The 143,792-nt window shown below is 43.4% G+C and overlaps 3 protein-coding genes across 7 annotated transcripts; 2 read left to right on the top strand and 1 right to left on the bottom strand.

Moving 5' to 3' along the window:
- Positions 1-28,556: 28,556 nt before the first annotated feature.
- On the bottom strand, positions 28,557-37,051 carry METTL6 (methyltransferase 6, methylcytidine). Of its 3 annotated transcripts, none has more exons than XM_051610787.1 (7): positions 37,035-37,051; positions 36,551-36,679; positions 34,871-35,254; positions 34,069-34,203; positions 32,680-32,850; positions 31,038-31,179; positions 28,557-29,058 (listed from the first exon to the last, which is right to left on the bottom strand). In XM_051610787.1, exons 3-7 carry the CDS (start codon positions 35,150-35,152, stop codon positions 28,910-28,912), a joined length of 879 nt encoding a protein of 292 aa, XP_051466747.1. In that variant the 5' UTR covers positions 35,153-35,254; positions 36,551-36,679; positions 37,035-37,051; the 3' UTR covers positions 28,557-28,909. The 3 variants fall into 3 exon arrangements, with proteins under 3 accessions (XP_051466747.1, XP_051466746.1, XP_051466748.1); XM_051610786.1 differs by lacking the exon at positions 37,035-37,051 and adding an exon at positions 36,864-36,989; XM_051610788.1 differs by lacking the exons at positions 34,069-34,203; positions 37,035-37,051 and having other exon boundaries at positions 36,551-37,007.
- EAF1 (ELL associated factor 1) lies at positions 37,031-57,596 on the top strand. 2 transcript variants are annotated; one of them, XM_051610791.1, is made up of 6 exons: positions 37,031-37,373; positions 40,864-40,958; positions 44,278-44,414; positions 46,990-47,156; positions 53,395-53,625; positions 55,925-57,596. In XM_051610791.1, the coding sequence occupies exons 1-6, from the start codon at positions 37,271-37,273 to the stop codon at positions 55,969-55,971; spliced, it is 780 nt and encodes a 259-aa protein (XP_051466751.1). In that variant the 5' UTR covers positions 37,031-37,270; the 3' UTR covers positions 55,972-57,596. The 2 variants fall into 2 exon arrangements, with proteins under 2 accessions (XP_051466751.1, XP_051466750.1); XM_051610790.1 differs by lacking the exon at positions 55,925-57,596 and adding an exon at positions 51,253-51,382 and having other exon boundaries at positions 37,216-37,373; positions 53,395-53,515.
- Positions 57,597-70,982: 13,386 nt separating this feature from the next.
- Positions 70,983-84,710, top strand: MTURN (maturin, neural progenitor differentiation regulator homolog). 2 transcript variants are annotated; one of them, XM_051611848.1, is made up of 4 exons: positions 71,024-71,202; positions 77,152-77,274; positions 82,778-82,930; positions 84,324-84,710. In XM_051611848.1, the coding sequence occupies exons 1-3, from the start codon at positions 71,041-71,043 to the stop codon at positions 82,886-82,888; spliced, it is 396 nt and encodes a 131-aa protein (XP_051467808.1). In that variant the 5' UTR covers positions 71,024-71,040; the 3' UTR covers positions 82,889-82,930; positions 84,324-84,710. The 2 variants fall into 2 exon arrangements, with proteins under 2 accessions (XP_051467807.1, XP_051467808.1); XM_051611847.1 differs by having other exon boundaries at positions 70,983-71,202; positions 82,778-84,710.
- The last annotated feature ends 59,082 nt before the right edge of the window (positions 84,711-143,792 follow it).

Raw genomic sequence — 143,792 nt, 5'->3', positions numbered from 1 at the left:
TAAAAAGCACAAGGAGAGGTACTGATGCAGGGGGAGACATGGTCCAAGTTACTGTGACGACCAATTTAATTGCACCAGGCAGTGCCTCTTTGTTGCGACATGACAGCAGCCCTTTGGGGTACAACTATCATTAATGCCAGATCCCAGAGCACAGAAGTTTGTGGGCAAGGGGGATGCTCTAGCCAAGAGCACTGCTACTGGTCTTACTTTTTGGGGAAGTTGCTAGATAACCCCATTTTTTGATCCCATGGAAATCCTCACTGTGCAGGCAGCATTTGGCTGGGGAAGATGGAAACGTCTGCACTTCGAGAGAGGAGTATGGAGAGAAATTCTCTCCCTTGTTCTGAAGGATGGTTTGTAGATGTATTACATCTCTGAAGAGACACTGGGGAATTAGAAGTTGCATCTTAAATAAAATCAGCTGGAAAGAAGCATGCATCATTGAAGAACTGCTTGGGGAAACATACTAATGACTATAGTTAATTTAGGGGGGGGAAATCAAAGTGAAGGGACAGTGTAATTTTACATATATCTGATAATGGTGGATTCTGTATGGATTTTAAGGAAGGGCTGGTTTTTTTTTTTTTGCGAATCTCATTGTACTTTCACATTTCTGCTCACACTAGCCCTCAAAGCTTGCTTCTGCCCAAGCACCAGAGGCAAGGACCCAAAACACAAATGAAAGTTGCATTTCCTTCATCAGAAAGAAGCATCTCTACTTTTTGAACACTGATACCATGTTGAGCAGAGTTCAGGACTAATTAACGCACATTTGATTACTGAAGGCACATTTGCTGCTCATGGAAGCCTTTGTGGGGAAAACAGCCTGAGAAATAGAGCCTTGCTTACAGAATACTGCCTCTCTCCTCAAGGGGACTGACTGGAGAGAGTTCTGCTCTGAAAAATTCTTCTGCTTTCATTGATTATGGTACTAGAGGCTAAATTCCACTTGGTCTCAAGTACTAAAGCACTGTTGCAATTAGCTTTCAAATAACTTACCATCAAACAAACACAGAAGAATAAACACTCCAATTCTAAGGAGGAAAATGAGTGTATAAAACATGGTCCCCAAAATGCATTTATGGGCATAAAATCCTCGGTGCAATTTCTTAACTGAAGTAATCTTGAAGACCAGTTTACTATGCTGACTTTTGCAGTTACACCAGCAATTAGTTTAGCCCAGGGAGTGTCTCATTTAAAAACAAAGCCATAATCTCCCCTTTCCAAACTGCAGCAAAGACTTTGCTCTATCAACATTCCAACTCCATATGCTTTTCTGCTTTTCAGAAGAATATTGCACATGTTCATAACATTTTTAAACATTAAGTAGGATCTCACCCACAGTCACAGTACATTTGAAGATCTGGTGCTCCATATCTTAATCTTTGATAAGAGGCTAAGGGCATACGTTTTCTGAAGATATGTGCTGCATTTATGGAAGATTATAAATTCCCTGGATGCACATGCAGGGTATTAAACACTTAAAAGTGGTCAGAATCACAGCTTCCTCTGACTTACTTCTCAAGAAAATTTTCACACTTCCATACTCACAACAGTTGTGGCATACTTGTGCTCTGCATTTTAGGAACCACTAAAAATCAATTATCTTTTTTTACACCATTTTGTTAGATGATATCACCGTGTAAACTTGCACATAAAGACACATTAATGGAGCTTGAGCATCTGCAAAAAATTGTAGATTTCCCCACCTACAAGGAATGTATTTAAAGAAAAAGCTACATCCCAAAATACCCTTTGATTTCACTTATTTTTAACAAGCACCATTTAAAGATGATTACAAATACCCTCTAGGCTTCAGAGGGCTACAGAGAAAGGAGGCTCATTTAAAGAGGTACAATCTGTTTTCTAGGCACACTTATCTTAATATCTTTCATGAAAACTAAGTGCAAGGATTATTAGCAAAATGTCCTGCTGGGCCAATTTCTGCTGGATATACATTTATATTCCATGAGCTACTTTTCTTATTATTCTGACACCTGATACTGATGATGCTTTATACAGATAGTGTTAGTGCAAGATAGGGTTTTTTATATGTGTTTGTATATATATACACACACACTCACATATACTATGCTCTATATATCTGTATAAAATGCATGACTAACAGCTTGGTGGATTTCCCTGCTTGCTGTTGTTTCAATGGGAAAGATCCACCATCATCACAGGATTTATTTTCTCCTCCTCCAAGCTGTCTTTTGGCAAGGTGGGTGGTGGGTGGAATTTCCCACTGGAAACCATTGGTACAACAGCACTACATCTGCAGAGGAGTAGAGCTGTTCCACCGCTCATCTGGCCAAAAGGCAGCCTGTGCTGCTTTTGCAGATTTAGAAAATAACAGAGTAACATGAGCCTGTTCCTCAGATCTGCTGCTGAATGATAAGGAAGACCCCTTTTACAGTGCTTGATACTTGAACAGGGAAAAACCATATACTGCACCCTTTTAAGTTGAATATACCCACCCTGGCTCCCAGTCCTGTGGTCTGCTTTCCCTGATAAGTAGTTTCCCGCCAGTTTCAATGGGAGCAAGATCAAACGTGCAGGAGTTAGACTGGACTCGAGGCCTTAGACAAGGGGTGTTGCCCTGTGAGAGCCAAAATGAAATGCAAGTGCCATTCTCTTCTACTCAGCCTGACAATTTGGTAATGGTTCTGCAGTGGTGCAGATACATCATTGCTATTCAGTATAAAAACACCCACCTTCATCTTTTATTCTTCATACTTAAACATCTATGCCAACCACATTTAAAACATGTATTTAAAGAACCACCTCTAATTCCCAAATAATATTAGCCGTGTGCAAGAATACATCTCATTTTTCAGTCTTTTTTTTTTGTCTTTTTTTTTTTTTTCTTAATGTTCAGACTGATTCATTATTTGTGGCTATTTAACTGTATTGGTAGGTTTCTCACCAGTAGATTTCCAGGACAAAAATCTTCTCACTGGTCTCCTGCCACCAGCTCAGGCTACTCATGATAGATACCAAATGTAACACTGATAGATGAAGGCAGGAGTCCCTGCAATACAGCACTATGAAAATGTAATGACAAATGAGAAACTCCAAGCAGTGAAGCTTCTGCAGGTCTGGTTCAGGGTATTTATGTGTCCAGTGCAATTCAGTGAGAGCCACGAACACTTACTCAAAGGTGGCAGTTTCCACAGCCCTTCCCTCATACAGCATGGCTACTCTAGGCATTCAGCACAGAGTAATTCTCCAGCTAACCAGGAAAGGGGCTCCTTATGTGTCACAGGCCCTGGTCCTGAGAGGTGCTTTGTGGGCAGCTTTCTGCTGCCAGTGAGGAGCAGCTCTACCCGGTGCACACAGGCTGGAGCACAGCGCTGTGCAAAGGCAACCTGGTGACCACGGAAAGCTCTCTGATCACAGCCTCTGCTTCTTGGTAATCTTGCTATCAAACAGGAAATTCACCCATATCCTCTTTTAAACTGCCAAGTGCACAACATTAACACCTTGAGCCTCCAGAACACCTTTCAGCAGAGGATCTCAGAGCACTCCTTCAAGTATCAGCTATCCAGCTTTCCTTGTTTCCTTCCTGCACAACTCGCATTTCTTACAGTTGCTAACTGATTAAATAGAAGGAATCAGCAGAGACATTTCAAGGATGGCCCCACAGGATCAGGGAAACAGACACCTATTCAAAATGAGCTTTCAAACAGAGGGCTGAGTAGACCAGATAGGTACAGAAACATCTGGGACCTCATTATCATCATGACCAGCTCAAGTGCAAAGAGAAAAGGCAGAACCTTGGTCTGTATCTAGAGAAACAAAAGACAGGGCTGGTAACTAAAGGGAAACTCCTGCTTCTGAGTTGTGAAGGAAGACTGGCAGCCAAGAGGGAAGCAGCTGGGAAGGCCAGAGATGGGGACAGGCCCTTCCACAGTCAAGCTTCATTAGCAAGGTATTAAGAAAGGTCTTTGCAGTGTCTTTGCTTCCTAATCACATTTGACTGACCCATAAGCAGTGACAGGAGAAACAGGAGATGTTTTTTTATACCCTCCTCTATAGTTTCAGTTCCAAGCCCATTGTAGCCTAATTTACCTTGTGCCAGAAAATATGAACTCATCAAGTATCCAGGTACAGAAAACATTGTCAGTGCAACAAATTTAATTTTCATGCCTGCAAGATCCTAGGTGTTCACACTTCGAGAGACACCTTCCAGATATATATGGAAACCCACAAGCCTTTAAAATACTGAAATAATAATAATTTAAAAATCTGTTTCAGCTTTGTTCCAGTGAAACGCTTCCTGTATATGAAGCCCCTTTCCCTCTCTCCTACCATTAATAGCAAAATTTTCTGCCCTCTGCCTGGCAGAATCATATTCTTCAGTGCTTCCTGTTACATAAAAATCAAGCGATTGAGCACATTGTGTGTAGGAGTGAAGCAAAGTCTGTTATAGCAGCAAACTTTATATATCAGGGCAAGAAGTAGTCATTATCTGAGTTCCCTCTCCTGCCTCTCCCCCATGCTACAACCAGCAGGGACATGCTGCTGCAGTTCCACCTTGGTGCCCGACAGCAGCTCAGAGAAGCATCAAGGCTGTGAAACCTGCCCTGATCCAAAGTCAGGCACACAAGGCAGGTTCTGAAGCCTCACTGCCACAGCTGTACTGTCAGTAGTATCTGACCAAGTGCCTCTCATCTCCAAGAGCTGATTAAGCACTTTTGGGTTGCAATGCAGATAACTGGCTCTCCTTTTCACCTCTGCTCCCCACTTCTCAACTGTCATCTCTACTTCTCCCTCTCCTCCAAGGTCAGCCTCTTTTTTTCTACAGCCTTAATACCTTCTCCTTCTTTCTACCATCTCAAGTATAATTTAATCCGTTGCTTCCCTCCTTTCATAATTTGTCTTTGTCCTTCATTTCTCTTTTTCCCCTCTTTCTGATCTCTCCAACTTTACATCCTGGAAATCCCCCTCCTAGAAGTGGAATTTGCTGTTCACCCTCCCAGGCTGAAAATGTTCCTCTCCTTTCTGTTTCACCCCACTTCTCATTCACTTCCCCCCACCCTAATTTTTCACCACCAAAATGCAGTCTTTCAGTAGCACTGTCTCAGTATTACAGCCCAGAGTAGACACCAATCCTCAGGCTGACCTTCACCCATCAGCTCTTCCCCACAGCTCATACAGCCATGCAGCCAAGGAAGGCATGAAGTCGAAGCTCCTGGAGCTGCCTGAGGGACCTAGAGAGGAACAGAGGCAGAAGCAAGATGACACAGCGTAGATTCAGCAATAAATATATTAAAAAAAAAAAAAAAGAAGAAAACAAACAAACAAAAAAAGAAAATAAAAACTGTCTTCTGCTTTGGAGACTTCTGAGGGTTAGGGAATATCCTTACAGTTTATACAAATTATGTTTGGAAAGTACTGCACAGATATGCAGGAGCAACAAGGGAAAAGGGTCATCAGAGTTTTGTGACACTGAGTGATTCACATCTCCACCAACTGAAGAGCTCTGAAGGCACAAAACCAAACCTTTAAAGCTGCCAGATTACAGATACCTGCACCTGCTTCTAGTCTCACTATTAGCTGAACTGCTTCATTATTCTATTTCACCAGCAAGTGCAGACAAGTCCCAGACCTAGGCTTAAAGATATTAATTCAATATACCAACAAAAAATCTGGTCCCAAGGCCAGGCTAGCTATGGTCTGTCCTGGATGGCAAAAGCAAGTGCTGTACCAGAGAATGTCAACAGAAGTAGCTTTGGGTACAAGACTGAGAGAAGACCTGTACTAGTATTATTGTTACATCTAATTTTCAGGCAAAGGCATGAAGCTATAGAGGCTAAATGGCTCCAAAAAGACACTTACAAAAAGAATCTTACAGCAAGATTCAAAAGCAGACCCCAAGAGTCACTTTCAAAATTCCAGTTTAACCTCTTTTCTGGACTCTTATTTTTGACACATTTCATCCTTGCTCTACTCCTCTAGTTCTGCAACAGTCCTTTTTAAGTTTTGAACTAGAATGACCTATTTAGCAGCCATGCCTTACTGCATGGTCCATTAAAAATCTAAGATTTCCATAGCACAAGTTACATAACTAAAAAAAATCCCACCATAATTCTTTTTATGGTGATAAATTATTTCCAAAGCAGCTTTCTTTCATTCTCATATAAAGTTTTCCGTAGCACTTGCAATTACCTATGGTTCAACACCAGTGTTTGTCCAAATCATGCCACTACATCATGTTTACTCCAATTTTAGGGACATATTTCCTTGCCTGTTGTAGAGACTGGAGGATTCTTGCAGCACCACCTGGAGTGCACTGATCCTCCTCACACTAGACAGGTCTCTCCTGCCACAGAAAAAATGCTTAACCCTAGAAAATACCAACATATGGTGCTGCAACTTCCTCTCCACTGAAATAGCTCCAATATGTGGGTAGTTTTACAATCCCACTGAATAAGAGTTCACTAGAGAAGAAGTGAAGCATTTCACCTTGGGAGTCCCTGCAACCCACTCAACAGTCAGGAAACTCACTTTGTTGTTGTTGTTTTGAGATGTCCTCTAGACATCCAGTGGGGTGCAAGAAGGGGGTACGTGGGATTACTATGTGCCAGCTAACAATTGCTTCCAATGCCTGGATTCAAAAGCTGCTCCCTTTCATCCCAAAAAGCCATTAATTGTTTTGTTTTCCTCATTCTGTTGACACAAGAAGGTAAGGTGATATAAGGTGACATTTCCCTTATTTTCAGCCAATTACTAGGTCAGAACAGCACTTTTCCAGCTCAAATGTTCTGGCAGGCCATTTCCCAGCTGTAACAGGCACTGCCTATCCCAGGAGCAAGCTTCAACAGCAAGAAGAAATAAGGGAGCATGCTTCAGCCCTCTGGAAAATCCTGACCAAGAGGACCATGGGGAGCCTGACAGATTGTTGTTCATTAACATGCAGATGAACATAAATCACTCCACACTGGGGACTATGTTCCTCTGATCTAAAAAGTGACCCCTGAGCTTCCCTTTTAGCTCCTTTGGCCTTTCCTTCAGTTTTCTCCCATCTTTTCATTTCTGGCCATCCCATAGGATGCATGTGAGCTGTCAGCCCCAGAAGCCATACATACACCCACGCTTCTGACAACCTCGGGAGGCACAAGCAGCTCTCCTTCAGATGCAAAGTATCTTAATTCCCTAGAAACAGTAGGCATGACGAATTCCTGGGGCAGGTTCTGGGTAGGACAGTGAGATTTTACACGTCCAAAATTTGATCTGAAAGGATACCTCCATTTCTCCAAACTCTTCACATTGCTTTTTGGAAAAAAAGAGTTGTTCAGGCACTGTGTCTAGGAAAGGAAAGGATGCCTAGGTGATTTGTTGCCAGGACTGTTTCAGCAAATGGACTGAATGGCTGGCATGGTCACCAGCCAAAATGCAGATAAGGAGGAAGGTAGCTAAAGGGGGTTTGTGTTTGACACGTGTGTGAGGATCATCCCGCCTCTGTTTGGAGAAGGATCCATATGCAAAATATTCTGAGATCTCTCAAGAGCAAGCCTACCAGGAAGGTGATACGTATCTGCCTCCCCAGTCACCAGCACAAGAGAGGGTTCAGTGTGCTCAACGCCCTGGGGCCCAGAAAGCTTGTGTCTGAGTTTTCTCAAATTGGGAAAACTGTCAACAGTGCAAATGAAGTCCTGACGTGCAAGGACAACAGTTGCTCTAACTTAGCCTGCCATCCATGCCACTTCCCAGTCTCAGCAAGCAGGACTGGGAGGGAGTCCCAGTGTAACAACAGCTGAAGCGGCACAATCGGTTCTCCACCTGCTGCCACACAGTGCTGGGGATGCATGGACACAAGAACAGGAACACCCTCTCCAAACAACAGGAGGTGAAATCAATTTTTATATGCAGGCATTTTGCAGAGAAAGCGAAAGGAACAAAGCAGATGTCAGGCAGCCTGCAGTACAGCTCTTCCCTTGTGGGCAGCCCTTTGGAGCAATAACTCCTTCAAGGGGGGGGAAGGGGAGAAAAACCAGCCACCCAGCAGAGTGCTAATCTTCACAGAGAGAGCAGCTTTAATGCTGCCTAATCCTCCAGAGGGAGGAAACAGCATTTCCTTTGTGCCAAGGATATGAAAATGGTTGAAGGGGGCAATCTCCACTGGTACTAACTTCATTAAAGGAGGGGCTTTTTGCAAGCCCTGAGAAGGCTTGGCCAAGAGCCAGCTGGAGATGCACTGCTATGTAAGCATCTTACTCGTAACAACACAAAATGGTCAGGAGTTGGGAACTCCTGGAAGAATAGATAGGCATCAAGTATGCACACAAACTAGAGACTGCATGTCACAGCCACACTTGCCAATTACACAGCTACTGAACAATAGCACAGCAGCAGCAACATGAGCAACGTGAGCAGCTAATAATGATTTTTTTTTTTTTTTTTTTTTTAATTTGGCTTCTGTATTATTTTGCTACAGCTATATAATTCGCTTGTATTCTGAAGGGGGAAGTGGTGCCCCTGGGTGGTTGTTACACGAAAGCCAAACCTTCTTGAGCCACTTCCTCAGCAAAGAATGGTTTTTCCATGTAAATGGGATGCAGAAGTGAAAGAAAGGAGATAAGCACTCTCAGTAAAATTCTCAGTAAGAGGGGCCTGCATTTAATTAAACCTTACTTTCAATAACAGTAGTATTCACAATCTACTCACATAGACTTTCGTGCATCTAAATATCAAACAACTGTCACTTTACAATGGCACTGAATATAACATCAGTTCCTAAAGACCTTTAGGTAATGCACAGGAAACATCAGCTTGAATTCACATTGGAATGTCAGTACATCTCATCCAGTCTTGCCTGAAACACCTTAGAAATAGGAGCTTGCATGATATGCCACTGCCTGGACATTCGAGAGTCTCATCATAGAAATCAGCATAGATCTAAGTATTTTTTAGGATCAGATGCTTTAATTATTTGTATTTGGTCCTAAAAAATTTCGAAAGTGTTTAAAACAGTTGCACACATTGCCTCCTTCTTGTGCAAAATGGAAAGTTAAAGATCTCATTCAAGGATCTGAAATACAAAGCTCTGGTATTGTAACAGAAGCAGAAAATAGCAATGTATTTATCTACCCTTCCTGGAGAACAGTTCAATTATAATCATGTCCCCAAGCAGATTTTGCACTGAATCACTGTGACATCTGCTAGGGCAATGAACACAAATCTATATCTGCGTGCAGCAAATACGTTGGCAAGGTTGCAGTGGGGAGAAGGGAAATTAAGTGTCACTTTTCACACAAACTAGAAACTGACAGCTTGTCACATTCGTAAGTAAATACTAGCATAAGTGAGAGGAGGCAAGATGATTCTTCACCTTTTCCCCCCACCTTTACAAAGATACGGATTGAGAACAAAACTGTGGTGTCTTATCCCCTGCCTTCAGTAACAGCATCTGGACATGAATCGCCCCTGAGGAACACTAACAATAATGGATCATATCCACCCCTCGCTCTCTTACTCACTCACACCAGAAGAGCTCCACTGAGTTCAAGGGAGCTGTGCCCCTTCCTCAGCTGAAGAGCCAGTCCAACATGCCAGAGCTGGGTGGACAGAGGCCAGAAGGGCTGCAAAAGGTGAGGGTGCAGAGTAACTTCCTTCTGGTCACCTACAGAGAGGAATGACTGCCCATAGCCTTGTCAGCAGTGTTATGATACAGAAGCAAGGGCCACAACTTGCCTACATACAAAAATAATTATGAAATGTAGTACAATCCTCTTTGTACAGACAAAGACACCCAGAAGTAGGGTAAAGTTAGCTTAAATTCCCCCATGCTGCCCCAGGGACAGGATTATGCCCATGGACAATTGATGCAGGGCCACTCACATACTATAGCTTGCTTGTCCATGAGCCCATAGGCACAAAGTTGAAGACCTTTCCCACCTTTCCTAAGTCTAACATGCAAGGCTTCACCAGTTGCATCACATGGCAGGGCACAAGGCTGGTGTCCAACTGGGAAGGGCCATGGTATGAAGCTACTGATAGAAAATCTCCTTTTAGCAAGAGGTCCCTTGACTTGAAAACCTACCCCAGCTGCACCATTACACTGCAGCCTTTCTTCCACCCAAGTCATACACAAAGCTGGAGATGAAGGCAACACAGCAGAGCATGCCTGAGACTCTAATACCTAAATCTCCTGCAAGACATGCAAGATGCATTTTACACCCATATGGGAAACAGCAATACCATTCTCAGCTCCTTTTTAAGCTAATGATAACATTTACACAGGGTTACAGTAACTGCAGCTGTTTTGGGAGGAGACAGGCTCTCTAACAAAAATGCATAGGTACAAAGATTCTGCAGATCACAGCCTCACCTATAAGAAATGCATTGCATTAACACTTAACAGCATCTCATTGCTGGAGCTATAGCACCCTTAATTGTATATCTCTTGTTTTCGGGTGCATCTTCCTCACACCCGAAAGCCTGTGTTCAAGATATTTTACATTTTGTGATTCATATGGTAAGATTAACATGACTGTAAAAAGGGTATTATTTCAGTTCCTTTTTAAAGACACGTTCAACCTTCCACACACTTCTCTGTGCTTTTGCAGTGAGTATTTGTTCCTAATTGGTCTCCAAATGTGCAGAGTTAGATCAATTCCTTTTCAAAAAAAGAGTTCTGTGTTTTATCCTGATGAAAACAGATACTACAGACTTCACTTACAGGATCTGATTTTAAAAATTATTGTAATCAGGCTTTGATGGAACCACTCTGATAACAGATGTGTGGCTAATGTGTTTCCTAATTTTATGGTAATTCATCTACAGACAAAGTAAATAAAGGCCTTAAAAATAAGCAAAACTTAGGAACTTGGACATTGCTGATGAACACCAAATTCAGAACTCCAAAGTCTACTCTGAAATGTTATTAGTCCATATCCTCTACTTCTTCACAAACCTAATCTTTTAAACAAAACTTTAAAAGATAAATGGACATAAAACTTTGAAATTTGGACTCCTGACCTGAGTTTGCTTTCTTATGCAAGAGATAAACTTCAAGCTTTCAGGAGTTACATATTTACAGTCTGATTTCACAACAAAGAACATTGATTCTTCTACTCAGTAGAAAAACAGAAACACCTTCTCTAATAAAGCTGTATTCTATAGAATACAATGAGAAAATGATCAAAAAAATCAGAAAAGTAAGGGGGTTTTAGGCTATCTAAAGAAACGTTATTCTTAGAACTGCAAGAATTCTTTACATTGGAATAATTTAGCAAGTGCACTGCAATACTTCTCTACTAAATCATGTTTTTCAGCCAGGCACTTAAATTGTATTGTCATAAACAAACCCACATGGTCCAACTGGAGGGCTGTTGGCTACAGCCATCCCACTGCCTGTTTCAAAATAGAGAAGGAGCACAAGGTATGAGCTGTCAGATACCTCCTCCTGTGCTTGCCACTCCTGTCTCAAGCACTAAAATAGAAGATTGCAATATGAGCATGCTCAGAGACAGGAAAGAAACATCTGTGTGCCCTAAAGGGAAAAATTAAATGCAGAGAAAGAAACAAACGTTTGAGTTTTAAATCTGTTCTTCCTTCCAAAAGATGTATTAAAAGGGTCTCAAAGCTGATTTACGCATAGACTGACAAGCAACATAAAGTCAGCGAGAAGTTCAAAAGACACTGACCACTTTCATCTGCCACAGTTTGCTTTTGAGTCTGCAGTTCTGTGTGGTTTCTCAGTTAAGCAGATCTCTCTTCTAGGTGTTTGTAACACACCTACTGGCTTCGATTCCTCTCCTGCAAATACTGACAGTCATTGCATGGATGCATTCTCCTCTGCAGTATCCAGAAGATATTTTACATGCCTTATGGCTAGGACACCTTTAAAAACTACAAGCACTGAAGAGAGACACGCATGAAACACAGCAGAGTTTCATTAAGTGTTTCTGTTAAAACCAACAAGTCCAGCAGTTCTTTAAATCAACAGATCCTAAATAGGTTTCCTCCATCAACTCCAGGCAACATGGTACATTTCCCACTTCTTCAACTACAAGAACTGCAGGTGGGGGAAGGGAATTCTGCAGCTTCTGCATAGTATAGCCAAATATCCTTTTCCTGTCAAATCTTCCTCTTCTCAAAATGGCTTAAAATACATTTACAGTACAGCCTTATGTGGGGGGTCTTACTATCTCATTTGCCATTGCTTCAAGCACTGTGACTTAGAGGACTGGGAACCGAGATGGCACTTGCAATAAAAACTGAGTTTGTAACTCAACAGCACAAATCAGGACTCCAAGGCAAAAGAAAGAGAAAAACAATGGAAGTGTGCTGCACGTTGGGAAAACAGCATAGAGGGCTGAGGTTGTACATGAAACCTCACTTCCGCACTTTTACTTATTTTTAATTCTAATGGTGTCCAAAGTGGGGTTTTGTCTTTCTTGCACCGTGTTTGTTCCCTACTTCAAGGCCAGCTGAACAACATTCTTTTTTGCAGGGACCTAAGGAACTCAAGACAATTAAAACTTTCTGGAGAGCTAGAGGCAAGTCTTGCCAAGTGAGCGATCTTCACTACATATACTGAGAAAGGGTTTGAGCCTCATGCTGCTGTACGGTATGTTAGACCAAGAGCCTTGAGCCAGCTAGAGATGCTTGGCAAAACAAGAAGAGAAGAGCCTGCAGCTCTCATCCCAGTCTGACACCCAGGCTACCTTCCTGCCTGAGAGCACAGGGAACCACAGAGCTGAAAACAACCCAACAGCCAAGGAACTCCAGCCTCAACAAAAGACAGAGCCTACTTCCTTCTGGTCCTGTTCTTATGTGCTTAACAGGCCATGAGAGTGGCCAAAACACCTTCAGAGCTGCTTAACCCAGCATTCTGTCCCTTGTCCATATCCTTGCAGGGCAGCACACTTGGCAGCCATGTAGCCCTTGCTAGTTTTGTTAGACAAGCTCAGGGATACACATCTGCTAGTAAGCCCATCACTTTCTACTGCTTCATCCTCCCCTGCCACAAGAAACAGGAACTGCTACTTAAGTTTCTCCAAACAGATTCTGTGTGCATAAAGCACTACCATCCATTTGCTAGCCAGCTTTAAGTTAGTTAGGCAAGAGTTACCTGGCCTGTGTAAATCTCACTGGCCAGGTAACTTTTAGGAGCAAAGCAAACTGCTTAGAGCACAGCCAGCAACAGCACTTACATTGTCTTGCACCACTGTTGACTATTGTCTGTGTTCATGTTATAGTAAGGATCCTAACCTGAAGCAACTCTCTAGGTAATAATTAGCTCTACTTGTGCTTCTCTGATGGCTACAAGATCCCACAGTCTTTGGAACCAGAGCCCACCAGTGTGTGCTTTTTCTCATACATGCCACAGGCAATCAGTCAATCAGGCTTCTTTTCTGTATTGCCCAACAGCTGAAGCTCATCCTCAAATCTCTTACTTCTCTTCAGCTGGGCTGCTCTTCCTCTGACTCCTACTTTCTGAAGGGAATACAACCCAAAACTGGGAAATAGGCACTGGTCCTGGCTCTACAGAGAAAAGGTGCCTTCTGTGCACAAATGTCTGCAAGCACCACTTAGCTGAAAGAAACTAGAACATAAGCCTACAATAAATGAAGTTTTCTCTCTTCCTGTGCACTCTCACAAACCAGGCTGCATGACCTAGAGGCTCACAGACCAAATAACGCCATTTAGGATCTTCAGTAGTTTCAGAGCCTGCTGAGGTGGGTACAAACAGCTGAAGGGAAGAGGCTGGATAACATACTCTGAATAGCTGCATGCAAAGAGGGACACAAAACTGTTTGAACTCACTAGTCAGCATAACAAGGAGCCAGAGAAGGCTGTTGCTGCTCATAAAAGAAAATTAATCTGAATTGTCAACATTTTTGATAGTATTAATAGAAAAAGGATAAATGAAAAGAAAAAGCAGAGATGGTGAATAAGGATATAATAGGGAACAATTAACCCCATGTCTCATGTAGATCAACCTCCTCCAGCACATCCTCTTTGCAAATGAGGCACAGCAGGAACTGGGACCACCAGAGGCAGCAGGACTTTTGCCAGAGCATTTACCAATAGAGCTTCTCTGGAGAAGGAGAATGAAAAAATACATTACAGGAAAGGGCTGGACAGGAGGTGACATGCTTATGGCTTCAATTTCCTGCTTCAGAAATCACTCTGAGCCAAGCAGGCACAGAGGTCTGTCTCATGCAGGCTACAACCACGGGACTCTGCAGAGGACACTCCCCAAGGGTGCCGCTCTGCTTCCCTTCCCAGCCGTGCACGGCCAATGCTCAGGAGAATCCAGACACTGCACAGGCCTGATCACTCAGAGCTTCTGTCAGTTAATAAAACACCAATCTCACAACTGTCTGTGAGAAGAGACCCATGCAGTGACCCAGGCTGCCAAAGCAGCTCTCTGTATAAACGTTTGCTCCTCTTACCATTTACTGTCTTTTGCCTTTTCCAGTGAAATCCCTCAAGTCCCAAGAAATCCCAAATGGCAACTAGAGGCTCTCAGGATGAGCATACTGCATAATACAGCCACATGGGAGTACCCACAGAGACCCTTCTTGTTCTCCTCCTGCCTGCACTGCTATGCTCATTTTCAGTGAAAAGTAGGACTTCAAGGGAGAGGAAGGAAAATGGTGCACAAAGAAGCTGATCCCAATATCCAGTCATTTGGGGGCCAGTCTGCAGGTCTGAGTCCCTAAGTTTAGCTACAGCCTGAGAAAGCAGTGTCACAGGAATGCAGGAGGCTTGCATACATGCATGCACTGTTTTTAGGCTAGGAGCATCTTTCAGAAGGTTGCTGGTGCACTAAGCTAAAAAAAAAAATATTTGACACAATCAAGCATTTTTCTTCTATGCCATGGGAAAATGCTGCCTTTCTAAATGCTTATTAAATTTATGTGGGTTTATATATGAGGTGGATGATTATGGGGTTTTGCCCTCTCCCACAATAATGAGCAAATGGGCAGGTGGGTATCCATTCTGTTAGCTCCCCTATTGATTTTGTGATTCCTAGTGTAATCAATCTGTGTCTCCCCAGACTTCAGTCTCAGGGCAAGGAGAAATTTACTAAGGGTGTGAATTATGGGACAGTTGGACTATCTCTCTTTGGTGCTGTGTTACAAATATTGCTGCTCTGTGAACACATTCTCAAGTTCTTCTCTAATATTTATTTTTTTTTTTGCCTCTCTAATGGGTATGTTCTAATCTCTTTCCATCATCACTTAAGTTTTATCTGTTTCCCTTCAGTCTTATCAGAACCATTTCAGTGCTAATATTCCCATTTCTTATGTTATATCAGTTTGTGCCCCATTGGCTAACTCACTGCTAACAGATCTCCTACTTGCTTTAGGGGAGATGAGTCAGTATAGGTTCAGCTGCAACATTATCCACTTTTCCTTCCTTCCTGAAGCTTACTATCATACAGTCCAACCTATACTCACTGCTGCCACTGAAATACAACCCACAGGTGTTCTTGTATCCTTCTTTCAAATGCTGCATTATCTTGGCTCACAGTGTCTGCCAGTGTCTCTGCATTTGTCTCTGGAGAATCCAGTTTTGAGCTCTGCCATGCCTTCCTGCACTAGAACTCCTTACTTCTACTCTGTAGCTTTCATTTTGTACTACCTCCACACTATTGAAGAGTTATTCAGCCTTCATAAATTTCATTATCTGGTCTGGGTGTTTTCCTATGCTTTACGAATTACAACTGATCTACATAACTGGCCAGTTTTGTGTTCTCTAGCAATAATCTTTCTCTGATTGCTTTGTCTCAGATCCCAGTCAGCAGACAGCAATTCATCAGAGACTGTTAACTCCCCGGAAGGAAAAAGCTGGTGCCTCCATTTGCATGTTCATTCTGTGTTTCTGTGTTAAAAACAAAACAAAAACTCCACCCTCCTCCCTTATCTTTATTTGTCACGGAGGGTGAAGCACGGCTCAAAAGTCTGAGAGACACTGACTGATTCAGAATGTGAGAAAAAAAAAATATCTCATGACTGTTTTCATTTTTGCTGGTATCCACTGTCTGCATAAAAGGCTTCTTCAGTTGGCCTCTGCTTTTCCAGAGAACGTCGGCTGTGGTGGCATTTTTAGCTGTGACATTTTCCCCACTCAGAATATTTTCTTAGTCTGTTATACTCCGTGTACCATCTGCTGTACAACAGTCACACACTGCCAAGAAGCCTGGCCTCAGCCTGCTGTATTCAGTGGAAGAGCCCTAATTGCTTAGCCTGGCACAACGTGAGCCATGGCAGTAGCACAGTACCCAATTCCAACTGCTGGTGCCACGGTTTCTCAGGGGTACAACACTCCAGCACAGTCTCAGAGGCAGCTGTGGCCACCGATTAGTTCCAACAGAGAACAGTCATACTTCCATTCAACTTCCGTGAAGAGAGGAGGGAGCAACCACTCTGTAGGCCTCCGGATGCCTTTTGTTCCCAGTTTCACGCTGGATACATGGCAGAAAGGAAGAGGCTGTGAGCCTGGGAGCAGAGCAAAGCACCGATTACTCTGGATACAAATTGTCTGAGTGATTCTGCTGTCCTGTCTGGTGCTAGAGAGTGCTGGGAGAGTGGGAACTTAGCAGGCTGGGGTTATGGTGGTATCTCTAGCTGTGTACTGGATGGAGCCTCAGCAAGTATGAGCCAGGATCATCCAACCTGCTGAAAAAAGGGCAGACACCAGTTTTAGTTCCCTTCTTGCAGGCTGTATGGCTGCTGGCTCTCAGCACCTGCCTTGGTGCAAGCACTGCAGAATGCAAGCATCCAGTCTCATCTTTCTCCCTGCGAGTTGGCCATGGCTCCTTGGAGCCACAGGCAGTGACACAGACCAACCTGCCAACAGTATCACCACAGTCCAGGGTACCGCTCAACATCCCTGCTCCACTGCTGTTGCAGCGTTTACTGAAAAGAGATGCCAAGGATGCACACAATCCTGACTTAAATGGGGAAACTCCATAGTCCCAGAGCTCTGTGACACCCCAGCAGCCTGTGTTAACCAGAAAGGAAGGCCTTCTTGTGCTGCCCAACTTCACCAGTACCCTCTCAGCTGGCACAGACTCTGAGTCTGAGGCTCTCTCAGCCTGTAGAGACACAGGAATGTTGACAGGACAGTGACACATTTTCTTCTTGATCACTGGCTATTTAGAGAGGAAGTGGTAGGCCAGATAACTGCTTCGACACAGCGGATCAGGACAAGTTTGGTGGACTGGGAAGGAAGCATAATATAATGTGCTAGGGCTCCAGTACCGCACCATTAATACCCACTTGTAACTCCCTATTGCAGTTCCCTATCAAAATAACCTCTTCTTGAAATGTCTGAAGGCCCAAACCTGTAGGATGCTGTGGCCTCTTCATAGAAGTCAGCAGAAATTGACGGCACAACTACAACATTTTGTAGGAGCAGGCCCTTGCTAATAAATAAGGCTCTGAGCAAGAAAGTCCGCAAGATGATTTAGTAGATAGGCATGTTGCTTGGAGAGGGGCCAGGAAAGAACTGTGCCTGAAGAGGATGCCTCTCAAAGAGTCCGTTGCAATGTATTTCCAGGGCTGAACACACCCATGTGTCCCACTTGCTGCTGTCCAGGGAAGCAGGAAAAAGCAGCTCTCAGTCTGCTCCATTCCTTCTTATCATCCAGTTGCTCAGAAGGATCCATCTAGGACACAGCCTCTGTGCTTTGCTTTGTGACAGGTTTCACTCCAAGAAGCCTTTCCATGGAGCTCCTCATTTTGGGGTGGGTGGGCAGAGCCCCACTCACCTGTGCAATAAGCAAGGGTCAGCCAGTCCTAAATAAAGAGAAGGGGAAGCGTAACAAAGGCAAGGAGAGAATCTGCATTTTTACAAATTGGTTTATACACTGGCAGATGATTAGCATTTATACACTAGTTCAAATATTTAATATCCAAAATAATTATTGTTGCATAAAATGCAGTCAAAGCAATTTTACACATAGCTTATTAGCACTGCCTGGTAATGGATTGTACTAAACACATGATATATAAAGTGAGATACAAAGCCAGCAAGTTTGAAATGTAGTTTTCTATTCTTCCTCTTTCCCTTGAAATGAGAAGGGCTTGCTGGAGACAAAATAGGGATTAATAAAGTAGGAAAAACTGTCCAATGGCAAACTGAACTCCAGCTTAATGAGATACAGCCTCTCTGGTCATGTGCATCTTACACAGCTCTGCCTGAGTGGCTGCTCAACTGGAGAGCAGCTCATCTATAAAACAGAAGTGGGAAGAAAACAGAAGCAGTTCATATGAACAGAAATTTGTATAATATTTTTGAGGAGTTAAAAAAAATATTGCATTAAGGCACTGCATTTTGTAATCTGTATCTGAAGTCACTGCAGTTTCCGAGGTAACAGTCTAGTGGGCCTCAAACAGAAACAAACTGCAGTTGTCAATGCAACAAATTACTGCCTCACGGGTAGAGGCAATTAGGATCCCAGCTGCCACTAGCAGCAACAGTGTTTCACCTTTCTCTTCCCTCACATTGTGCTAAGAACATTCCCTCCAAATAACAAGCATCTTTGAGATGCAACTATATTTTCTTTTAAAAACCCTTTTGTTTTCTATCTTCAAGATCCAAGAGCTATGTAAGTGGACAAAAAGATGACTTAACTGCATGTAAGAAAAGACTCTAGCTGTCTTGTCTATAGTTAATCATTACCAGCTCTTCCTACCACTGCATAAAAGATTTAGACAACTCAGTGCTAGGGTTAAGAGGAAGGTAGCACTCGTTAGTGGCTACTGCCATCTTGTGAACAAAATGCCAAACGCCCTTCCTTCACCCTTTTCATCAAACTGTACCTATGCAGCAGGGTGGAGGAAAAAGATCCAGCTTTTGCAACAATAAGTAATTTCATTATAACAGCTCCATACCGAGGCATAAATCATGAGACTGAGCCTCCAACCAGGCCAGATAAGATCTTGACAAAGTAGTGACGGTCTAGAGAAAAGAAAGTTATTTTACAGTCCAGCTGATGCTAAGAGAAGCTGTTGCTCTTTCCCTGCTTTGCAAACAATACCTAATGTTACCATTACTCAAGAAACACACCATGTCAGCCACAGACTTGGCTAACCAATGCTGGCAGACAAACTTTCCTTCCTTTTTTGGGTCAGTTTCCTTTTAAAACCTATGTTTCTTCTGAGTCTGGGCTTCAAGCAGCCATGGAAGACAAAGCTGCAGTAAAACCAGCCAATATAAAAGGGTTTGTACTATAAATCCAGCAGGCTGCCAAATGCAGGGATCACCAGTTCTTCAGCTTCCCTAACAGCCTCCACAAGGGTTGGATTGGCTGTGTTCTGAGCAGCAACAGCCTGGACATCAGGTGAAGAGCAGCACTGCCACTTCTCCTAACATTCTAGCATTTTTGTGACAGTGCCTGCTCCGAGCACCATGCAACTGTACCTGAAACACTTCTGCCTAGAACAAAAATATTGCTTTTGTAATCCTCATCAAGGCCTTTTGCATCTCTTTCTCCTCCCCACCCACCCCACCCTCTCCTTTATCTCGTGGATTTTGAGTACCTACTTTATCAGTTTTTATGATTGGTTTTGACTGTATCCATGGATCCTCTTTCCATCAAGGGTCAGCAATGGGAGGGATGCATTAGATCTCCCATTCTAAACTGCAATTCCCTTTGCCATCTTGGAGTTGCAACTAGGAAGTCAGATTAAAATTTCCCACCGACTTTGGCAGAAGGAACCTTTAACCATCCCCATTTCCAATTCGGGAAAGTACCTTCCAGTGTTGCCATTTTACCCAATCCTTTCCTTTTCAGGGATGCATTCTGGTTACCTCTTCATCCCTTGGGACTTTGAAGAACTTGATGGTTGTAGCAGCAGGAAAATAAGACTTAGAACTCACACCGAACATCACCACTGGCTTCTTATGTACCATTTTTCATTCCAAGATACTTTCCTCTTCCCTACAGGGCAGAAAGTGAGAGGCAAGGCTTGAAATCACCCAGGAAACCAACAGCATTGTTGGGAATGGTAGTGTCTTCAAACTGCAGTGACCATGTTTTCCTTCATCAGAGCTAGCATCTCCCTTTAACAGAGGTTCTGCTCTGCAGCAAGATGGCTTGCTACTTACATACTGAGCCAAGAAATGGGAAATAATTTCTTCAGACCCACAGACAGCATAAAGGGAAAGTAGCTGCAACACTGGGTGCAGCTGTTGCTCTGCAGGGCAGTTTTTCAGTTCTTCTCAATCTCAAACTAACCATAATAGTGGAGGACCTTAAACTTGTGTTTCTGCCAGCATGGTCCCCCCCTGACAGCTGAGGGGATCCTGTTTATTGTAACAGGTACTTATTAACACTGGAAAATAACAGCATTCCCTTTGTTCAGGTCTCAGCCAAATGCCAGAAAGGAAAACTGTCCAACAGCACATAACCAGACTGTCAGCACTCTCAGGCCTAATGGTTACTACAAATGAAGGAACCCTTCACTGCCTGGTTTATCAACTCTTGCACCTATGTCCCTGGCCTAAACTTAAGGGGAGTCTGCTTCAGGTTGTTTCAGTGCATCCAGGCTGAATAATTTTCAGGATCAAACCCTCACTCTGGATTTGTATCCCAGTATTTGCAAGGCTGGCTTTCCAAAGAACTTATCTCAGCATGTTACCCCTGCCCAACATTAGTGTTGCTTGTTGAGAGAACAAAGTGTCAGATGTTGCTGCTTGTGTCCCTTTTCCTACCCCTGTTGCCTGGTGGCACTGCTCAGGTCCCTTCAGTCACCCCTTCTGCACCTGTGAAATGGGTGTAATTGAGCCTATTAATTTCCCCTCCCTTCCCCTCCTTGCCCTTCTTTGCCCTTTCTGGCCCCTCCTTGACTTTCTTTGACCTTCATTACCCTTCCTTTCCCCTCCTTTGCCTTCCTTGCCCCTCTTTGTCCTTAGACATTAGGTGGAAACTCTTCACTATGAGGGTGATGAGACACTGGAACAGGTTTCCCAGAGAAGTTGTGGAAGTCCCATCCCTGGAAGTGTTCAATGCCAGGTTGTTTAGGGCTCTGAGAAACCTGTTCTACTGGAAGGTGTCCCTGCCAATGCAGGGGGGTTGGATCTAGTGACCTTTAAGGTCTCTTCCAATGGAAACCATTCTACAATTGTATGTTTTTCACAGTAATTTAAATGTGAAGTGGGGAAAATATTAATGTCTATGTCTTACCACAAATGGGGTGTCCTTCCTGTTCTTATCCATCTCATATAACCTGATGGCTACATTTTTTTGGACAGGGATTGTCTCTTACTCTCTGTGTCTGTAGCACCCAGAAGAACAATGCTGTCCCATTCAAGGGTTTCCAGATATTATCACAACAAGCATGCAGTGAAGGTTTTTAAAGGTGTTTGTTCAAATGAATCCTCTTTGGAAGGTGCCATATGTTAAACTCGACATTTGGGCTCCATTCACCCAGGTTTCAGAGATTCTCCTGTAGTCCTGAACAATCTACCATTTCAGCACTTTAGATTTCTTCCCACCTTCTGTAACATTCAACACATGCACCATAGAAGTCAGTGGCAATAAAAACTTAGCTAAAGCAAGGATATGTGATGTTAAAGGCTCCAGGAAATGTCAAATCAAGCCACAAAAGCAAATTTCTCATACTTACTCATATTTATGACTCATACTTCACTCATGTTTACGAACATAGTCTACAGTAACATATTCCCAACTGCCTACAAGGCTACATGAAACAAACCCCTATCAAGGCAGTAACAAACAGTTACACTACTGCTACCTGTGCTGCAAAACCATGGAGCTTCCCTGGAGCAAAGTCTGGCATCGCACATCTTCAGCTGTGCGTGGCATTTAAATACAAATAAACCCACTGATGCAACTAGCTTCACTCACATGCTTTTTGAGCATGCCAGGCACATTCTAACTCCTCTTTTTAAATTTCTGAAAACAGTTTTTTTGGGGGGCGGTTAAAAATTTTTAAAGGATACTCATCTTTGGATTATTTTTTTTTTTTGCTGTATTACAAAATGCTGCCTGACATTGCATTTCCTGCCAAATGACAGGCTAAGCCTGGCACATGGACAAACCATATTGCTGCTAGCATTGGCAAAACAGCCTTGCTCTTCCAGTTCCTGTCATTCATAAGAAAGCTTTCCTTTACAGAAGTACTAATACATCTTTAGATCTGTTGTAACTGCAAAATCATTCTCTCTCACTGATCTACAATTGGTGACCAAATCAGAAGAAGAGCTCCCATAAGAAGAAGTCCATACAAATGAAGTAAATACTGTGCATTATGGGATCAAGGTAAAAGATCTCAGCAGCAGTACCAGTTGACAAGCTTACCCTGTCTTCAGTGGGCTTTTGAGAACACCACTACCCTACTTTAAGAGATTGGTGAGATTCTGTACATGGTTTTGTTGTTTGTTTTTTTTTTCCTTAAGTTTCAGTTATGTTCTTTTTTTAAAGCCTTTATTTAGTGGCTTGGAAAGGATCCATTGAGTAAAAGGGCAGGCTAATATTTTTTAGAGGAAAGTAAGGTTGTAAGAGGAAGATTTTTCAGTATTTCTGAAATACATTCTGGCTCTGTATTAGCTTGGTTGCTCCAGTTTACTTCAAACTAGGCTCTTTACTCTTCTGAGTTTTATTCTTATTTCTAACAGGCTTTCTCTTGGCCATCATGTCCCAGCCAAGTACAGATCAAATATGTACAGCAGTTGCTGATCTTAATTTATTAGCTGCTTTCAAAATCAAAGCCTGAAACTATTACTGGAGACCAACAGGAGACTTACAGTGGTGGCATATACAGTGGGGTAGAGGGTATGCTCCTGTATCAGGTGGAGAGCCTGATTAAACTTCCAGAAAGTCACTCACATTCATCCAGACAAGAGGTGAAAAATGTGATGTTCCCTGGGGCCAGGTCCTAAAGGACATGACAGAGCAACCTCAAATGCTCAATGTGAAATATATGTTTGGGTACATTAGCCAGCTGGTCACTGCTAAGCCTTAAAAATTTGTATGGGATTTCAGGTTTCAGAATTTTCTGAGGGTAATTCAGAAAAAAAAAAATGTGGTAATGGTTTTGTGGCTTCTTCAAAGTATTTTATGTTCCTATGAAATTTGCTTTACTAATAAAATAATCAGAACAAAACATTTTTTGTATTTTTGCAGAAAACAAGTCTCCTTTCCTTCCCCCACACCCTTTCATCCTCCTTTTGAATACTCTGGGTTTTGTGTCACAGCAACAGGTGTGGTACATTTAAAAGGCTTCTATTAGATGACAAAAATTTAAACTAAATGTCATCTCTCACATGCAAGCTTGAAGCCAAAATTGGGAAAAAAAACAACCAAAAAAACCCACCAAAACACATCAAAATCCTTAGATTTCAGATGCACAACAATCCCAATGCATGAAGACATTATTATCCCACTGAAAAGCAGCTTCTCTACTATTCAAAATCCACTACAGAAAACCAAGGGTCCAGAGAAGTTGACTGTAGAAAAATATTGAGTGGAGTCTAGACATTAGGCTGGCTGTGACTTGTCTACTCTCTTACTTTTCCCTACAACTACCCTCAGTTATTCCCATTCTAAATTCCCTGGATAGTACAGACATTGGAAACCTGAGCTGGAGTTGATAGGGCACATCTAGCTTAAACAAGACAGCACAGGCACCGCAGAGTGGGTACACTGAAAAAGCACTGAACTGAAGTTTAAAGCTTCTTACAAGTCAAGGGAGAAAAACAAGCCTGAATTTATATTTTCAGCCCCACATCTGCCTTTGCAAAAACGTCACTTCACATATTCTATGAGCATGCCTTGGTTACACCCATGTCTTTGGCAAAGACCTTCAAGAGTGACTCAGTTTTCCTAAGATTTGCTGCAAAAGGGATGAATGTTCCCAACCCCTGATCATTTAAGTAGAGGTAGACAAAAATCACTGCTCATTTGGAAAAAAAAAATAAAAATCACACACTCTTTTCCTTGTGTTTTCCCTGATTTTATAGCAGCAGTTTCTCCCTGCTGCAAACACAACAAATGGTACACATCAGCCTGGGAAGTGGGAGTGGAAAAAGTTCTCTAATGGCACATCTTACCTGGCTAATAGTTTTTATCTTTGCAAGCAATGCCTCTAGAGGTAAGCCTCCCCACAGTACAGGCCCACCATCTGTCTTGGTTCTAATAAATGAACTCACATGACAAATACAGAGCCCAAACATACTCATACCCTGAACCTACTACACCCAAGGGTGAGATGGTTTTGCATAATGTATAACTAGTAAATGTTTGCTCCCAAATGTTTGAAATAGCTCACAATCTTTCCTCATAACAACAAGCATAATGAGTGAAAAATTCATCATAGCTACACTATGGCAGGCAAAAATCAATAAAAAGAGTTACCTGCTTTCATTAACTGTATCTTCATACTGTGCTTCCAATTAAAAATTCAGCTTCCCGGGTCATCTTGTATTACTAACATTGCACATAATTAGATGTCCCTCTTCTGCCTGCCTGTAACATCAGTCTAGTTTTTAAAGCTGCATGCTTCCATTCCCAAAATTTCACCTTGTAGAACTCATTCAATTGCATGTCATCCCTGGCCTGTGAAACTCAGAAAGTTTTTTTTTCCCCAGAGGTTCAAACATAATCTTACCTTTTTTCCTTCACATACTGATGCTCAACACTGACATCATCTTCAAATATATACACATTTCAAATAACCCTTCCAGTAAAATACTTTCTAACTGGTAATTTGCATCTTCTAATATATTCAGATGTATAAACTGTACAACAAATCAAGAGAAAAAATGAACACCAGTTAGGTCTATAAATTACCTTTCAGATTTCATATATCAGTTTCCTCCTATGAGACCAAGCCTGTGTGTTTTACAGTTGTCTGCTGATGTTTACAAATGCAAGAGTTTCAGGCCCCAGTTTTGCCACACTTTGTTTCATAGAAATGATGCACAATCAACCATGGAGAAAGTGTTGTGTTAACTGCTTAAATACTATGCCTTTGAAACCCAAGGAACTTTTATGTACCTGAAAGATGCTCAGAAATATCCTTTTAGCTATCAAACGAACCACACAAAACCTCCCATATTCCTAAGAGAAGAAAGCTTACCCATGCATATATTATATGTGTGACACATGCATGGATTTCTGTCTAGTCTCAGCCTGTCATCAAAAACACTGGATGATATCAACTAAACTTGACAACAGTAAAGAACAAAAAATGTCAAAAGACTCAAAGACATTTTTGGTAAATTTGATGAAAAGAACCAACAAACAGACCTTACTAATGCCCTCACTGAGACACTGCCCCATTAACGTGATCCCTTAATATATGCTATCCAGTTCCAGGAGAGACATCAGAGAAACTCACACTGGAAAGCAACATTTAGGATTCCCTAATGGCAGGAAAAGCTTTAAACACAATTAGTACTTTATTAAACATCAGATAATGTAATCTCAGTGCAGCAAACAGCACAGAAATTTAAATAAATAAATAAATTGGGTTTTCTTAGTCCTGGTGCTTCAGTAATAATTTGCTTCTATTCTAAATATTGCTCAAAAACAATGTGGTGGCATGAAGTAACTTACTACTTATGCTTGCCAGATACAGCAGCTATCTCAGCTTAAAGGAAACAAAAGGGAGATCTTGTACAGACAGTTGAGTCAGTATCAGCAGTCCCCATTGACTGAAGACAAATCAAAGAGAAATCAAGACATTTAGTACAATGACAACCTAGTAGCTTGTTTGTGCAAGGTGAGCATGACTAGATTTAGATTAGATATCAGGAAGAACTGCTTTAGTGTGAAGGTGGTGGGACACTGGAATTTGCTAAGGGAAGGTGTGGATGCCCCATCCCTATAGACATTCAAGGCCAGGTTAGACTGGGCTTTGAGCAACCTGGTCTAATGGGAGGTGTCCCTGCCCATGTCAGGGGGGTTGGAACTAGATGATCTTTAAGGTCCCTTTCAACCCAAACGATTCCATGATTCTGTGATTCCATGCATGTATATTTTTTCCAAATCTATTTGACACTATTTACCCTGATTACCAAATCCTCCTAAGGACAGTTCTTCAATTAAGTACACTAGGTACAGATTTCCTTGCCATGTGCTACCTCTGGTGAGGCTACATGAACTTGGAAAGGCTGAAGGGTTGAGGAGTATACTCACTTTACTCAGCACTACAATAGCCACATGCACCCCATCAGCCATTGTGTGTCACACGAGGAGGCAAGGATTTCTTAAAGCTGACTCAGCTTCCTCAAACTTCACCACAGTTGCAAAAACTTGCAATGATTTAGAGTTCACAGAAGCAGAGTCATAGAGAGCAAATAGAGTTTTCTCATCACATATCTCCATATAACCTCTGCTTTATAACTCCAGCTGTAGGCCTTTCCAGCAAGGGCACTAATGCAAGCTACTTTATTTTCCAGGTCTGACTGGAAATGAGACTGAATGAGAAAAAAATTAGAAATACTGCTCTCCATTTAATGTGCTGCTGCACAAAAAGTGACAGTAGTTCCTTAAGTAGAAATACACAGAAATACTTCAGCTACAGCTAGCCACAAAAAGGTATATTATTGTTCAGGCAATATTTTGTTTAGCATAGAAATGAAGTCAATGGCTCTCTGCAGCTCAGACCATTAGGTTGATTCAAACCTTCTGAATAATATTTTTAATACTTTTCTACATTTCATTTCTTTTTTGGGGTGCCCAGTTCAGGGCATGTGCCTTTGCATATGCTGACAATCTTATGCCAAAGTGATGAGGCACCACACAAGGCAATCTTTCAGTCTCATTCATGTGCTGTATATTCTAAAAGGACCAAACACCTGGTCCTGTAAGGACACTTGGTGTTGTGGGGTCCAGACCCCACTAAAATTCAGTAGAGCTCAGACTACATGCAGTCATCACAGAATTGCTGTACTAAAGATGAGCATTTGCTGAGGAAAGCTGCAACATGATGACTGCTCAGATTAAAATAATGGTATCATTGTTATACATCTTTTTAACATATTTTTTCATTTACTATAAATGTTTCTAGGTATTTATTACCAGTACAGCAGCAAGTGCTAAAGGGTTGCACAGCAGGGGTCAGCAATTCATAAATCCTCAGGATGATACTCTCCATAAAAATACGAGACGTCATGTAATAACCCTCCTCAAAGAGCCATTACACGAAGTGTGTGGTTTAATTGCTTCTTCCTCTGAGGCCAAAGTTTGATGATACAATAAATCCAGCTTTGGGGCTCATGGTAGCTGACCTAAAAAATGCTGTCATGCCCTGACACAAAGCAGTGATCTGCTGCAAATTTACTTATAAGCATACCAACCCAGTAAGACCTCTGGTAGCTCTCAATTTGTTAAAAACATTTTGACTGGTTCACTTTGTAACATTAGGCTGAAAAAGTGACTGCTTCTTTCCCTTCATGCACAGACAAGCCAGAGTTAAGAGTGCTGGGAAAAAAAAAGAAAAAAAAGGAAAAAAAAGTATCATTATCGTATCTTGTGGGCAGTTTGTCATAAGCAGAGGCAAATACTCACCTCTGGTCCACATCAGATGTGTATGACTGGGTCATCTAGCAAAATACAAGTCCAGTGGAATGACAGCCCAAGTCAATCAATCACATACTAATATACACTGCAAGAGATTAAATCCCTACTCAGAATAGAACCACCCTCAAAAAAGCCACAGGTTACTCAATGCCTTGCTCAGTCTATTTCCAAGTATGTCCAAGGATGAAGGTTCCAAACACAACCTCTCTGGGCCCTGTCCCAGAATCTGACCTCCCCTTACACACAAAAACTAAAAATCTTAGTATTTCACTGGAAGTTCCCTTGTTGCAACTTGTGTGCATTATGCAAGATCTGCACAGGCCACTGCACAAGTCACCAGGTACTTCGGAGCTTCCTCTGCTACAGAGCAGCTGTTCAAAATGCAGGTTAAAGATCCAGGCATGTTTTTGAGATTGTATCATCCAAGAACAAAAAAGAAGTTCTGCAGTGCAAAGTGCCAGGGCTGTTGAAGGGAAAGGATGAATCTCCTTTAAGCAGTTAAGTTTGTGGCAGACTATGAGCTATAGCATCAATACAGCGACTGGCTTTGAGTGATAGGAACAGCAAAGATCAACATTCTTCCTGAGAGTGATGGAAAACATTCAAGACCTCTGCTCAGGATAGAAGAAGTTGAGTACACTTGATATAAAAGAAAGTACTTCTGACTCATTGATTTCACTTCCAAATGGGAAACTGACTTGCAGTCACTACTTCTGCTCATCAAATGATGAATGTCTGAAATTAATTAGGGATAAAGACAATCTGATCCTCTAACAACTTTCTTCAAGCACAAAATCAGACAAATCAGGATCCTATTTTGAATAAAGACATTTGTTTACATACCTAAGTGATGAGCACATTAAAAAGATACCATTATTAAAATATCAAAGCAGCTCACATTATACCACCCACTGAGCCTGTTTCATTCCTGTAGCTGTGAAATTATACTCAGAAACCCCACAAGTACTGAAAGCAGATGCAATACTGTAACTTTAACAGACCACAAAAAAAATAAGTGATAGGAAACAGAGGACACTTATTTTTAAAATATTTTTAATAAAAATGGAGACAACAATTACAGTAATAACTAACAAAAACTAGTGGTAAAAATGAACCATATTTAGTGTGCTTTACCTGGTCCTCCAACAATGCTGCACAGGACTTACATGAGAAGCAGGAATACAGATGCTCAACAGGTTGCCTGCATCACTAAACCATCTTAGATTTTAATTAGAAATTGCATTCATACTTTGCATCTGAGGATGAAAACCAGCAAGAGGTACTGGATACAGTAGTTTCTGGTTTACCAGAAAGGCGAGCACAAACAAGAAAAAAATATGTGCTAGCCTCCATTTCAAACAAGCAATGCTGCTGCTAATCAGCAAGAACTTATGTCTTACTGAAAGGCTTTTGAAATTTGCCTTGAAGAAAAACTCTTGGAACACGCAAGTCTTCTTTCCTATTCACAGTTTCTCGCTGCACATACTCATTGACCACTTGCTCATACCCCTCAGCCTTGAAAAGCTGAGACAAGAACTCTGGAAGAGAATTTAAAAAAAAAAAAAAAAAAAAGATTAAAAATTATGTTTAAGGTATTTTTAAAACATCAGTCAACACTTGCATAAGCATATGCTCTCATGTGTTACAGCACGGAAATCACAGAGGCTTTCAGATTTCGAGCTGTTCTGTGCAGGCAGACTGCTGAATAAAAATCAATACAGATCTTCAGAAACATCAACCTAAGCAAAACAGCTTGCAAAACTGGGGCTTAAGCGAGCTCGTCAGTTTATTTTCCAAAACTTGCCACCTCTCATTTTCATTAAGCCTTGTCACTCTCCTTGTGACTGACACCAGCGCATTTTCACACTGTGCAGCTGACTTTCACTAGCTGAACACATCACTTCTTTCAAATATCTCAAAGGGAATTCAGCCTTGTGGGTGCATCTCCGCTTGAGGAAGAATACTGCTCTGCTGTAGCAGATATTCACATGTCATTGCTCAGCAAAAAAACTGACAGAATGGCAAAGTGGATATGGTGGTACCAAGCCTCCACTAAGTCAAACGGAAAGTATTTTCCAAGAAGTTTTAAAAGAATCTTTTAAACATTAAACAATATTAAACAATAACATCATTAACAATAATTAAACATTAACATCATTAAACAATATTTACGTGAAAATTAGTGAGATTCATGAGGTCATCACGATTAAAGGTGGGAGGAGAGGTGCTCCATGAGACAGTCACAGACCAGCTCAAGGTAAAACAACTGCTAACATGAGCAATATGGTAAAGTCTCTCTTTTCTCCTTCCTTTCTCTTCCTTCTCCATACCTCAGTTCTTTCCCCATAGCGAACAGGTGGACTAGCAGGGAATTTCTCATTCAGAAACAATTCCAACACACAGTAAAAATGAGATTTAAAATTCCACAGCTAGGTCACTCTCTTATTTGTTCCCTTTAGCGCCCATTCTCTAATTGTTTAAAGAGAACTAAAAATCACTCAATAAATAACAGTTCTAGAAATGCTTCAATGAAGCAGCAGCACAGCCTGCATTATATTAGATTTCATCATTGTCCTATAAAGAATAGAGAGAGCTCAGACACGATTAGTGTTTTTTATATATCAGAAGCAATTAGGTAATACGTTATGGCATAAAATATGAATAACATTTTACTTGGCACCAAATCGGTCTCTTCAGTGGCTGCATTTTGCTTTAGACTAAGAACAAAGAGCCCCACAGAAACAAACACAGCTCTTGCTACACAATGCCCTATAATTGATAGGGGGAAGTGATGGTTCACTAAAGTTTAGCAAGAGAAATTGGGAGTTAAAGACAAGCTATAATCCCAGTGCGTTTTGAGAGTCTAAGCAAATTCCTGTGTGTCTCTGTGCTTCAAATTCTCCACCAGTAAACTGCAGTAATTACCTTGCTTCCTAAAGCATTATGAGCACTGAATGAAAAACTGTTTAAATATTGTATCACGTGGAAATTATTTTTGTCATATTTACTAAAACAAACAAACAGAACACAGAATGACCACAGCTAGTCAGTGCTATCTCTTCAGGATTTGGGCAGAAACTTCTCAGAACTGTAGTCATGGTTCTGCTTCAGAAGTCGTTGACTTCTCCTGTAGTCCTCATGTCAAACACCAGAATAGCCTTGCAACATGAGTGATGCCAAGGTAACTGCTCAGTTGCTTCACCAAGATAATAAATTCTGTTACTGAACACTGGTCTTTTTCCCTTAGATAACAAATCTGAATGAAATTCAACAAATTCAGAAACTGCTGTTCTTGGCACCCTATGGCACATACAAGAAGCTTGTAAATAAGAAAGTGCTCCAAAAAGTCCTGCCAGTCTCAACACCCTGTTCCTCCCAAAAGGGATGGCAAATGAAGTACACCACAATTTAACAGTTCATCTGTGTGAGAGAAAACTTCCATGCATGTGTTGGCAATTCCCTGAAGCAATTAAACAGAACATTCATAGAAGAGAAAGCACTCTGAAGTGTGTCTTACCTTTGGTAAAAAAATATGATCGTGTCCCATCTTGTCTAACATAAAAGTTTTCTCCAAGTTTGCTGCCAGACTTAAACCTCAGCATTGCATGATCATACAGTCCGTAGTCTCGGAACAAGACACACCTGCCTGGTTTTAATACCTGCCACATAATACATATATGCTTGAATAAGGTCAATGGAGTTAGCCTTATATTTCTATGTATTTATTTGGATACATATACAGACACACACATATAACTAAAACAAGGTATCAATACAGATGATATAATGAATGAATTAATTAATTCCCTGTGCAACAAAAATATTGCGTATGAACTGGATTGTCCACTCTTAAAAAAGCTTCCCCATGAACAGTAGGCTACAAATAGTTTCAAGGCACCTGTTTGGGTGCTGCTCAGCTAGAAAAGCTTTTTGCAACACTCTTCAAATACAGAGGAAATAAATTTTTATTGTTAAACTATATATTTAAGTCCTAACAGGGCATTTTCTCTGTAGATTAGTCTACAGTCTAGCACCTCATTTTGCGTGACAATTAACAATAACATTTAGAATACATTTCTTTTTTCATGTGAGAAAGAAAGATGTTGCAATACAGTAAGAAATAAAAAAGAACAATTTCAGAAAAATGAGTTGTGGGCTTTTTCAGTTGTTCTTTGGTAAAGAAATCAAGCCATAAAGAGTTTAAAAATTAGAAATACATGGTCATTGGCCATGCTGACTTTAGACATTTGATGCATGCAACCTTCCTACCTCATCAAATACCAGAGGTATTTGTTAAAGGAGAAAAGCAATACTGGCCACTTGCACTTTTGTGTAGAAACCTACAAGCAAGTTAAACGAGCCAAGCATCTCTACTGAGAAAACAATAAGTAGCCTTTTCATGTGCATGAGCTAAGAACCAATCCGAATTTTGGAAAATAGCAGGAGATACACCAAAAAATCTAGCATTCCTTTTTCAAGCTACCAATGATAAAACTAACAGGATATCTGGTAATATAAACCCCAAATACATATGTAAATAAAAAAGCACATTGACTGTTTCCCTCTGCAGTCAATATATGACATCTCAGGGAAATTAAGAACAATTACAGTTCAGGTTATTTAAACAACCATCTGGATGGGCCTATCCTGGTCTGTCACCTAACAAAGGCAGCCCAGGGAGATGAGTCTTTCTAGATTAATGTTAATCTCTGAACACCCCACTTCTAAATCACTACAGATCAAGGGTGTTTAATAATAACAAAAACATCCTAACTGCAAGTCCCTATATCTTCTAGAAGTCAATTTTGGTTCACTGTCATTCAGACCTTATCAACACAGATATTTCTGCAATCCATAAGCATTATTTGTTAGCATTATTTGTTAGCATACAACCTAGAAGCCCAAGTCACAGCTTCAGAACACCTTTTTGTTAAGTCAATGGCACACATTAAGCCAAAATTCAAACAACCTCACAATACCAAGAGAGAAAAAGATCCACTGTATTAGTCCCATATCCTGTGTGAACCAACTAAAAACATCCATGCAATAGAGTATTAAAGATCACCATTACAAGAGGGGTTATTTTCTCAGAAAGAGATGTATTTTCAAGCTAAAGAGAAGGAAAATGCTTTAAAGGCTGTAAAATCAGCTGGTTTTACCTTGTAGATGTTCTTCAAGACAAGATGCATTTTGTCAGGATGAATGGCAGAAAGCACAAATATAAGTGTAATAACATCCACAGAATCTGCTGGTATATTTTCTAGAAGATCATCTTTGGTAAGATCACACTGGAACACTTTACATCTTTCAGTACTGTATAAGGCATTTTTCTAGGGAAATGAGAAGAGTATGTTTTCACTTAAGATTAGCAGTAATTGTTATTGCAAAAGAGTAAAAAAAAACAGTAAAGTGACAAGAAACATGGTTGCAAAAGAACATTAACTTGCAACAGGTGACTAATGGCCATCAGAAATTCTTTGCTGCATACTTCAGTAGCAAAACTACAGACAAGCATAGTCTGGTCTCCAGTATTTGAGAAGGAATGTGTGTTAAAGTAGTTCAGAAAACATACAATTTCTGTTATACCACTCCTTCTACCCTTCAAAAGTACAGAAATACTATTAAGAGAGATTCTGTATCACAAAGTGATCAAAGTACAGATCCTGAGCTACAAGCAGACTGTAAACAGTTGGGGTGCATGTCACTTAACCTGCAGCTGGGCTGTTTTAGCCCACAGTTTTGCTGAGTAAAAGGAAACTGGTCTTGGCAAGAAAGAAATCCAGCAAGAGCTGTGGTGGCAACTTAAGTCATCCAGAAGCCAGGGTACACACTCAGCCCAACCTCATCTTGCAGTGCAGCTGTGGCATCCCGGAGAGGTGCTGTCCTCTCCTGTTTGCCACACTACTTCTTCCCACTTTCCCATAAGACAGGCAGTATGTGCCTTGTGGTTCTCAGACAAAGATGTCCCACAAAAGAATGCTTTCAAATAACAGGTATAAAAAAAAATTACCTCTAATTACAAACTTAATAAAAGAGGGGACTTTTAAAGCCCCAAACCCCCACCAGCCTTTCCTGGAAGACTCAATTTTGGACTGCAGTACCACCTACCTATGAATAAGCATAAACATACCTACTTCTAATCAGGCTACAAATATTCTTAATAATTTTCATAGCCCTGTTCTGAAGGTTCTCCTCAGGACTTCCTCTGCCCAAAAATATCAAGGGAAAGCTTCCATCCCAAAAAAATTTTCTTGTACTGGGCAGTCAGCAGAGACATGGTCAGTGCACCCAAAAAACACAGTCTTTCCAAAACATTCAAGGAATATACATATATTGCCATATAACAATTTGACATCGAAAAAATAGGTCTTGAACAATGATTTGGCTTCCTGCATAGGAGCTCCAATGACATCAGTCTCCACTTTTTGGCAAAAGCTATTTTACCCTTCTTACAAAAAGGAAGGCAAGAGAGGTCTGCAGTTCCTGTCATTTGTAATTTCAGAAGCTTCTGAAGACACTCTAAAAGAAGTTTCAAATATCACACCAACCTTCACATACTCAACAGCTCTGGGAGAGAAATCACAGGCGTATGCAAAAATATTCAGGTCTTCTTCTAAGAGTGGAAACAAGCAGTTCCCAACCCCACAGCCTGCTTCTAGAATGGTCAGCTTCTGATCTGCAAACTGGGGAGGAATAAATCCATGATAAAGCACACAATTTTTGTTTTCCTCGTGATATGAGCAGAGACACTGTTGAATCAGCATTTTAAAAGCTATAACCAATTTTAATTACCATGGATTCAAAAACAGAAGTAGGCATCAATTGGATAATCTGACACTACAAACCAGAAATACTGATTTCTGCAAAATTACAAATCTTTTGAGAATATATTATTTCTTTACACATCTACCCCTTCAGTAATCAACAGACTGTTGTACCATTTCTATCTTGTCTTTCATTCATCTATAAGGAACAACAGATGTATCTGGCTATTCCCCTTAATGATGTTTTGCAATTAGCCTGTAATTCTGGATGCTTTTCGTTAGTGTTCTGAAGTGCACAAACTTGCAGCAGAAAACATCACATCACAGACAGACAATTTGTTTATTTAGGACATAAAAGAAATATTCCAGATTTAGATCTTAGTATCTAGTATAGGTCAATTATAAACTGAAACCAAATTGATGCAACTGATTCTGAGGAGGTGTCTTTGATATTAAGAGAGACTACACAGGGCACTGCAAACTTAACATGTGACAGTTCTTACCCTAATAGCTCTGTTAGAAGTATTATTAAATCATCTGGAAACAATAAATCCCGTCTTTTACAGAGGAAGTGCATAGATCTCACCTCCCGACATGCTTTTAACTCTTGAAACTCTCTGGTTGTCCAATGTCTGTCTTTAAAGAAGTTGGTGCTGTTTCTTTTGTAAAATAGATCCCAGTTCTTCTGTGCCTCTTTCTCCAGTTTTAGTTGTTTGAACTCAGACACCAAAACCTGATCTTTTTCCAGTCTCTCAGCTTCTTCTGGACTAAGGATTCTTGCACTATGGCCTTTTTTTTGGAAAGCACCATCTTCAGTAGATGTTGTTATTACATTTAAGCAATTGGCTGATGTGTTTTCTTGGAACATCCTAGATTCTTTCACACAGATATTAATGCCAAAGATACGACAGTGGTTTTTTTTCTTTAGTGTATATTTCCATCATTTAACCTAGGTAAAACAATTGCAGCTCTAGAAGCAGGAAAAAAAATGACAAAGAGTTACAGTGTGCACTTATAATTTTACAGTGATCTGTCCCACCTGACAGACTGCAATGCCACCAAATTTATCTTAAATTTCAGAAATCCTCCACCTAAACTAATAACTGCATATGACATCACACTGATGTCAACAAGAAAGAAGATGCTGCTCTTCCCTCTGCATCCCAGAAAGCTACCTAACAAGAGAAAGATGGTACAGCTCTAAGCTTATTTTCACTAAAACTGACTATGAAAGGAAAGCAAGGGCTTTGTTTCTTATTAAACCTGGTTAAAACACCTCAGAGAAATCTAACTGAAAATCAGGTGACACTTAAAATGCCCATTAAAGTCGATGAAACAGACTGTATTCATGTTAAGTGTTTCTCCTCCCTACTCCAACTTCTGTAAGAAAACACTGGTGAAAACATCAGCATTTAAAATACCACATCACTTGAACAAGGGAGCAAAACCAGTACCATGGCTATAATTCCCATAGCTGGCCTGTATCAGCACTGCTTCCACTGCCTCCTCCTGAGGATTCACACTGGTTTTAACAATCACATGTAATTTTACTTGTAGAAGTTAACAAAAACGGAGCAACGAAAAGAGTTCTGCGTAGACTGGGAAGGGACCCAAATCTTTTCCCTGCTGTGAAACTAGTTCTGCCCTCTGCCTTGCCACAAACATCCAGGTCCTGACAGCTGGCACATGTGAATCAAATCCTGCGCAGCTCAGTAACTCCTAGGGAAGCCCAGGTGGCCAACACCTGCCATTTGTGTACCCCAGCGCCCAGAAACCAGCACTAGCGTCATTTCACCAAATCGGAAAGGAGAAAAACCCAACAATACCCAGCCGAAAGCACTAAATAAATACACAAATAAATAAGTACTTCACTTACATCTTTTACCTAACATGACACAAACGTGCACATAAAATACAAACGTATGCAAATGAAATAAAGAACCCTCGGCATTTTGTACAGCTTAATGAGAAACAGACGCTTTTTTTCCTTCAAAAACAACGGAAAAGGTTACAGAGAACATAGGATCACAGAACCATCCTGGTTGGAATGGACCCTTGGGATCACCGAGTCCATCCCTGCTCCACAAAGCTCTCCCCTAAACCACATCCACCACCAACACATCCAGGGATGGCGACTCCACCAGCTCCCTGGGCAGCCTGTTCCAGCGTCTGGCCACTCTTGCTGTGAACACTTTCTCCTCCTGTCCAGCCTGAAGCCCCCCTCTTGCAGCCTGAAGCCATTCCCTCGTGTTCCATCGCCAATTACCTGTGAGAGGAGACCCGCACCACCCTCTCTGCAAGGACCCGTCAGGCTGCCCGGAATGAGTGTCTCTTCAGAGAAGAGTACATCCTCAACGAGTAACTTGTCCAGCAAAACTTCGACGTGCCTGGCACGCTACGAAAAAGATCAAGGTTTGTATTTAGAGAAGAAAAAAGCCCAAGCTAGTCGTTCGCGCCCAGAAAACGCTGCGGTGGGAAGGCAGCGCGATGACAAACGCGCCTTTCAACACCCTCCGTTTAGGCTGGAGAGCCTCTAAAAAGGTGTCTGAGGCAGCCCTAAACCCGCCAACAGCTCATACCTCCGTGCGAGCCCCCAGACGCCCCACAGGGACACGGCCTCCCGCCCACAGCGCGTCCCCCCGAGGGGCCGCGGCCGCCGCGCTGCCCCCCCGGCAGGGAAGGCCCCTCCTGCCCGGCCCGGCCCTGCCCTGCCCTGCCCTCCCGGGGGCGGGGAGCCGCGGGGCTCCCACCTCTCCCGGCACGGACGCCCCTCCGGGCACCCGTGTCCCCTCCGCGGGGATCCCAGGCCCCGCAGCGCCCAGCACCCCTTCCCCGCCCCGCCCCGCCTCGCCTCGCCCGGCAGCAGCCGCCGGCTCCGGAGCGGTTTCTCGGCTGCACTCGGCCCCCGGAAGGGCGCCGGGCGGCAGCGCGCAGGGGAGAGGAAGGGCCGGGCCGGGCGGGGAGGGGACGGGACGGGGCCGGGGCCATGAACGGCTCGGCGAACTCGCTGCTGGACAAGGAGGAGCACCCGCTGCAGCTGGGCGAGAGCTTCGAGCGGCGGCCCAAGGCCTCCTTCCACACCATCCGCTGTGAGCACCACCCCTTCTCTCTCTCTCTCTCTCTCTCCCGCCCGCCGGGCCCCTTCCTCCCTCCCTCCCTCCTCCCGCGTCCCGGCCACTTGTCGCCTGCCCCGGCGGCTCATCCCCTCCTGCCGCGCCCACCCCGTCCCCTGCCTGGCGACCCTCTTCTCCTTCCGCCCTGTCCCGCCGGGCGGCCTGGGGCCGGGGGGCAGCCCCCGCCCGGTGCCCCGTCATTCCCGCAGGGCTTCCTCCCGGGATCCCGCCGCGGCTTCTCGCTCCTTTGGGACCGTCCCCTCCCTGCGGGGCTTCGGGGGCCACCTCAGGGCTCCAGCCCCGCCTCGGTGCCCGTCTCCCCCTTCCTTCCCGCCCCCGCCCCCCCCCCGCGGGTGTTTTCCCCACGGAGGCAGCTCAAATCCCGGCGGGAATCTGGCGGGAGAAGGGGCAGGTGCGTGTCGGCTGGGAGCGCTGGCAGGGAGGAGAAGGTTGCAGCGAGACAGGCCGGGGCAGGCGAACATCTGAAGGAATTGTGCACGAAACGTGCGTTGAGTCGCTCAGGAGGACGAAACGATCATCTCCGAGAGGGGGTGGCTTGCTGGTTCATTTTAAATTTATTATTATTATTGTTATTAGTATTATTTTTAGTGGCAGGTCACCGCAGGCCCTGGCCGGCGCGGCAGGTTGGCAGCCGGAGCGCCCGCAGTTTGATTTTTTTTTTTTTGACTGGCTTTTTTTTTTGGGGATGAGGCAACGTGTAACCCAGCAGCCCTGGCCAGCCCGCTGCAATAAGTCGCTTCCCAGAACAGCGAGTAGAAATGACTCAGGCTCACACAGCGCTGCCTAATAAGCGTAAGATAAATCCCGAGGCAGGCTCTCGAGCAGTTGTGAAGTTTTGGAATAATTGCAAGAATGTTGTGGGCTCTATCTCAATACCAGATATTGTTCCAGTTGCTCTATTTGGTGCATTTAATTCCATATTAGAAGATTATCTTGGAAGAGGAGCTCCCTGTATTTCTGTGCTTGAATTCTGTGGGCAAGAAATTGCTCTTTCTTCCCCTAAACGAGTCCAGGATTTAAAATGAGTAGTCAATCACCAACAGTCAATGAATGCAATAATAAACTTATATTTCAATAGCTTCGTGTTAAGGTGGGGAATTTGTGTGGTTAACCGTAGGATTTTTTTGGGTTATGATGCATAATCCTGGGCCCACTCTCATGGCTCGTATTCATACAGTAAGACTAAGTAATTTTGGTGATATTAGTCACCTGCATGTGACTAGAAAGAATGGCTTTCTAGATTGAGTTGTTACTCAAGCAGATGGTCAATGATTGAGGCAAAGCTATTTTGCTCAATAGTAAACTCAGTTTGGTGAATTAACACTTAGATTTTGTGTGTTTCACCCCTCTGGTTATCCATAATACTGAAAAATGCCATACCATATGTTTGGTGCATTTAACTGTTTAACACTGAATGGTTTTATCTAGCACTAACATACAAGCAAAGCTCAATTTATAATTCAGAATTTTTAAATAGCCTGTCACATGACTGAAGTTGTTGTTGTCTATCGCGTATTAATTAAATCTAAGACGTATCCAGATAGAAATACACTGGATTTCTATAATTGAAAGTGCTTCAATAATTAATTCCTTAAGGGATTGCAAAGCCAAAGCTCTTCAGACTACAACTGGAAGAATGCAGTATTATTTCAAAAGACTTTCTGTGTGCTGTATTTTCCATACCTGACTTACTCAAATGAGATCTTTTTGTTTCCTGGTTATAAATTATTGATCTGAAATGATTTTTCTGGAATCTGAGCATTATATTTTTCCCGTCATCCTCTTCATGCAAGCTACAATGAGAGGATTTTGTAGGCTGAATTTGTTTTGGTCTCCTTCGAACACTTCATTCCTTTCTGTAATGTTTATGAAATACTAAAGGACTGAAAAACTGTATTATCCCTGGAAAATGCATCTTAAATACGTTTGAGTTTTGGGAAAAGGCCTGCAGGTACATTTGGAGGGACAGAGGTGCACTCCACCTACTTACAGCAAGATTAGCCAAGCACCCACACCTAGTGAGCTAACCAAATGAAAACAATTTGTTGAGCTTGTTTAGAGTAACTATATTTTGCTGATACCTAAGAAGGAAGCGTGATTGTGATATTCCTTTTAATTTAGTGACTCCGCTGTTGAAACTCTTGATCCCTTTTTGGCAAAGACACTAGCTCTTGTACAGCTGGTTTTGTTTAGCAAGCTTGCACATAAAATAGGTGGGGAACAATGGCTAGAAATAGATTGCTCAGATGAAGACGAAGGGTATGATTTGGCCTGGCAGTTAAGGCATGAGGATTAAGTCAAGTGTGCCTGATTCTGCTTGTTGTGCTGTCAAAAGTAAAACTCAATTAGACATTAATGTCCTCTTAATGAGAATTTGTTACAAGCTGGAATTGTTGTGGTTTTGTTTTTGTTTTTTTTTTTCTGCAAGTGTGCTCTTCATAGCAGAATTATATTTTAAATAATTTGTTCTGAGATACTAATTTCTTAGCTAATGCAGTAATTAAAAGCCTTGATCATTAATATGATCATACCTCTTCATATCCAGAGATGCTAGAATTGAATGGAGGCTTATTTAAAAAAAAAAAAAAACAAACAAAAAAAAACTAAACCTAAACCAACACAATAACAAAAAAACTCCCACACAACCCAAAACCCCAACTTACATCTTTCTGATATTATTGCATTTTGTCTAAATCCTGTGCAAAAATATTACAGGTTCTAATAGCTTTTTTTTCTGGTTTTTCTGACCCATCAGTATGACAGAATAAGGAGGAGAAGGTACTTTTAAGTTAAACTATTCTTAGTTCAAATAAATATGCTAAACATAAGTGCCTTGTCTGGGAGAGAATGCATTCTATACAATGCAGCAAAAATACTTAAAGCTAGAGTTAGTTTAAAGCTATTTACATTGTCTCACCTTAGTCATGCTTTCCATCCACAGTGGCTTTGGACTAGCATGGAGCCTGCTGAAGTAAGGTAGCACCTCTTATTTCCTCATAGAGGAGATCTGAGATCTCCCCTACCCTTGAGGAGATATTGTAGAGGCAGGGTGGCTGTTAAATAGCCAGAAATATCAGTAGTGCTAAATGAGTTGGTGTTACTGAAGTAGTCTTTTTCAGAGCTCTGGGTCTTGGAAGTAGATACTTTTTTTTCAGTTGCATGATACAGTTTTACATTTGCCTGCAAAATCCTCACTCAGAGCCTGGGGTTTGGAGAAGTCTGCTTTTGGTCTTCAAATGCAAGGTCTGGAACCTTGTTTCAAATAGGAGGTTTAGAATCTGGTGCTGATGTAACTGGGGTGCTGAGCATAGACACGTTGTACTGGTGTGTTATTCCATCCCTGCTGTAAACAGTAACATGTATTTTGTATTTAGCATTCCTTAAAATCACATGCAGTGACTCTTTGCAGGGTAAGAAATATAATCATAATTGTTTTCCTCTTTAGATGATTTTAAGCCAGCATCGATTGATACATCTTGTGAGGGTGAGCTCCAAGTTGGTAAAGGAGATGACGTAACAATCACTTTGCCACATATTCCTGTAAGTTTGCTATATGTGTGTCCTTGTTTACTAACTTCAACAAATTTGAATGTAGTGACAATCTAATCTGAATGCTATTTTCACTTTCATTTTTGTTAATACCAGTGGGTTCAATATTTAAGCAGCCAGATTTGTAGTGTGTTACCTTGGGAAAGGACTGTACAATTGAGTCTTTGTAAAGGGTTATATTTGTAAGGTTCCAGTCTGTTCTTTACTTTTGATTCCTTCCTTCTTGCTCTTCGTTGAATAACAAGAAGACTTTTACAGCTAGCTGGAGCTCTGTACCTGGTTTCCATCCATTTTTAGTGCTATGGCTTAATGAAGAAAGGCAAAGTAATTGCCTTTTTTAAAGATTTGGTGTTCAGAAGCCACAGGAAGGCTGTAAGCATATTCTTCCCATTACTAAAACATATATGGATATCATTCCTGGCTTCAGCTTTATCAGTGAAAGTGAGTGAGGTGGTTCTGGTGAGTGACAATGAAGTGGTTTCCCATCCACTTCCTCCTCAAATTATGCCATAAAGACCTACTGTGTGAGAATGCTGGCCAAAAAGCAATAAAACAAGTGATCAAACTGCGTAGTTGCAGCAGTTTTGTAACTGAAGGTTCAGTGGTTTCCTGTTCAAAACAAAAGAAAGTGCTTGCATGCTGAAACTGGGTTTGTTTATTAGCTGAAGCTAATGCAGTGTGTCAAGCCAGTAAACCAGAATTCACAGACATTGATGAGTTTGGTGGTTGCAGGGGGGCACCAGTCAGTTTGGAAGCCTTGTGTCAGATCCTTTTGGCATTGCTTATTCTAGCATGTTGGTGTTTTAATTGGTAGGTGGTGGTACTGTGATAATTCCCTGAATGAGGCTTTAGCCTGCTTCCCCCACTCCTGTTTTTTCTATGGCTTTGGTCACCTTTAGTGCTGCAGGAGGTCACTGGTTATTTTTCTATTAAAATCATGAACATGGTAGTGCTACTTGAAAGCAGATAACAATACAATTAATAGCAGCAGCATTCTTCTTGGATTAACTGGGAGCAGTGTTGTACACTCCTGTTTTGTGTTGAACAACATGACTTGTAATGTCCCTTTCTGATTCTCTGTACTGGTAAGTTTGGTTTGATTGTCTTTCCATTAATATGAACAGCTTTGAGCTTATAGCATGCTTCAGGAGCTTAGGTAGTTAGCTGCACTAAAAGCAGCCACCATGTGTCTGTGTTGTTCCAAGGCAGGGCTGCCTGTTCCAGACAGGGAGCTGGAGAATACTCAGCATACTGGAAAAAGAGTGAGAAGTATTGAGGTCGTTTCATTCTGACAAGATTTATTGAATTTCTTGGATCCTGCTTGGGTTCTTCTTGGGTTCCCAGTTGCCCAACAACTGGATAGTATTCAGATTCTAAGTTGTTTCTTCTTGGGTTCCCAGTTGCCCAACAACTGGATAGTATTCAGATTCTAAGTTGTTTTTTGAAATTGCCTGGTCCCTGAGGATATCTCTGGTAATTTGTTCAGTGGAGGTGTGTTGGTGTCCCTTGCTGCTTGGATAAATTGAAGTACTATTTCTACATGTGGGTTTAGTGGTTTTAATATTTGATAAACAGTCTTGTTTGGGGAAGTGAAGATCTTGTGTTTGTTAAAAAACCCTCACAGCATGAAAACGAATGTATTAAAAGTCACCTGTTTCACCTGCCTTCTTCTTCTATCCTGTGGTATTTAGGCACTAACATAAAACCTAGACTTTTATTTCTAATTAGAAGGACAGAACAGTTAATTTGCTTAAGCAGGATGCTCTTTCTGCCATTTTTAAATTATTTTTTTTCTAGTCAAAATCATAGTCTTTCCTGAGTTAGGAGGCTTCTGGGTAGCAGAATGATAGCCAACAAACTTTGATCAATTTTCATTAAATATGTGCTTTATACATTTGCTGACTTAGTTGTCAAGAGCGAGTAGAATTTGACTTTAAGCTTGCTTTTTATTCTCTTAAATATTCCTTTTCTCTCTTAAATGTAGGAATAATGAAAACATATCATGTCTTTGAAGACTAGACTTTTTTGAGACACCTTTTCTGAATCCTTTCTGTATATCTCACTGTATCTTTGATGGGGATTCAAATTTTTCACCCCTGCTGTTCTGAAGCCATTTTAAATTCAAACATTTTCTGTTTATTAGCAATATGGAGAATAATAATGGTGTTCTGAGTGGTTAAAATATTATTGCCTATTTTTTCTACTCAAAATACAATGTAGAAACGTGCATTTTTTCCTTTTTTCCCTGTTTTTAGTGTTGGTTTCCTACAGCATGTGCGAAGGTGCACATGAATAAACATTTAGTTTTTTAAATTCCTTTTGTGCAGTAGCCATAAGTTACAGAGAAGTCTGAGAAGGTTTCATAGCTGAGAACGTATTTCTGTATTTTGGTATATCCCCTTAGAGTAACATGTCCTTATTTGACATGGCCAGGCCTGTGTCCACACTGCTGTGTGCAGCCAGACCGTAGATTCTGCCTCCTGTAACCCCAAACTCGGGTGTCTGAGCCAGCCTGCGCATGGATGCAGTACAGCTGAGCATAATCTCAGCATTATCAGTTAGCCATTATCAATCAGCATTGTCATGCACCTCCACATGAGTTTGACTTTTTTAGGTCTCAGTCTAAGCCATTAGACTTTTATGGCTCTGTGCAGCATTGTGTGGACTTTGGGACTTTCTGGAAGGCATGAAAGTACCCCATTTGCTTTTGAGAAGCTATTTTGGTATTATTGCATGGCATCTACGTGCTAATCTGACTTTGAAGAAGGCAGCTGTTCTTAACATAGTTTGTGACAGTTGCTCGTAATCCACTATGAAAATAACTGCCTTTACAAAAAAATAAAATACGAAATACAAAGCAGTTTAAATTATTTTTCAATTGACCATATATTTCTTTAGGCAAGACTTCTGCTACACAAATTATTAGAACTTTATTTCTAATCCAGGCCCAAGATTTCCAGAGCAGAAATGTCAAGATTTCTGACACTTGTCAGAACCAACTGTGCAAATACAGTTAGGTTACCATTTGGGGAATGAAAACTCTAAATAATGGCAACCATGGAGATTTTTTTTCACTGGAGAGACACTTAAAATTCTGAAAGGCATAATATGGCCATGAGGAAACATCCGATCTACTGCATATAACTGTGTTTTTCCCTTTTTCATGAGTTAATGTTTTCTGTAGGAACTGAACATTAATTGCTTAGCCTCTTGGTCACAACAAGATGTGTATTCATTTCTCTTACTGTTTGTAAATTTTGGGGTAGAGGAATATAACAACAAAAATTGTGTGCTCTTTCTTTGATACCAGGGTTCAACTCCACCAATGACTGTGTTTAAAGGAAATAAAAGGCCATATCAGAAGGACTGTGTGCTTATTATCAATCATGACACTGGGGAGTATGTGCTGGAAAAACTTAGTAGCAGCATTCAAGTCAAGAAAACAAGGTAAAGCTGGGGACAGTGCTGTTGATAGGATTAATTCTTGATGAAGTTTCTTCTTCAGATTGTCTTTTGAACCAGAACTCAGTTTTCTTTTATTTTGTAGTGATGTTTAATTACTAAGCCTTATGGGCTTTACATGGCCAATTATCTTGCCTAAAAATGCAAATAGAAGTGTGAATCCAAGAGTAAAGAATTTGTCAGTTCTTCATTCTGAAAGGACATAGTTATAATTTGCAGTGAAATACTTCTGATGAGTTGAAGCTTTGGAAGCTGGCTGAAGGACGAGATGTGTTTCAGGAATCTCTACTTAAATGAAAAAAACATGCAAATATTAGGCAGTCAAAGGATTGTTAGAGTTTCTAGATTTGTTCTCTACAGCTTCTTGTGGGAGTCATGATGCTTTAATAATATACTCTCTTGGAGCAAGAAACACTCATCCCTGTATTGGGTGAGGATCTATAAAGTGCAGCCCAAGTCCAAAGCCTCCTGCTTGGGCAGGGAGGGGAGAGAAAACTGTAGAAATAAGAGTTGTGGGTTTTTTTCTATTAGAATTGCTGAGGCCAGAAATCCTCTCTGACCCAATATTCTTTCTTCACTGCACAAATGCTACAAAGTGGGCAGCTGGAACATTTTGGTAGTCTTGCTTCTCTGCAAGTGCTTGAAGTCTCTGGATCATGTTCTTTCAGCATCACTGGACCACAGGATATTGAGAAAAAGAAAGGAGTTATTAAAAAGCTACATGAAGAAGAAGCAGCTTTTAAGAAATTGTACAAATTCTATATTAAAAAAAGATAAAATTATTGCAGTGTAGAACTTTTAGCTGCAAAAAATGCTAGAAATGTGGGTTGCAGATCATCAGCAGTTGGCTGGAAGTTTGCCAAGAACACCTTGAGTTCACGGTGAATGGACTCCTCTGACTTAGTGATGTGAAAACTCATCCATGTGGCATTCATCTTGTCCAGAGGACATCAGCATGTCATACATGAGTTTTGAATTCCTAGTGTAAGTTCTGCTGGACTTGGTCCAGGTGATGCTTAAGCTAGAAAGAAGCAAAGAAGTGCAGGAGGCCTTGGGTTCAGTGAGGTGTTTGGATCCACTGAGTTTTGGCTTTGAGGTGAAAAATGTTTCAACTTCTTTCAAACAGAGGCAGGGTAGCAAAAAATGGAGTATCCCTGTTTTGAGGAACAGCATTTTGCAGAGTCATTCAGTTTTATGGATCAGAAGTGTTTGGTGTTGTTTTTTTATTATTATTTTCATGGCTACTTTGATCTTTAATGACCTGTTGGCACTCTGTGGGAGCAGAGTTTTTAGTGTTAACTTCCTGATGTCAATTGCGGGGGAGTAATTTCACCTACTCTACATAAAACCTTCTGTAGTTTCAAGAGCATAATTAATACGGGAAACAATCTTTGGCTTTTACCTTTCACATGATAAGATCAGTGTATTCCCAAATCCTCACTTCTCTTTTAAATTGCCATTTAAGATGTATTGATGTGGTATCTAATAGCTGCATTTTAGTGATGAATGAAGAGGTGGTTCTGTGCTTAATTTTTGAGGTTGCTTCTACAATTTGAAATACCCAAGTTACTGCTACATGTGCTGGCTCAGATACCAGAAGTCATTTAGGTAAAGCCCCAGGGAGTTCCACATGGGCTAGTTTAACTTGTTTCTCAGTGGGATTAGCTGACAGGCACAAAATGTCACACTGCTGAGCTGGGACCCTCCTAGAACCGGAACTGAGCTCTAATATCCACATAAGCTGCTCTGTGCTGTGCTGCATAAAGCCACACCCCTAAAGGCTTTAGTGTTATGTGATAAATACACTGCACATTTTAGCCTGATTGTGGTGTAACACAGAGGGGCCCTGAATGAGTGTTTTGTTTTGGGGTTCTTTTCTGCCAAAGATTGTCCTACAAGCTGAATCACATCATTGATTCAGTAAAAAGAAGAAATACCTGATCTGAATTGAGCAACTAGGTATAGTGTATCTCTCCATAGCATGGAGACTATTTCCCACTAAGGAAACTGCTTAAATTTTTTTAAGGGGTAACAGCAAATGAATGGAAAACAGGAATTAAGTGCTAGCATGCTGTATTGAGCAGTAAGAATGATTGCTCTAGTCAGATTGACCTCTGAGAGAGTTCAGCTTGAGATGATTCAATTGCAAGTGAGAAAATCGTTTCCTTTGCCATGAATGTTTTAAGCAGGATTTTGTTATGAGTGGATTTGTTTTATCATGCGGTTACTTTAAATTACTATGATTGCATGTTCTTTTTTAAAAGTACAAATACTAATTGCTAAATTAAAGCCTTCATTGTTCTTTAAGTAGAGAATTTGGCACCACTGAACCACATCTGGATTTGAAAATGCATTTTGTAAGAGTGTTGCAGTGTAGTTATATATGCATATTTACTATTGAAGGCAAGTGTTGCATACAGAAAGCTGTAATTCACTGTTCATCTTCATAAAGTAGGGATCTGCACAAAAGGAAGTCGCAGATGATGCATTAGTATCAGGATATTGAAAAAGCAAAACACAGTTGTATGGTACCGCTGAATATCTCTGGTTGTTTTTTCAGAGCAGAGGGCAGCAGTAAGATCCAAGCCCGAATAGAGCAACAGTCTGCCCGAGCATCTCAGCCTCCTTCACAGTTCAGAGCCCCAACCAAGCCAGCAGCTGGACCTAAAACTTCTCCTTTGAAAGATAATCCTTCCCCTGAGCCTCAGCTGGATGACATCAAGAGAGGTAAAGAAGGGTTTGTAGTTGCCTGAGTTTTGATTGGCTTTGTCTTTCTTCTTTATAATAAAAGCTGCGACTGTGCAATTTATAAAAACATGTTAGAATGTTAAGGGATTAAAAGATGGTACTTGACAGCTGGTTTGTCATCTTTATATCTCATTTTAAGGCATCTTAGTGAATTATTTATTCTGTTCTGCTAGCATAGATGTTTATCTGGCATGAGAGGACTTCCACTTGGTGGATAATTTTCTCTCTTCCAAACTGTTTCTCTTTTCGGAAAAGAAGACAAAATAAGTGTGAATTCAGAAACCTGCAGCTAAAGGAGTTGAATGGGTGTCTTAGGCAACGGCAACAGCAATGGCTCATGGTCCTAGATGTAGTTATGCAATGAAGTAACTTGGACAAAAGTTATTCCTGCACTGAGTAAAGTTGGAGCCATTTGCCAGTGGGATGGAAGGGCTGGGTGGCCATGCCCCCATCAGGAGACGTTTGTGCCCTGCCAAGCAGTACTAGTAGGGGAGGGATGAGAGAGTGAGCAACCCTGCATCTTCCCCTTTACCATAGTCACTCCTCTGCAGCTTTTATCACATCTGCCATATAGTTGCTATGCTTACTCATAAACTACCTTGAAGGGATGAAGGGGATGACTGGCTTAACTCAGTCTTCTGCTCAAGCAGTGCTTTGGCTCAGTGTTTCACTGTGGGCAGGGTGCACTTTCTTTGCCCATATCCTACTGTTCACACTGGTGTGGTGTCTGATTTTGCTGTAGATAACACAGTCAGAATGAGAAAGAGTTTAAATTTAAATTTTTATTTGGTTCTCTTGTATCTCTTGTCTGGCACCAGATGCAATTCTATTTTAAGATTTGTCTTTCTCTCTAGGTTTTGGGTTTTTTTGTTGTTTGTTTGTTTGTTTTTTCTGGGTCTTTTTTTTTTTTCTCTCTGTCCCATATAGCTATTTTTGCCTGTAGACTTAGCCTGTGTTAATTGCCCAGACTATATTAATTACTTAGCAGGGTATTTTTTCAGTTTGTGGTAATCACTAGGTGACATTTTTACTGCTAAGCTATCTGTGTGTTTGCACAGGTGCTGACTGGTCTCACTCTTTCGCAGCAATAGTGTTTTCAATACCTGGATGATGGTCAGCAGGCAGAATGAACGTCTGAGAGTCTGTTAGCTACAGTTCCCTTAGCTGCATTGCCATTTTTATTTTCTGGGTAATAGGTAAGGAGAAAGATAACAGGTGATGCATTATTTTAAAAATTTAATCAGTTGTACATTTTTAATGTCTTTTCTTGCGGTGTGTAACAAGTGACTTAACTGTTGGGGCACTCTTGCACATGTACAGCAGTTTGTAAAGATCATGTTATGGTAAAATACATTTCTATAGTGTGACATCTGTTCTGCAGAGACCATTTTCTAGTGGTCTAAAATACAAATCACATTGTTTAGAACTGTATTGATAATTTTTTACCACCTGATCATCTTTTATTGGAAAGTACCTTGAAATAAATAACCAGTAGAGTTTTTCTCCAAAATCAAGCAAGAGAACACCTGACCTGTACTAAAACTAGGATTTCAAGTTGCTGTTTTATAGAGACAGTCATTCAAGGCCCAAAAAGACAGAGCACAAATATGAGGGCAGGGGGTTTTTTTGCTTACAGTTAATGCTTTTTTAACTTTTTTCCACCGTTGACTTAGAGTGTCAGCATTACTACACCATTTATATTATAAGAGCCTACTTGGGAAAGGTAGAACTTAAGTGGCACTGTGATACAATGATAATAAAACTTAACTAAAAGCTGTGAGAGAGTCTTCAGCCCTGTTATCTTTCCTTAATGTCTTTTTATGAATAAAGACTTGTGAGTTCTGAGGAGACTGTGTTGTTCCATTCAAGCAGTAGCTTTCCTTTTGGGTGAAGTTGCTTGCAATCCCCAAAAGAGGTGGTTGAAAGCATCCCTGGTGCTGTGACACTCTCTTGCTCCCAGTATGCCCTACTTAAGGGCGTCTGATATTTTACAGTTTTAAGGTAACCTCAGATCAGGTTTCTGCTTTCTCCCATGCCCTCAGCTGTGCATTCCCATAAGCTCCCCTTACAGATGAGCTGGGAAACAAACTTTCAGGTAGGTCAGTTCTCTGTCCCATTATGCCGCTGTCGAAACAACAGTGCCTGGGGACAGAGTCCAGAGCAAGTTGGAGTTGAACCGGTCCTTTATGCAGAGAGACCTTTAGGAGACTGTGTCTAGGGTCCTGCACCAGAGGAATCTCTTTCCTTCAAGCTTTTATATTGTCTTCCTGTCTGAAGGGGGCAAAAGAGAGGGTAAGAGAGCTTCTTCTTTTGAATACTTGGCTACATCCGATAACATTTCATTAGGCAGTGAACATTTACACACATATACCACAAACAGCCGTTTATGTGCATGAAATAATCAGCGTTTATCAGACATATTTGACCACAGCAGGAATGTTTTTAATAACATTGACATAATTGCAGCATGCCAGACTTGAAAAAAAAACCAAACCACAGAAACGTATTTCTGGTTTGGAGACTGTAAATTCAAGTGCTTAAAAATCTGAGTTGATCTTGTTTACGTAGAATGCAGCTGTAGTCTGTAAGGATTATGCCATAGTGCTGTTTGTCTCTCAAGAACACCTCAATCACATTTTTTTGTACTTCAGTTTCAAATACTGCTTCTCCTAGCTGCAGTCTCCACATACTAGAAGTGCCAGTATCAAGTTGATTTTTTTTTTTTTTCCACCTTGCATACCATTATTAACAGTGAGCATTCTGTGATGGGCATACAACCTTATCCTCCCTAGAGCTGAATTATTTCCAAAAGTCCTTGGTATTCTGCAGCCCAAGGTTAGGGCTTTAGTTAAAAATTCTGCATTTATTCTGAATTTAGAAGAAATAAGAACCCTTAGATATGATTATGGAAAGAAATTAGGGCATTGATACCGAGTATATCCAGAAGACAGCCCTGTTGAGAAAGGCTGAATTTTTTTTTTTTTACTTTAAAAGCTGCATTGACTGCCAGTATAAAACAGCAAGCTGTTTTGTTTTCTTGAAAGAAAGCCTGCAGTTGTAACATGAAATGAGCAAGAGATAAGGTTCACTTAGCAGTGTCAGCCTTTTCAGATGATGTAGACTCAATTAAAGCAAGTGTTCAAAACTATACTAAATGGAAGGCTTTCTTAAAAGTAACTGCTGCACATCCTGACTCTTCTCATGTTTTAAACCTTAACAGTGCATCAACATGAGGCATTTGATCTCAACAGTGCCAAAAGATCTAGGAAGGTTCTGACTCCTTCATTGTTCAGCTTAACACACATGTACAAGTATACAAAAATAATTTTAATTGGAGGCACCACAAGGAAATGTTTAGCCAAGCCTTCAGTACCTCTAACTGCCCTAAGCATAACAGGCAAGTAGGAAAACGCAAAATTGGACAGTTTTAAAGCGGATGTGTTTTTCCTGCAAGGGTTTCACTATTGGCTTAGCCACCATCTTTGACATGGCGACAAAGGACTATTTTGAGTGCATTTCTTTTGTGGTCCTGCTGGTGTTCTGCCTGGCAGGCTGAACGATGCAGCAGCCACCCTAACGTTAGTGAAAAGAGTTGTTTTTTTCTCATCTGCACAGACGAGATGTTTAGAATTCTGCGCTTGAGTCATTAAGAGACAAGAGAGACCTGAGGGGAAGCTGACAGCCTGTGAGGCAAAGGTTACTAGAAGATGGGCTCAGACCAAGTTTACACCAGTGACCACTGTAACTGATAACACCCTTAACTTCCCAATCTTGAAGCTTGTGATGCTGGTGCTGTTTTGCTTTCTCTGTCTCTGTTCAGCATAGTGAGCACTACCATTTCTTCCAAGGCATTTTTCTTTCCCTGCTCATAACCAAAACTCTTTTTATGGGCTTTTAGTTTTCTGCCTCCCCAGAAGAAAACCCTCATTTTTCAAGCTGACAGTAATGTCTAATTCTATGTAAAATTACCCAGGCTAATCTTCCTTTGCTATTCATCAGACTGCATCACTTCAGTTTTCTCCTCACCTACTGTATTGAGTTCAAACTTCTTGTTTAGATTTTTTTTTTTCCCTAGTTCCTTTCACCACCAGTGCCTCTTTGATTCCTTCACCATCTTCACACTATATGCTGCTTTCTGAGCTGCTGTGTTCTCCTCTGCCTGTGTGCCAACACTCCTCCATTTCAGCCACAGACTCTCTATCTCTGTAAGCATATGTTTATAATTCCCAGACTAAATTATTAGACTTGTTTATTGCATCATTTTGCAGTATGGACTGTAGTCTGTAGGCAATTGTGCTTGCTACAATCCAGAACATTCTAACAGTATCTTTTTAGTAACACTGTCACTTATTCTGATTGTCAGTAGAGAGATGTTTACATTTTACACCATTAAATTAGGAAAAATAATTTAAATCTGGGCTACTTAAAGGGAAAGAACCTTTGTTTCTGTTGACCTTTCCTTTAGCTTTCCCCTGTGAATTTCTTAGCCTTGAACACTGACAATAGGAACCGTTTGAAATCCTTGGTATGGGTAGGCTCAGAATAGTGACTTACAAGTGCTTATTTGTCATGTATCAGACTCCAGGCATGAAATGGATTTTTCAAACCTGGAAGACTGTGTTGAGAGGGAATAAGAGAGGCAGACGTTACAGTACAAAGTAATATCTTCTGTTGACCTAATACTAAATTCTTCCTCTTCTAGTGGTCTCTTATGCTATGTCTTCAAGATAAAAGAGTAAGTTTTACCTGGCATACAAATAAATTATGGAAAACACAGGTGGTCTAGTCAGGGATCTAGATTCAAGAAGTTGGAGGAACCACCCCCCTAAAACTATGGAGTTAGTCATGTTGTTGTTCCCTTTCAGTGCACCTTCTTTGCCTATAACTATAGCATTTGAAATTGAGCTCTGAACTTTTAAATTGAAAAATATCAGTTTTAAAACCAGCAAAAGAAAACCTAAAACTAATACATGCTGAGCTAGAGGAAACTTTCCAGCAAGTAATGTGGAGGCCAAAAACTTAGCTGTTACTCTATAGTGTTAAACAGCCCAAGGAAAATGGGCCTTACTTATAAAAGGAACTCTTACTCCTGCCAGGGCTGACGATGAGAAGCATTAAATTGTGCTATTTGTACAAAAAGTAGACACACCTTTTACATGATCTGGCTATGCCAGACACAAGGAAGATGTCCCCAGCTGAGAACCTGAGAAGATGAGGGGTTCATCTCACTGACACACATCTGACCTAAAGTGAATTAGCCCTGATATCAGTTCTCCATTTGTCAGGGAGAGATGAGAATTCCTCACTTCTCCCTTCTTTCATTCTTCTCCCTTTAGCCTGTGACTTCTCCAGGGCAAGCACTGAGTTCTAACCTGATTTGAGGTGACTTACCTTAATAGCTGTTTAGTAACCAGTCGTTCAGCCAACACCAGCTGTTGCTGATGCGGCTGTTGTGGTATTCCAGTGTTTCTTTGCACTGGAAGCCCTGAAGTGGGGTGTGTCTGACTTGAGTAACTTCCCAGTTTCAGAGTATTCTCTGTATTTTCCTGGCTACTTGTAAGCTTTATAGCAGGTTAGGGTATTATTACCACTCCCCAACATGGGAATATTATAGTCCATTCTCATCTGCCCCTCTGCAACGTTATCTCATCCATCTGCTTCTGAAGCTTGTTTACAATGAGTTGTGTGTGACTTTGCACTGGAGCAGTTTCATACGTTATCTGAAGTGAAGGCAGTTTCTGTTGTGATCATGTGCCTCTGCCCTCCTCCCCATTTTGTGCTTTCCAAATGCCTAAATGTCACTGACACCTAACTGTTTAGATTCCTTCACATTAAGATGCTTTTAAAAAATAGGCTGGCTGTTGACCTGTAAAACTCAATGAGGAAACGTACTTAATTTGTATGTAGAGCATATAACCTGACAAAAATAATGAAGCAGGAAGTGCTTTCAGCAGTGTAAAATATATAAGTAATAATAATGGAAGTGCAGGTTTTGTGATCCTAAAGTATGCTGCTGCTTCTTTAAATTTGGCTACAACAACTACATAAAAAAGTATTCCGAATTTTGTGGTTTTTCCCTCCTGTCTCTCTCTTTCATGCAAGATATTTTGATGTGATAAATTACACTTGACAAAACTATTGCATATTCAAATTCTTTTCCAAAATTCCATGGGGCCCTGTTTGTGGTTTCAACCAGATGAATGTCCTTTTATTTCAGAGCTCAGAGCAGAGGTTGAAATTATTGAGCAGATGAGCAGCAGCAGTGGAAGCAGCTCATCGAATTCAGAAAGCTCATCTGGGAGTGAAGATGAAAGCTCCAGCAGTGAGGGGGAAGAGCCAGCACATGTTTCCCCTTCCCAGCCACCACACCAGCAGTATAACAACAGGAATGCTGTTGCTAACGGCACCAGCAGGCCACAAGGAAGCAATCAGCTCATGAACACGCTCCGTAAGTAAAGACTTGTGTCTTATCACTGCAGGAAGCTGCTCGAGGCCACTCGTTTTCTTAGCACGTTAGGCTAACTCCATGAAGTGTGGTTTGCCAAATAGTAATCTCAGGGAGTTGTACTAGCTGAAATATGTTGGCAGATTTTCTGAACAGAAGGCTGAGACCTTTCTGAAGGTGTGGAGATTGCTTTAGTTTGGTCTAGAGCCTGTGGGCATCCGTGCAATGGTCCCCATTGACCATGCTGAGCCTTGATTCAGACCTTCAGGTGGAATGAGTGGGTAGTGGAGCATCAACAGGAGGGTCTGGTGCACCAGAGAATGGGAATTATTTTAATGTGAAAACACAGATTAGACATAAAGTGTCAGTTAAAGGTCTCTAAAGGAATTACACAAGCCTGTCCTGTGGTCGTAAATGCACAGTCTCCCTGGTCTTCATTATTAACTGTATTGCTTTGTCAGAGTATTTGCTCTATAGTGTGTTAGTCTCAGCTGTATTTTCACAGATACCACGTATCAAAGGGAAATTTAAAGTTCCATATATTTGGTTAAAATATCATAGCCTGCAAGCACTGAATTGCTACAAACTTACCCCGCTGTTTAAAAACTGTAAAAAAAACCACATTTTTAAAGCATAGTTTTGTCTCAAGAGACTCTATCTGGGGAGATGGTGTATATCTGTGTTGCTCTTTCCTTATGCTAGATCAGGTATATTCTAACTCAGTGGAGTTAAAATATTGCATTTACAAGAAACTAGAACTTAGCATAAATTGTTCTTAATTCCTCCTGAGGCATGTTTGTGTACATTTCTTGGCACCCACAAAGGGAACTGGTGGAGTTTAAATCCAAATAAATGCAGGGTTTCCAGCTTTGAGAAGACAGGTACATTATACAGACAGTACTTACAAAGGCCAACTGGATAACCAGAGAGGCATATCAGTCTTTCTGTCAGTAATGAATGCCTAAGTGAAATCCAGAGTTCAGCAAAGTCGGTAGTACTCTCATTCCATTTCCCTGTTTCTGGTTGTGAGCTGCCTCTTCCCTTCTTCTCCTGGGCCATGACAACAGTACTTGCATAGATTATTTAATGTTAAGAAGCCTCTGACTCCAGAAGAATTTGGGAACTTGTAGGGTAGTTCCTTCTTTCATTCAACGATTTTTGTCTTTGAATTTAAAATTCTTTTGCCAAGGATTAATCTGTCCTTGAGCACTCGAGATACTGGTGACCATATACATGGGGAGAATCACACATAATCACAGAATCTTAGGGGCTGGAAGGGACCTTGAAAGATCATCTAGTCCAACCCCCCTGCCAGAGCAGGATCACCCAGAGCACATCACACAGGAACGTGTCCAGGCGGGTTTTGAATGTCTCCAGTGAAGGAGACTCCACAACCTCTCTGGGCAGCCTGTTCCAGTGCTCTGTCACTCTCACAGTAAAGAAGTTTTTTTCTGATGTTTACATGGAACCTCATATGTTCCAGTTTGCACCCAAGTTTAAGTCACCCTTAACCCAAGTTTTCTTTTCATAAAACAGGAGATGAAGAAATCCAGGGTGTAGCTGCTCTGCTATACCAGTGTTTAGGGCAGGGCTTTGGGAGAATGCTGGAAAAACTAGGTTCAATTATCATAATACAAGCATGATTCTTGCCCCTTTTATCCCTTCCACTTCACCAAATCACACATGCTCTGCAAAACAGGGTCTGAGACTGTAGGGTTGATCCATATCTTGGCCTTCTTTTGTCTGATTTCCCTTGGCACATTTGAGGGGAGCCTTCATCATCACAGCACGTGTCAGCTTAGTTCAGTGGATAGCCTTGAGTTGCAATGGCTTTAACATTCCTTTTGGCTTATTGACATAAGGAGGCCTTGCCTTGTCTACCCAAATGGTCTTAAAACAAGAAAATGTATTGTAAAAGGATTGAGAAAGCCAGGGAATTCCCCAGTGCTTTGTCCCAGAACTGTATACGGGCGCTTGGCTGGCTGAAGGCTGTGGAATGCCTTCCACAGCTGCTAGCACGAGGAGCCCTGTTCTCCCACCAGGGAGCAGCTTTGGTGACTGTGAAGCCAAAGCCACTTGATTTGGCCTGGATCCAGCTGTGTATCAGCCCCACACAGATGTTCATGTTTTTGGGCATGGGGAGCAGTTCCATTAAATGACAGCTGATGGTTGCATTAAGTTCTTGTGTTATTCTTATTTAAATCTTTCAGCGTAAATGTGACTGTTCTTTGGTTTGATTGCCATGAAGTGTGAATTAATTCCTACCCTCTTGTTGTGTTTTGTTGGGTTTTGTTTTCTATAGGAAACGACTTGCAGTTGAGTGAGTCTGGAAGTGACAGTGATGACTAGAGGCTGAGCTTTTGCTGTTTCTGTTACATATACATGAAGAACTAATTTGCCTTGAAGTGATCCTGTTGCTTACGAAGAGGAGCCAGTGCAGATAGTTCCATGTGTGGAATTTTAGTAGAGAAAATGCATAGTCCCTACAAAATAGCAATGCTGAGGGCTGTTTTACTTTGTGAATTAGGTGTATATTTGTGTATATTCTTATTCTTTTAAAGCTTTAAATAGATATGTACAGTGGGTAAGCCCATGTATGTTCTCATGTTCCTGTCCATGATCTGTACGTTTAATGTGTAACTTCATTATGTCATCTAAAAATTTCTTGTTTGTTGAAGATATTCAGCCCATCATGACTTTGGGGGGTGTGGGAAGGAGCAATTTTTGTACATAGGGTGAATATGAGCCAACAATGAATTTAAAAAGACATGCAGGAGCTAATGTGTACACTGAAGTGGGACTGCCATAAATTAAGTTTCTATGCTAATTTGATTTCTTTGGTTTGGGACTTTTAAAATGTATTTTTATTGCTATTTATGGCTGATTTAATTGACTTGCTTTTAAACAGTTGGAAAAGATAAATCATAAAGCCATGCTCGTCACAAACCTGGCTGCACCAGTGCCTTATAAGCAGGTTTTTTAAACAGAGCTTCAATTCCTGCCACCTTTCCTATAGGGAGCAATACTGAAACCTCTTCAGATTGCTTTTGCAGATAAGAGCTGTATTTCACATACAGACAGTTGCACTCAGAGGGTAGTTACTCTAGCAAGATAAAGGATATACATCATACATCGACGCATCCAAATAAGAAGCAGATTAGCATTTTCTTGTGTAACTGAACTGTCTCGTTTAACTCAGACATTCAGACCTAGTCTTTGGAAATACTTAGGAGCCTGATTACAAGTGAAATTGCAATGTCACAGATAGAAGATACTGGACTTACTGAAACTGTTAAGACCAGAGCCCTGTTTGCAGTTTCCTAGAGTATACAGAAAGAAGAGATGACTAAACAATTGTGAAACAGCCGAAGTCACTCTCCCACCACAGTTGTCCAGGTAGACTTTAGTTCATACCGTTTTTTGGACAGGATCTCTGTGCTTGGCAGGATTATGCAGAACATGAAATATTTGCCTAGGGTGAAATTCACTCCTGTTTAAGGGGGTTTAAAAGGTGCTTAGTTGGGTTATCATTAACTTTTTTTGCTTGCATGGAAAACAAGTGCCACAGGCAGCTTCTTAAAACACCAGGCTGACTTTTTAGAACCAAAATTCAACTTGCATAGGACAAGTGGCACTGTAGTTGTGGCGTAATCCAGAGGAATGGGAAGCTGAATTGGAGGCCTCTCCATTCTCAAGTGTCTGCTTAGCACTGCTGTTGTCTGTCAGTGAATTTGTTTAACTCCTGTTTGTTTACTGAGCTTGTTCTTTCTTTTTTTAAGGTGTTGAAGAGCAAGGGGACATTGGCAGGGAGATTTTATTAAATGGTTTATTTTTTTGCATTAGATAAATATTTAGGCATATTTTTGCATTATTGTACATACATTTAAAAATGCTTGTTTTTTTTAAAGTGTTTTATGATGTGGGTACATATTTTAACAGACAGTTATGAAATATACTTGATGTAAAGCCACAAATTGCTCTCCTTTTTTTCCCCTTTTTTTTTTTTTTCCCCCTCATTCTTTCTCTGGCAGTGAAAGTGTTCTGTTCTAACAAGCTTGTACCAATTTTGGATTTTACACTTTGGTGTGGGAGATCTGCATGGTAGCTGGCAGTATAATTAATGCTAATACTGCTCCTGACTTTTCCCTAGCTTAAGATTTGAATAAGCAGGGAGACATTTCTCTGATGCCATTTCCTCATTACTGGAGCTTATTCCTGAGTTCTGTTGACAGTATTTGCACTTAGATGGAAAAGCAGCAGTGCAGCATTTTCATTGCTTATCATTCACTGGCTATTCATGCATTCTAAAATCCAGGACATACCATAGGAAGTTTACTAATTATGTGTAAATAAAATATATAAAACTTAAGAGGATAAGACCACACCAGGCTACATTGATTTGAACCACAAATTTGATTATGGTTTAGATCAGCAAGTGGAAAAGCTTTATTCAGATAATCAGCTTCTACTTTGTATTTATACTGTAGGTTATCTTTCCCTGCTATCCCTTCTTAAGAGGTTTCTTCTCTGTTGGTAACAGAATCAACGTTTTTTCACACAATTTCATACAGCTCTTAAACTATATCCAGATATCTTTTGTGCCCTTTGTGTTGTAGCAAGAGTGACCAGCCTCTTGTTCATGTGCTGCTTACCTGCACATCCCACACCCAGACTACAGCATCTGCCTGTCCAAGGGGCTGATGAATAGTGTGGTGGCCCTCAGCCCCTTCATGGGCATAACCAGGACAGTCCTTACCTGTGTGACCAGCCCGTCCCCTCCCTGCCGCTGTGTCCTGAGTGGCTCCTGGCATCTCCTGCCAGGGAAACTCTGGAATCTCCATCATTCCCACAGTTCTCACAGGTACATGATGTGTTTTGTGACGGTGTGAACTCTGTGGAGACTTCAGTAGGCAACTTGTAAGGTCTGAAGGGATGGCTGCCACTTTTTTTCTTTTTCTAAATACATGAGTGTGTTTTAAAGCCATTGCCAGCCTGACATTTTGATTTGGGCTTGTAAAGTTTGATGTTTCATATATTAAGAAAGAGTAAAAATTGTCTATCCATTCCCATTAGATGGTTGTTCATTTGCTTATGATTTGTGGCAAGTTTTGTTTTGATGGAAATTGGAATTCAAATTGCTTGCAGGAAAGCAGTTCTTCAGCATTTTTTTAATCAGTTGACATAATATCATTAACATGCTGGAGGAACAGAGTCATAGAATCACATAGAATCTTAGAATCATAAAATTGTAGGGGTTGAAAGGGACCTCTGAAGATCATCAAGTCCAACCCCACGGCTGCAGCAGGAACACCTATGGAAGATCACACAGGAACTTGTCCAGACTGGTCTTGAAAGTCTCCGAAGAAGGAGACTCCACACCTCCCTGTGCTGCCTGTTCTGGTGCTCTGTCATAGTCACAGTAAAGAAGTTTTTCCTCACGTTGAGGTAGAACTTCCTGTGTTGTAACTTGGTGCTGTTTCCCCTCATCCTATCACAGGGCACCACTGAAAAGAGATTGGCCCGTTCTTGACATCCACCCTTCAGATATCTTTAGACATTGATAGGTGCCCTCTTAGTCTTCTCAAGACTAAACAGCCCCAGATGTCTTAGTTTTTCTTCATATGACAGATGTTCCAGTCCCATAATCATCCTTGTAGCTCTCCACTGGATTCTTTCCAGTATATCCCTGCCCCTTTTGAACTGGGAAGCCCAGGACTGGACACAATATTCCAGATGTGGTCTTACGAGGGCAGAGTAGAAGGAGAGGAGAACCTCCCTTGACCTGCTGACAACACTGTTCTTAATACATCCCAAGATACCATTGGCTCTTTGACTCAAATATGTTTTGATTTAACCTAGTGATGGAACAAAGTATTACTCATTATTCCTGGTAGGTTCTAATCCTGCAGGATTTTAGGACTCCCAGATCTTGCCACCTTATGCTACTTTTTCCACACAAAGTAGGAACATCTTTTATATCTCACTTAGTTTAAATGTGAATTAGCTATGCCTATGGAGTGTAATTATCTGGATGAACTGAGACTAAATAAATATGTATTTGCGTTCATGGGAAAGCTGCCTCCTGGCAACGGCAAGGTTAGCAGTTCAAGACAGCTTTGAGTTCTGCTGGCTTCTTCTGTTCAGTGACTTCATCCATTTCAGTAGTTTGACTTGGCTTGAAATTTCAGCAACAAACACAGCCTGCTTATGCCTTTCCCCATAATTAGAATTCCTTTAGGAGTAACATTCAATAATGATTTAAATGGATTAAATTAAATTTTCTTAATTTCAACTGTAGTTACTAATAAGGTTTTGTTCAAAGAAGGACACCTTAAAATACAATTTTGCAGCTTTGCCCAAGCTGGTGTTTGAAATTCCAGTCATGTGCAGAAAAGCTTCCACCCACCTCTGCCCTTGTTCCACCCCTGAGGGCTCACCAGTCCTACAAGCAGGCATGGCTTCAGTCACTCCAGCTAAACCACAAGGCATGGTCACCTCTACATGTCCCCATCCCCTGATGGGAGTCACATGTTTGTAAGAGCCCACAGCAGGACCCTCTCTTGTTCCACCTAAGCATCCCCTTCCTGCCATAAGCCTAGGCTGAACTGATTTTGTGGAGCAGGCAGACTGATACGAAAATGTTTATTTTCTCCAGCATTGCTTGGAATAGCTCAGAGCTGAGCTGTGGGTAGTACATCTATTTTCAAGAATCTGCCTAAATTGATTTGCACAGTTTGCTTTATTATAGACTTAGCTGTATGCCTGTTTATAGCTGTGTAAAGAAACAATCCACTGTGCAAAGCTTTGTAGTCTTCATTTCCTCCCTCAAAGTCCATGCTTTTTTAAATTAAAGAAAAAAATGAAATTCAACAATCCATGCTTTTTTAAATTATTGTATATATATATATTATTATTATTTGGAAACTAAGAGAAATACAGTCTGGAATTACTTGTAATGGAGAACACTTATTTTCAGTAATTGCCCGTGCTTCATTGTTCAGTGTGCTATGCATTTCCTGCTAGCTGCTGAGTCAGAGATCCTGTGGAAAATGCAGCTGCCAAGCAGTGGGCATCTCGATGGGATGAAGGCTCCTGCTGATAACTCGGAGGGTCTTGGGTTCAGCTCCGAAGGATGTTGAACCTACCTGCTCATTTATGGTTTCTTATATGCAGGCAAGTACGTGGAATATCAAAGGAAAAACAAGAATTGCTGATGCTGGCCTTAAAAACAGGAGCTGTGGTGTTGTTGGGGAATCGTTGGGACAGATGTGAATTTAAAATAGTTGATTGTTATGTATCTTGTACACCCAAACCCTGTTCACAAAAGATAAGCCTATTAACAAACTACTAGTTAGTTAGCTGATAACTACCTCTCATTTATGCAAGAAGGGTGTGTAGATAAATTGAAAGGTATCTGTTCAGCTGTTTCTTCCTATTCCCACTGTTTACACTCCCTTTCTTTCTTTTGGAATTCCATTCTTTCTAGCACATGGATGCTTTCTGCTGCCAAAATCCAGCAGGAATTTACAGAAAAAGGGGTGGCTGTTGAAATGTTACAAATGCATTACCTGTGTTCACCTTTGCTCTAAATTTATTGTAAATTACAGAGACCTTGTGAATGGACCCATCTTCCTCCTCTTTGGCTTTGCCTTTACTGGGACTTGATCTTGTATCATCACTGTAAATAAAACACAAAATTCTTTGCTGCCATTACCCTGTGGCTGAGGGAAGTAGAGTTTGGAGAAGTGGGTTAAAAATGCCTTGCTAAAGGGATTTGTGCAAGAGTTTTGGTGAGATGTTTGGCCCTGCTAAGTTTAATTTAGCTTTGCCAGTGAGTTTTTGTGTGCTGTGAATAGTGGAGGCACACACATCTCCCTGGCTTTTTGGGCAGGTGCTGCTGGAAGCAGAGACTGGACATGATGCTGACTTTTTTATTTCTATGTGCTGTTGGATTTATTTGAACTGCGTGTTTTAAAACTGGCACTGACAAGCTGAATGAAACAGTTGATGGGGTGTCTTGGAAGCAATAGTATGATTTTGACTTGAAATCCCACAGAATCTGTAGGTTCTGCTACATCTGCCAGTGATTTTTATTCTCCTGAACTTTTGTAAAAACAGGGCTTTCTGAAGGGCAGAGTGCAAAGATACACTAAATATCATATTGAAGATTTTGCATAAGAATTTTGACCTGCATTTCTTCCCAGAGCAGCTTGCTTTTTTTCAGGCCCTTGTGCAGAACCCTTTGAGGCACACTTTGTACAGGGCTTGGTCTGAAGGGAAACGTTCTGTGCACGTGCAAGTAAGATAAAATTGTCCACTTCCTTGCAACCCCAGCTAGCCCATAAATTCTGCCATCACCCCTTCATGACTTGGGAGTTGGCTTTTTCCTCCCTAGCTCTAATACCTCCTTAACACTTTCCTACTGCCAGACATTATAATCAGTAACAAAAATAAACAAGCATCTGCTCAGGAAACCAATAATCAAGTACCTCAGTGAGCAGCATGAGTTTTACTCCAGTGCTTCAAATAAGCCTTGGGATTGTGGCAGTCTGCTAGGAAGGCAGAGCCTGTGATACAGGACCTGGGCACTCATCACATGTAACAAAGGTGGCCAAAACTTTGCAAGCATATGGGACATGTAACAAAATTTTCAGTTATGCCAGAACCACAGGATGTGCCCTGTGTGCACTGGGAAGCGGAATAAGAGGAGAAGTTTGGGAGTGCTTTGCACAGAGGAGATAACAGCAGGGCTGTTGATGGGACTAAGGTGAAGGGGGGGACACGAAGGTGAGTGTCCATCCAGTGATGCCAGCCACAAGGTCCTGTCACATCATAGCCCTGTAGTAGCCCAGCACAACCAACAGGAAGCCACCAGTATGGAGGAGGGGCTTTGAATGCCCTGAGATGCTGGTGGTTGTCACCCTCTCCTTCACATGTGTTAAGTATTTTTAGGTACACAGTCACTGTGTAACTGGGGAAGAGAGCTGATGGCTCCAATCTGGATGGTGGAAGCTGAAGGCAGAGGGCAAAGCACAGGGACTATTCAGCAGTAGCAGGCTCTGGTGATTCCCTGCTCTTTTCAAACGGGAGCTAGTGGGTCTTAAGGGAGATCACCAGTTCCCACTGGGAGAAAAGACATTGATTGAATGTGATGACAGAAGTGAATGGGCACTTCCAAAAACCAGCTCTGTGCTAACCCTGACTTACTCCATACTCTTTGAGGCTTATGCAAAAGACTAAGGTGCTTTACCCCAGGAACAGTGTCAGATTTTTTTCTCCCATGCTAATGAGGTTGGATTCAGCATCATAAACAAGCTGGTGTAAACAAGAAAATAAAGCCCCTGATCAAAGATTAGCCAGTCAAGATATCAGGTTTGGTGGTTAGTTAATCCAGCCAGTCAACTCGCTTCCCAAATGCCATCAAGAGATTTCAAGGTGCAGTAAATATGCTGTAGCTGTGTCTACCCCAGCAAGGAGTACAGCCTGGGAGCAGATCCATAATGCAGAAGAGTGCTGAGGTTGCCATGTGGGCCCCATCTGCCTTTCATCTGAGAGGAATCCACCTCGTGTGCCTTCTCCATGATGCAAGCCAAAGTGAGGTAAGTGGGGATGACTGGGGCATTCACTTTGGAAGGGCTCTCCTGACCTGAACTAAGCACTAATGTGTAGGCACCTTGTGTGATCTGGCCCTGTTCCAGCTTTGCTGCAAAAATACAGGGGTAGAAACACGTGAAGAAATATTGCTTAATCCCAGAAGCATAATGTTAGGTTTTATAGAGACATTCTCGGTATGGTATCAATATATGAATCATGCTGAATAATAACACATGATCAAATAACTGAGGCTTAACCATTAAAAAAAAAATCCACAGGAGAAACTCGGAGTTTCACAAGCTGTAACGAGCAGCATTCCTATGTAATAGACACAGATCTCCATCTTACAAGGTGCTAAGTGACTATGCCAAATCAAAAAGAAGGCTGTTTGCAGCAGAACTAGGACCAGGCTGCAGATTTTCTCATCTCATCCTAATAGCAGCCTCATGCCCTTGACAACGATGCAGGGCTTGCCTGTGCAGGAAGGTATCCCTGCAGGCTGAAGCTGGGAACCAGCCTGACTTTCAGAGAAGAGCTTTTAATTGCAGATGAATGATCAATGCATTTGCTTTTAGAAGCTTAGGGTGCATTAGAGAAGGAGAGGGAGCTTCCTTTGCCATAGGGTGTTGACCTGTCCAATGTCATTGCCATCAATGCCTGCACTCGGTTTTTCATTGCTCTTCCCCTGAAGCAAGTGACTGCAACAGAAACAAGTGATGCTTCTCACATCAGTGTGGACCCACTGACAGAGCAACAGAAGTTAGGGCAAGGTCTGGGCCACTGTCCACACTTGGCAGAAGACCCTTAGGGTACAATGTGCCAGATACTGCCATATCTGTGTCAGTTCACACCAGTGCTTGTACCAGTGTATTTTTTTTTTTCTCTGTAGTCAATACAGTCAATTTTCCTCTGCTTTCTCTCAGCCTTCAGGAGGAAAATAAATCACTGTTGTTAAAATCACAAGTCCTCATAAAAACCTGTTTGTGCCCAGAAAGCTGAGTATCAGAGCTTGCCTGAAGCTTAGGAAGAAGTGGCATCTTTTTCAATAAATTTACATCTCTAAATAGATGATAAGTGTTGAATCAATTTCCATATGTTTAAAATAGCAGAGCATTAAGGATTCTGGCACTTCCAGCAATCAACTAATTTGAGACTATTATGAGAATATCTTTTATACTAGTGGAGCAATTCATCTGAAAATCAGGGACAGTCTGCAGCTCTGTGCCCTTTCAATATCATGAAGGACTGCAAATTGACAAAAAAAACCCTGCTTCTTTGCCTGGAGAGATTATGGTGCCTTATAGACATTCAGGTCTTTGCAAAATCACCTTTTGACTCTTATTAAACCAATTCAGAACATATCTCACACTTTGCTTGCCTGGCCACATATTCTGCTCACAACTGCACAGGTCCAGTGATGGTGCTGGCAGATACTTCCTGGTGAAAAAGGCAGGAGCTGTGGCATGTCAAAAAAAGATACAGGGGCAGAAGCTCTCCATCTGATTTCTCCCATTCCTGCCTCCAGCCTGAGCTTGCTAAGCCTCATTTCTGTCCATGTCTATCTGGCTGCTTGCTTACCCGCAGCTGGCCAACCCTAAACAAAGTTCACAGCTCTTCATTCCAACTATTGAGTCTATATTTGAGGTGAGTCATACCCTTTTCAAAAGGGCACTGAATATTAAAAGTGTACACAGCCTGCGCTTCAGGCAACTTCAAGGAAAATCAACTTCTTCCAAAATCAGCTTTTTTTTTCCTTTTTTTTTTTTTTTAACCTGCATGAAGTAGGATGAAGGCTTCATGCTGGGCTTTGAGGGTCAGAAAAAAGGGTGGATGGATGAAAATACCTACAGAACTTCAGATGAAGTGATCCATGGTTAATCCAGTCTCTTATGTCACCCTCAGTTTGCTGAGCCATCAAATATTTCCCTTGTGTTTCAGTACACTGCTCACAAATGTAATGTGTCATTGCTTTACTAAAAGCAAAGCACTGCTGAGCCTGGAGATGCTCCACTGTTACTGCACAGAGCCCAGCAACATGGCATGATCCTGCTGGTCTGGGTGTCAAGAGCAATAGAGATTTCCAAACTGCCTGCCTGCAGGACCAGGAAGATGACAGTGCATCAGTATATTCTCCCTTATATTTTTCACACAATCTTTCTGTTTCCTAAAAAGCAAGGACTTGGAGGATGACAGATTTGGGGGTTATTTGATTTTTTTTTTTTTTTAAATATAAGTTCATATTTTGGAGAAGGCAGTGTCACCAGGGAAAGCTGCTAATTAGCAAGTGGGTTTTTCATAGCCCAGATCTTCATCACTATTTATATGCTTGATTTCTTACTGCCAAAGCAATAGGTTGTTCAACCATTGACTTCAAAAGCAAGATGCCAGGATTTGTGGGAGCACCAGGATCTTCATTCCTTATAGTTTTTTAACTAACTTTTTTTGTCATTTGAAACTTAATTGAGAAATTGTGCATTTCTAATTCACCTTCCCTCTACAACATCTTCTTGGCTTGAATCATTCTTCAATTTTCTTACTCTTTCCTCAACTCCATTTACCATGGCAATGGGTTAAGAAAAACAACCCAAAGCAAAGAGGACAGCCACAGCTGCATTCCTCATTAAGGACAAGAAAAACACAAATTGCTGTCTAGACTCTCTGGAAAGTTGACAATCCTCAGGAGCAAGGAAATCAGGTGGGGAACAATTTGCAAGCTTGCTCCTGGACTCCAGCCTCAGGGAATGATGTGGTTGGGGTTGTGTGCTCAGGGAGGATGCAGCACCTGATGGGTGGGTTGGAAATACTGTAGCAGCCAGGAATTTTTCACTTTTTAGTAACCTAGTGTAGATGCTTAGCAGTTAAAACCTGATCTACTGGCCTATAATCACTTGTCTTGATTCCTGGTAAGAACCCACCACTGCTGTGCTGCAGTAGGATGTTTAATGCTGTCATAGGCTTGGTAAAAAATGTGTGTAGAGCTGTGATGGTGCAAGCACCCTTGAAAGCCCTCTGTTGACCTGGCTTTTACAGGAACAGCTCTTGCAGCACCTGTCTCAAGTGCAGTAGCCCAGGCTCCGGACATATGAAATGCTGCAATTGAGCTGGTACAGATAACAGTAAGAAATATTTTATTTTTCAAGGTTCATGGTACGTGTAAAGAAGATCTATGGTGGGCTGGCCGTGAGAGGATCAGCCCCTCTCATGCGTTTTTTTCCTGCTAGGATTTCTTGATCCTTTTCTCTTCTGGATCAAGGGAACCAGTCTCTCCTTCAGAGACCAAACCAGGGAGATAGTGTAGAGATGTAAGAGAACAAGCTGAAGCAGCACAGCAATTAAGGGTGTATCTCTAATAATTCCCTGGAGCTCACCCTCCCGACCTTTCTGTGTTTAGAACAGCAGGAAGGGTGCGTAATGAGGGCTGCGGGAGGGCAGTCGGGTTCCTACAGCTGGTCAGGCGAATTAATGTGCATTGCTTGGCAGTTCACCAGAAGCAGAGCAATGAGGGCTCTTCATAAGAAAAAAATTAAATCTTGAAGGTGGCCAGTCCATGGGCTGCATTTGTAGGATTTCTAACCTGCTCTAGCAGAGACCAGTGGCTCAGCGTTTTTGAGAGACACCACAGCTGCAGGCAAGTTGCCTTTGTCTGACACATTTCAGAGACCCTTCTGCTCCTCCACATTCCGCAGCTTCTCACTCCCTCTCCCCTGCACCCCTTTTCCCCATGTTATTTAGTGTCACTGTGTGCTGGGGGAGCAGGGGAAGAGTAAACTTAACAAGGTGCATGTCCCTTCCTCCCTTGAGCACTGGACTGTGGAGTTTTCAGCCTTCTGGACCATGCTCATCACGAGGCATCTGGAAGGCAAAGGCTTTGTAAAGGTAACTCCTGAGACTTTCAAAACTTTCCCTGCTGTACCTCCTCCAACCCATGCACATGACAAAAAATTAATTTATCTGTTCAACACTCATGCTGTAATTCACCTTTGTCCTGAGAATTTAATTTTTGGGAAGATGGAGAACTTACATAAAACAAGAAGTCACCTGTAAACTGCCAATATTTATACTTCTGATTCAACTAGCCTGGCTGTGACAGTGCACATGCTCTCCCGTGCTAATACTCTCCACAGGCTTCTCAAAGTGAAGTGCTGTTTCCAGTAGGCAATAGTTAACTGGCTAGCAGCATCCCTCTGGAATGATCTAGCAACATTTCCCTGACTTTGCCACAGCCTGGATTGGGGCAATGGAAAACACTGGAGCTGCTGTGTCCTGGAGGGAAATGGAAATGGAAGTGCATCCCTTGCAGGGTAGGGGGAAACCCTGTAGACGTGGCACTTCAGGACATGCTGTAGTTGTTTTGTTCTGGGTTGATGGTTTGACTCGGTGATCTTGGAGGTCTTTTCCAATCATGATGATTTCATGATTCTGTGAAATACCTTCCCTCTGGTGTGGTTTCCCCTCTGCAAGCTGTCCTTGCCACAACGACAGCTCCTTGACCTCCCCTCTTCTCCTCTCCCAAGAATACAGCTGCTCCCCTTATGTGGCTATCCTTCGGGGCACGGTTGCTCATGGGTATTTGGAGCAAGTCAGAAGCAAAACCATGTGTGTGATTTATACAGTATTTTGGAAAAGCTGAGGCATAGTACAGCATTTCTTGCCATCCACCTGTCTGCTCACACGAGCAGCGAGTGCTTCTGCTTTCTGCCTTGCAGAGAGGCAGAAGGGTGTCACGGGCACTGCATCCACCTTGCCTCCATGTTGCCATCCCTCAGCCCCTGGCATTGGCTCCATGGCCAGGACTGCAAAGCCTGGCTTGCTCTGCAAGCAGCACTTACTGCTTTCTAGCACTGCCAAAATGACCACCCCTTACCAGGTTGTTTTTATAATCTGCTTTTGGGGTAGAGGTGTGAGGGCAAAGAGACTGGTCACGTGTAAATAAACCAATAAGCACGGCTGTCTGGTTTGAACAGCTACGCTGCCAGACGTGACAAAGGATTTTGCAGCACGTGCTGCAGTAAGATATTTAAAATCTCATTTGAAACCTGACAGCTTCTCTACCCCACAGGAGAGAGATAACAAACAGCACATACTTCAAAGCAATGCTTTATGGACTAAAAGACATTCACGTGGGGCTTTGAAAACGCACACGAATCATAGGTGTTACCACTGAGACCTCCCTTATTGGAAACCATGGCTGCTTGCAATGCAGCCTGAACCTCCCCTTGCTGCTGCGGGCCAGGGCACTGCCGGCTGGAATGCTGCAGCTGCCCGCCTCGGGCATCCCCAAGGCTGGGTGGCAAAGCCTGGGAGCGGGGAGAGGGAAGCCCAAGGCACGGCTCCCACCACCGCATCCGTACCCAACACCGACGGCATCTTTGGGGAGGGTGGAAAACAGTGCTGGATCTTGAGGAAGCACAAAGAGACAGTGGGATTGGGGTTGACCTGTGGTGGGGGAGATGTCCACCTGGGTAGTGACATCCTGCCCACCAGGTGCAGGCAAGCTGACCATGTCATGTTTTAGGAGAAAGGGCTGTATTTTTCCATGCCCTATTTTCGTGTTAATTATGTGAATACATTTGAGAAAAAATCTCCACCAAACATGGGACCCAGAAAGACTATTGAAGTTGCAAAGCCCTGCACAGGCCTCACTGCCTCACCTGCTCCCTGGGCCTGGGTTTGGGCTTCTGCAGGACCCCTGCCTCCCTTGGGAAATGGCAAGTGGTTTAGGATTTCTTTTCTAGCTGTTCAGGACTAATCACTCTGGCCCCGGGTGACCTGCAAGACCACAGATCCTCCCTGGCTGCTCCCGTGGAGCTCTCCTACCACCACTGACTGCTTTGTGGGTACTACTGCACCCACCTTCCCCAAGCCTGTGTGGTAGGAAAGAGATAGATGTGGCCAGCCTCATTTTCCCCTGGCAAAGGGAGGTGCCTTGGAACAAGGGTAAGTATGTACCAGAGCATCCCCAGATGCTGAGATTTGAGGCACCTGGGCCAGAAATTTCGGAACATTTGTCATTTTTACCATGCTTTGCACAGTCAGGCCATGGTTCCAAGTGCAGTGAGGGGTGCTTAGCACTTGCCACTCTAATAGGAGCAAGGACAATATTCAGAATATCTGCACCTAATAAACGAAACTTTATTTGGTGGAAAAACTAGTAGGCAATCACATCCCCACGCATGAAGGGGCTGGTGCTGCCCCACTCGGGCTCAGGTCCTCTGCACCTTGTGAACTCATCCATTGCTTCACCAGTGGCTGAATGACTTATGCACCAACTGATACGTGTGAGGGGAGCATGTGATGTGTAACACAGACCTCGTTGGCTGGGCATTTGCTACTCACTGTGGAAATGCTGTTAAACCTCACACTGGAGACAAGTAACAGCCCCTGGGCATTATTTGGAAGCCAGTGTTGCCTTTGTCCATGAAAACTCTTCTACCTGCTGCCACACAGGGGCTTTGTGCTACCTGATCCCCTCCATGAGATTCCTAGGCTCCCAGCCAAAAACCCACTCAGGTCTGTGGGGATTTGTTTTCCTTTGAGGCACAGGAGACACGGATGCAAATCTAAGGTCCTTTCTCAATGCAGATCAGCTCTCGTATCTCACATACCTTGCCAGACATACAGATAATCACTTGGGATACGCTGCGAAGAGTAATACAAACCAAGCTGCAAACCCATCGATCCCCTGCTTTCTTGTCACAAACTGTAAAGCTTTCCAGCCTCAAGGGGTAAATCCATCTGGGTCTAGACAGTGCAACATCTTGCACTTGGGTGGCTCCTGTGAAACTCAGTGCAAGGGGTACTTACCGAGTTATTTAGGATAAAAGGATATTGCTAGGTGGACTTTCTTACTCGTAAGAGATAAAATTTTGGATTGGCTCTGGAAAGAAAGAAGCACAGTGAGGCACGACCTTGCTGACATCGTGTTTCCAGGTTGGCTTCTTTCCTTGTGTTGCCAGAAAGCATCAAGTCACAGAATCATAGAACAGTTTGGGTTGGAAGGGACCTTAAAGATCATCTGGTTTCAACCCCCCTGCCATGGGCAGGGACACCTCCAACTAGATCAGGTTGCTCAAGGCCCTGTCCAATCTGGCCTTGAACACCTCCAGGGAGGGGACATCCACAGCTTCCTTGGGCAACCTGTTCTAGTGTCTCACCACCCTCATAATGAAGAATTTCTTTCTAATATCTAACCTAAATCTGCCCTCTTTCAGCTTAAAACCATCCACCCTTGTCCTATCTCTACCTGCTCTTCTAAGAGGTCACTCCCCATCTTTCCTATAGCCTGTTCAGAAACTGAAAGGCTGCTATAGGGTCTTCTCCAGGCTGAACAGCCCTGACTCCCTCAGCCTGTCTTCACAGGAGAGATGCTCCAGCCTTCTGATCATCTTCTTGGACCTCCTCTGGGCTCGCTCCAGCAGCTCCACGTCCTTCCCGTGTCGGGGCTCCAGAACCGGACACAGCACTCCAGCTGGGGTTCCAGGAGAGCAGAGCAGAGCGGGGGAATCACCTCCCTCCACCTGCCGGCCAGGCTGCTTTTGATGCAGGACCCGTCACTTGTCCCTCCCGGGGGCTGCCGCACTGGAATCGAGAAGCACCTCGGACTCGGGGGCGGGACGGGACCATGGCACACCGGCGATGTGGGACATCCTCCCTGCCTCCTGGGCGCGGGGTGGGGGTGGCTGGTTACCGGGGCTGCCCGAGCCCCCGGCTCCCCCTCTCCGCCCGCAGCGGGGGCGGGGCGGGGCGCGGGGCGGGGTGCGGGGCGGGACGCGGGGCGGGGCGCGGGGTGCGGGGCGGGTGTCGCGGGTCGCGGCGGTGTCGGCGATGGCTTTCGAGGCGCTGGCGGAGGCGGCGGAGCGCTGGTGCGCCCGCACGCCCTTCCAGCTCATCGCCGCCGAGGAGACGGAGCGCCGCATGGACTTCTACGCCGAGCCCGGCGTCTCCTTCTACGTGCTCTGCCCGGAGGCCGCCTGCGGCGACAATTTCGTGAGTGCCCCGGGGTGGGGGGACCTGGACCGGGACGGGGGGGGGGGGGGCGGTGAGGGGACGGTGATGGGCGTGCGTGGGTATCCGTGCGTGTGCAGGCACGGGCGGGCACCCCCTGCACGGCTTTGGGACACCCCCTCTCCTCCGTCCCTGCTTCTCCGCGGTGCTTGGGGGAGCTCCCGAAGGGGGGAGCGCCGGGGGGGCGGGGGGGGCGTGTGAAGGACGGGGCCGTGCCCCGGAGGGATGCGGGGATGGGGGAAGGTGGTGCCGGGGGGCTGCGGGGGGCGCCCGGCGTGTGGGCTAGGAGTGGTGTGGACGGGGCGAGGGGCCGGGGGGATCCTCCCCAGCGCTCGCCACAATCTGCAAAATGGAGTCCGCTGCCGGTGCGGGGCGGCCCCGCGGGCAGGGCTGCGGGCAGCGACCCCCCCCCGCCCCCCTCGCCTCCCCCATCACCCCGGCCCGGGGGGAGGGGCTGCGGGGGAGAGCAGGGGTGCGGGCCCACCCCCACCTCCCGCGCCCCGCGGGGTCTGCAGCTGCTACTCCCCCCGCAGCCCCCTCCACCACCCCGGGGTGCCGGGGCATGGCGCAGGGACGGGCGGGCTGGCAGGGCTGTCACGGCAAATGGAGAATGGGCAGGAATAAAATGGAGTCAGGATGACAGGAGGACCGCGTCCACACCCCCCCCCTCCCGCCCCCCGCCCCGCCGCCCCCTCCAGGCCCGCCGTGGCTGAGGGAAGCGGGCAGGTGCCAGCCCGGCCCCTCCCCGCCCCTCGCCGACTTCATCGGCAAGTTTGTGCAGAAAATGCACCGGCACAACAACCCGTGGCTTTGGGATGGGGGGAGAGGGTTGTTCCCCCCCCCTCCCCCGAGCCCTCTCGGTGGTGAGCAGAAGTGCAAGAAGAGTTCCCCAAAGGCGGCATCTCGCCGCGGGGTTTGTGACCTGCACAGCTCCAGTTCACGGCCACGAACGGGTTTTATTTCTTTAAAAACGGCTCCTAGCACAGGCCGCCCTTGTAGGAATGTTAGAGGTCCTTCTCTTCCCGGTGCAACTTCCATCCCTCGACCTGCTTGGCAGATGTTGGTTAAGTCCCTTTCCAACAGGTAAGTGCAGTGTGAGCCCGTTTGACAGATGGGCTTGTGGAAACAAAGAGCAGTGAAGTGACTTCTCCAGGACCACAAATCCCAGCGAGCAGGACATTTATTTATTGTGCCGGGCGGATGATCATGCTGAATTATGGAAGAAGTTGTCCAGAGTTTAGTTTTGCATCTGTCCAGGGATACATGAGACATTCAGCCCCAGTGCCAGCCGTGGCAGTGGAGCATCTCTGGGCGTGGATGCTCCCAGTCTGCTGTGGGACTAGCCCTGCACATCCATCTTCCCAGCACCTCGGAGCCTGTAGTGCTTATTCCCTTCTAGAGAGATGCCCGTGCCTGGAAAGGGCCATGCCTGCTGGACTCTTAAGCAGGGATACATATGAATCAAATGGTTACTGGATGCTAACGATATTGGAAATTGCAAAGAGAGCTCATTATTTTTCTCAGACACGTGGTGTTTCTTTATATGCTGCTCAATGATGGAGCAAACTCCTTCAAAACAAAATCTAGTCAACTTTAAAAAAAAAACAAAACTGAAGCAGTTTCAGACCCTATTCCCATGCTTCCAACACTAGCCAATTTTTTTGGGTTTGCAACCACATTTTCCCTTTTTTTTTTTTTTTTTTTTTTTTGGCATGTAGTTTCATTCCAGGGTTGGTGTGGGAAGGACTCCCCGCCCAAAGCTGCCAGTAGTGAAACGGAGCAAAAGGGCCAACTGCTGTCAAATCCAGGATGTAAACAGTGGAAAAGTAGAGACAATCGTTTCTTCTGTCTTTTTTTTGGCATAATTAGTTGAGGCACTTTTTGTAGTAATAATAGCTTTGAGACAGGCAGATAGGTGTCATTCTTAATTCTTCTCCTGTTGATGGTGTCTCTTTAATGCAATTAAGAACCACTAATGAGCTGATTCACCAGCATTGTCTTTTCTGCTCCTTGTTAACTGTGGGGCTTCATTTCTGCTCCCAGCTTGGCTGTCTTGGTTTTTTTGCAGTAATTTTCTTTCAGGTTCTAGAAGATAAGTTTCCTTTCTACATGCCATTACAGGCAGAAGTTTATTTTAAGGAGACTTAATAGAAGCCAGGGGACTGATTCTCATTTGCACTTGAGCCTTGTTGCATGGCTTCAGTAACACAACGGAGCATGAAAGTAAATATAGACAAAATTCACAGTGACACACTTTACAGCCTTTTTGCACCCTGTGACTCTTATAAGGGAACTTCATGTTTAATAAGCATCTGCTGCCTCGTGTTCTAGTTCTCTTCCTTTACATCTTCATTTCATAATAGTGTGGCTTAAAAATCTATGTAGGAGGTTCCAGAGAAGTCCATGCTAACCCACTTGTAAGGAAGAAATTATGAGCATGGTGAACTTAAAAGGCAGGAGGAAAAAAACATGGGAACGTTGCCAAGATGCAGTCTGGGGGAGAATAACTCTGAATTTTGTATAAAATCAGAGATTCCAGATCACAACAATAATGTAATTTTAATTTCCTGTGAAGGTATCTATGGGCAAAGTTTTTAACATGCTAGGGATGCAGAGGAATCATCTAGATTCCTGTTGGCATTGTACGTACCACCTGAATACTGAAACTCTCTGAATCAGCATTTTAGATAGCTGAGCTATGTATAATTTAGCTCCCGAGGCTTGTGGTGTTCCCAAAAAATTAATTGGACTTCTGTGGCCATAACCAATGAGGGTGAGGGTTGCAATGCTATTCCTTGTACTCTGACATTTCTTTTGTATCCATGTTATTGCTGGTATTTGAAGTAACTGATAAAACAAATAAAAATATGATGCCACCTTGATGCAAGATTTCCTGTAAAGCATTTTAGGACACAGTCAGTGACTCTGAACATTTTCTGCAAGTCGAATTATCCCCATGAAGAAAAACTTCTGCCATGCTCAACAGGTGGGCTGGTTTGAAAAAGGTGGTGTAGCAAGTGAGTCCTGGCATCCAGCAACACTCAGTCACCTAAAGGTGTGAGGGCAAGCAGACCCCTCCAGATGCAACCCTATGAATTGCCTCTGCTGTCTGCTGTGTCTAGATGCCAGTCTAGGTAATTCAACCATGATCCTGCGTCAGCTGAGGTGGAAATGAACGGCTGTGTGCTTTTGTAGTGACACAAAGCAACCATGAGCAAAACTGGGCAAGCTTGGAAAACACATACTCAGATGATGAGGTTAATATTTTTTTAATTACGTGGCCATGGCTGCGCGGTCCACCAGTTTGCCAGCAGCTCACTTCTCCCACTGCAAAGAGGTTCTCAGGCAGCAGGGTTTTTCCAGGAAAAGCATCTCAGTATGTGCAACCTCACTGACTGCTCTAACTTTCTCAGGAGGAGCTGAATCCTCAGATTATGTGTGTTTACATGTTGAGAGGCCAAAATTCCTTTTACAGGTTCCTCTGGACCTGCATGAGTCAGTGGTGAGACTCAGTTCCTGCACTACCTCAGTGCAGAGCTGGAAGTCCACAGAGAACTGTAGATGCAGCTGAATATGTAGGTGTTACAACCGTGCTCTTTTTAATGGTTAAGGATTTATCTTGGTAATGGGAAGATGAAATAAAACAATTTCTAAATGAGATGCATGCACTAATGGCCCACAAAACCTTTCGTAGTGTGTTTGTTGCTACAGCCAAAGTTTGAAATCTTCTGCAGACATGGAAATTGTTGGAACCTTACTTGCTTATTGCCTTAGGATGCTATGCAAAAAAAAGTGTCTTCAAAGGCTCAATGATCAAGTTACTTGCTTAGGTTTTCCTGTCATGCTGGATCATCTTATTCTGTGCTACTGCTGACAAATTCACACTGGAGTCTAAAATGTGGTGCAGCTTGAAAAGAGACTGTAAAAACATGATAGGACAACATGGGGTTAACTCCCTGGGAAACGAGCTAGCTATTACTTATAAAAGGGCAGGGCCTGATTTTCATTTATGTAATAGCTTCTGTGTATACCTCTGGCAGTCAAGAGAAGCCACAATTTAAACAAGAATCAGGATATTAGCAGTCACAATTATTTTATGCATATAAACAATTACAACAGGTTTAGCATGAGCCATGAATTGCCAAGCTGCAACATCCATCTCTTACATTTGATGCAAAGATTTAGAAGTAACAAAACAGTTATTGCTAACTCCAAGTATTAAGAAATCATGGGCCAGACCTCCAAAATCTGAAGGTTATTCTTAAAATGTTGTGATTTGAAAATGTTAATTTCATCTTTTAAACAGGGTTCATTTGAGTTCACTTTGTGTACCTTCTGCCCTTTTAGGATATAGAAATCACAAAGTGCAGACTTTTCCCTTTTTTTTTTCTTTTTGTTTTGTTTTTTGTAAATGGAAACTGAGATTTGATTGTATATTTAGAGGACTACAAAGCCCATGACTGTAAGATGGCATGGGGTATCATGAGACTTGTGGTATGTGCCTTTGAGGGTTGGCAAGACTCTAAAGAACTTATTTTTATTACCAGCCTGGTTAAGAGATGACTCTGGTTATATGGAAAGAGCAGAACCAACTCAATAGGCAGGGCTGTTTTCATGACAAAACATTACACTATGTTTATGCTTGTAAAATGCAACAAGCAGCAAAGAAAATGTAGGTCAAGTGAGGTTCATTGTGAGGCAGTTACAGTTTTCATCTTAAAGATGCAGCTGAAGTGATGTTAAGTAGTGTATTCTTTTGATAGGGACAAAACTGCATCTCTGGCAAGTATTTGCCACTGAAGAAGAAGGTGACATGCAAGCCTTATCTTAGGGATCGAAACATCTACCATTCTGACTCTTTTCCCGAGTGTTAGTTAAGCTTCAGAGAGACCCTCCTCTTTCCTTGTTTAAGCATAATCTACTGTTTATAGCACAATAAAAAACCTGCACAGCACTTTGGGGAAAAGAGCTGCTGTGCAAAGCCAGAGGTAGAAGAGTCTAAACCCAATTCTTCAGGGTTACCCTTCTCTGTGTAGCAGTCTGCCTGAGACAGTCCCAGGCACAAAGTCTTCAAAAAGGTCTTCAGAAGTATGCATTAGGTTGAGCTATGTGGTGCTGCTGAAACATCATTGCCTGAGTGCTTCCACCATTGCTCACCAGCTCTGTTGCAAAGAGCCTTGTAGCAGCAGAATAAGCATCAGTTCTGGGAGAGGCTTCACAGAGCCAGGCTGGGGAACCAGTGTCTCTGAAGCAAGAGCAAGATGAGGGGAGTATCCCAGATGGGTTTAAATGTGCCTGCTTGGGAAGAGAAGATTCAGGTTTAGGAGGAGTAAAGCTTAAAACAGGGAGGAAGGCGTGAAGTGTCAGGGTGTTGTGAATGCCCAAATGTCTCTCCTTGGCTCTGTGTCTTCCCCACGGGTGCATTTTGCATCTTTTTTTCTGTGTCGTCAAGAGAATTACACATCAAGTTCCACCTCCAGGGTCGCATCACAACTTGCACTAACACCGGGAAGACAGATGCTTGAGCTCTTCCTGAGAGCTTCATGGCAGTGAATGATGCAGAAGAAGAGATAAATCCAGTGTGACTTCCAGGCTTGACCAGGGCTGATGTCAAACAAAAACACCTTTACACGTAAAATGTGTGTGTGCAAGATGTGCGTACTCTTCATCGGTGGTGCGGTCATGAGGTGTTTTCTCTTCTGGATTGATTTTCCTGCTTTCTGATGCATCATGTTAGTTGAATCAAGGTTCCTCCTCAGAAGCGTGGCTTCTGAAGCAGCCTGCAGTGCCTGTCCCCAGTGCAATTCTGAGCTAACTACAGGAGGTCCAGAGTACTTTGGCAGATGTTTACAACATGTCACCTTATAAAATTCACGCCAGCATGAATTCCTGTTAATACCTTTTCTTTCTTGTCTTGCTGTTGGCTTTCAGCACGTGTGGAGTGAAAGTGAGGACTGCTTACCTTTTCTGCAGCTTGCACAGGATTACATCTCCTCCTGTGGGAAAAAGACACTCCATGAAATATTGGAAAAAGTCTTCAAATCCTTCAGACCTGTAAGTGTCTCTTTTTAACTTTCTAACATTGACAGTTACCTGTGACTTTTCATAGGATAGGATTGGATGGAGCAAGGTGGGTTTTCTTCCTCGAAGAGTTCCATCTCCAGTCAGCTGCTGGGGCACCAGGATATTAGCATAATCTAGTATTAGGCAATTGGAACGTTTTCCTTGGAAGCCAGCTGCCTCTTTTATTTCCATCTCTGCGTTTGAGAGGATGAGATTCTGGGACAGAGTGGGAGGCCAAGTGGTGGAGCAGCCGGTAGCAGGGGCTCACATCCTGACTCTGAGGAACAAGTCAGAGCCATGGGACTTTGTGACAGAGTTGTTTCCTGGCACTGGAGCTGGGGAGTTTTGCAAGGATCTGAGTAGCAAGAGTAAACCTCTGGGAAGGTGGAAGTACGGTCTTTCCTCAGTGTGTTTTGTTTTATTTAAGGGTTGGCTTTCCCCCTCACCCCAGATTTTGCTGGTAGCATCATGTTTGCAAATGCCAGTTTGGTCACTGCTTGAGAGGAAGTTGAGAGGAAGCTGGGTTTTGTGGGAAGGGGGCTTATATTTTTCTGTTTTGCTGCTACTCGACTTTCTCTGTCCTTGTTTAACGCTAAGATTTGGGTCAAAGCCTGGGTTTTGTCAGAGTGAGGTGACTTTAGGCTGGCTGTTGTCCTTAATTTTTGCCAAATCCTCCCTTTGCACAGCCTCTCCTTTGGAGTGCCTGGGTAAGGGGCTGGTGCAAAGCAGAGTGGAGGTTCATTGCCAGAGTCATGCTCCCGTGATGTCCATAGGAAGGCTGACCGATGGATGTTTTTATATTCAGCTGAAAATGTAGACCTTTTTCCCTCCTCTCTTTTTCTGGCTGCCTAATTGAGAAGACTGGAAACGTATCCCAAGTATTTGGAGCGAAAGGGAGGGCCTGGAGTGCTGATATGGAAACACTGGCCCTTCCTGTGTCACACCCTTGCGCTGCCTTGCCGCAGACTGCCACAGCTGGTCGACATAAAAAAGCATCATTTTAAAGAAGCCTTTGAGAGGCTGGAAATAAATAGAACAGATGCACACTTTTCTTAGAAAGGACTGGAAATCTGATCTGTCAGTACAGCTGGTTGTAATTTTGAAAACATACAAAAATATAAATATGTTTCCCAGAACAATATTCAGCTCTTGGATCTTCATAGCTGTTTTCTTCTGCTCAGAAAAGCTGTGTCTTTGAGGAGGAACTTCCACTGGTTTAACTGAAGGGGACTTCAAAAAGACTTAATTAAATTGGTACAGATCACTTATTTCATTTAAACCACATTTTTTTCAGCATAGCTTAAGTTACTGAGAAATTGGCTTCAGTCAAACCAAGCTAAGCTTCAGAATAAAAAGGTTCAAAGCAAGGGAAACCATTATGCTCATTTAGTCTGGGCCCTTTGTTAATACATCACATTTCACTCCATGATTCCCACATAAATTGCGGTTGAGCTGGAGTGTGTCTTTTCTAAAGACTCCCAGTCTTGATGTAAAGTCATCAGGTGACTTAAAGGATACAACACTGCTGGGAACTTTTTCTTCTTCTCATTAGTTATGCTCCTGTGAAAAAGAACTCTTATTTACAATCTGTGTTTTTCTAGTTTTGCTTCCTAACTTCATTATGCTTTTGCCTGCTCAAAAACAGCATCCTGAATTGTTAGAGACCTCTTGCTGACTGTAGTCAAGTACCTCTTTGTTTTCTCTTGGATGGATGTACCACAAAGATTGAGTTTCTCATATTATTTGATATATATAATATATACAACACATATATATTATATATAGTATATATATATTATTATTATACTTTGACCTAGTATTGAGAGACTTGCATCAGTGTAACAAAACCAGGTTTATAATTTGAGCTGTGATTGTGTGCCGAAAAGTCTAATAAGGAATGTATTGATATTTTTTCCTTATTGTAATTATTTAAAATAGCAAATGCATGGTAGGATGGATTTTTAAAAGTGAAGGGTGTTAGAGCAGATGTACAAAACCAGTTGTTTTGCACCTTCAGGCCTTGGCCAGAACAGAGTCCCTTTTAGTGAGTATTGGGAAATTATTTCCTTGGCATTACTTTGTGTTGTCCTCCATCCTTTCTCAGCTGGACCTGTTTTGCTAATGAAACCACCTTGCTGTCAGCTTGAAGGTAACAGTGCCTTTGCAGAGCATTTTTTCTCCATTTTCCCAACCAAGTCTGCTGTCAGAGACCAGTCTGGCAAATTTCAGTTTGAAAAATGGCAGCTTAGGAAAAACTGCTGCTGAAGGTCAGACCAGGCTCTTCTGAAGTGTCTGACGGTCCTGGCTACTCAGCCTGAGACACTGAGGAGGCACCAGGTTTTTAGCATGTGCTTGGTAAGCACCTTCTGAAAGTCTTTTCCATTTTGGTATTTCCAGCTGGACATCTAAGTTTGTTAGACAGTTTTGAAAGTCTCTGTTGGGGTTCTTTGAAAGGAAATGTTTAGTGCATCTGCAGCTCTCCATGCCCTCATGCGTGGTGTCCGTGCTGGTGCTTGTAACCACATTTTAGCTGGAGACTAAGACCTTCACATGAGGATTCAACAGAATCCTGAGCTGAAGCTCAGTCTTGTACTTGGTTTTTCAGTGTCTTTGCGCATCAGCTTTTGGTAGGAGGCAACATCACTCTGCTTTCTGGAGTTTGCAACTTAAAAATTACTAGGTTTTACTAGGTTATTTGTGTAAAATTGGGGAATTCTGAAAGAGTTAAGAAAAGAAAGACAGATTAAAAATGCCTGAGGGACACTGTACCAACTGGCAGTTTGCAGAGAACCAAAACATGAATTGTACAGTTCAGCAGCAAAGTCCAGGGCTCCTGTATTGAGCTCACCTTCAGCCTAAAAAGCCTACATCCGAACTGGGGAGTTTGCAGTGTAAACACCATTTAGCCCATATTAATTTAATTCATACATGTCCTAGTGACCTCTCCGTTACCTCTAAATGGGTAGTTTGGCCTGCAGGACAAAAGCAGGTATAGTTCAGGCGGTGCTGCTGCAGGTTGTTGTCGCCTCTCCCTCCTCATCACCTTCCCATCCTCTTTATTCCCATGTGTCCCCACCTGGCAGCTTTGTTCCACTTTCCTATCTGGTTGATGGATCAGCTGTCTCCTTCTGTGCCTCTTTCCTGTTTACCTCTTTCTTTGCACTCCCTGTTGAAGTCCTTCATGTCTGCCACATAGCTGATACTTTGATATAGAAAGAGATATGGACTAGAAGCCGAAACTAGTGTGTTTGACGGAAGACAGAGTGGGAACTGGTCTAGGGTCAACTCAGGCCACCTTCATCAGCTTATTTTGCCCTCATTTTTATGCTCCCTCCTTCTGCTTTGGCCCAGTGTTTGTACAGCTCCCTGCACTTTGGACCTTGATCCTCCCCTCCTTGGGCCAAGATTTTGGCTCATGTGTCACAGAGAGTCTTGAGAGCTGTAAGGAGCTGACAGCAATGAGGGACTGTGGGAAGTGGTGAGATGCGACCCCTAAAAGAAGGACCTTCATGGCCAAGGCCCTTGGTGCCTTGGGAGATCCTAAAGTGTCCATGAGAGAACAAAAGTGTCTCTCTTGGAGGAGCATCCTGTCCTGTCCCCATCTTTTCTGTGTTCTGTAAAACTGCTAACAGATGTAGCATCACTCTGATTTATGCTATACCAGGCAGAGGAGAGCTGGGTTTCCCAAGAGCAAAGGGAAAGAGTAGGTGTGAAAAGGACATGCTCCTCATTCTTTGGGGTCCTGTGTGTCTTTGAGGTTATCCCGTTGTATGTTGTGTTTTCCATGCTCATTTTGCATAGGAAAGGCTTAGAGTACCCCATAAAATAGAGACTCATGTGGCTCACTTTCCTGCAAATCAAGGAGGAATTATAACCAGAGCTGGGCAAAAAGAATGTGATCAAAGTTTTGCTGGGTGGTATAAACAGAGCAGTACAACGCTCACAGTTAATTTGAATACACTGAATCAGTTTAGCAAAAATGATACTGGTGGATAAGAAAGTCTAGAGGCTTTGCTTTTGCATTTTGAAAACCAAGCATTTTAATTTTAGCTTCAACATGAAACAAAACCCCCACATCCTGAAAATGAACCAAGTAGTTTCACGTTCAGTTAAGCATTTGATTTGAAAAATATGTGTGCCTAGGAATATTTACTCTTTGTTCTTCTCAGGAAACAGGAACATTTTCAACTTGGGGTCTCTCCATGAGTATTTTTGAAATGTGAAGGAGGGGGTTTAGTCAGCAATTTATCCTTCCATTTCCCTGCCAAAGACACTCGGCAACTAAAACCTGGTTTTCTCCCAGTGACAGTGAGAAATACAAGCTTCATTGGACCCAGAGGCTAGTAATGTGTATTGTATTTGTGTCCACTGAATAATTTTGAATGTTGATCATAGAGTAAATTAGTTTAGATCCCTAAAAATCTGCCTCATCGTGGCCTTGTCATTTTCATGCTACCACCTAGAGAGTGTCACCCTTCTGATTTTTCTGGGCTTTGCCTCTTTTGAGAGCTAACAGCTGCATCACTCCCCAAACACGGTGTTGCATGCATCTGTGCTGCTCTTCCAGCCCTGGCAAGCTAAATACATGCTATTCCCAATAATGCCAGGCATATGAGTCTGCTTTGTGGCTATTAATAGCTGCTAGCATAGGATTCTAATAGGAGATTTCCACAACAGATGCATTATTTTGACTATTATTTGGTTTATCTGTCTTCCTGATTTCTGTTGGCTTGGCAACCTTACGGAGGAGAGTGGAAAAGTTCAAACATTGCTCTTTGCTCCTTTTCCTGTAGCCAACAAGTGCTGTTGCAGTAATTGGAGCCATCAGGTGGAGGCATCCAAACATTGTCAGAGGAAGATGGTCTGGCAGCTCTTCACAAGCCAAAATCTAATTTGCAGAAGTTTAAAGGGACTGGGACAATTTTATGTTGAATACACTGTATTGCTCACTGCAAGGGCTTCACCCAGCATGCAAGGCTTCGTCCAGTGGGATGGAGTGAAGCGTTCAAAAGAAGCACTTAGCATGGTGGGAACTTCAGGTTTTTAGGAACTGCTTGCCTACTCCATACTATCCAGTTCTGCATGAGGATTCTTTCTTCTTTGGCTTGTATGGGGTTGTCAAACACAATCTTAAACCAAGATAACTACTGCTACAGTATCATCGTGGTTCTTTCTGAAGTTAAACCACTGCCAACTCTAAACACTCAACAATTTGTGGTATGACCTCAGGGAAGAATATTAAGCTTTTTGCAAGTGCTTTGCTTTGGTTTTATTTTTCTTCTGGTCTCTGAGCACTTAATTTGGTGTGACAAAGCATTTTCAAATCTTTCTCTCTCACAGGCAGGAAAAAAAGAGAGTAAAAATTGTTGTGCAATACTATTATTCCAGGGTTTAAGGTTTTCAAAAAGTGGCACCTAGGTATTGTGTAAAGATTTGCAGCAAAGCTGCATGAGTGGGTCACTAGCTATTACACAGTATTTTCTCTTTTTTGTAGTTACTTGGACTTCCAGATGTTGATGATGATGCATTTGAAGAATATAATGCAGATGTGGAAGAAGAGGAACCAGAAGCCGATCACCAACAGATGGGCATCAGTCAGCAGTGATTTTCTGAGAAGCTATAAAAATTCAGAAGCTTTTGGTACCAGGTGGGGTCAGGTGGTCCCATGTTAGCCTGTTCAAAATAGCACATCACATGGGGATATCTGGATAAAGGTTTTACAAAATGGTTAAAAAAAATTAATAAGAATACCAACAATCTGTGATGAGCTTTGCTAAGAAGCGACCTGAATTTTGCTCCTGCTTCAGTGGGTTTTCTATGGAGTTGTCTTGGTAGCAGTCTGCTGTTATCAGTCTAGAAGTAGTTCTGTCGCTGACTTGTCCCTTCAATTTGTTTTCAAGAGTAGCATTTGCTGGCATGAATGTAGAGTTCTGAGAATGTAGGAAGCGTGTGGTGAGAGCGCTGAGTCCTCACCAGTGACCTTTCTGAGGACACCAGCGCAGAGAGAAAACACAACCTGGGCTTTTCTTTTTAGTTCAACAGCTATGGTTTTTGACAAAGTACCAAACTTGGAGAGATTTCTCCTGAAATACACTGGTGTAATAATAGTGGTTGGTACTGCAGAAGTGCACATGAAGGCTTAACAAAAATAATGGGAAGCAGGAAATCCAGTGGAATAATGGTGTCAGACATATTAATGCTTTACTGATGCCTGAGTTTACAAGTGCTGGATTAATAATTGGGAGTAATTAGTATCAGCAGTACACGTTATAACCAATGCTGGCACTCCAACACCATCTGACCCAAAGCCAAATGCTGCTTTCATAGAAATCAATTAAAAAGTAGCCGTTGCCTATCCCACTTCTGCATGACAACCAACCAAGTTTTGCTGTTTTTAATACACTGCTAAATTATTACTCAAAGCTCTTGGCATTGTCAATTAAAGTGCAACTTAACTTTGAAGCCATAAGGGTATAAACCAGCACCTGGCTCTTAAAATTATGCTGTTCCTCTCCTTAGCTAGTTCAGGCATTACACCTTGTCAGAGGGGAGCTAAAATACAACTACTTTGGCTCATATAAAAACGAGTGAGGTTTTACTTAGCTGGGGACTTGCTCCCCAGAAGTGTGTGATAGGGTCTTGGTATAAAGGAGAAGACCCCTCGTATTTTATACCTATTTTGCATAGATTAAGTGACTTGTATGCCAGACTGAAGATGCAGAATCTCTTTAGTTAACTCTCCTTTTGTACTGAAAAGAAGCAAGGGGCAAATACGGCTGTTTTCCACAGCTGAGCAAAATGTTTCTAAACTTACTCCTTTTTTTCAATTTTTTAAAAATAATGAAATGAAGGTCACACACTTCAAAAGCCCTTTTATATAGAATTAGCTTTCTAAAAACAAAAAGTAAGCAAAGAGAAAATGCTTGGACAACTCCCAGGAACAACTCGCTCCATTTTGAAAACCCTGTTGTTAGCGATGTCTCCTTTTCAATAGATTTTTTAAAAGATTTTTTTTTCTCTCTTTTTTTTTTTTTTTCAAGGTTACTTGAGAGAGTAAGTTTTCTTGGTGGTTTACGTTTCTGGTGATGGCTTGAGAGGTGCATAGCACTTGATTTTTTCCAATCCGGGGCAAAGACCTTCCCTAATGGGGATGATGAGTGGTACCTGAGTATGCACAGAAGTGACTGCAGCACTGTAAAAGTCAGAGTTTAAGAATACAAAAAAAAAAACCAACAACAAAAGTGAAAGACAAACAGAGCTTAATGCAACTTTGTACATTCTTTCAGCATGCAGGCATAAACATGATAGTCAAAGCACATTTTTATGGACTAGTGACGTGAGAACCGTGGCAGTTCATTGTATAACACTGTACAGCAGCAATAGGCTTTTTGCTTACTAAAATAAAGTGTTAAGACCAGTGGTTTCCATCCCTGCTTTAAGTCCCTAAGTTTTCCTTTCTGCTCCAGCTAAAACAGGTGCCATAACCTTAAACAGAGACTTGCTTTAGGAGTGCTTCTCTCTTTGTAGCATCCAGTCCTTTGGTCGCGGCTCGCACCAGTAGATCTCTTGGGGCTGACTTTTCCCTGCTCTCATGTCAAGCAAGACATCTTTTGCAGCAGCACAAGCTGGAGGCAAGGTCCTGCTGTTTGGGTTTGCTCTTCGGCCACTTGCACCTGTTTTGCTCAGGTGGAAGTGATGGGCACCCACATGCACACCTGTGTAAGCCCTGGGCACAGCTGCATCCCTGAGCTGGGCTGTGGGGTCAGCGCAGCTGGGAAATAACCCTCTGCCTTTTTACAGACAGACAGTTTTCCCACCGGATCGTTCCCACCATCTGGTTCATTGCGTGGCTGCACAGAGGGGTGCTGGCACAGCAGAGGGGAGGGTGCAGGGGTGGGCATGGGTGGTAGCTGGGGACCCGCAGCCGTAGGCGCCTTGCACCCCTTGCCCTGTGTTTTGGGGCCCATGGTGGAGGTGCAGGCACAATCTGAACCTGCCTGAGTGCTGTGACTCCACAAGGCTCAGTGGAGAATCAGGCTCTGAATGGCAGCGGGATAGGGAGGAATTCAAGAAATGAGGAAAGACTGCAAGAGGTAATATGTACTGCACTCTGCTACCTTTCCCTGCATATTGGTTGTATCGCTCGTGATGGGTTGAGCGTTGACGTGGTTACAAGCAAACATAAAGCTGTAAATTATGTAGATACTTTTCCTGTATTCACTAACATGCTTTTCTTTTGTATGCTGTTTGGGTGACTTCCATACCAGACTGCAAGTGCTGTACATCTGGGGGGGCTTTCTGCAGCTCCCACCCCTTCAAAATTCCCTCTGAAGCTAGCAAGATTTTGTTTAAACGTGACCTGCAGGACTGGGTGCTCCAGGGGATGTGTGAGGTTGGTCCTGCAGAGAGCTGAGTGCTCTTGTCCCCTCTCACTTTGCTGGGAGTCAGATGTGCTGAGCCTGGCTGCTGAACTGAAGTATGACCCAGCAGCACTGAGAATAAACTGGAATTTTATACATAGAAAATTAAATTTACATGTGTAACAAATGTGAATGAGCATTAATATAAAATGTATTTTATAAAAAAAATATTGATGGCTTACTTTGACCAAAACATTTCTGATTGCTTGCTACTTGTTCCATACTTAACAAATGATGCAAGAGATGCAGAACTGGTTTAGTTATATTACAAAGTATTTTTTATTTGTATTTTATTTTTCCCTCACTTCCACCACATATTGAGGTTAGTAGCCATCCAATAATTAACCAGGGGTAACATGACCCAGCAGCATACTTACCAGACTGAGAGACAAGGTTTGCCAACATATGCGTAAATGCCTGTAAGCCTGGGAATTCAAGGCAGGCCTCCAGTTGTGCATCCAGGCCTCCATGAAGTTCAGTGGGAGCAGGGTAACTCCTTTGAAAGTCCCACTCTAAGCCTTTAGTAAAAGAGGCCATTAGTATTATTTGCCCACCAGTGTATGAAGTGCATTTAGATCTGTGGGTGAGAAGAGGCTTGCATTATCACCACCTATCCTCAAAGCAAACCAGCAATGATGATTTGCATGAATGCAGTGAGCAGAGTGCTGCTTGGAGGATGAGAAATATATGGGATGCCAGAGAAAAGAGCAGATTTCAGAAACATAACAACTGGTTTGGAAGACTGAGAAAGGGGAAGAGTGAGAAACGCCCCTTGCAGAGAGATGCTGGGGTTTCTGAGACAGACCAAAACATTGTGACATGTATCTGCCTATTGAACCTAGCTTTTTATAAAACAAGCTGCTCTGGACATTACTGGGGCCTAGAGCTTGGTCGTGTTTTTCCATTAGTGCCCTGCCTGATGAATGCATTGAGATGGTTGAGAGAAGAGGGGATGGAGAAACAGCAAAATAAAAAGCCTTTTTGTTCTCTCTTCCCCAACATGATTATTTATGATACTGTTTGAGTAGGAAGGAGCATCAGTCAGGGCATACAAAGATGCTTTACTAGGTGTACAGTAAAATCTCTTAAAAGGACTTGCTCATGAGAGAAAAAAATGTTCAGCCTCTTTCCTTGCAAAAATTAAAGGAATAGCACACCCCTGAGCATGGTGACCTGAACCCTACCAGACTTCTCCAGCTCCACCTGCTGCCCTGGTCTGGGTTGTTTTCCAGGCAGTTTTGTTCTGTGCATAGTGCTGTGCCTTTAAAAGTTGCATGTCCATCTTTCCCTCTTGCCCAGCCTTACCCTCTGTCCATCCATACCCCATGTCCATCCTTCCCTCGTTTCCAGCCTTCTGTTCTCAGAAATTCCCATTCCCGGAAGAGGAGAAGCAGAGGAAAGAGGAGAGATACACCTCTTAGCTCCCACAGCTTGTGCAATCAGGAAGAGCCACAGTTCAGCACAGTGCATGTTACTGATCTGCATTGTCCTCAGGGGCAGATGAGGTGGCCAAGGTAGATGTATTATCCTCTGAGGACTCACGAGTGGTCCACACTGGACAGGGCTTACGTGGAAGAGAGCAGGCATTTTAGGTGCCAAACCCAAGATCTTTTAATGGGGATCAATGCTTAGCTAAATAGTCCAGTCCATGAAAATCAGAAGCCATTGAGACTTGCCAGGCTGGACACCCAGAAAATGAGACCTCTCTGGCTGCCAGTCGCTGGAGAGCCTGGCCCAGCCTGCAGGTCTCTTTTGCAGCACTGGCTGGTTTTGTTCTAGCCACAGGACATGGGAAATTGGGAAGGATCCCTTCAGGGGCTGTAGCTGGGTGCCACTTTCTGTAAATCACTGAGCGAAGGGAAATGCTTTGTGTTATCTGTTTAATTCTGTCAGGACCTCCCCTCCTCCCCAGCCTGTCCCTGCAGCCAGCTGCAGCTGGGAAGCCTTTGTGTGACAGCCAGGCAGGAGTGGCTCAGGGCAGCGGCTCTTGGACCCTGTATCAGGCTGGGCTTGAGGTGGTCCCTGCAGAGTCAGCGTGAAGGCTCAGGGATGTCACTTCCAAGGCAGATACTGAAATAAAGAGGTTCCTTATATTTGGTCTGCACCTCTGTTAACAAAGCCTCTGAGGGCAGACTGTCACCTCAGGTTTTTAATTGGGCTTCTTCTGAGACTTACTTATTTGCGTTGTTGATACCCATTATCTGTGGCAGGTGTACAAAGGAAACCTCTTTCCACAATAACCCATTCGGTGAACCAAATTATCATTTATGTGCTGTATGTTTGACTGTTTTCTCATTGGTATTTTTTTAAAATAAATACAGTCCCTAAAGGCACGTCTGCACTTTTGCAAACCCCGGCTCCTACAGAGCTGCGTCGCATCGCGCTGGCGGCACGAGCTTGGTCGTAAACAAATGTACAGATGAACAAAAAGGATGTTCGTTCGTCTGCAAGAAAAAATGTCTTTGAAGTAGTTACTGCTGACTACAGTGAAGCTCGCTGGTTTCATGTGAGAGACACTGAACTTTGAAATTCCCTTTCTGTACTGATGTGCTGTTGCTGATGTAGGGAAAGATCTGCTGTAGCACTGCATGGAAAGGGTGTCTGCTTTCATCCTTGGGGGTGGTGGTGGAAATGGCAGCTCTGGATTTCAGTCAACACAATCTTTTTGTTGTTGTCAAGTTTTCCTTTACTAGCGCAGGGACCAGTCAGACCTCAGCACATCAGGCAGAAACCATGTTGTGCCACACCATGCAAAGGCTGTCTGTGGTGTGCTTCCCCCCATTTTTCTGGCTGGAAGATCTTGCTGCCTTTGGGACTACAAAGCTGTGAAACAGGTCACCAAAAGATGTTGCCCTTTGGTTCAATGCTTTAAAAGGTGTAAGCCTTCAGTGGAGCTCTACCTTTCTTCTGATCCTCCTTCCCCTCCCACCACTGAGGCATTAAATCCAGTAGTGCTGTTAACACCTTGAGCTTGCCATTAAAGAGCTTACCAAACTCTCGTGACTGATGGAGTCTTTTCTCTGTGAGCAAAATCAATTGAACAGGGATTTTGAGGGGCTAAAGCATAACTACAGTGTGTGTGGCAAGGGGAACGGAAGGCTTGCATTTCCTGGGCAGTGCTGCTGGGTGGTGGGATAAACATGGTGTTTGCAGGCATAAGGAGGAGAAAAGGATTTCACCTGAGCTTTGGGCACTGCAGAGTAAGTTGTGCTTTGCCTGACAGGGGCCTGAACTGCTGAGTGGTTCAGTTTGGCACAGGCTGTGGATGTGGATTTGCTGTCAGAATATGGGAATTGGTGCTAATATTTGTGACTGAGCCAGTATTTTAGGCATCCCAGGTCCTCTTCTGTTTTGCACAGATTAGGGAGACAACTGTTCTAATTAAGAGATACGTAACAATGCTGAAATGAAACGTGCTGATTCAGTTCAACTGGTTTGTCTCTTTTCTTTAAAAATGGCACTTCCAATTGCCGTTTTGATGTCTTCTCACCCTGATTTAATTGAAGGAGTGCTGTCAATTGTTGCATTTTTTGGTGAGCCTCTCTCTGTGGGTTGATGCACACCTTCCAGCCCATAGAAGAGAGAGTGCTTTAATTTACACATTGCTGTGTACTTTTGGGCACAAGCGCTCAGTGGGAGAGTACCAACTAGGTGCCCTGTGGTATGTCCAGAGCCCTTAGTGTTGGCTCTAAAGCCATTCCTGTGGCTGCTGGAGTGCCTGCCAGGACTGGCTCCCTCCTGATGGTGCACAGTCCAAGCAACACAAGCCCCACAGCTTGAGAGACTTTTGTGTGTGGTGGAAGCCACTGTGACAATTAGACTCTGGTTACAGGTACAGCTGCTCTTGTGGAAGAGGTGATGGGTCCTAGCATGTTTTCAGTTACTCAGAGCCAGCTGCTCACTCAGGTCTGCTGCATGGTCTTCTTCCTGCCTCAGAAGGTCAAGTGAACTTAAACAGTTTAAACAGAGCAGCTCTCTCCTAATACGGACCTCAGCCCAGGGACAACAACCTGCCCTGCTCTAGCAGGGAGCTCCTACAGAAGGTGGTGGCTGCAGATGGGGACACTTTGCAGTGCACATAGCTTTTGCCCCAGCCTGGGTCTGTCCCAGCTCCCCAGCTCCCCAGAGTTATGCCACACCTTCCCCAAGTCAAGAAATCAGGAAATTCTAGGGCTATGATAGGTTTTGGCTTTGTATCAAGAAGAACACCTCTAGAGGTGTGCAGTTTGTGTTGCCTCTGTAGGCACCTGCCTAATGCTTTGCTTCCCACCACAGCTGTCCTTAAGCAGAGTCAGTGTGAGGTGCAGAGATACCCCTCTCAGCAACTCCACGTGCTGTTTGAAGGAGCACATCAAATTTTATGCTTTCTTTCTACTAGTCTTCATGTTCCTTCTTTTCTGTGACAAGGTTCTTACTTCCACCACTTGTTTAGTGAGTGATGAGATGCCATAAAAAAGCACATTTAACTTTATTTCCAATGCCTAGGCGTATGCATCCGTGCTTCTCATTGAGTAGTGCTGTAGTTGTGACACCAAGGTGAGGTTTTTATACCTTTTATTATACAAACTGATACAGAAGGGAGTGAAAGCCACAAGCTCTCAAGCTCCCAAGTGCTTTTCCATGCTGAAATAAAAGCAGCAGTTATATGGGACAGTCTGATAGCAGGTAATGATACATCTCCACAACAACCTTACTCTTTTCTTAAGGTATTGCCACTATAATGGTGCAATGGAAGGGGCAGTGCTGGAGCCAGGTTTTTATTTACAGCTTCTAGTAGTGCTAAAGGGCCCAGAAGTGGGTGCCAGTCATGTTCTACCCACCACAGGGCTCCTAAAGCGTGTGTAAAGCGCTGTAGCATGCCATGAGGTTTGAAGGCTTTTTGCTTTTGGATTTGTAGCAGTCCCCTAGAGGTCAGCAGAGCCTAAATTTTGAAGCAGCTCTACCATCTCCCTGCTTTTGCTCCTTGCAGCTTGAGCTCGAGAAGGGGTCAGGCTGGATAAAAAAGGGATCAGTGCACGGGATAAAAAGTCCTGCTTTGGAGACGGATGGGCTGAGAGCTGCCGTGGAGAAAGACCATGGGGAGAAGGGGCAGAAGCAGCCTTAAGATAAGTGCTGGTATTGTCAAATCTGTGCAGGACAGCAGAAGCTGGTGCCTACACCTCTTGCCCCCGGTGTTACCCATTCCTCCTGGGGCTGTGGCTGGATTTGCACTGCTTCAGGAGCAATGTCACGTCAGAGTAAGCTCCTCTGCAGCCACACTTTGTGTGCATGCATCTATACTCCAGTGTTGCAGTGGTGTAGCTACTGGTCACATTGGTCTCCTCCCAGCCCTGAGCTGCCTCCCTGATCCTGCACTGGCCTCAGCCACGCTGCAGCTGCTGGCCAGATGTCACCTTTCTGCATGCCCATGTCCTTGCAATTCCAGCCTACCTTGAATGGGCATTAATTTTACCGGTCACCCCTGCCCAGGACTGGAGGTGGAGCTGGTTTTCCCTAGACCTTCTCAACTTCTGGGGTTGGAGTGGCTATGGGGTTGTTCAGCCCAAAGAAGAGACCTTATGGCAGCCTTCCAGTACCTGAAAGGGTTACAGGACAGCTGGGGAAGGTCTTTTTACAGGATCATGTAATGCAAGGATGGGGGGTAGCGGTTTCAAACTGGAAGAGGGTAAATTCAGATTGGATATTAGCAAGAAATTCTTCACTATGAGGGTGGTGAGACACTGGCACAGGTTGCCCAGGGAAGTTGTGGAGGCCCCATCCATGGGAGTGCTCAAGGTCAGGTTGGATGGGACTCTGAGCAACCTGGTCTAGTGGGAGGTGACCCTGCCCATGGCAGGGGAGTTGGAACCAGGTTATCTTTAAGGTCCCTTCCAACCCAAACTGTTTGGTGATTTCTGTGTAAGGAAACCAAACTGTGCCACATTCAGATGACTTGTGGCTGACAAGCTGGTTGCAGACAGCTGCTCCATGTCCAGTCAGCTTTCCACAGTACCAGGAGAGGGATGAGTTTTGGCACATGGCACTGGCACAGACTTAGGCTAAAGGGTGCCGAGGAGATGATGAGTGGTGAGTCCTACCCCAGATGTGCCTGCAATCCAGGAGTTGGGCCAGACCCCAAACCAAGACCCTAATTCCTGCTGCCCTCAAAACATTTAGCTTTGCAGCAGGCAGATTTGGGGGAGGGGAAGATGCAAAACCAGTGCTACATTTGCCTGCAGGGCACTGTTCACTGTTGGCACATGTATTACATTTCTCAGTAATGAGAAAATGAGTTATCTGGAGTGGATATGAGCTTGCAATCGCCCTACGTGCTGCTCACCCTCTCCCCAGCTGCAGGCTAAACAACTGGGAGTGCAGTTGGCAGAGTATGCCTCTTTCTCCCTAGTTTTTCTCCTAGTTGGTGTGACCAGGACTGAGGCTGCCTTTTCACCTGTGGTTTACCTGGCCACCCTCCAAGCACAGCTCTCCATTTTTCTTTGCATCCTTCAAGACCATACACTCAGCTCCAGCAAACCCACTTGATGAGAACTGAGACTTGCAGGCTTTGTTTAGCAGGACACATTGTACTCGACTCATACAGGAAAACAGTGCCAGATTTTATTCCATCACACTGTTCCTCTCAGTAAAAGTTAGGAAATTTTTATATTAGCTCTTCTTGAAGGTGGGGGGATTTTATTATAATTATTTGATTATTTGCTGTATTTGTTTCTGCAAAGCCTTTATCAGGGAAGGTTTTGAACTGCCCGTGAGTCATGTAGCAGCAATGGGGAGTGGCAGCACAGAGCTGTGGGAGCAGAGCATGCAAGTTTGTGCCCCACTTATGTCTCATGACAAAGTCCAGCTATTCATGGACTTCCAGGCTGCAGTACCAAGGGTGGCTAACCACGATACCTGTCACATCCCTTCTCCTTGTGCTGCTGGCTCCTGAAAGCATATGCCTTAACCTCAATGAGTCCAGCTCTGGTTATGAGGCTTCTTGAGCCTTCAGTGTAGCAGAACACAACAAAATTATTTATGCAAAGCCTAAATTACGAACCACAGACCAGCAGACCCTTTCTCACCTCTGTGAAATGCCTGAGCTTGAGACCAAGACAGCGTTATGGATGCAATAAGCCATGAGCTGGAGTTGTAAAGCAGGGTGAAGTGCTTGCTGAAGCCCCTCAAACTGTGCAGCAGGACTTATTTCCCTCTAGCCCAAACATGTGTGTGTGTTTTCCCAGCTCTGCTGCGTAGCAGAAGGCATCTTTCTGGGAGCCACAGCAGCAAGGCACTTGATAAATTCCTTTAGGCTTTTTCAATGTGCAGTTTCTTTCTCCTGTCACCCAAAAAGGGGAAGGAGGGCAGTACCGACAGAACTGGTAAAGCAGTTGTTAGCTGGGCTGTGCCAGCTCTTCCTGAACCCTCCCAAGCACTCACCAGCAGTTTATTAGGTAACTGTTCCCATGTAGCATTCCCTATAAAAGATAGATTAAGATAGATAGATAGCAGCAGAAGATAGATAGATAGATAGATAGATAGATAGATAGATAGATAGATAGATAGATAGATAGATTGCAGCAGATAAGCAGATGGGCAAAGGTGTGCCACCAGCCCCAGGAGCCTGCTTTCATGCATCAGCACACAGAAGAGCTCAAGAGGGAAATTAAAGACAGACTTAGCACCTCTAGGGTCTTCAGAAATGTGTAAGAGGTGGTAAAGATAGCTGCTCAAAACTGGGGCAGGGAGGATGTTCTTTTGGGGGGAGAAAAAAAAGAAATGCAAGCTGTCTTTGCTACTGAGCAAACCAAGCAATGAACTACAGCTTGTTATGTCTCTTGCTTCCCAGGGGAGCATCGATCTCAGGCCAATAGGCTGCAGCTCGAGGCAAGGGAAATAAGCCCAGGAGGAGATGTCTGAGAGGTCACAAACCCTACCTCTAAGTGGACTGTGGGTCAGGAGCTGGCAGCATACCTGGGACAAGGGAATGAAAGGGTGAAGTGGAGATAGAAGCGGAGTGAGATGAAGAAGAAGGCATCATAGCAAGGGACTGGTCAGAGGATGATCAGTTTAACCTGTGATGGAACTGGAGAAAGACTTACAACAGCTGAGTGCAGCCTAGTTCAGCCAGACAGAAATGGATTTGGAGATGCAGCAGCATCTGATGGAAAAACACTCCAGTGCCTGTGAGCAGCAATCACAGCACCTCTTTTTCCTCACAAACATCCCCCAGTAAGGTGCTCTGCACCTGGTCCTGCACCAGCCATTGTGGGCTCTGGGAGGTGCAGCCCACCTTGGCCCCCTCCCTTGTCACTCAACTTCTCCTGCCTTTGTAAAAGGTCCACTGGTAGTACCCAACATCCTTGTGACTAAGCACCAGCCTGCTGCCACAGTGCTCCACACCCAGTCAGCCAACACAGCCAACAGAAAGGGTGATTTGCTGCTGTGTGAGGCACTGCTGCAGCTCTGTGGGTAAAGGCCCCCATGCCCTTGGCACAGCTTTTCATCACAGTTCACAAACTTGTAGGTGTTATCGCACCATTGGCGCTTTCACCACCAACTGTACTTTCAGAACCATAAAAATCATGTTTTCCTTCCTAAGAAAGTTTCTGCCCTGCCACTGGCTCTGTGGCAGGGTTGTTTACACAATGCATGGCCAGCCTTGCCCATAGACAAGGCCATGCAGGTCCCTGTGCTCACACAGAGGGACGATGATGCTGAGAGTTACTACAACTAAAGCAAAGTGACTAAACGCTGCCATTCAGTCACTTGCCCTGGCCTGACGTGTGCTGTTGTATTGGACGTTTAAACACATGAGCAAATTACACGGAATACATGAATAACACGTTTTTGACTGCTGCCACTGAAGCCAGTGTGTCCAATGGGAAGCTCAGGAGGTCTTGCAGGTCCCTGAACCTCTGCTGCCCTTTGCCTTCACAGCTGCTGCTCAGCAGAGTAAAGTCAGTGCCCATCACCCACCCTTCATTTCTCAAAAATGCATGCACCACTCTTACCAGGCAGCAGGACTTAGTGTTGAGCTGCAATCCCAGTATCCCACAAAATGATTTGTTGGCCATGGTAACAGAGGAGAAGAGCCTCCAAGGAGAAGAGGAAGACTGCTGATATCACCAATGTCTGCTTTCGTTATGCTGGTATATGAGCTTTTACATTAAATAAATGAGAGTTCCTGAGAAAATGTAAGCAGCCTGAATGTGTGCCTTCAGAGAGAGCTCATTTTATTAAACTTACTACTAGAGCACAATGAAAAAATTGCTGTTCCTATAGGTGGCCACTGAGGGACAGTGTGGAGTGCAGAGCAATGGGGATGCCCTGTGGGACTCGGACGCAGCTCGAACCATCAGTAACCACTACTGCTGATGACTAGTGAGTCTTACAACATGTGGTAGCAGCATTGTTCACAACCATTATTCACTTGTCCAGCAGCCAGCCTGCATAGATGAAGTTGGTTGGCACTCGCCAGTTGTAGCTGGACCTGTAGGTTTCATGGCAGTGGTGGCCACATGCTTCTGAATGGACAACCATGTTCTCAGAGTTACATGCTCGACTGTCATGTCTAGTGGTGATCCCAAGAGTTCATCACAGTTCACAGCATCTCTGACCAACAGCACAGCCCCTCCTTTGCCCCTTAGCTAAGGTGGGCACTTCTCCCTGAAATCTCCTTTGAAAGGTCCTCTGTCCTCTTGCACTCTCTCCGCTGCTGTTGTTGCTACTGCTACAGTAAGCTGTAGCCAACAGAGGCTGGCAGAGCAGGTGAAACACACCAGCAACAGCCAGTGAGCAGCAACGTTGCACGTGAACCTGTCTTGGCCACAGCAACACGTCAGGACGTTGCATCAAGTCCCCAGCAGTCCCTAAGAAGCAGGAGAACGTGGGAAACCAAACCACGCTTGCAGAGTTTGACCCACCAGATGTGCAATGTGGACCCTCCTGGCTATTTTCTCTTTCATATCCTGTTGGTACCATATGAGAGATCCCAAGTGAATTAGGCCTGACTCAACCATGGAAGAAAACTTTATGTGGGGCAGAAACAACTTGATCCAGTGACTGGTGTGGAAGCAGCAAAAGCCTAGTATAATTTCCCACCTCTGCTGTGACTGCATTCCTTTGATGCCATATGACATATCCTTGCATTCACACCATGAAGGTTACCTCAGAAATGCAAGTATTTTCTTTATTTCTTGAAGGAAAGAAGTACAGGCTGGGTGGCAAAGTGCAGGGAGTGGAAGTATCTCAGCTCTGCTGGTGGGCTGGGCCAGTGGGGACAACCACTGGGTTTGCATCCCCTGGGAATATGCAAGGCAGGACAAGCTTAGTTCCTCTCCAGTGGCTCTGGCTGCTTGGCAAGTTAGTGCTCAGGGTATTGTCTAGTGCCACTGGGTTTGTTTACTGATAAACTTGCAAAGATGGAAATCTGTGTGAAAAGACAGCACAGTTTAAGCTGATTTTACTGACATAGCTCAGCAGTTACAAGAGCTTCACAGAAGAGGAAAATCCCAGTCTCCTCTTCAGCTTAATCAGTGAATCTGAGAGCTGACTTTCACCCAGGTCCTGCTCTCTTTGTGTATTTAACCAAGTGCTTTGTGGCTGAATAGACAACTCCTAAAGACATTCTGGTGAAGATCTTTCCTTCTTTCTTCAGGATTTGCTGGGTCATAGAGTCCCCTGTCATCCTGCCCTGGCACATACACATGACTGCCAGAGGTGCTAGATGACAGGGATGAACTGTGAGTGACCTGGCTCTGATGCAGGAGGACAGGACTGGCTGCCTCAGAGGCTGGGCCAAGGCTCTGGAGAGAAGCCACGTGCTGACCAGCCCCGCTGGAGCCAGCAGCTGGGGAGGCTGCTCGGGAGGCAGAGCTGACCCGCAGCGCCGTGAGCCGCTGTCTCTGTGCAGAGGTGGCACAGATGTGCCCTGTGTGCCAAGGCAGGCATCCTGGCATGACTCCACCCCTACCCTAATTGCTCATTCCTGGCCTCTGGCCATGGTTTGCTGCTCCCGATGCCTCTGGTACAACCATCTACAGAACTGTGCTGTCAGAAGAGCTGGGTTAAGAACCAACAGGGCCAACCAGGTTTCTCGTTTCTTCTGAAGGGCTGTTTTACACCACAGTCATGTCAGCCGCTCATTTGCAGTTGCTTCAACTCAGGGGAGCAGGGGAGGACAGCACAAGGGGACAAGGGTGGGGACAGGATGGGTAGGAAGGTCCTGGAAGCTGGCAAAGAAATTTCCCTCCATCTCAGCCTGGCTAGTAGCTCTCTCTACTCTTCCCAGAGTCCCATCACTTTGTTGTCAAATTCCTACCCTGCTTGAAGGAGTTACCTGGGAGTAAATTGTTGATGTAGTTGGGCATTTATTCCGTCATGGCATCTGTGGGACTACCATTAACTTTAACAGGAATGACACATCCACCCAGCAGAGAATAATCTGCATAATGGCTAAACAGGAAAGCTGTGTACACTAAACTGAAGGCAGCTAGTCAGCTTCATGGTGTAGTTTCCCTTTGACAAAATTGAGACTCATTTCCAAACAGGACATTAATCTTCCCTCTTTTTAATTCGATAGGTGCCATAAATACAAACCTGCCCCTTGACAACCAGGAGAGGTCTGCACTGTAACTGATGTTATTTAAAAGAGCAGATGTGCTGTAGATGTCTTAATGTAACACCAGCTTCTAGCCTTGTTGAACTGATGGCTTCTGGAGGAATAGATAGCTTGGGACAACATTTGTCTCAGCTCATATCCTATGGACACCCATGAACTGCTTTTACAGGCTGCACTTAAGCATTTGAAGTTTCCCTGCTGGAAAGCAGGGGAGCAAGGTGATTTGAAGTAGGGGTGAAAAAATTCAGGTGAATGCTAGGTAATTGTTTAGTGGAAGTATAAGCTGCTGACAAATATTTAACTATTCTCAAGAAAAGAGTAAAATCTGAGTGCATTTTATCAGTAAATTCCGATCGGTTGTACTTAAACCCATCCTATTCTTTCAATAACTAAAGCTGTGCCTACAAATTTGCATAAATAAGAGTCGAAGTTCTTTTTAAAATGCATTTTAATAAATGAAAGGGAAATAAAGCTACAGAAAATGGGAACTAGGGAAAGAGTCACTGGGGATCATGCAGCAGCAAGGCTTGGGACTATGATTTGAACTGCTGCCTCCTCCATCACGCGTTCAGCCCTTCAGCAGACGTAGTTGTTTTTCAGTTGATATTTTCAGTATTCAGAGTGCAAATACCACTGCAATGCCAAAACAGATTTTTAAAAGTGTGTGTATCAGGCAGCCCCTGCCTGCACAGCAGCAGCAGCAGCATTAGCAGATGGTAGCTCATGGATGGCCTGCACATTTTTGGAGGCAGTCTCGCTCAGGCAGGGACTCCATGCTGCATTTGGCCGTTCATTTCTCTCCAGCCCTGCTCTCTCAGATATGCCAGTGAGAATCTTTGTCAGGGGCCATAATGAACAGGACTGACTAGAGATGTGATTTGTGTTAAAAACAACTTTCCATACAGACAAGGTTATTTCTAATAACCAGGCTGGCTCTCCAGGCTGGTTCAGTTTTTGGCCCTAAATAAGGAGCTAATGGAACAGCAAGGGGGATGCTTCTAAGGAGCTATGAATAGCACAGAAGAAGCCACTGCTTAAAGAAATGTGAGTCAAACGGCAGCCTAAGATGACGGTGTGCAATTTCTCCTGTGAGTGCTTCACTGGTGTTTGTTTATGGACCTGGATGTTCCTTCCGAGGTGCAGCTAAGGCTGAAGTGCTGGTTGCAGTTACACATGAAGAGCAACAAGTGTTCAAGTACCTGAATTCACAACTGCGTTAATTAATGAATATTAAGGTATCTTTAAAAGTGCCAGAACAGATTTGAAGCTCCTTAAGGTTGTCTCAAGGTTGCAAAAGGACGTAGAGAGAAATCACAACAAAGTGTGTTTCCCTCCCTACAAATTCCTACATCACCATCCATGTTATTCCCTCTGGATAAGCTCTTCTCCTACAGCTGGCCACTAAGCAGCTCTCAGCTGATAAAACCAAACGAATCAGGCCAGATGTGTGGGACCTATGTCTGGATTAGAATAGCTCCCTCAGCCCCAGAGGCTCCCCTGGAACCAGGGGACAAGTTTGAGGTGGAGGGCAACAAGACCCAGCTTCCCCGACCCCCACCCAACATAGCTACAAACCTGGGAGGGCTCAGGCATCTCCCCAAGAGGAGCAGCTCAGCTCAGGTTGGCTGGAAACGTACCAGGCTCATACTGAAACACAGACAAACCACAAGCCAAAGGATTATAATCCTTGATATTTTGTTTAAACAACTTTTTTCCATAGAAGCCATGTATGCTACAGCTGTATATGCTACAGCCTGGTAATTAACAGCTTGTTGATTATGTCCAGGATCGGTAATAAATACATTGTGTCCTATCTCCTCCTCTCCCCAGCCCAAATAAGGAGGCACTGTGAGTGCCTTTCAGGGCTGTCACTAGCTCCTAACATGGGCTATCTCCAGCACAGGTTTTGCCAAAAGGGGATAAGAACCACTGTGACCCGTCCTGTCTCCAACCCCTTGCCTCCATCCGTCTTTGCAGCTTCTGACCTCCCATGGGGAAAGGAGCTGCAGCATAACTTCTTCCCTCTCTCCCCCAATCCTGGCTGCTCTTGAGGGAGCAAGGAGGGAAGCCAGAGGTAGGGTAGTCCCCTTCAACCTCCCCTCAGCTGCTGCAGTTGCAGCCCTTCAGCACTGCACTGAGGAGTTGGAGGAACAGAGAAACCAGTGCTCTACAACATTGTGTGTTAATACAAAACCTTTTTTTATTTTTTTTTTCAGTGTTTTCCTGAAAAATGTAAGTTCAATCATTATCTCTTCTATGACCATTTCTGAAACCAAGTATTTCTCCTGGAAAGTACTTTTCAGCCCAGCATCGGGACAAGCAATCTTACCCACAAAGTAGAGGCCCATGACAGCTTCAAATAATGGGTAGTGGGTGGTGTTAACGCATGTAACAGGCAGCTTTCATGACAAAACCTTAGCATGGGAGCAGAGCTGCACTGAGAACATAAGTATTCTGCCACTTAAAGAGTACTAAGCTGGCACAGACTCATCCTGGTTTCTGTGGCTACCCCATATGATTTGAAGCGAATAAGAAGGAAGGTCCAATGAAGAAGAAATGGGGCTTTGGCTGGTGGAAACACTGAGTACAAGAGAACTTCACAGATACTGCTCCTTGCTCCCAGAGGGAGGAGAAGGAACTCTTGGGCAGTTTGCAAATGCAAGGGATCGTATGCTGTTTTTTGCTTGTAGCTAAGTCAGCTGCTGTATTAAAAAATGGTCATGGGCAAAATCAGTGCTGGATATGGACACAATATGGTGAGGAGAAACAATGCAGTAGTACATCTGCTCCCCTGGCACACAGCCCAGCAGTGCTGGGGAAGAGGAGGGGAGAAAGAGCCTCCTCCATCCTGGTGGCCAATCTTTTTTGGACCAAATCTTTCTGTTTGTGCATCCCTGTGTAGAACACTCTCAACTGAAGACCTACGATTTCCTGAATAGGGGCAATCTCAAGCACGTCTTTATAGGCTTTTTGTCCTGATCCCTTACCTGGGACCTGCAAGGGACTGGGGTATAAGATGCTCAAGGGGGCATTTGAGGGAAGGCAGCTACCAGGCTTGCCAGCCTGTTCAGGCATACAGGGATTTGAAGTCTCTCTGGGAGTTTCTCTGAGGGTGCCTTGGAGTTGGCAGCCAGAGCAGCTGCACCCTTCTCTTTTTCTTCTCAGTAACAATCTTTCTTTGCCACAGGGAAGTAGATTCTCACTGTGCTGCCTCATCCTGCTTGCCCTACTGTCTGCTGGTGACTGCAGCAAGGGAAATACCAAAAGCAACAATTTTGGAGCAGAAACCTCCTGACTCCCACCAGCCCCTTGCTAAAGCTGTGCAAGCTCTCTCACATGCTGGCAGTCTCCAGGGGGAGTTAATTGTAGGATAGATTGGTGGTCCTGCAGTATAAGTGCTCAGGAAACTATTTCTTTGTCTGGGTTTCTCTGCTGCCACCATGGGGGGGTACTGATTGCTGCCTGGGAGCCCTGTGTGCAGTCACTGTGTCAATATTTAATCATGGTAATCAGTAACAGGTTGAGTGGCTCAGGTGTTCCCAGCTCAGCGTTCACCTTGTTCACCTCACCCATCTTTTGGGCACGTAAGGGATATGCCCACAGAGGAGAGAAGCAAAGGCTCCCCTAAGTGTAGCTGCCCCATTTTTTGGGTAAATGTTTTATTTATAGGCTTTCACAAATGCATCTTCCTTTTGCTCTGGTGACACATGATGCTGTAAACCTAGGAAGAGTGGAACTGCAATTGGTTTTGTACACAATTAAGGGGCAGCTCCCCTTTTCTACCAGTGTTTTAAGGCTTTTATATATCACAGACTGGTGGCAGTGCCAAAAGCAGCCTCCCTCCCCTAATAACTGGAGTGAAGCAAGACCTTGCATGCCTTACAAAGCTCTATCCCCACACTAGAGCAGAGCAGAACAGGCATCCAGTTGTGCTGATCGTTGCCCTGTACCTCTCCCAAAGGCATCAACTATGAGAAGCAGATCCTTTGTGTTTAAAGGTGTGAGGCTCAGCCAGCAGATTGGGGCTAACTGCTCCCAAAACCTTTAGGAATTTCTGTTTTGGAGTGGTACAAATTAAACTCTCCTTGGGGACATTGTAAATCAGATCCAAGGCCGCCTGCTTGGAATTGGCATTCCAACACAGCAGAAGGGCTCTCATGGGTGGTGTCATTAGCTGCAGCTCCAGGATATATCGATTCTTTGGCTCTGAAAGTTCATGGTAATAGATGTGGTAAATGGAAAGCCAAATGCGAAGGGTTGCAAGGGGAACAGGCAGTAAAATGGCAGATAAAACTTAACATTGGCAAATGCTTCTGGGGCTCTTCTTCCTGCAAAAGAGAAAGTGCAGAAGTGGATGCTAAAGGTCTGTAAAGTCATGAGTGACATGAAAGTGGAGAATGGGAAAAAATGTTTTCCCTTTCTCCTCCAATCCAGGAGGTAAGGGCTATTAAACAAAACTAGCAGGAGGCAGGTTCAAATAAGTGACAGGTATTTCATCCCCCAAAATGTACTCAAGTGGTGGAATATGTTAGTTAACACAGCAGGATCTGTGTGCCCGATGTTTAGCTTGATTAGGCAAATTTGTAGATGATTTTCAGGGGAACCAGAAATAGCTGTAGTGCCCCTCAATTCTCTTTTTAGCCTATTCTCTTTTAGTGTCAGAGGAGGAGCTGCATGCAAACATGGAACAGGAACTGCATCAGGTTCTGAACTGGGAAGGCCTGTCATCCAGGGAAGAAAAATTTCCTTTTCATACAACAAAACAGTGATAGGCTCACAACATACATCTCCATCACATATTGAAGTTACTGTTGTGAGCACTTACTACACAATAGAAGATAGTTACTGGATCAATGTCCCCTCCTCATCCATCCTCGTCCTATCCCATATCTCCAGCAAGGCCCTGATCGTATCATATCTAGTATCTGATATCTAGGATGTATGAATCTTTGATAGGAGATAAAGGTTTGAGCTGGACACACCACTTACCAGTCTCAGCCCTCCCAGAAATGCAGATCAGTGAGCAAAGCACTGATAACAGTGCTTCAAGACACATGGTAAACTGGGCTCCGGCTTTTTTAGGGTGCAAATACTGCAAAACATTGCAAATACAGAGCTATTGACCTCTCTCCTGCCCCTGCCTGAAGGTGCTGACCCATGGGACCACAGACTGGGAGAAGATCTGTGGCACTGTGGTGCAGCAAAGGGGGTAGCAAGGCAGGAACTATCCACCAGGACCTGGTGGGAAGGGGGACCAGCTACTTGGCTCTCTCTCCTTGCATATCTGTACTGAGCTGTCTCTCTGTGATGCCTGGTGAGATCCACCTACCAGCTTAGCACTAGCCTGCCCAATGTCTTGCGTCATGCAGAAGACACTCAAAGTGTCATTACCACCTTTGGCTGATACCATTGTGCACATGCCAGTCTATATGCATTAACTACAGCCATGCAAAATGCTATACACCTATGGATATATTTTTACATAGATATAAATTGCTGGTTTGGGTCTGCTGTTTTCCAAGGAGAGGAGGATTTGAAAACGGTCTTTCTTTCCCAGAGGAGGCAAAAAGGTAGTCTGCCTATTTTAATAAGGGCTGTATCCTGCTCTGCCCATGATCAGTGAGAAAACCTGCCACAACAGCCAAGCAGGGCAGCCAGCGAGCGTTTGGCTTAATCATTTTTTGACAGGACACGGTCTCTGTGGGACATTCATAAATAATTAACCCTGCTGGGGGTGTGGGAGCCAGCTCATCACTGCAGACCCGCAACAAAACAGACAACAAAACCTCAACCAAACCCTGAATCTTTCCTAATTAGTGGTGTGAAACTTCCTAGTAAATGGAGCTTAGAATAGAGCTTCTTGTTCATGCTGCAGAGGAGAGGGCATGGCATTAGTATCCCTGGGGGCTCAACAGTAACAAGGAGAGGGAAGGGGAAATATCTGGAGCCCTGATGAGCATGGATGGCAGGAGGTGGGTGAACAGGGAGCTTCACTGGAAGCGTGACAGCTGCAAGGCTCCACATCCCCTCTGCTCCCAATAGCAGTGCCTCCTGGAGCTTTTGTTCCTCTGCAGCCAAAATGACAGCCTTGTGCGTCTTTTCAGAGGGGTACGCCTTCCTTCCAGACACAGATGCTGTGCACATGGGATTCAGCATCATCAGAGCCTGCCAAACAATAGGGCATTAAGGGAAAATAAAAGGTGGCTTTCTTCAAATACAGTGAGAGCAGCTGACCTGACTGGACCAATCCTTACTGTGTGAGGAGAGAAGGATATAGTCAGGAAATATGCCCTGGATTGGAAACTATTGGAGAAAAAAGCTGCCTTCTCAAAGCAAATGGGAATTGGTAACAAGGGACCAATATACTGAGAGTTTTCTGGGTCCTCTTTTCTCAACCCCATCCTGCCACCCTTGCCTGCACCACCATCCTTCCTGCTCACCAACCCTGTGCTGGTGCTGTCACCACACTGCTGTGACCTCTCTGGGTTCAGCACTGCCCCTCCCGACCTAGTGCTGTGCCAGTGAGAGGTGGAGGAGGCTGCATGCAGCCTTGCATCTTGGTGACAGCATGGCAGAGACGTGTGAGTCAGGGCTGACGTGTCCTATGGCATGATGGTGTTTGCTTCGCTGGCTGCTTTCACTTCTGAACCCAACCCCAGCGTGGCAGAAAACCATGCACGGAGGAATCCCGGTGTGTATCTGAGTGAGCCAAGGTTCTGGTTTAGTGTGACATTGTACAGCCTTCATCACTACATGGACTTCTTAAGGCTGCAAATGCTGGAATAGCTGGTTTGGTTTTGTCTGGAGCAAACAGTGAAAGATCCTGGTTGGGTTGGGGTGCAGGAGGGTGGTTTGGGAACTGGCTGCAACTCTGACAAGGAGAACTCCTACAGACAGCCTGCAGGCTTTCCCCTGAACCCCTGCCATTTGCATTCCCATATCCTTTCCTTGCTTTTCACACAGTTCCCTAAAAGCAACCTCCTCTTGTCTGTTCCCACCCCTGCCTCTGATCTGAAGGAGGACCACACAAGCCATTTTACTTCTGTAGCTCTTGATCTTCACACCCAACATAAGCTCTGCAGAAAGACCTAAGGGTGATGGGTCCCAAATTAACCTGCATGGATGATACCATGGTTCAGTGCAAAATAGGACATACTTGATTCACACAGGTAAGTAAGTGTCATTTATTAGACACTCTGAGCACCACAGAGCTGCTGGAATCCTGTGTTTGGCATCTAACAGCACACCAAAAAAAAACAGTTGATGTATTTCAGTACTTCAGGGGAAAGCAATTACCCAGGAGTGAAAGGGGAGTCTATGTAACACCACCAGTGAGAAAAGACTGTACAAATGGGCAGTGCTCAGCGAGATGAGAAAGGAAAGCAGAAAATTGAGAAGAACAAAGACTGCAGCCCTCAAACATGCTGATGATGACGTGCAGGGAATAATAGTCTTTCCATTACAGGCAGGACAAGGAGAAATGAACTTAAGGGAGCAGCAAGGGAGATTCAGGCCATAAAGTTAAGTTTTCTCAGTCTAGGCATTGTGAGACACTGGAGGAGATTGCCTGGGGTGCTTATTGACTCTCTACCACTGAAGGTTTCTAAAAGCAGACTAGGAAAATGCCTGTCAAAAATATTTTACATCTAATTGATTCTGCCTTGGAGCAGAAGGGTAGAATAGATGGCTCCTTAAAGGCCTGAGGCAGTCCTATTTCCTGAGGTGTTTTTGGATGTGGTAATGATCTAAACAGTTCTTAAGAGAACTTCTCTTTCAGTCAGTGAGGAATGTCCCAAGTGAATAATCTGTATTAAAAATGCCATTCATGGCATGTATTTTTAAAAGCAGCATATCATCAGGTTGCCAGCCAGCCAGCTTCAGGACATGGAGCACATGAAATCTCTGGCTCACATATTTATGAAAGTCGTGTCCCCATGTCCTTCTTAAGTTAGCAAGGATCTGTGATTTATGACAATAAACAGCCTTGATTGGGACTGACCAGGGTTGGGACCACTCGCATGCACAGGTAAGGTGTCAATTCAGAGGGGTTGGGAACACCCAGCACAGGCTGGAACAAGCACCACAGACACTCTGCTCTGGGGGTTTCCAGTTACTTCCCAGTACAACGTGAACTAGCATGGCTTGGCCTACTGCACTCACCAGAGACACACAGGTCCAGATGAGGCAACATACTAAAACCCATCCCTAACCTGTCAGTCATGGAAAAATGGAGAACAAAAGGAGATCTGATTTCTGAGTATGGAGTGTATAAAAAATGGAGATGACATGCCCACTTGTGGGTGACAGGCCAGCCTCCATGTAGAGTGGTGCTGTGGTGCTGGACTCTGCCTCTCTGCAGAGGAAAACCTTGTCACTAGATAGGTTCTTCTCCCATGTTCACCTGTAACACACATCCTTCACAGACCTTACTAACACCCACTTCACATTTCTTCTCCAGACTGTTTCAACTCCAGCACCATCTACAAGATGTGGAGAGGAAGGTAGGGAACTGGGACAGCATCACCCAGGGTCAGGGTGCCAGCCAAGGAGCAGAGCCAGCAGGCCATGCGTTGGTCACAGATAAAACCCCCACTGAGTCCATTGTTTTGACTTCACTGCTAAAGCCCAGCCCTAAGCACAGTCCTGCCTCGCTCCTGAGTGCTCGTGAACAGCCCATGCTGTCCTTGTGCCTGGGCGTATCAGGTGCACCAGGGATTCCCACCAGCTGTGCACAGCTAAGTCCAAGACCTTGCAGGGGAGTCAGGTCTGGAGGGTGGCCATGAAGCAAGGTGGCCCTGGTCAGAAAGACCAGTGCTTTGGTCCATATTATTTTTATGTTGCTTTGCCGACTCTGCCTGCTGCCAGCTGAAGGCTGAGGTGCTTATTCAAGCCCCTTCTGCGGAGGAAAGCATAGAAGACAGCTAAAAAGCACCTAGAAGGATGGATCAGGGATTCTGTGGAAACCCAATTTAAATATGAAAATGTACAGAGTAAGTATGAAAATTAATGCACCATTCAAAGCCTCCAATATTGTTCTGGGTCTCACTTCTGACAAAATTACACTAAGAAGCAATTAACTTTGAAAATGACCCTATTGGACCAAGAAAGTAAGGCAAAATGTTCTGTCTGACAGCCGTTTCAGGCGATTTCAGTTCTTTTACACTATTTCAACATACTCCATTTTTCATCTGCTATTATTGCAGGTTTCCCCAAAACAATACACAACCTTGAGGCTCCTGGGCTTTGGGGTTGTTGGGGGGATATGGATGAACTCATCAGCAGGAGCAAAATAATCCCTGAATGAAATAAGTTGCATAGACATTTATATGTCTGCTTTAAGGTTGCAGAACTCTTTTTTTATTAGAACAACAGTTTCCTTTTGAAGTTACTGCTTGAGACTTCCTCATACTCCAGAAAACAACTTGCTGGCAATTAAAAAAAAAAAAGTTATCATCACAAGATGATGTCTAGTCTGAAAACAAGAGAGGCAAAACTTCAACAAATGCTTTGTTCCTACTCACATTGGCTTCTGAGCTGCTCCCTTGCTGAAAGCTTTAGCTATTTGGTCTCCGTTTCCACATCCCAGTTTTTCAGCAAGCTAGGGAGACTGGCAGTTACCTGCCAAGAGCAGAAATAAGGCAAGTGTGAGTCTTTGGTGAAGGAAAGGAGACAGAAGCATTAGTTACCTGCTGGAATGGAAAATGACAGAGGGTGTGTCTGTTTGACCCAGCTCAGCACCACGCGGCTTTGCACCACAGAGTTGCAACACGTTCAAGGCTGGCTCACTGGTTTGCTGTGTAAAGGATGGAAACAAAAGAAAAGGTGATGGAAATCTTATGACCCTTCTGCTGCTGGGAGTCCCAGCTGCTGCAACACAGAATAAGCCCTTCTGCCTTGACCACGTCATGCTGGGATGAGCCCCTCTGAGCAACTCTGAGTTCACTAGTACTCTTACAGGGTGGTGCTCATGATACAGATTCACCAGTTGCTGATAGCAATTGGGTCCAGCATGTGGACTTAGCTTTGAGGAGTCCCTTGGACAATATGCTGTAATGTCCTTATTGCATTAATAAAATTATTGTTCTTGAATATGATCATGCAATATTTCCAGTGGATGCACGATGCATATACTTACGCCCATTGAATGAATGCACATACATCGATTAACTATGCATTGATTGTGTGTACATTGGTTATTCTATTGATGAGATACACCAGGACTGAGTAGCAAAGGCACAGCATCTGTGATACAGATACTCTCGGGCAGTCATGGTACCAGTGGCTGTTAGTGGTCACAGGCTGCTCAGCATACATGGGAAAGCAGCAAACATGCAGATTGCTCCTCCTACAATAACTTTACTCCACATTCAAACATTTCTGGGTCCCCTACAACACACATTAGAAACAGCTAAGCAAGAGGTCGGTTCTCCATATTAAACCAAATTATGTCAAGGGGAAACAAAAATACAACAACAAAACTCACAAAGCTCCACACACTCCAGGGCATCGGTATCAGACAGCTCTGCTGAACAATGAAAGGGCCTTTCACGCTACTTCATGTAGATGTGTGAACTGCACCCCTATTTTGCTAACTTGTTATTCAGGAACTATCAGGTGAATGAGATTCCAATATCAGAGCTAATGCCCTTTGGAAGTGTTGCTTTGCCTTCATGTGCTTCTTTCTCTGCTTGTCAGAATGTCTTCCACAAAGCTTTCTTATCACTAGTAATGAAGAATTTAGAGGCAAAATTTTCTATTCAAGATACAGAAGTTAAAAATAAGCAACTTCTCTGGGTATCAGAAAATTAAATAGAAAATACTGGGACAGAAGGGCTAATTGGAAAAAAAAAAAAAAGAAAGAAAGAAAAAAAGAAGAAAAAAAAAAGCCTGCTTTACTACGGAAACCCTTGAGGGGAGATAGAGGCTGAAGGGAGGTACATGCTTGAATAATAAGGCCTTAATGGGTTTGGGACCATGTCTAATACAAAGCGTTGATTTTGGCTGCTTGATGAAGTTCATTACTCAATTAGAAAAATCTGATTCAAAGGGACATTGCACACTATGATCACTCTGTTGCAGAAGACTGCATTGGTGTCATAAGTAACTACTAATATTTTTGAAAAATGAAACAGACTAGAGTGAAAAAAAAATCCTTTGGGTAATCACTTTATTTCATACAACTGGCAGAATTAGTGGTATGTCTTTGCTTTTCACTCTTCTGTGTCCACTTCTTTCATGCTTTGTTTGTTCTCTCAGTGGCTCATCAAGAGTATAAGGCTGGAGAAGCATAATTTACAAAAATAATAGGAAGACTTCACTGTAAAACAGCAACAAAAGATTGAACCTGGGTAGATAGAAGCCAGGGACAGGAGGCATTTCCATGAGATATGTTAAACACATTATTTGAAACTGGGATCATTCCAGTCTGAGAGTGCCCACTAAAATAGGTGAGAATTAGACACATTAGGGACAATGTAATGCTTTATTCAGAAATGACAGATGAGGAGGGAGACTGGGCCACTGACACACCTCAAGATAGTAAGAATGACTCATCTAATTTTAGACGTTACCATATACATGCCTTTATCTGAGCTTGAACTTCCTTTGTGGGCACTCGGAAGAGCAGTGAGTCATCTCACCCCAAAGCAGACGTGTGAAAGAGGGCAGATAGCTCATGCCTTACAAGTACCTACTTCACTGATGTTAAACTACAGCTCAGATGGAGACATCCGATGTCAGGTGAGATGGCTCCCACCTTGACTGGCCAGACAACTTTAAGATGCAAATTATGAAGTAAGACAAAGAACAATGCATACAGGCTGCTTAGTGCCTGCATAGCACCTTGATTGGTGATTTGATGAGAACTCTTGTGTTTGATTGCTTTCTTGCATCAATGTACACCAGCTGGAGAAGAAAGTCATAATTCATTCAGGACTGTCCTGGTGTGTTCCCATCCCATAGGAATGACAGCCTGGATCAGCTTGTCAGGGGCAAGGTTGTGTGTTAAACCTTGTGGCCCAGGTTATGCAGTCATCCAGACCAAGTGGCTGTAGTCAATTTTAGTCTGAGCATCTGTGAGAACCATGCCAGCAGAAACAGCAATACATGCTGTAGGAACATGAATGTCTGTAAAGCAGCAGGTTTTGGGTGATAGACAAAACCAGGCAGCCATCCCCTTTTTCAAACTCCCTGCTTGCAGTCATCTTGCCTTGTCCTTCTCAGGCTGTGACAAGTGGTGACAGTGGCTACTGGTTCATCCACAGCTGGTGAGATCCAACTGCAAGGGTCACTGAAGAGATCATCCAGAAACTCCTGTTTGTTGGTGACTGTAGCACAGGGGCATGCTTTGGAGGCAACCTTTGTAGCATCACCCAGGAACTCAGACTAATCACTACTATTAAAATAAAGAGGGTTTTGGCCAGGCCAGTGCTACAGTCACCTGAGAGGCCAGCTAAATAGCAGTTGGCAAGTTTATCAATCTTGGTACCATTCCTTCCAAACAGCAGTAACAACTGTGTTTCAATAGCTAACCTGTCATGTAGTCATCTACAAAATTCCATCTGGAATGAATGAAGGACTCAAGGCTCAGCCAAAATGACTGTGTGTCTGATGCTTGTTATTTCTGCTCTCCTCCCTGGCTGGTAATCTTAGGCTCTATAGAGCTCACCCAGTTTATGCAAATGCTGCTTGTACTGGGTCATGGGTATGTGATGCACGGACGTGTCTTCAGCACCGAGACTCAGTGCAACAGTTTCCTCAGTGTTACAACCTGATTATTAAGGCTTCAACAGCACTGGGACCTCCATTCAGTGAGGATGGGTGACTCTGGGCTCCTCAGCAGCACTTTCACTGCTGGTTAGCTTGGTGCAAAGCACAGCTTGTGGCCAAGATGGTGCTTTCAGGATACCCTAAAATCACCTTGCAGAGCCAGTCAAAATAAGCATCTGGAAAGGCAAAACTTTGGACACAGACATCTAGAGAAAAATCTGTGACCGTGGGTTTTGAAGCCAACCTGGAGGGTGGAAGAGAGGACCGGTTGCTTAAAGCAAATCAGCTTCAGCCACTTCTTTTGCAGACGACTCAGATTCCCGTGCTCAGCTTGTAGCTGCGCACATTCCTCAAAGACTGGTGTGTTTTCATGTGACTGCACAAAGGGTTGATGCATTGGCTAAAATTAGCTAGAATGCATCAAGGAAATGGGCAGTATAACAACACCCATTAATCATAATACTACTTGTCATACATCTCATCGTTTCTGAAACAGAACCTATTTAACCATTCAAAAGTCACAGGGAAATTCTGCTGTTACATCTCACCACCGTTACAAAGCAGAAGCTGGTGCTGAAGCTACCTGCAGGCAGGTAAGCACATTGCACTGTGAGCAGCAGAACAGATATTTAATTCCTACAGATTTGTGTCCTGTTTCCCCTCGTCTGCCTCCAGCTATGCCCTCTACAGCACTCCCAGCTTCCACCTAGGTCATCTGATAAAGTAACGACGTCTCCAGTGCCCTTCTGAGTCTGATGGAAACTAGGATTACGCAGGTCTGATCTCTAAATCACTGTTTATCCATACAGATTGAAATTTCACCAATTGTGGAAGAAGGGCAGGACAAAGGGAAGGGTCATGGCATGTGATTTTGCACTACTGCAGAATCTGATATGGTAAAATTTAACACTGCAGACACAACGGCTTTGCCTCAGAGACCAGACCAGGAGAGGAGCCGTGTGACAAATTGTCTTTTTGATATCACTAACAAGTGTTTTGAGATCCTCTCATATGAAATGAGTTTGGCTTATTTGTTCTCTCTTTCTCAAGCTTGCTGGTGATGTTCAATTTCCATCCCAATTCTCAGTTTGCTCCATCCCTGGCAACTATTGAGTCCCACCTGTGTGCCAGCATCTTCACCTACTTCAAACAAAAGGGTTAGAGATCTCACTTGCCAAGTCCTACATTGTTTCAGTTCAGGGGCTATCTTTTTCATGTCCACTCAGAGATTGATTGGATCAGTTTTCTTGACTATGTAAGTTCCCAAATAGCAGTATTTATAGTCAAGTCTCTCATTAATCCAAATCTTGCCCTCTAATGAAAAAACATACAATGCTTCCCAAGGGAGGAGGTTGCTTCTGAGTCACTGGCAGAACCTCTTGTTCTCTGGTCTCATGGGCTCTCCAGCATACCCAGCCTTTATTTCTCTCTCTTTCTGGTTTTACAAGTCCTTTCTTGGATTACAGTCATCTGCTAGAGTCCTGCAAGTTGGCAAGAAATGAACAGGAATGTCTGGGTGTTTCTCTTAGAGCTGCCAACCAGTATCAGTGTTGAATAAATGACTTGCTGCTCATTCACACTGCCAAGTAGCTTTGAACAGGAGTTTGTGGGATGTTTCAGCAAATAAGCAGCTGAGGGATCTGAGATTGTTTAATCTGGAGAAAAGGAGGCTCAAAGCAGACCTTATTGCTCTCTACAACAACCTGAAAGGAGGTTGTAGTGAGGTGGGGACTGGTCTGTTCTGCCAAGTCACAAGTGATAGGACAAGAAGAAATGGCTTCAGGTTGCACCAGGGAAGTTTAGATTGGTTATTAGGAAAAATTTTGTCACTGAAAGGGTTGTCAGGCACTGGAACAAGCTGCCCAGAGAAGTGGTGGAGTCACCACCCCTAGGTGTATTTAAAAACATGTAATTGTGGTACTTAGGGCCATTGACAGTGTGCTAGGTTAACAGTTGGACTTAATGATCTTACAGGTCTTTTCTAACCAAAATTATTCTATGTCTCTAAGAAACCTAAAAATAGGGATCTGTCCTTATTTTTGTCATTTGAAGGCTATTGCTCAGAAGTGATGAAGCATGTTATAACATGGCATGACCATTTAGCTAGCCAGTCAATGACCTAGCTAACGAGGAAAGGGGATCTCAGTCTGTTTATGAAAAGCAAAACACTTCCAACAGTGTCCAGATGGCAAAACAAATTGGTGTGTGGTAGCATCTCACTTCCCCGTGGCTGGGTGAAATCCTGTGTGAGAAGCATTGCTGCTGGAATATGAGGATGGTGGTGGGCCATTGTTGCTGTGGTGCAGGCGGAGAGGTGTGAAGGCTTGTGACAGTGATGTCTCTAAGGAGTCTCTAAGGAACACCAGGGTTGCTCCCCGCCCCTCGCCTTCCCTCCCCGCCCCCCCCCACTGCAAAGAGCACACCCGACTGGAAGCATGAGCATCACTGCTCACTTTCTGGCAAGCAGGACATTAACTCACCGTGACACTGGCAACAGGGAGATTGGGTTTGTAGCTTTTGCTTGCTGTATTGCGTAAGTCGAGAGAACTGTAATGAGATAAAGTGCCCTCTGGAAAAAGCTATTTCAGTTTGAATAGCTTAATTAAGGGAGGAAAAATCTCCATACTTTTTTTTTTTTTTCCTCCCCCAAATCATGGGGATCTGCAGTCTACAAACTGTCAAAATCAGCATGTGTTTTATGAAACAGTGCTCAAGTGTTGAGTAACCATTACATTATTAATAGTTGCTGAGGAACTGGGCATAGTTCTTCTGTTAAGGCTCTTTTGTTCGGGCAGGCTACACATACATTCAAATGTCATCAGCCATACAGTAAAATAATCACTGCAAAGAACAAGGGAACTTTCTCCTTTCTTTTCTTTTCTTTTCTTTTCTTTTCTTTTCTTTTCTTTTCTTTTCTTTTCTTTTCTTTTCTTTTCTTAAAAAATACATAAGCTGCTTTTTAACAGAGAATTAAAATATGACAAAATTATGAGCAACCAACTGCCATCAACTTTATGGTTGAAGCGCTGGCCTTCAACAGAAGTAAAAGCACTTCTTATTGAACCTGCGAAAATTATTCTTGCAGTTACTGTTAATATGGATTAAGCCAATTAATTTATAGTTGTTGCATTCTTGGTCACAGTTGAACAACAATGGAAGGAGAGTAGTTGTGCCACATTCCTGCTGCCTGTTTTAGCAGGAAAGAGATATAGTCTCATGGTAGCGGAGGGATGGCTGTTCTCTAAACTGCCACCTCCCACAGCCTTCAGGAGCCAGGTAATGCTTAGATGATAGTAAATTTGTTAAAGAGTGTTTTCTAGAACACTCAGGAGATTCACAGAGCATTAGCAAAATTTCCACTCTTTTGGACTCCTCAGGAAATAGGTAACAGAAGAGAAAGATTTCTGATTTAGGCAGGAGGCAGGTGTGGGGGGGTATGACCACTGGCTTGAGAGATGCAGAGAGAAATATCTGAAGATATAGGTTAATGGAAGCTCTAGGCTTCCTTTCAGCTCGCTGCTTATCCCAAAGTGCCCCCTGCCAGACTAGTACTGTGATGGACCAAGGGGCAGAGTTAAGGGTATAACACTGATATTTGTGGTGATACATGATACTCTGTACAGATTTCTTAGTGTTAGGTGGGACGTTTCTAAGTTTCAATAGGGTCTTCCTTAAAAGGAGACCCATGCTTTTAATCTCAACAGCAGTTCAATGGACCTGGTACTTCACTACCTTCTGAAGTCCTGACAACATTAAGGGAGGTTGAAGAAAAGTCAGCTGTAACACTCTCACCTCCTGAGATATTTCTGACTATGTCTATGGTGAGGGATTGCTTAGCAGAGTTGAAATGGACTCTTGTTTTTGCACTTGCATATTTACTAATTGTGGTGCTGACAGACTAGTCCTATCACCGTGTTATGAAATTAGGCATGATCTTAATTGTCTAGCAGGGTTTACATTTTTTAAGTGCTCAGTGACTATGCCCTCTGTGTTGGTCACTTTGGAGATCATGTTTACACTGAAGATCAAGATGAGGCCTCTTGTTTCAAGTGCAAAATACAAAACCAAGCTACTGTGCAGTAGTGCAACATCTCCTCCCATTATTTTTCCTTTGACTGAGAGACAGAGGAATCCATGGCTGAATTTCTGCCACTTGCCAGATGTCTTTTTGGCTGCCCTGCTGAACTGCACAGGACACTGTACTTTGACTTCCTTTTTTCCAGTCACAGTGAGCTATGTAGTGGGAGGAAGTACTTGACACTGGTTGTTTAGCAGATTTCTGGACATTGCAACAAATGCTTTGTGAAAAGTCACATTGACCTGGTGAGATGTAATCGAGTTGTCTTATTGTCACTCTATTTTGGACTTCTGCGAGTCTGTTGAAATTTTATCTTCCTGCAAACAAGCTCAGAATCCCTTTAACCAGTGTTACAGCTCTTTGAGTCCACAGACACAGCTTCTAACATACATGCAGTTGAACCTTGGCTCTCACTTGTCTTCATTTTTTTTTAAATCTCCTTATTAATTTTCACCACCACATTTAATGCATTGGTCCTGAATATCCTTAACAAAGTAAATATGTTAAAAGTACTGTGGTCTTAAAGCAACCTATCACAAAGAGGTTTTCCTTGGAATATAAAATTACACCTTGTACAATAAATGACAGCTTGCACAATAAACGACATTTTTCTTCTTTTCATAAATAAATCTATTCTAATGAGGTAATTTGTGCCAAAAGCATTTTCTGCTCTCCAATGTTAATCCCCTTGCAAGTCTCTTCAGGCCTTCAGAGTAATCAGTTGCATCATTGTTAGTGATCAGTCACAGCTCTCCTGAACAAACATGGGCTGTGGTGGTACACAGCCTGCAAACCAATGCCAGGCTAATGAGCCAGTATGAGCAGGGCTTTCTTAATTGATTGAACTTTGGGAATGTGGATTCCCTTCTCACTACCCTTAAGCACTGTGGTTTTTTGCCAGGTATGGCAGAGAATCTCTGGCCCAGAAATACAGCTCTCTTGAAAATACTACTTGTACTTTATCATAAACATTTGCCTACCAGAATGCCCAGCTTTTCTAATGTCATGTGTAAGCATAAAAATGGACAATCCATGCTGGGCCAACAAACCTGATGGTACTGGACACAGAAAGGCACTCAAGCACACTTTTAAGTATGGGTGAAATAGCCAAGAGGTAAGAGCATCTTAACTCTTGTTCCAGATCAGAATGTATGTAAACTATCTGCAGCTTAGTCTATTCTTCCTGTTAACTTGTATTTTATAAAGGACACCTTTCTTTCCTGCACTCTTTGGAAAGCAAATTAAAGTTACCACAAATAATAAATACTTCTAGATACCTCATTCTGACCCAACCTATTCAGTATAAAGAAAAGTTACCAAGCTACCATAAGATGTGATTGATGGATTACTTATGCCTAGTGTTACTGTTGATAGAAATACTCAAAAGAAAATTAAGAGAAATAGGAAACTGCACCTGTATGAATAATGCTGCTAGGCTGAATAATTAGGACTATATTGTACAGAAGTTTTAACTAGTGGTGGATCAAAGAAGATAATTTCACTCAACTTTTCAAAACTTGCTTGAGGCTAATTAACTACAACCCCACAGCACCAAACTCCAGAATCCAGTTTTTCTTTCCTCTTTGCATTAACACAAAGTTCTCCTGCAGTGAGTGTCTGAAAACACTGTTATCACACATGACAATCACACCAGCAATGGGAGTAAATGGATTTAAATATAAGCAGAGCCCGAAGGGGCCAGCCAGCTGACCAGAAGTTGTACAGAGCATTCCCAGCAGATGTCTGTTTCCCAGAGTTAACAGCAAACCTTGGAAAGCAGAAGGTAACAGCCATGAAGCTAGTCTGTCTTGCCTCAGAGGGATGTGGAAATAAAAAATACTGATTTTCCTACAACCTCACTCCAGGTACATGACTCAGTAGGAACAGGGCCCAGTTTTTTACTTAGAACAGGGCCTTATGTTATGCCTGATCAACAAATTTATACAACGTATTTTGCATATTTACAGTCACAGACATTAACAAAACCCAGAGCTGACAAAAGTATGCAAATTACACTCTTCCTCAGCAGCCACTAAAGCTACTGCTTTTCAAATGCAAAGTACAAGAGTCTATACTTGACTGAGTATATACAAGAATAGGTGCTATGTCTGCAAAATCTGCATTTGCATAACAGCCAGCTCTCCTCTTATAACAGGAAACTATTAAAATAAAACACAAAGTAAATGAATAATTTAGAGATCTCATTTGTATGAATCCACTTTATAAAATATGTGTATGTGTGAAGTGGAAGCCAACTGGCCATAAGATAAAGTAAAAAACCATGAGCTCACTGTGGAAGGAAATCTATTTTTAGTCAAATGTAAAAGAAATGCTTTTATTCAAGGCCTCATATCATGCTTTATTAAATTACAAGAGTGAAAGATTTTGGAAGAGATGGCACAGCAAGGTGTGATGTGTCAGAAATGTAACTGTATATTGTACACTGATGCTCTGCTTGTCTTCAATTTGTTGGATGCTGACCAAACAGGGAAGCCAGGAGAATCTTAACCCTCAAGAGTCCAATCCTGCAGCTCTTATATACAGCAGTAATACTTCCCCCTTGTGTAATCAATAGGACAATTTGTGTTAGTTAAGAATTCACAGGAAGTAAATCCCCCAAGAAAATATAGTTAGAGTCACTGGGGCTGGAATTGAGAGTTGTCTCTGAAAATTAGGCCATAAAGATCAAACCCACAAATAACATAGGCTGATACAGTCTTTAAGATGGATGAAAATTATCTGCTGAGAAACTGCCCCACCATGCAAGACCCTTCTCAATGAAAAATGAAGCCTGGGTGTCCTTCAACTAAATATATGTTGCAAATCTGGGTCTGACTGGTAGTAACACTCATCCTTGCCTTACCATGATCCAGCAGAATTGATGAACTTGGTTCATCAAATGTCCTCATTACTTCCAAAGAACTTGACTTGGCCCCAAGACAATCCTGACTTCACTTGTGAAACAACAATCCCAATCCCACCTGGTTCTTCTGCGCCTGGGCTGGCAAAACATGACACTCAGGCAGCTTGAGCAGAAGCAAAGCAGGGTATATATAAATATGAAACGAAAGCTATTTTGCAGTTTAAATGTGACCTCAGCCATAAAGTCTGACAGCTCTGGTACTTGAAGGGAAGAAGGGAAAGGCGGGTTTTGTCTGCTGTGATCCAGAATGGCCAGCCTTTGGCTTCTTACAGCATCAGTGAAGAAAGACAGTGCCCAAGAAGGGGAGGTTGCTGTTCCAAATGGGGGTTACACTGAACAGGCTGGGTGTACTCTGTAGTCATCCTGCTTTCAGTACCAACAAAACCTTACCACAAAAGAATGCGTTCATTTTACACAGGTTTAGTCTTCTAGATATCAAACATCTAAGCTAACTATGATACAGAGCCTATCTCTATAGTCAGTGGGGATTGGCCACCACTGGGGGCAATTATCACATCCTGAAAAAGAAGAGTAAGCTTAGTGGGCTGAACTGTCTTAGGAGGGTACCTATCATTGACCATTGACTATAAACAGAGCCTAACTAACCACATCAGATATGGCTAAGTGGAGGATGCCAACCCTTTCCTCCTTAGTCCCAGGACTGATCCTCATTCACAAGATTACTCTCCTGACAAAGATTTATAATTCCAGCCTGTACCACATGGATCAGTGCACAGGTAGAGAACAAAGAGAGAGCACTGCAAAAGAAGGCTCCTTGCCCAGAGCCTTCCAAAATCACCTGAACCACAAGAACTTACATTTCTGCTCAGACTTTCAAGTATTGACAAGGTCCCCATGCCAAAAAACTCATCAACTGTCCATGTTGTTCAGAAATTAGGACATCTTGTATCTAGAGAGGAGCTGCATACTGGACTCACGAAGCTTCAGTTCATGCTGCTTTGCTACTGAACTGCAGTGCTCAGGAATGGAGCTGTTCAGAAAAATCACCCAGAAGAATGAGTATGTGGTTCCAAAGTACTTCTGTGTACAGAGACAATAATTAATGTCTATTCTGAATAGGTCACAAACTCCAAAGCAACAGGAAAAATTAAAAACAAAACAAAAAACCACACACACACAAAACCAAAAACAAAAACAAGCAAAAAAAAAAAAAAACCACAAGACAAAAAGCCTGAGCATTTAATTTGATAAATATTTCAGGAGGTTTGTCTGAGATTAGTTGATGAATACATGAGATGGTTGGTGCTGTATTTACGTCAATCCCCACTTTTCCTCTAGGCTCTTCCTCTTAACCCATAATATTCCAGGGTCATATTTATTTGGTGATGTCCACAAGGCTAAAGGGCATTTGATGACAGATGAAAAATAGAGCAATAAAGTAATGAAATGGCATTTGCAATCTGAGGGAGGAAATAATGGTGACTCACTTTAAGAACTGTGAGCTTTCTGAGCCATTCTCAAGACTCCCTCTACCCATTTATCAGCTGACGTAGCTGATCACTGCTGCAAAACTTCACCTGTGGAGGATTCTGACTTGCAGTAGTCTAGGAAAATGAGCTGGAGGGAAAAGCAAATCAGGTGGTGTATTCTTCTCTTGCATTCCTGCTGCCAAATGAAAATAGGAGCAAAGCATGCAAAACCCCACAGGAGCCCTCTGGTCCCCTATGAAAGGCTTTGTGCTTAGCACTGGTGCTGTTCTGCAAGTCACCTCTTGTACACGACTCAGTCACTCCATCACAAGCTATAGAACACAGCTCTTAGTTCCCTCAAAATTCCCTCTTGTTGAAGGCTTTGCTTTTCCTTTAAAACTGCTCTCAGGCTTTGAATGCACAGAGTGCCCAGTGTCTGACTTCACTAGAGCATGAGGCACAGTCAGGACTGATCTGGGGATAAAATGGGACAGCAGATTGGCCGCTATGTGCGCAGGTTTGGAATTGCTTGTTCCTGCCTCCTCTGGAAACAATGGAGGAGCAGAAGCAGCTGGTAGGCAGAGGAGATGAAGCGTAACATCTCTCTGGGAGTGCCAACTGTCTGAGCACCTCTGGTCCCGCCAGTCCTGGGCTGTGTGCTGGTGAGAGCAGGCAAAATCAGGGGGCTGTTTCCAAGGCTATTCCTGTCTCTATGCCATTTGTTACTGTCGCCCAGCACGGACATCTTGCCCCTGTCCACATAGTGTTGTCAGCTGAGCATTGCAGTGATTCTCCATGTGTTGGTTCTGAAAGTGGCAGCAATGATGCTGATGGGGTTGGCTGTTACAAGCCGCCTGACAACCTTGTAAGCTAGATTTGGCTCTGAGTGTGTTACAAGGGCAAAATAACCAACATGGAAAGCACTAAAGCGTGGCTGACACAGAACGGCTTAATAAAGAATCATCTTTCTCCACGTCCTCAGCTGGACTTGCTGGCTTCTTAAACTTTAATGGAGTCACTCCAGCCTACACTGGCTGAGAATACAGCCTACTAGACCATGCATTGCCATGTAAAATTTTCTCATTTGCTGGCTCTGCCCTCTGGCACAGCCACCTTCTATCCTTCTCCATTCACTATCCTCTGAAAACAGGGTTTGTGTTCTCTATAGACATGCCACTTTTCCCCTTGCCAAATATTATCTTCATGACCCAACACCACTTCTGATTCCTTTTGAAATCACTTCACAACCTTTTCCCCCTGACAACACCCTCAGGTGTCTATAATGCAAAGCTGTACTACGTTTCATAGAATCATAGAATCACAGAATCATAGAATATCTTGGGTTGGAAGGGACCTATAAAGGTCATCCAGTCCAATGCCCCTACAATAAGCAGGGATATCTCCAACTAGAACAGATTGCTCTGAACCCCATCAAGCCTAACCTTGAATGAATGTCTCCAGGGATGGGGCCCCCACAACCTCTCTAGACAACCTATTACAGTGATCCACCACCCTCATGATGGTCCTTGTTCCTAATGCCAGAGAAGACTGAAGCAAACAAGTCATTGAGGACCTCAGCCGTCTCAATATCCTGTGTTTCTACCTCGCCCGTTCCTTCAGGAGGGGGCCTACACTCTCCTTGGATGTCCTTTTCTCCCCAACATACCTAAAAAAACTTTTCTTATTGTTCTTAACATCCCTGGCAAGATTTAATTCTAGCAGGGATTTGGCTCTCCTAACCTGATCCCTAGCTGCTTGGACAACCTCTCTGTAATCCTCCCAGGATACCTGCCCCAGCTTCCACCTCCTGTGTGCTTCCTTCTTAAGTTTGAGCTTTTCTAGGAGCTGCTTACTCATCCATGCTGGCCTTTTGGAGTTTCTGCTTGACTTCCTCTTAGTTGGGATGCATCGCTCTTGGGCCTGGAGAAGGTGATCCTTAAATACCAGCCAGCTTTCATGGGCCCCTCTACCCTCCAGGATGTTATCCCATGACACTCTCTTGAGAAGATCCCTGAAGAGGCTGAAATCTGCCCTCCTGAAGTCAAGGGTAGTAAGCTTGCTGTGAGCCCTCCTTGCTGCCCTAAGGATCTTGAACTCCACCATTTTGTGGTCACTACAACCAAGGCTGCCCTTGAGCTTAACATCCCTCACTAGCCCTTCCCCTTTGGTGAGGACAAGATCCAGCACCGCACCTCTCCTTGTTGGTTCCTCCATTACTTGGAAAAGGAAGTTATCATCCTTGCACTCCAGGAACCTCCTTGATTGTTTGTGTTTAACAGAGTTGTTCTTCCAACAGATGCCAGGGTGGTTGAAGTCTCCCATGAGGACCATGGCTTGTGAATGTGAAGCTGCTCCTATCTGTCTATATGGTGCCTCATCTATATTATCCTTCTGCTCAGGCGACCTGTAGCAAACCCCCACCGTGATGTCACCTTGGCCTTTCTTCCCCTGAATTTTAACCCATACTCTCTCTGTTGGCTCCTACTGCCTTTTCCCTAAGGATGGCAGGGTGCAGCTCCACCAATCTGTTTCCCTTTCACATTCCCGTGTGGTCCTTAGCCTCTCCACTTCTGCTGAAGCTCAGCAACCAGGCTGAGCAAACCATTCACCTGCTCACAGCGCACACAGATGTTGTCTTCACTGTCACCCTGTGTGACTGACAGACTCAGACACTCCACGCAGCCCGTCACCTGGACAGCTGCCTGCCTCTGGGGCAGATCAGCCTGGCTTCCAGCACTGCTTTTAACCGAGGCTTTCGACTGAGCAGAGACCATCTCCCACCTGCCCTGCCTGCCCAGCCCTCCCCAACACCTCCTCTCGTTCCCGCTCCCCGCGGCAGTTCCCACGACCTCTGCTCATGCTCCTCACGGTTGCAGGGTTCCCTGGTCCTGGCAGGGGGGTTGGAACTTGATCTTTAAGGTCCCTTCCAACCTTAATAATTCTATGATTCTATAATGTCCAGCCTAAATCTACCCTTTTCTAGCTTAAAACCATTACCCCTTGTTCTATCATTACATGTCCTAGTGAACAGTCAGTCCTTCCTCAGCCTTCTCATAGGCTCCTTTCAGGTATTGGAAGGTCAGTACAAGGTTCCCCCAAAGTCTTCTCCAGGCTGAGCAACCCCCAGCTCCCTCAGCCCATCTTCATAAGAGAGGGGCTGCAGCCCTCTGATAATTTTAATTGCCCTCCTCCAGACTTTCTCCAGGAGATCCACGTCCTTCTTTTGTTGGGGGCACCAGAGCTGGACACAGTACTTCAGGTAAGGTCTCACCAGGGCAGAGTAGAGGGGCAGAATCACCTCTCTCAATCTGCTGGCCACACTTCTTTTGATGCAGTCCAGGATGCAGTTGGCCTTCTGGGCTGCAATTGCACATTGGTGGCTCATGTCCAGCTTTGCATCCACTAGTATCCCCAGATCTTTTCCCACAGGGTTGCTCTCTATCATGTCTTCCCCCAGCCTGTATTCATATCTCTGGTTGCTCTGGCCCAGGTGCACTTGACCTTGTTCAACCTCATGAGGTTCACCTGAGCCCACTTCTCCAGCTTGTCCAGATCCCTCTGGATGGCATCCCATCCCTCTGGCATATCAACTGCACCTCCCAGCTTGGTGTCACTGGCAAACTTGCTGAGGGTGCTCTCAATGCCACTGTCAATATCATTAATGAAGATATTAAACAACACTGGTTCCAGTAGGGACCCCTGAGGGACACCACTTGTCACCATTTTCTATCTGGACATCGAGCCATTGACCACTACCCTCTGGATGCCACCATCCAGCCAATTTCTTATCGCTGAACAATCCACTCATCAAGCCCGTACCTCTCTAACTTAGAGAAGGATGTAGTGGGCAACCATGTCAAAGACCTTGTAGAAGTTCAGATAGATGACATATGTAGGTCTTCCCTTGTTAGCTGATGCAGTCACTCCATTGTTTCCAGGGGTAGTGTGGGTTAAAAGAATAAAGCTCCGGTTTTGCAAACATTTGTGCAGCTTCACAGCTTTAATGGATCCCAGTGACTATAAATAATAAAGGAAAACTAAATAATACACTCCTTCCTGTGAGTCACATGAAGCTTGTCTACATTTCTGAATTTACCTCCTGAGAGAAGCAGCTTTGCCCCTGATACAAGACAGACACATCTGATCCCACACTGAATGGTAACTTGCTCCACAAGTGGCCTCACTGGTATCAGCAAGATTGCTTAAGAACTAATAGCCCCTTTGCAGTGATCAAGGGCACCAGATTCTGAGAAAAAATTAAATCACTTTTAACTTTTTCTATTTTGAAAGGGAATAACAAGCGTAGTTATTAGTGCTCTGTGGACTAAGGAAAAATTAAATGTTTTTCTAACTACATATAGACACCATCTCAACTTGTTAAGTGAGGAGTACTCATCCCAATGAAACTATAACAGGGCTTTTAACAGGACTTCACCAGTTGGCCTTCATGGGTTTGTTCTCATGGCTCCCAGGATCCTGCACACAAATCTGGAAGGACAGTTAGGACAGGAGGGAAGATGCAGCCAAGACCTAGTTCTGAAGACTTCAAGCAGTGAAGTTTTGCTTTCAACAGAGATAAAATACTTGCTGAGGGAAGTGCTTGTCAGCTAATGATTTCAAGAGTGAAAGAAAGGTGATCTTAGATAGATCCCTGAAAACTGATCTCTTCTGCCAAAGACCAGTAATTGTTCCTGGATCAGATGTTATTTCCTGCCATCTTAAAGGACTTGTGAACAAGGTAGCTGTCACACCTGAAAGAAGACCTCTTTTTGGGGTATAGCTACACCATGCTGACCTGAGCTATAGCGTCATTTCAGAACTATGTCATTTACTGGTAATGTCAGTCAGTACCACTTGTTGCTCCCTGTGTGATCTTGCCCACTTTTTGGCTAACTCATGACCCCCTGGGAAGAGGAGGGCCACAACCACAGCTCCTTTTCCAGGCCAAGAGTGTCATGATATGAGCAGTGGATGAATAGGCAACTCTTATTGGCTCCCCACATCACTTACAACTGCAGTAACAGATTTACTATTCCCTATAGACAGCACTGAGAGGACAGAATATGTATTTCAAAGTGCTACGTATCAAAAAGTGCTGTTGAGCTCTTCTCTCATTGAGACATAGCTGAAGAAGAGTATGTCTGGTACCTGTCAGCTGATGATTAGCAAACAGGAAAGGTGGGAAGCAGATACATCAGGGTGAAGCTTTTCAGTGCTGCTCAGGCCCAAAGAGCTAAGGCAAAGCACAGGGAGTGGGTGATGTTCAGCAGCTCTTGGGTGGTCCTCATCATGTGTCAAGACCAGGGTTTTTTTTAGGATATTATGTATGGGTTGAACCACTTAGAGTGAATAAACAGCAACTGAAAAATAAACTGTGAGTATAATGTGCAGGGTTGGTGACCTCTAACAGCAAACAAAGCAGAACTTTTGATCATAAGACAAGTTGTTTCTTCCTTTGAGGGTACCCTTTGATTCAGTCTGTGTTTGTAGAGAAATAGAAATTAGACAAAATGAGGTATATTGCAAAAGGTCAGGAGCAGCAAGAACCAAGCACAAGAGAAAACATTTAAACACAAAGCTGGGGGTGGCAGAGGGGTCATACAGAGAGCTCTTCTCCATTTTGCTGATGCTCCTTTTGCACTTGTAAATACACTGCTGGGAGATTAACTGAATGAAGTAAAAACAAGGGTGGTGGGATGCAGAAAGAGGAGCAGTGACTGGTGTCTATGGCTCCCCAACAACTGATGGGCAGGCTGGTGTAGCAGATCACTGAACGCTGTGAATCATTTGCAGACCAAGAGCAAAGAGGACATAGTTCACCTATCTGGGCATGTGTGCAGGGCTTTGACTACCTGAAGCCTTCATAAAACCATTGCTTTTTATCTTCTCATCTCCAACCCCTTTTCACTTCTCTATCCTTCTAGACTCAGCCATGTACTTGTTAGTCTGTCTTGGTTAGTTCTTACTTCCTTCATCACATAAATCCAGGAGCAGAATTTCAGCTTATTTCAATTGTTTTTTACCAAGAGGAAATCACACTTAAGGTTTTCTATATTTTTGTTGCCTTCCTTCCAAGTGCCAAACCTTGTATTGGGTGAAATAGAAAAAAATCACTCCTTTTGGGAAAAATAAGGATTGACTGGTCTTGTGCCTAATCCTATTTCCTATTTTGCCTCCAACTGAGTATAGAGTTTTGTAATTGGAAGACCTATGGAACTGTCAATCAAATTATTCTAGTGTAGGTGCAGTTCAGATCCAAATAGCTAGATACGGGCAACCCATAAACATAAATCAAACAAATCTGTATTGCAGGAGAAATTAGTCTTATCCAGATATCCAGAGCTGACAAAATAGGTCTGAGACCTCTACTGAAACGAAAATATGATGCATAGCAAACAGACTGGAGAAAGAGTAGCAATTAATACATTGAAGACAAGAAACTGAGAACAAGGTTGTAAATTAAAGCATCCCTAATGCCACAACACTTCTGAAGCAAATTTGACAGACCTGTGATGCTTTTACAGTCACAGAAAAGTCATGCTTGAGATATTCAAAATCCCGCTGAAGCTGCAGTTCTGTCAGAGTCTAAGCTGACCCAGGTTGTTGTTATCTCCTGACTACCTGCCCCTCTGCCCCAGAAGACTGCTGGCTGGACTATCCACCTCTCCCTCACACTGGCAAAAACATACCTGATCCTGCAGTGAGTAGGTTCGGAGAGCTACATTGGAAGAAAATGCTTCTTTCCCCCTCTGATGAAATGAGTTGCTAGTTTCTCTCCCTTAACTGGCTCACTGTATGATCAGACAAATACCAGTGAAGAGAAGAATGGAGAATGCATCTAAGGAAAGGTGGAGGGCAATCCCACCTTAGAGCATACTGAACTCCTGTGGAATTACAGCTTTAAGCACACAACCCCACTCCCAATCATGCAGGTGTGTGTATGCAGATGCTTCAAAAGACCTACTCATTTACTCTACTGCAGCTGTGGAGGTCTCCTTCAATGTAGGATCCTTGAAATGCTGGGTCCACTTGTTTAATGAGTTAACCACATGGAACCACTATACTCTCTGGCACTTAAACCTCCATTAAGTAGCAAAAAATGCTCCAATCTGTCATGGTTGTTCAGGAAATCTTCCATGTAGGAGTCAGCTGTGCAGTGTTTCCTTTCTTGAGCCTGAAAATAGTTTGAAACAATACTGACGAGAGAGGTAAATGCTGCTCAAACTGCTTGTTTCCATCCAAGTTTTGACTCAAAACCGTGTTGACATCATTATAAATGTCAACATTTGATACATAATACATGAATATATTTTAGCAGATGGAGTGGAATGGAAATGAAGCCAAGATGCCGTTGAGCCTGGGTTTGGAATTGCTGGAAGGAGGAAGATGAAGAAAGGAGAGATGCCAAGAAGGAAGTAGAGCAGAAACAGAGAAAGGAAGATGGGAAGGAAAGAAAGAGAAATCACTCCTAGTGAGTTCTGCTGAATCGGGCACTAACAGAGTGAAAGAATAATTACCAGGGAGTCACCTTCTGCAGCAAAAGATGGGGCTTTGCTTTTATTCTTTCTTTGAAGCTTCCTTTGAGATGAGCAGGAGTTGTGCTGTGGACAAAAGGCCACATGCTCACCTGTATTTGCACCGTAGCCCATCCTCCATACCCAGGCATGGAGTTGGTTCTCCTCCATGGGATGAAGAGGATAACCCCTTATCAGAGACAGCTTAACTAAAACAACACTTTAACCACTTATTTTAGATTGACAAGAGCAACCCACTGCCTAAAACCAACAGCTATATCAATGCTTCAAATTGGACTAAACTCCCAAAATGTTTTTGTCATAACTAAAAATGATGATCGTTCTAGATTAAAGAGATATGGGATGTGTCCATTCATCACCCAGGCTATCGAGAAATTTATACTTTTATACTCTCTTTGCTATGCAGCAATAGGGATGAACTGTCTGCAAATTGTCCCCTCAATCTACCAAAGATAACTGTATATTTAAGGTCTAATAGAGATGCCAGGGGACAAGATGACAAAAAATATGCAAGCAAAAGGAAAACCTAAGATTTTGCACTCTGGAGACCAGATTAACAAGAACTATTATCATTACCCATGTACCAAACAGGCACAGACTGATTTTCAGAAATCCCTTCACATTTTTTAAAGAGGACCTTCTATGAAACCTCCCCTTTCTTCCTCTTCCTATGTTGCTTATATGCTGAATATTCACACTTATTTTAGAAACACAGTTGAATTGTCCCAAAGTCTCTGCATTTCAAAGGTAAGTGCATTAACTTATATTCACTGTTCTTCTGCTTTTCTTCATTGAAATATAAAAAACCAGCCACAATTCAGTACTCAAAGCAAATTTTTTTAAGAGAACAAGGGATCTTTTCTGTTTCAGATCCTTGGTAGCTCCATTTTCACAGAGCAGATCTGTTTGCCTGCTTTCAGTCTCAGAATTGCTTATCTAGCCTTCAGCAAGTGCTATGCACAAGCATAAGACTGACAAACTTGATCTATGTTAAGAAATAATTTCTCTGTTGTCATAGAAACCACTACCAGAGGATCTAGGCATGAGTAAAAAGTAACAACAATTAGCAGGGTGCTGGTTTCACCAGTGAAATTTCCCCTCTTTGTTGATGTCCCACCAATAATTTCCTTGCCCCCTAGGATGAAAAGGGCAAAAACATGGTATCTGGAAGGATGGCTAAGAGGAAAAATTTGCCTACAGGGTGACTACAGTGTCATAACACAGGTAAGTTTCCCAGCCCAGAAGAGGGTGTGCAGCCAGCACAACTTCTCCTGCGAGGCTGCAGCATGGGGAGCAAAGTTAATGCTTCTTTGAAATAGGGAGCAAAACTGGACTAGAAATCCCCAGGCCTGTTATAGAGACCTCCCCACCATGTTGGAGAGAGACAGAGTAATTTACTTCTCTTGTGCCAGGCGTTTGCTTCCAGCATCAGGAGTGAATACTCCCAAACACGAGGGAGTAACAGAACCAGTGAACACTGATCCCCATGATCTGCAATGAGAGCACAGGAACGTATGCTGTGTACTACAACACTTACTTACACTCTACTCAGTCTTCACCATCAGTCGTTGACATTTTAGGGATGTTTATCCCCCGGATTTACACAGGCAATGAGCATTGCTAGTACTTGCCACTGCAGCTGTCAGACTGATTTGATGTTCTTTCCCAAGGGAAATCTGTTTCTGCATCTGCTACCGTTAGTTCAGCTTACAACAGGCTTCCAGCTAAAGGGTTGTTGCTGTGGATCCATGGCCTAGCAAAAAGGCAAAAGGACAAAAGGGTTACTATAAAAAACTCAGAACACCTGTAGTGCTTTGTGCAGGCTTGGAGTTCCTCTAAACAATGAATGGAAAAGCCAGAGGATTCCGGTCTGGAACACTCCTCTGCTGTGATTGGTACTGGGAACAGTTCAAAAAGAGGACGACGTGGATAGATTACAGCTTCTTTTTGCCTCTAATGCTGATTAGTTGCAATATGTCAACAATTAGAAAAGAGTTTAGTGAACAAATATTTTTCCACCAGTGCACTGTCCAGACAGTTTTATTTCCCCCATATTAGTTATCCTTTGAAAATATTTGCCAATCTCTCAAAGTCCTTTCTGATCTGAAGCTTACTGATACTAATTTTGCAAGTGTAATAAACAGAGGCAGGTCTGGCATTGCTTCTGATTCCTGGTAAGGTGAAAGTAGCTTTTAGCACTGGGCATGCCATGGATTGTGGAAAGTGAATTGTGAATGGGTATTTTCCAGTATTCTCTGTAAAATGCGTTTTTGTAGGCTTTCCAGGCATGCAGCTTTGTCTTTGTTAATAAAGGGGGTGTGGGGAGAAAGCAGAAGGCAAGGGGCAGGAAGACAGCTGCAGTAAACTTGTCTGATGATTTAAGTGGATATTAGTGGACATTTTTGACAGTGCTCACTGAAGTCTGGTGAAAGGAATCTGAACAGAAAGCCTAGTTATTTGTTTCTTTCCTCCAGATACACAAAGGTGCACAGAGGATGTAAACTTAAATCAGAACTAAATTATTTTCATTATTGTTGCTGTTAGAGTATAAGAAAGTGTCTATCTGCCACTTCTTCTCTATGTGCACATGTACATGCCTCTTTTTATGTTCACTGCCTGTCCACAGCTTGTCTTATATGTGCATCTCATTATGTCTCATTATCACATTTCATTCTCATGCTCTTTATAGTGCAAAACAAGGTGTGTATTTGGTTATAAAAATGCTGGAGGGGGTGAGGGCATTTTTGCATGGGAGATGCTGTATTTCCATGTCAATCATTGCTCATTCTCTTTCTTAGTCTTTGCAGATTAGTCCTGGATGAGCCTGGACTGGGATGCTTCTGGCACTGAGGAAGCTGAGATTTAGATAGCAAATTCTCAGCCCAGGTCCACAGGCATGTGATTTACACACTGCTATTGATCTTGCATTGAGAGGCCCACAGCTTTCCTCACACCATGCTGAAAATCTGGTTTAGAGCTAAGCATAATTTACAGGTGCTGGGGGAAGACTTCTCCACTTGAACTCCTTCACTCTGGGGCTACATTTAATACTTTTTTTTTTTTTCCTTTTCTTTTGTGCAACCTGGTCTTTTTGTGCAACCTGATCTTTTTGTGCAACCTGGTCTAGTGGTGGGGTTCCCTGCTCATGGCAGGGGCACTGGAACTTGATGATCTTTAAGGTCCCTTCCAACCTTAATGATTCTATGATTTTCTTTTCCCCCCCTCCACCCCAGAAGGGCTGTTGTTTATTAACCCTCCTAGCTACTAAAAAAGAAGTAGGGGAAGGAGACTGCAGGCTTCTTTTACAGCATTCTTCTACCCTTCTCCATAGTACCCACTGATGCTGGCTGGTTATGCCATGTCATCCTTTCTACATGTCATCCTTTCTACATGTCATCCAGGCTTCTCCTGCAGCTTTCCCTCATGAGTGTGAGTACTGAAGAACCGTCTGTTGTAGCCTGCTGCTGAGATGCTTCTTGTTTTCCCTTTTGAGGCAAGCTGTGAGTTTTGAGCTGTGTTCAGCAGAAGATACCACTAAACACGGGGGCCTGAAAGCTGCCAGGGTAGTTTGGAGAAAATTTTCTTTTCTTGGGGGCAGCAGAGCATGCAGAGGGAGTATAATGGGAAAGAGCTAGGTGCCTTCCTCACGAGAGAGGAGTATGAATGGGTGGAAGCAGGAGTGCAAAAGCAGCATGGCAGCATGTCTGCTCAGAAACAGTGAAATAAAACCCATTCACCTGGAACAACGATGGCTGCAGCCAGCTGTGGTTGCTGTGACCTGAGATGCAAACATCATGTGTTCAACTGCATAACCTACACTCCCAAAAAGGCAGTGATCCCTGAAAACAAGGGCCTACTTCACCTGCATGCTTGGATAGCATTGCCTTGACTGCTGCCTCCTGGGATATTTGCAGATCCAGCATATTCATCAGCTGTCAGTAAAATCTCCGTTGTAGACTAAAGAGGGAGAGGTGGAGCAGGAGAAGGGTTGTAGGATTAGGAGAAGAGTTGCAGCAGCAGGCAGGTCTGTGGGAGAGGAGGGGTGCTGCGCTTGCTGGGATATGAATACAAACCCTGCTGCTGTCAAATCAAACCACTCCCCTTCTTTGCTTCCTTTAACTATTTTTATTTTTTACAAATAACCAGTGACTTAGAGACAGAAAGAGATACTAGTATGCCCTCTTTCATATTCTAGGGCACCACCCTTCTCCCTGCTGTTTGGCACCTGGCCCACTTCCAGCAGGCACTTTCAGATGCAGATTTCTCCCTCAATAGGTGCGGCGGGGCTCTTTGTCCCCATCCTCCCCTACCTTCATTAAGGGGCTCTTTGTCCCCATCTTCCCCCACCTTCATTAAGCAGCTGCGCTGCTGGGGGCCTCGCTCAGATATCAGCAGGAGCAGGGCCGGGTAAGAAGCAGCAGAGAAAGGGCCCCCCCGAGTGCTGGTTCATTACCACACAAATGGAGGAACACCCTAGCTATGCAGAGAGTGGCTATCTTTATCAAGCATGTGTAAATACCACACAGAACGATGGTTACACAGCTCTTACGCACCAGTTAAAATTCACCCTGGACAGGCTGGATAACACATAACCATATATGCTAAATTGGATTCGCTTAGGGTCTGCAATTGCTTTATAGATGTCTCCTGAGATAGGGGCAGCGCCTGGGGAACGTATCTGTGCAGTGAGGTATCAGCAAGCTATGACAAGAAGACAGATGAGGACAGGAAACTCGAGACGATTCCCATTTGTTTGTGTCCGTGTGGCTCAAACGCCAGCTGTCCCTGAGGATTCACTTGGGGTCCTAGCTGGATGCTGTGCCCAAATCTCTGGTGTATCCACAAATATGGATCAGCTCATCTGAGCTTTTACTTTGCACTGCGCTAGGCTGGGTTATAACTCTAAATCCTTGTGCTGTCAACAGTCACACTGGCAACCTGAGGGGTGCATTTTGCAGGAAAACCATTTTGAGAGCTCTGGATGTAGTTACTGCCCGTGTTCTGTTGGAAACAAATGACAGAGCAGCTTGGGTTGGGATAATACTGAAGCTTGCAGCTCTGAAACCAAACACAACAACCGAACTGCTTGCCCAGTTCTTCCACCTCTGTTTGCCCATCCCCCTCTCTCACAGGAAGGGAGACTAGGATGGAGGTGGGTGATGGCTCTTGAATACCGTCTGGCATTTAAGAGCTCTGCCTGGGTCTGATGCCCACTTCAGTTAAACCTACCGCGGGGACAGATCCCCTCTCGAGGGGCTAAACTTGAACAGTTTGGCCTTTGAACACTTGGTTCGTCATTTTCAGCTTCTTTCTTGCCAGTGTGGAAATGCATTCTGGAAGCATTATATAATGTCTACCTACACAAAGAGCCACACAATATGCTGGTTTCACAACCATACAATTACACTTTACAACAAAATATGTTGTAGCCCTTTGAACACCTGAAAAGGTAGGTAACAAATACTTTGATGACAAGTACTCTGGAAAGACTTCAAATGCCCTGCCTGCTGTGGAGAAGAAGAGGAACTAATCACTTTGTCTAGATCATCTTCGATTTGTGGAGAAAAAAAATTTCATATTTCTTTGAAAATCAGCACAGGGCAATGCAGTCTATAAATCTGCTTTCAGGTTCTCACTTTTCAGACATACCATTTGCTGGTATGTAAAATATTTGTAAGGCTCCCAATAACAACTGTGTTTTCAAACCTTCATTAACCTAGTAGAACTAGGAGACTGGCATATCTCAGATCTGGAAGAGGAAGATAACTAAGAGATCTTATAAGGCCCATGAGAATAAAAATTTGGAATATAATTCAGGATTTCTTGCCAATGTTGCCCAAGTGACCTCCCCTTGGACCTGTGCCAGGCTGTAGCTTCATTAAGAGATTCCAGATTAATCATATGCCTCTTGGAAAGGCGTCTGAGTGAGGGTGTTCTTCAGAGACTTCTGATACAGTTCCAGTTATGTTGGACTCTGGTAAGTATAATGGCATGGTTTTTTTAGCATGTGTGTTACAGAAAGAGGTGAAGAGGTATGTCAGCCTAGTTTAACCACAATTTCAGTACCAGTCTGGCTAAATCTGTTTCTAAATCAATCCAGTTCTGCTACCTCCATGACCAAACTACGTACAAAAAGACCTGCAGAACTGAAATGATAAATCCTCAAGGAGCAGTAGTTTATAAAGAAAACAGAGCTGATAATTAAACTTCTACCAATGGTCTGAGTTGGCAGTCTGCTCAGTTAGCAAACAGTAATAGAGAGAGACAGTCCAAATTCTTTACTGTCTGTCTGTGGGACTGATAAGCCTTGACAATGTTTCACCCTACCTCTCTGAAATGGGGTGAAAGGCTCTATTCAGGCAACAGGCAAAGAAAGCTGTTTCCATCTGGCACATTCCTCCTTTCTCATGAGTTTCTCTCCATAGTGATTATTAAGGAGCTGGTTTAGATAAACCTCCTCATCCCATTTGCCTCCGGACTCACAGCTTTTTCTCATCTCATTACTTCAGTTTTGATGTTCACAAGACATTTTAATAAGAATTAATTTCCTACCTGAGAAAGACCTAATATGTACTGCACAGGGATGTTAACAAAAACAAGTAGATGCCGTAGCATCTGAATCCTGGGATTTTGTGATTAATTGTGACAGTAGCAATAACAGTAAACACATTTATTTTAGGTCAGCTGCCGATTGATAAAATATTAATCTATTATGTTCCAGCGTAGGACAAATCTGCAAATCCCCAGGTGAATACAAAAGTGGCTTCTCCAGCCACTTCTGTCTTTAAATGAGAAAGTATCCCCATGACCATTTTTAAAGATCTATCTTGCTCTATTGTAAACTACAGGGCATTTTTGCAGAAATATTAATTGTATGTTTGGTGCTTCATGGTTCTGCTTAGCAGGCTAGCACTGGTAGCAAATTTTTTGGGAATGGCATTTGCATAACTTGGATACCATGACTTCTGTAAGAGTTCTGCTGTTCCAAAGCTCTTCTTATAGGGATCTACTATATAATGTATTGACCTGTGCTTATGAATGTCCTTTCACTTCTTGCTTGAGCTTCTTGCAATTTGTAATGTGTTTTATTATGACGAAATGATGAAGAGTAGAGAGTAGAAAGGGAGGCACTAAATCAACAAGAGACAAAGTAACTTACAAATTGCCTAAATAATCAAGCCAGATTCCTGAAACACAAGGACAAGTTTCCTTGTGACCCACACTGCTGGTCTCCAAGTATTGCACTCTCTTTACAGTTTCTCCACTGGGAAAGAATTCTACATGTAAATAATTTTGGATTTAACAACATTTTTAATTTTTTAGCATCCTTATGCAGTTTTACTTTCTCTCTTCCCTTTGCAAAGTGCCTTAAAATTTCTTCAGTCTCCATTGCAAATTAGAACCTGAATCAAGGACCTGGCTTGAGTGCTCTCAGTAGAGGCACAACAGGTAAGGTGAGTTACAGCTGATGAAACCCACATTGTAATTTTTTCAGACAGAGCAAACTCACAGATTATCAAATATTATTTTAAATGAAGAGTGAGTGTCTGAAGTATTCTGGAAAGAACCATTTTCAGATAAAGACAAGGAGAATGATTCAAAATACAAGGAGAGAGCTGCAAAAAAATAAAAAAGAGGGTCTTAGGGATTTGTGAATTTTCTTTTCCTCCACTACCGCTGCCTAAAACACTGCATTCTGTAACTGTCATCACACATTTACATTTTTCTTTGTTGCTGAGGGCAGCCAGCTTGAATTAGCAGCTCTTCATAGCTAAATTCTGAAGTATCAGGATATTAGCTCAGATGCAGTGATGCATTAAATCAGGGCTGCTCCACCCCTTCTCCTCCCCTCACGTGGGAGGGGGCTGAAAGGCCACACAGAATTTCCTGAGCTGCCACTGTTCCTGATTGACGTTCTTGTTGCTTTACATCAAGCTCCCTGTATCCCTCTGTCAGCTCCAGTCAAGGATGCCAGCCTCTAAGATAAGGGCAGCGTGGTCAGGCAAAGTTGGTGGTTGTGTCAGCTGCCCCAGCTTAATCTGCTGCTTCATGGGACTGTGCTCTGCCAAAACTCTGTCATTCCTGTCTCATGGGCAGCAATTGTTTGCAAGATGAGTCTACAATAGCACCGACTACTTTAAAAAAGTTGTCCCTCACCCCAGCTTGGGAATTTATCAAAGTCCTGAGTCACTGAGTCACTAAGAGGCCCCACAGAGGCACTCAAATTTGGGTTGAGATCCCACAACCCTTTGTGACAAGTAGCCCTGACTCATGCTGTTTGTATGAACAGGAGTGTTCCCTTCACTGACCTGCACTCCTAAGGGGAAGGCAAAGGATCCAGTGGGAAATTTAACATTAAGGGCAGAACACTAAATTATTACCATTCAACCTAACTCGCTGCTCCCCAAAACATCCTTAAAATTTAACTAAAATACATGGTGTTCTGCACAAAGCAAGTCAGTGCTTCGTAGGATTTTATCCGTTACTGCCTAGGACTGTACTGAAACATTCTTTAAATACACCCTGCTATGTTCCTGCAAGCTTAACAGTTAATGTTCAGCTGAATATATTCATACCAGATATTCAATCACTGCACCAAATATGCTCTGCAAACTAGTCACCGTTAAAATGTTAGTGGCACCTTCTTGCATAATTTGCTGTCACCAGGTTGCATGTCCTTTGGGTCCTCTTGAAAGCTGAAAAGGAAAGGATGGACAAGAACATGGTATGATGACACCAATGTTGAAGCTATTCAATTCAATGTTATTACTATGCATGTGGAATTTTTTTTTTCCCATGGTATTAAATTTCATCAGGGAATTTTCCTAAACTCCTGAATTATTTTCTTGGCATTTCTTTCAGTGTTTCATTTTCTTTCCCTTTTCCTTTCCTCTTTCCTTTGTCCCTTTCCCCTCCTTTTCCTCTTCCCTTTTCCCCTTCTTTTCCTTCTCTTTTTTCTTTTCCCTGTTTTTCTATCCTGCTCTAGTCTATTCTACACTTTGAGTTTTTACTATTCTACTACTTTTTATTTCAAGGAAAATTCTAGACATGATACAGTTCTGCATGCTTTTACTCCTAATAATAATTATGGGCCAAATTTCACACCCTATGAATTCAGATGGATAAACTCAGTGCAATTCCACTAATGTTAATGGAATTAAACCTGGCATCAGGCTCTAACCCTACATTTTAATGATTGATTTGCATGGTCTCAGCTGTGAGACAATTTGTCTTAAGTCCCCATTAAATCAGAAAACTAGTGTTTCTGACTGGGTATGCCAATCATTCTAGCTTCTCTAGTGAGAGATGCCACATGCCTTCTCTCCTGCTCCAGCCTCACTTTATGACAGCTACTTATGCTACTCATTGTCTAATTGTGCCTGCCAATCCTCCCTGCACATCCCAATCTGCCCAGCTCAGACACAGGAGTCTGAAACGGTTTTAAAATCTACATGCGGTTGTTGATTACAAGAAATGGGGGGTGAAATACAGCCTATATGTGACAACATGTCTATTTCCATTTGATTATTGCTCAGAAAAATAAAGAATTGCAAAAATTAAAAGAAATTACATTTCAGTTCTTGGGCTTTCTGTCTACAAGGGGAGAAAGGGACTGCGGACAACATGAAAGCCACATTTCTTTCTGAGGCTTTCACACAGGCAGTAGGGACTAAATGCTTCAATTTTCCTGCTTGCTGTGCTGTGAAAGAGGAGAAGGTAAGAGCTCTTGCCAGCTAGTACCAAATTATAGGAGATTCAGCTTGCTAATGTGCCCCAATGCACCGTTTCTGGAGGAAGAGCATGTAGAATCATAGAATCATGGAATCACTAAGGTTGGAAGGGACATTGAAGATCATCAGATTCCAACCCCCCTGCCACGAGCAGGGAACCCTACCCCTAGACCAGGTTGCACAAAACCTCATCCAACCTGGCTGTAAAAACCTCCAAGGAGGGGGCATCAACAACCTCCTTGGGCAACCCATTCCAGTTCCTCTCCACCCTTATAGTGAATAATTTCTTGCTAATATCTAACCTAAATCTCCCCTCTCTCAGTTTAAAACCATTACCCCTTGTCCTATCACTATCTTCTCTGGTGAAAAGCCCTTCCCCAGCTTTCCTGTAGCCCCTTCAGATACTGGAAGGTGCTATGAGGTCTCCCCAGAGCCTTATCTTCTCCAGGCTGAACAGCCCCAACTCTCTCAGCCTGTCTTCATAGCAGAGGTGCTCCAGGCCTTTGATCATCTTGGTGGCCCTTCTCTGGACACTCTCCAACAGGTCTCTATCTTTCTTGTGCTGAGGGCACCAGAATTGTACACACTGTTCCAGGTGAGGTCTCAAATGTCCACACATATAGCATATGGCTGGTAGGTTAGGACACGTTTTGCCTCCATGTAGAGAAACAAGAAGTCCCCTGTGTTGGGTCCTGCTGTGAAATCCTGCTCGCCAACACCAGCATCCCCTTCATGGAGGATACATCTGCCAACTTCTGCTTAACCTTACGGTTGTGACTTGCCAAACAGCACCCCAGCATTTGGACTACAGTTTCTCAGTGGGGTTGGCAGAGCTCTGACATCCGCTGGGACCTGATCCAAAGCTCATGGGATTCAGTGGAAAAAAAAGTCCATTGATCTTGCTGGCTTTGGATCTGTCCATTCTTTTGCTCATCTCCTTTGATGATTTATACAACACTGACATGCATATCTCACTTCTGAAGCACACAAAGCACATGGTTTTAATCCCATCATTTCCCCGGTGACAGCGAGGGAAGTGTCCTGGCACCTAAGACACTGGAAAACACTTATTGTTCTGTATATTATTATTACTTTTCACTTCCCCAAGGAAGGTAAAAATTAGAATGCAAAATTACAGATGTTTCGTTTTCCAGTCTTTGCCTGACTTTAAAGACACAGTAAAATATTACAAAGTGCAAATTTTTTTGTGTGTGTGTAAAACAGATGAATGTTTTGTATTTAAATGAGAGGGAAGAGAATATTAACAACTGAAAGCCACTGCTAAACAGATGACCCCTTTCCCTAGGAGAAGCTTAGAGAGGGAATCTTTCCAATGTACCAGGGAATTCTCCTCTCTGTTTGGAAAGCAAGGACATACCATTCTTGTGAAGTCTTTGTAAAATTAAGATTACTGGGCCATTTGCAGGAGCATTTTACTAGTTATGGTGATTCGGACTAAGTCGTATAGTAACAGTGGCTACAAACTAAGCTTCAAATAAGTCACAACTCAAGATTCCTTGTGTCCTCAAGAGCAGTTTTCAGGGACAGCTATGCTGAGTATCTGGCTGTCAGAAGTTCTCCAAGGGATACCCTCACAGCACCCAAGTTCATGGAGCCAGAGCACCTCCTGCCCACTGCAGAGATCCACAAACCACCAGTCACTTCCATAAAGCAGGAGGGATGCTTTGCTCTATTTTTAGATTTTTCGTTCCTGTCCCACACCTTTTTCCTCCATTTCCTTACCTGCTACTGCAATTTTTTCAGCACTAGATGTCAGTGTGGACTTGCAATACCAGATTACTCGGTATTTTTCCTTTAACAGGAAAGGAAGAAATGCCATCCAGAATGAATCCAAGCCTCTCCAGCCTTATGATGTGCTTCCTACAAAACACGTCTTTCTCGAATTTCACATGGAAAATGTAGAACTGCATTCTGTCCTTGATTTGGATTGATATGGCTATAAAAGGGCCTATCCATTTTGTGATCATATAACGTCTGAGTTAAAGAGGAGCTACCATGACTCCAGAGGAAAAGCACTGTTTAGAAACTAATAAAGAAAAATAAATGGTTCTGAATTATATTGCTAAGTTGTGACCCTGCTATGGCATCGTTTTGCAGGTGATCCAGAAGGATGGTAAATCCTGTAACTAACAGTACTAATCTCAACAATAACCTACTGACAAGACAGAATTTTTGCATTCCCACTGTCTAGAAAGATACTGCATGATTTAGAAATGTTTTGATTTACCAGATTGTTAGAAGGACTGTTCTACTCTGAATGTGTTAATTATTATTATGCCTGGCATTTTCTGAATACTGTACTGAAACCAGCTTGGGGCAGAGCAACCAGCCAGGAAGTATATGCTGGCTTTTTGAGGTGCTGAAATGACTGGTTTTTATCACTCTTGGGAAAACAATTTGTTTCTTTAAGAAATGTAAGTCCCCCATCTAAACTGTGACTGGATCCTGTGCTGCTATGGGAAGGCTGTGGAAGATGCATGAAGCACCCTGAATCCCTTTGTTTTGCAAGCAGCCATCTAGAACAAGACCCTGCTCCTACTGCTGCTGGAGAAGTACAAACTGGGGGAGGGCAGAGCAGGGACAGGAGGGAGCAGGTTCACAATTCTTATTTCTCATCTTTTACTTTCATGTGTTCCAGCTTCTGCCAAGTGGAGCTGAGCCAACCTGACAGATGGAGCCTTTTACGGTTTACACCAGGCGGGATGCACAGAAAATGCTTTTGGCAGAACATGCGAAGCGGAGCGCTCTGACATTCCTCCTGACTCAGTAGAGCTGCGGCCACGATCTCAGGAAAATGTATTTGTCCCTATGCTCTAGTTTATAAAGTATCACCCTGTACACTACTATGCCTCACTTTTGTCATATTTCAAGGTTGTTACTGTCCCTTTGACTTCTCTTGCAAGAGGTTACTGCACTATGTGTGACTGCCCAAGCAGCTGTGCTAGGAAGCCCTGTGAGTAACCAGCTAGTGTGGTTTTCTTTCCCATTATGAGGCTTATCACTAGCAGACTTCAAGTAGGAGGCTATGGAATACTACAAGAATGGTGCTTAAAACTACCAATTGAAAAGATTAGCAAATACAGTGCAATTAAAAAAAGGACAAAGGAATTTTTTTCCCCTGGATTCTGAGAAGTTAAGGTAGTATTTGGCAGATAGTACAGAACCTGAGAGAATATAAATTGTACTTGGCAAATCTGATGTCACATGGCTCTACCACCTGCTGTCATTCCTACATATTCCACTTGGTTATTGTTTCTGTAATACTGTTTTCCATTTACTTACCTGTTTCCGTAGATATCTAGCACTCAAGCAATTATGAAAGATGTATGGTGTAAAAGAGCTTGTCTGAAATAAGCTTCTGAAGACTGATTTACCTGTGTAATATTCACTGTGTCAAGACTTTAAGTGTCTTCTTTATTACTCACCATGAACTGTTCAGATAAGGCTCTCTATAAAGCCATCTGCCTCTCTGGGTGCAGAAGGGTTTCCTGGTCTCGCACTCTATGTTGCAAGACAAAACAGGGTCATTCAGGAACATATCTTGAAAGACTATAATTATTTCCCTCTGCAGAAGTAAAGGGAGCTGAGGCGATCAACAGTCCTCCCCCAGCTCCCGAATCCACATTCAGCTGGCATTGCTGGGCGCTGATACACACGGTCTGAAAACAAGAGAGAGTAAACATACTTCCCATCTGTTAGTTTGTCCTCCACCCCCTCTTCTTAGAAATAGCAGAAACAGAAAAATTAACTGGATGGGACCTTTATGTGTCAACTCACCCACCCACAGACTCCCAGACCCACGAATCTGTGTATTATGCCTTGCCCAGATCAACATGTATGGATGTCCCTTCATTTATGAATTGGTGAAAATGCCTTTAGTCTGAGACTGTATTTGTCTTCTGTTATGCCTTGAGAACATAATAAAAACAGTCTGTGTGGTAGCTTCTGAAGAAAGATAGTGTTGGTGGGGTGACAGATGCATGAAAGGTCAGGAAGCTATGCAATGGGATAATTTGTGCAAAGGTGATGGATAACAACAAAACCACCAACAAGTAAAACTAGTGTAGTTTATTAGAGAACCAGTAACTACAGTGCCCTGATTCCTTACTAAAATGGCAAATTCTTAGGAATGGCATTTGGTAGCACATCTGGTTATCTGTGAAGGTACACAGTGGGCATGATAACACAACTGTGAATGCAAAATAGCTTAGAAATTATTAGGGTGAGTACTCTTTCCTACTAAAATTGTTAAGACTAAATGTCATGGCTTGGGCCTAACACAACAACAAGGAACCAGCCATGTCACTCACTCAACTGTCTTCCCCACAGCACTGGGATGGGGAAGACAAAGGCCAACTAGAAGCTCATGGTCGAAGACAAAGGACAAGGAGGGTTCTTCACCGATTAAGGTCCTGGGCAAAACAGACTCAACTTGGGGAAAAATAATAATTTAATTTCACACTAATAAAACACACACAGGACACAGACAACAGACAGAGCAGGGCTTGCATATGTTACCCCACCCCTCCCTTCTTCCCAGGCCCAAATCACTTTGTTCCCTATTTCTCTCCCTCCTTCCCCCAGCAGCACAGGGGGACGGGGGATGGGGTTTAGAGACAGTTCACAGGCTGGTGGTTCCTGCTGCTCCTTCCTCCTCAGGAAGAAGGATTCCTTACAGTCCTCCCCTGCTTCCCCACAGGGTCCCTCCCATGGGAGAGAGTCCTCCACGGACCTCTCCTTCATCAGTCCTTCCCAGGAGGACCAGAGCTGCTCCAGCCTGGGCTTCCCACGGGCTGCTTCGGGAACAATCACCTCCCTGCCATGGGGTCTTCCACAGCTGCACAATCCAAGTCAACTGGCAGCAAATCCAAGTTCACTCCTCCTGGCGCCTTCAGGGAATGTTCCACCATGTTCCTCCATGAGTGCAGGGGGACAGCTGCCATCTCACCACAGGTTGCAGGGAAAATTCTGCTTGGGCCCCTCCTTCCTCACCAACCACTGGCTCTTTACCCTGGCACTGCTCTGCCCCTCCAGCTCATTTCCTGCTCGCTTTGCTCAAGTTTTATCTCAGATCTTTTGTATGTTAATCGCAGAGGTGCATCTATTGTCTCTCTCTAGTGGCTCCTTGGCTGCTCCTTTTGGTGCTGGGGGAGCTTCTCACCTTCTTACCAGAGCCATCCCTGGGCCCCTGCTCTACTACCAAACCCTCCAAACCAGCACACTAAACTGTATTTCTTGTAGCACTACTTTTTAGCATGAAGTAATGGAGGGCATAGCACAAACTGCCATTTCTGCATGTCAGTTATTTCCGAGTATTTCTTCTTGTACAAAATGGACAATCAGTAAGTCCAACAAAAATGTCAGTTTACTTTTAAGACTACGTTATGTTTTCTATGAACATCAGTTTTCTCAACAGGTAACCCCAGTGTACAAAACACAGCTCATTGTTTACAGTGTAACAGAAAACTTCAGAAAAGCATAAACTTTAAACAAAAGAGAGATCAGTTTAAACATATTTTTTATAAAGCAAAGATAAACTTCCTTATCCTTGTAAGCATCACCACACATTTCCAGAATAATTTTAGGACCCAAACCTCAAGCTTTTTGAGCTGCTTAGTTTTTTATTTCATGAAGATTGATCACATGTCGTAGGACTCTTTTTCATGTATTGGTATAAGTATATGCATAAATTTTCATAGGATTAAAGTCAATATGTACAAAGTGTTACTCAATTTAAATAATTCTATCATACTGGATATCAGGGTCTCCAACATGTCTCAAAATATCAGCTACCAGCTGGGGGTACAGTGATACCAAAATATATCTAAAAACGTGCCTACAATAGGTTTATGTATGCAACCCGTAGTCATACTGTCAGGGATAACATGGGATCTCTTTCCCTCAGCTCTCAGGTGTGAACATATAACACTCCCACCTGCTGGATGGCTTGCTCTAGCTGTGCATATAAGGAAGTTTATTTTACACATCTTATTTTAGGATAAAACCATTCTGATTTGCTTTCTCTATGAACAACTAAACACTTCAGAAGCCTCTGTTTTCAGACTCTGTGAAGAAGCGGGATGCAGTGCTATTTATTTTAAACAGCTGAAATATACAGTAATGTAAAAACTGCACTGATCTCTTTTACCACAATGTGCACTTCCAGTTTGCTATCTGATTAGAAAATCAAGTTGCCTAAACCCTGCTAAGAGCCCACACTAGCTATTAGAATATTAAGCTGTACATCACCAGTGTGTTACTTTTTTTTTAAAAAAAACCCCTTTCTCCTTCAAAAATGAGTGCCTGAGCTGTTCTGAACAGAATGTAGACCTCAGGCTGGCTTTCCTACTTCAGGGCCAGATGCTTTTGTCAGAAATAAAACCTTGCTTGGAACCTTGTTTCAGGGTCCCTGTAAAAGACACCAAAGAAGTGGGCAGGAGGGGAGACGGAGTATCATCTGTCAGCACAGCTCACCGTTGAGCAAATGTCAGAGCCTTGCTGTACTTATCAGCACACATTTTCCAAAATGTGCAATACTATTAATTTATGGCTAATTTTGTATGATTAGGGCACACCTGCCATGTGACACATTCAAGGAAGCTGGTCAAGAAACAAGTTCATTATTTTCACTTGTTGATAGACAAGGTAGCATAACCAGAACTGAAGTGGAGGTATGCAGCTTTTAACAAAGAACAGCAAGTATACTCACCTGTTTAAACCAGTTGTTTTGGGGTTTTTTGTTGTTTTTTGTTTGTTTTTCCCCACTATCATAAGAAAGTTAGTTCCTATTTTGTGCTTATTTAATGATGAATAAGATTTCCCAGATATGCTTCTACAGGAGTAATACAGCATTCGCCCATACAGTCCTACAAAAGTAAATTTGTATAGAACCATCTCCGAGTCCCTCAGATTTGTGGAAACATTGACAGCAGCAAGATGTTCTGCTTCCTCTCTGCACTGTTTCCTCTTGCCACTGTTTTTTCTATGCTGGGTAGGAAACTGACATTTTTTATGCAAACTGCTTCTGGAGTGTATTAATGAACAAATGGGTGGAGCTTATGGTGCCAGGTACTTGCCTCTACAAGACTTAACAGCTAGTAGACAGTCATTTGTGAGAAAAAATGCTTCCTTGAAATCCTAACTGTACAGTTTGCTATATAAAGCAAATTATCACATTTAGAAAAACTTCTATTCAACCATTTATAAGAGGGACCAGGAAGGATAGAGTGGAGATAGCTCACTCAGAAGCTTGTCACATTGCTTTTCTGAAGATGTAGGTGTTCTTTGGGGTATGTGTCCTGTTTAGACTATACTTGATAGTGTGAGAGCTGTTCTAGATGCAAAACAAAAGCAGAAGTTCTCCACAAAAGAAAATCACCTTGCACTGGGAACAGCCATAGTCTCTGAGAAGGGAACATAGGCTGTCCTGTTGTTGTGACTTCTTTTCTGTGAAATACTCTATGCTGTTAAAGGTACTTTTCTGATTGTAAGACTGAGTAACTGTTCGGGTATCTTGAGGGTTTTTTTTCCCCATAGACTTTATAATTTAATCCTAACTTGAAAAAAACAAAAAAGTTATTCACAGTCAAATATAATCTGTATTTAATACCTGCTCAACTCTTAGATCCGCTGTAAAGAAAGAGCAGGAAGTACTGTCGTACTGCATAGCAACGTACTCTTTTCAAAATGCTGTTCATTCCAGCATTCCAGCTGTTACAAACAGCTCCACTTGTACTTGGTAGTGGAAATTGAAAAAAAACCCTCCATAAAACACTGAGCATGCTGTCCTCTAAACCTGCTTTGATAGGGCTGGACATGCCACAGGCATTCTGCGAGCAGCAGAAATTATGAGTCATGTCTGCAACATCCTTTGCTCATGCATTCTTGGAACCTAGGAAGAGAGGAATTCTTCTAGTAGCTTTTCCTTCTGTGGGACTGTTAATAGGATCTCCATCTTCTGCACAACTGCTTGTTTTCTATACTGTGTCTCAGAGGTTGGGCTGA

This window comes from Apus apus, chromosome 2 (genome assembly GCF_020740795.1).
Source record: "Apus apus isolate bApuApu2 chromosome 2, bApuApu2.pri.cur, whole genome shotgun sequence".
NCBI classification, from domain to species: domain Eukaryota; kingdom Metazoa; phylum Chordata; class Aves; order Apodiformes; family Apodidae; genus Apus; species Apus apus.
Note: the sequence above shows the minus strand (reverse complement) of the source record. Positions and strands in the feature narration are given on the sequence as shown.

What these genes read in the sequence shown, in the direction of transcription:
- EAF1 (XM_051610791.1), top strand. Translation starts at nt 37,271, where the DNA reads ATGAACGGCTCGGCGAACTCGCTGCTGGACAAGGAGGAGCACCCGCTG. An exon ending in CTCCTTCCACACCATCCGCT is followed by an intron (nt 37,374 to 40,863) that starts GTGAGCACCACC and finishes TTTCCTCTTTAG; the next exon opens with ATGATTTTAAGCCAGCATCG. An exon ending in ATTCAAGTCAAGAAAACAAG is followed by an intron (nt 44,415 to 46,989) that starts GTAAAGCTGGGG and finishes TTGTTTTTTCAG; the next exon opens with AGCAGAGGGCAGCAGTAAGA.
- MTURN (XM_051611847.1), top strand. Translation starts at nt 71,041, where the DNA reads ATGGCTTTCGAGGCGCTGGCGGAGGCGGCGGAGCGCTGGTGCGCCCGC. An exon ending in CCGCCTGCGGCGACAATTTC is followed by an intron (nt 71,203 to 77,151) that starts GTGAGTGCCCCG and finishes GTTGGCTTTCAG; the next exon opens with CACGTGTGGAGTGAAAGTGA. An exon ending in TCTTCAAATCCTTCAGACCT is followed by an intron (nt 77,275 to 82,777) that starts GTAAGTGTCTCT and finishes TCTTTTTTGTAG; the next exon opens with TTACTTGGACTTCCAGATGT.
- METTL6 (XM_051610787.1), bottom strand. Translation starts at nt 35,152, where the DNA reads ATGTTCCAAGAAAACACATCAGCCAATTGCTTAAATGTAATAACAACA. An exon ending in AGTTAAAAGCATGTCGGGAG is followed by an intron (nt 34,204 to 34,870) that starts GTGAGATCTATG and finishes ATTCCTCCCCAG; the next exon opens with TTTGCAGATCAGAAGCTGAC. An exon ending in ATCATATTTTTTTACCAAAG is followed by an intron (nt 29,059 to 31,037) that starts GTAAGACACACT and finishes ATTCTCTTCCAG; the next exon opens with AGTTCTTGTCTCAGCTTTTC.